The sequence below is a fragment of the Mus musculus genome, chromosome 8 (genome assembly GCF_000001635.26).
Source record: "Mus musculus strain C57BL/6J chromosome 8, GRCm38.p6 C57BL/6J".
Taxonomy (NCBI): Eukaryota; Metazoa; Chordata; class Mammalia; order Rodentia; family Muridae; genus Mus; species Mus musculus.
In genome coordinates, this window is record NC_000074.6 from 69,416,084 (window position 1) to 69,539,868 (window position 123,785).

General features: G+C 40.5%; 2 protein-coding genes across 5 annotated transcripts; both read right to left on the minus strand.

Annotated features, from left to right (window-relative positions):
- Positions 1–4,606: 4,606 nt before the first annotated feature.
- Gm9495 (predicted gene 9495) lies at positions 4,607–37,965 on the minus strand. Of its 2 annotated transcripts, XM_017313037.1 has the most exons (12): positions 37,057–37,965; positions 34,233–34,347; positions 33,237–33,410; positions 32,278–32,360; positions 31,195–31,353; positions 30,414–30,466; positions 17,631–17,667; positions 15,952–16,013; positions 13,758–13,791; positions 13,223–13,265; positions 5,471–6,026; positions 4,607–5,278 (listed from the first exon to the last, which is right to left on the minus strand). In XM_017313037.1, exons 1-12 carry the CDS (start codon positions 37,311–37,313, stop codon positions 4,977–4,979), a joined length of 1,875 nt encoding a protein of 624 aa, XP_017168526.1. In that variant the 5' UTR covers positions 37,314–37,965; the 3' UTR covers positions 4,607–4,976. The 2 variants fall into 2 exon arrangements, with proteins under 2 accessions (XP_017168526.1, XP_001476038.2); XM_001475988.5 differs by lacking the exons at positions 4,607–5,278; positions 5,471–6,026 and having other exon boundaries at positions 13,172–13,265; positions 37,057–37,962.
- Positions 37,966–57,509: 19,544 nt separating this feature from the next.
- On the minus strand, positions 57,510–106,841 carry Gm7697 (predicted gene 7697). 3 transcript variants are annotated; one of them, XR_003947395.1, is made up of 12 exons: positions 106,473–106,837; positions 103,641–103,755; positions 102,646–102,819; positions 101,687–101,769; positions 100,604–100,762; positions 99,822–99,874; positions 69,678–71,393; positions 67,123–67,156; positions 66,589–66,631; positions 58,617–59,211; positions 58,084–58,358; positions 57,510–57,550 (listed from the first exon to the last, which is right to left on the minus strand). XR_003947395.1 is itself a non-coding variant. In XM_977914.7 (10 exons), the coding sequence occupies exons 1-10, from the start codon at positions 106,727–106,729 to the stop codon at positions 66,553–66,555; spliced, it is 1,053 nt and encodes a 350-aa protein (XP_983008.3). In that variant the 5' UTR covers positions 106,730–106,841; the 3' UTR covers positions 59,468–66,552. The 3 variants fall into 3 exon arrangements, 1 of the variants encoding a protein (XP_983008.3); XM_977914.7 differs by lacking the exons at positions 57,510–57,550; positions 58,084–58,358; positions 58,617–59,211; positions 69,678–71,393 and adding exons at positions 78,219–78,280; positions 79,898–79,934 and having other exon boundaries at positions 59,468–66,631; positions 106,473–106,841; XR_870489.3 differs by lacking the exons at positions 57,510–57,550; positions 58,084–58,358; positions 58,617–59,211 and having other exon boundaries at positions 66,587–66,631; positions 69,678–69,739; positions 71,357–71,393; positions 106,473–106,838.
- Between the last annotated feature and the right edge of the window lie 16,944 nt (positions 106,842–123,785).

Genomic DNA, 123,785 nt, shown 5'->3' on the forward strand with positions numbered 1-123,785 from the left:
TTGCAGTGAATCTGTAGAATGCTTTTGGCAAGACAGCCATTTTTACTATATTAATCCTGCCAATCCATGAACATGCAAAATCTTTCCATCTTCTGAGATCTTCAATTTCATTCTTCAGAGACTTGAAGTTCATATCATACAGAGCTTTCACATCCTTAGTTAGAGTCACACCAAGGTATTTTATATGATTTGTGACTATTGTGAAGGGTGTTGTTTCCCTAATCTCTCTTTTTTTTAATTAGGTGCTTTCTTCATTCACATCTCCAGTGCTATCCCAAAACTCCCCCACACCCTCCCTCCCCACTCCCCCCCTACACCCACTCCCACTTCCCAACTCTGGTGTTCCCCTGCAATGAGGCTTATAAAGTCTGCACGACCAGTGGGCCTCTCTTTCCACTGATGGCCAACCAGGCTATCCTCTGATACATATGCAGCTAGAGACATGAGCTCCCAGCTGCACTGGTTAGTCCATATTGTTTTTCCACCCATAGGGTTGCAGATCCTCTCAGCTCCTTGGGTACTTTCTCTAGCTCCTCCATTAGGGGCCCTGTGATCCATCCAATAGCCCACTGTGAGCATCCACTTCTGTGTTTGCCAGGCCACAGCATAGTCTCACAAGAGACAGCTATATCAGGGTCCTTTCAGTAAAATCTTGCTAGAGTACGCAATGGTGTCAGCGTTTGGATCCTGATTATGGGATGGATCCCCGGATATGGCAGTCTCTAGACAGTCTACCCCTTCGTCTCAGCTCCAAACTTCATCTCTGCAACTCCCTCCATGGGCGTTCCACTCCCAATTCTAAGAAGGGGCAAAGCGTCTACACCTTGGTCTTCATTCCTCCTGAGTCTCATGTGCTTCGCAAATTGTTTCCTATATCTTGGGTATTCTAAGTTTCTGGGCTAATATCAACTTATCAGTGAGTACATATCAAGTAAGTTCTTTTGTGATTGGGTTACCTCACTCAGGATAATTCCCTCCAGGTCCATCCATTTGCCTAGGAATTTCAGAAATTCATTCTTATTAATAGCTGAGTAGTACTCCATTGTGTAAATGTACCACATTTTCTGTATCCATTCCTCTGTTGAGGGGCATCTGGGTTCTTTCCAGCTTCTGGCTATTATAAATAAGGCTGCTATGAACATAGTGGAGCATGTGTCCTTCGTACCGGTTGGAACATTTTCTGGATATATGCCCAGGAGAGATATTGCGGGATCTTCCGGTAGTACTATGTCCAATTTTCTGAGGAACCACCAGAATGATTTCCAGAGTGGTTGTACAAGCTTGCAATCCCACCAACAATGGAGAAGTATTCCTCTTTCTCCACATCCTCGCCAGCATCTGCTGTCACCTGAATTTTTGATCTTAGCAATTCTGACTGGTGTGAGGTGGAATCTCAGGGTTGTTTTGATTTGCATTTCCCTGATGATTAAGGATGCTGAGCATTTTTTCAGGTGCTTCTCAGCCATTCGGTATTCCTCAGGTGAGAATTCTTTGTTCAGCTCTGAGCCCCATTTTTTAATGGGGTTATTTGATTTTCTGGAGTCCACCTTCTTGAGTTCTTTATATATATTAGATATTAGTCCCCTATCTGATTTAGGAGAGGTAAAGATCCTTTCCCAATCTGTTGGTGGCCTTTTTGTCTTATTGACAGTGTCTTTTGCCTTACAGAAGCTTAGCAATTTTATGAGGTCCCATTTGTCGATTCTTGATCTTACAGCACAAGCCATTGCTGTTCTATTTAGGAATTGTTCCCCTGTGCCCATATCTTCAAGGCTTTTCCCCACTTTCTCCTCTATAAGTTTCAGTGTCTTTGGTTTTATGTGGAGTTCCTTGATTCACTTAGATTTGACCTTAGTACAAGGAGATAGGAATGGATCAATTCGAATTCTTCTACATGTTAACCTCCAGTTGTGCCAGCACCATTTGTTGAAAATGCTGTCGTTTTTTCCACTGGATGGTTTTAGCTCCCTTGTCAAAGATCAAGTGACATAGGTGTGTGGGTTTATTTCTGGGTCTTCAGTTCTATCCCATTGGTCTACTTGTATGTCATTGTACTAGTACCATGCAGTTTTTATCACAATTGCTCTGTAGTGCAGCTTTAGGTTAGGAATGGTGATTCCACCAGAGGTTCTTTTATCCTTGAGAAGAATTATTGCTATCCTAGGTTTTTTATTATTCCAGATGAATTTGCAGATTGCCCTTTCTAATTTGTTGAAGAATTGAGTTGGAATTTTGATGGGGATTGCAGTGAATCTGTAGATTGCTCTGGCAAGACAGCCATTTTTACTATATTGATCCTGCCAATCCATGAGCATGGGAGATCTTTCCATCTTCTGAGATATTCTTTAATTTCTTTTCTCAGAGACTTGAAATTCTTATCATACAGATCTTTCACTTCCTTAGTTAGAGTCACGCCAAGGTATTTTATATTATTTGTGACTATTGAGAAGGGTGTTGTTCCCCTAATTTCTTTCTCAGCCTGTTTATCCTTTGTGTAGAGAAAGGACATTGACTTGTTTGAGTTAATTTTATATCCAGCTACTTCACTGAAGCTGTTTATCAGGTTAAGGAGTTCTCTGGTGAAATTTTTGGGGTCACTTATATATACTAACATATCATCTGCAAATGGTGATATTTTGGCCTCTTCCTTTTCAATTTGTACAAGTGGATATTATCCCAGAAAGTCAGAATACCCAAAATACAATTTGCAAAACACATGAACCTCAAGAAGAAGGAAGACAAAAGTGTAGATACTTCGATCTTTCTTACCTGGGGGAACAAAATACCCATGGAAGGAGTTACAGAGACAAAGTTCAGAGCAGAGACTGAAGGAAGCACCATCCAGAGACTTCCCCACGTAGGGATCCATCTCATGAACAACCACCAAACCCAGACACTATTGCAGATGCCAAGATTTTGCTGACAGGAGCCTAATATAGGTGTCTCCTGGGAGGCTCTGCCAGTGCCTGACAAATACAGAAGTGGATGCTCACAGTCATTCATTGGATGGAACACAGGGCCCCCAATGAAGGAGCTAGAGAAAGTATCTAAGGAGCTAAAGTGGTCTGTAGCTCTATAGGAGAAACAACATAAACTAACCAGCACCCCCAGAGCTCTCTGGGACTAAACCACCAACCAAAGAAAACACATGGTGGGACTTGTGTCTCTAGCTGCATATGTAGCAGAGGATGGCTTAGTCATTCATCAATGGGAGGAGAGTCCCTTGGTTTTGGGAAGATTCTATGACCTGGTATAGGGGAATGCCAGGGCCAGGAAGTGGCAGTGAATGGGTTGGGGAGCAGGGGGGAGGGGATGATAGGGAATTTTCAGGGAGGAAACTAGGAAAGGGGAAAGCATTTGAAATGTAAATAAATAAAATATCTAATAAAAAAAATGGACTGCTTCTTCTCATCAGAATTCTCCATGGTGTACAACTCAGCAAGTCTTCCTCTAAAGAGCCAAGTCTACTCTCCTGCAGAAGGCCTCTCTGTGCTCCCAGCCACAGTTTCCACCAACCCATGCTGCCTGCCAGGCAAGCCAAAGAATCTTCTCCCAGAGGGAGACCCAGCTGGGGCTCTCTTCCTCCCTCTTTTCCCTTTGGCTCTGGGTAAGATCCAGCCCTCAGGCCCCAACTCCAGTCTCAGCTCTTCTGAGGCATCCAGTGGCATCTGGAATGTCCAAGAGCCTGAGAACCTGTTGTCCTAGAGGAAGCTCAGGCTGTGCTCCCGTAATCTTGGAGAAGGGTCCTAGGGCTTCTTGCAACCTGACGCCCTCCTGGCACCAGCATGCATTGCACACAGTCAAAACTGCTCACATCCCACCTCACCCAGGGGCCCAAGCCCTGAGCCAGATGTAGGCCACCCTTTAACCCACAAACTAATGGACCCTTTGGGCTCTCAGAGACTTAACCATCAACTAAAGAACATACACAGTTGGGCTCTAAGTCTATATGCACATAGGTAGCAGATGTGCAGCTTGGTCTTTGTGTGGCCCTTGCTAAAAAAATCTGTAGTAGGGGCTATCTCAAAGGGGGTCGCCTAAATGCAGGATATGCTGTTCTAGCTGGACTGCCCTGACTGGACTCAGTGGGAGTGGAAGCACCTAGCCTCCAGAGATTTCATGTTCCAGGGTTGGAAGATGACCAGGCGGCCCCCACCCACTCAAGAGGACAAGGGGAGGGTAAGAAGGGGCAAGGATTGTGGGAGAGACAGACTGGGAGGGAACAGTGAGCAGGATGTGAAGTAAACAAGTAAAAAATAAAAACAAATAATAAAAAAAAATTTTCCAGAAAACATCACATGGCACAACCGAGACTCCAATAAAACAATAATTTTTGACTTCAGTCTTCTATCAGATAAAACATTTTATTTATATATAAAATTTTTATATTTACATATATATAATATACTTCCTCCTCACACACTTTGTGTGCATATATCAGTGTGTGTTGGAGTGTTCAGCTCCAGCGGCATCTAGAAGAAAAGCAAGAATTATCAATAGTATCATCAGCCACATCATTGGTGGCACTGTCAGGAGCAGCAGCATCAGCAGCATCAGTGTCATTATCATCAGGATCAATGTAATGAGAAACTGAGAAGGTAGAGGCTTGTTTTGTTAATTTTATTCTCAGATGTCGCTTCCTTTGGAATGTTTGTTTCCAGGCTGATACTATCCTCACAAGTCAGAGTTCAGAAGAGCAGAGATAAATAGACACCAATGTTTAACAGAAACTAATGTTTTCAATGGGAGTGAAAAAAAATTACCTCATTCCAGGATGGGAGACAACCAAGTACCATGGTCAGTTGTGTTGGTCTAAACTGGTTTTGTTACACTATGTGAAGTATTTTCAATAAGTTGGGAAAAGGAAACAATGTTTTCTGATTCTAGGTAATGCTTAAATAGCATGAAATGTATTAATCATGACTATTAGTATCAAAGATATCTACTTTTCTATCTAAAATAAAAGTTCATCTATTTTAAGCAACTACTGTGGTCCACCTTACCGGGTTTATCTTTTCTCTTGGAGGGAGGTCCTTGGCCATTTTCTTCATAGCACACTTGGGAATTCCATTTCTAATCCACATCATCATTGATAACAGGAATGTAAAAAACCACATCAAGGGCATTACTGGCAGCAGTAGCATATCTGGTTCCCAAAGAAAACCAGGTACCTGGACAGTGGACCCGCTATGGCCAGTGAGATCAGCTGACTCTAAAGCGTCATAAAAATCCTCAGCTATATCTTCATCTAGGTCAGCAACAGGACTGGGTTCCTCACCTGAAGAAAGAATAGCATACTTGTCTTATGCTCCAAGCAGTGTCAGAACATTCAGGTCAGTTCTTTCAATGGAATCTAGGGAACAGCAAGTGCAGGTACCAGGAGTAGGCTCTGGGTCACAATGGGGTGTGGCCCTTGCATGCTCCATGTAAAAATCTGAATCAGTTATGAAGTCCAACCCAATGTCACTACCTGTTTCTAAGTCATATTTTTCATCAGATTCAGAACTGTCAGAAGGACATGGGGAAGTAATTTGCTCAATATCAGAAGGAGCAGGACTGTCAGGAGCACATTGTGAAGGACTTGGTTCTATGTCAGCAGGAATCCTGGTGTCAGCAGCACAGGTGGAATGAGTTGGCTCAACATCAGCAGGAGCACCCCTGTCAGGAGCAAGTTGTGAAGGAGTTGGTTCTATGTCAGCAGGAGCCCTGCTGTCAGCAGCACAGGTGGAATGAGTTGGCTCAATGACTGCAGGATCCTCACAGTCAGGAGCACACTGGGAAGTAGTTGGCTCAACATCAGCAGGAGCACCACTGTGAGGAGCAAGTTGTGAAGGAGTTGGCTCAACATTAACAGGAGCCCCATTGACAGCAGCACAGGTGGAAGAATTTGGCTCAGCATCAGCAGGAGCCCTGCAGTCAGCAGCACAGGTGGATTGAGTTGGCTCAATGTCACCAGGAGCCTCAAGCACATGAATTCTATGCTTCCGAGGAAAGGGACGGAAAATAGGTGGTTTATTTCCTCGCACCTATAAGGAAAATTGGCAATGTTACTTTTGATTTAAAGTTTCACTGATTTTATTCATTTTATCACCTGTCTGCTAATGTCAGAATCTTGATTTACAGTCCCCAAAATGTTTCTGTATTCAGACCACCTTCATCACTAAGGACACTATCTGATATTCAGCAACCTCTGCTTCCTTTCTGCATGATGAGTAAAAGGCCCAGAGTATCTAGAAATCTTTGATGGGGACCTGCTTAGTGTTATGCTTTTATCTTCTGCTCTTTGCTACCTCACATCATCATTCTCTACAAAATGGAAAGACATAAAAAGAAAAGACAAAATGTGTCCTCTCCTGTCTTTATGACCTGAATTTTGAATTCCAGCCAGATGAGGTGAATAGGGCAGTGAGGTGCTTTGAGAACAAAAAGAACCTCTCTCTTCTGCACTACACTAACCCTTCCCCAATGAATGATCTTCTACAGTTGTCCATTAGATACCTGGGATATCAGAACAGTGGAGCTGAATTGTGAAGTGCATGAATAAAGTATGTCACTACCTACAGCAGAGGGGAATTGCTGAGTTCCATGTATGGATTCTATATATGCCTTCCAAAATCTCACCTATTAGCTCTATGTCAAAGTAACTTTTATGCACTTCGTGTAATTGTAATCTTTGATGCTTACTACCTCCATCTGAATGATAACCTAGGCCTAGTCCTGGAAGCTTCTCACCTATGTGAAACTTAGCATAGGCCTAGAATATTTTCTAGAGGCTACTTACTGCTGAATAAGCACACCGTTATTTCTGGTTCTTTTTCATCTCTGGCTGACTGGTTCAACTCAGGTGTTCTAGCTCAAAGCTGCTCCCCATGCTAACTGATTCAGTCTGGATTCTCTCTTGGCCTCTGATGTTTTTTTGTTCTGCTTGACCTCAAACTAACTAGCAATTTTTTCCTAATCTTCCGACTGCTTCATATTCTCTGGTTCATTCTGCCTTCACCCGTGTCTTGCTGGTTCTCTCTTCAATGAATCTCTCTAAAACTCTCTGGGTAAAAATGCCTCCTCTCTCTGTTTCTCTCTGCACTACCTCTCAAGTAGCTTCCCTTTCCTTTCTTCTTGAGAGAGTTGGACACATCCTATTTAATCAAAACTTTCTCTGATTCATCAACTTCTCTGCCATGCAATTAGACATCATTTTCAGACAAGGTGCTTCATTCTACAAACTAACTTTACCTTGATTGTTTAGGATTAAGGGTGTTTACTAAGGAGGTGTCTGTATTCTGGCTAGAGGGATTAAAGTTTGGTGCAAAGGCTGAGTCACACAATAACTAGACAAGAGTTTATTGAGTAAACAACACAATCAAACACAAGCACAGCATGATCAACTATCCTGCATCACCATGACTGTTGTTACACAGAGAGGATGAATATAATGACCTGATCCAGCACCTCTGTGGTGGCTTGAATGTCAGAGGCCCATAGGCTCATATGATGCTTGCTCTCCAGATGGCTGACCTATTCTGGAAAGGATTAGAAGTTGTGGCCTTTTTGTTGGATGTGTGTAACTGGGATGGGCTTTAAGATTACACTAGACAGGTGCCATTCCCGTAAAGTTCTCTCTTCCCTGTGTAGGTCAAGATGTGATCATTCTGCTGCTGCTTCAGTACCATGCCTGCTGCCTGAGCCACGATGGTGATGTGTGCATCCAACTGGAACCATGAGCCCAACTTCAAACACACCCTTTCTTCTGGAAGTTGTCTTTCTCATGGTCTTTTCTTACAGCCATAGAAAGTAACTAACATAACCATCATCTAGGTACAGTAGGAGTGACTTCAAACGTCTGAAGGATTCATTTCAAGCTATGAAGGGGTTTTGCCCAGTGGATTTGGTCACAAAACAAGTGATCACATTCCATAATGCTAGCTTAGATAGGCTACCCAGAGCACTCACTGATTCAACCAGATACACTTAGGAAATGTGAGTGTTGAAAGTGGATTTGATGCAGCATGGCAAATAAGGTCTCCATATATTTGCTGCTCCTTACATCTCTGAGAAATTCATAACTTAGCAGCCAACTTTTGCCCTTCAGTACCAGGTTTCATGATACTTACATGAAAAAGTCACACTCCAAAACATACTCTGCATCATCAAACAATATAACACAGAGAAGGTTCAACAAAATGAGTTAAGCAGCACTGTTGATCAAAGGGAAAGGATGAGGAAACATGCAATCTCTGTGTCTTCAAACTGTTCAAATGTTAGAATTTAGTTCACTGGATCCACTGAGAAACGGACTTGAATACAGCAAAGCATGTGGAATTTTCAGACATAGGCACGTTTTCATACACCACGTGTTACCGGACTCATTCTCCCCTTCCTCATTGTGTAAACATGCTTGAGACAGGTATTAAAGAAGAATAAAGGACCATATGATGCAAAATTAAATTTCCAGGACATCTGCCACTTCCATGAAGATAACACTGAAGATAAAGGAGAGGACCCTGAAGTGATTTCCCTGAATTGTTAGTCACACAACAGGTGTATATTAACAGCATTTATTTGCCAGTATACTTAAATTCATGATTCAAAATAATCTTTATCTTAGGGGTTTGTGCACATGTGGTTACATTACTCTGCTTATGTTATGCTTGTGTGTGTATTTCTCCCCTCCCTCTCTCTGTCTCTGTCTCTCTCTCTCTATTGTGTTTCTGTATGTGTGTTTGTGTTTGTGTGTGTGTGTGTGTGTAGACTGGAGAGATATTTCAGGAGCTGGATCTCTTCTTCCACAGAGTTAGAAAGAGGCTCTGACCATTTCTGCTGCTCTCTATGGTCTAATCTGTCTAGCTTGTCTTTCAGGGCTGTTCTACTCTCTTAGCCTCCAATCTGGATTTAGGGGTGCAGAGATTACAGGCTTTTTCCTTTTTTCAGGATGAAATTCAGCTTATTAGGGTTCCAAGGCAAGTGCACTATTCCACTGAGCCACCTGATAGGTATATTTTATGTATATATACATGCATGAGTCCATGTATGTGTGTATTTATTTATACATATATATGTGTATATGAATATGTGTATATATATGCATATATATTATGCATTTATATTCTAGTTTTAAAATAAAGGGGAGAGAGAGAGGGAGAGAGAGAAAGAGTGCTTGGTTGTTACCCATATTGGGTATTCTCTTAGCATGCAATAGAGAACTGTTATTATCTAGCTCAGGTCCATTTTTTTCAAATTTTATAGGTATTACACTGCAATTGCCACATAGGCTTCTGGGAAGTTTGTGTTAGTTTGATTTTATGCAAGTTTAATATCAGAAAATAGCATCTATTTTATTTCAATCACATAATTCATTTCTTTGAAGAATGGAAACTACCTTTGGCTAAGTTGTGCCTGGCATATATCACTGCTTTAATGATATTGTGGATTGTATTCTAATAATTGGTATATAAAAGAAGTTGCTTCATTTCATGCCAACTGTAACTATTCTGTGGTTACCATATCCTTCACCATTATTATGTACATTCTGTATCATCATAAATATTCTATTTAGGGGAAATGTGTTTGTATTAGGAATGTTAGTTTTGAAAACTCTAACGGCTTTTCACTGAACTAGAAGATGATTGCCAAGAAAATTTCTGTGTTCGAAAATTACCTGAGTTCTACCTTCTTGCATAGTTCTCTCTAGAACAAAATTTACTCGGTTCATCACATATTGTAGCTAATATTAACTTGGAAACTAAATTGAGCTAGGCTAAAAAGAAGGAACAGTTGAGTTTGGTTTCTGACACTATGAAGTTTACAGTTTCTAAAGGTTTCACTGGGTGTAATAATTACATCTAATCTGCCCCTTTCTTAATGGTGAATTTAGAGGGCTTACATTAAGATAATTAGCTAGCTGTTAACAGTAGGCAGTGGAGGAAGTGGTGTGAGTAAGATCTGCAAATAGACCCTTGTGTTTGATTTGTAACTTCTCAGTGGGGATTAAAACAGAAAAGAGGGCTATTATTCTTTTACTTGCTTCTGCAGTTGCTCTGACAAAATGTCTGATGGGAAAGTCAGTCAGTTACTTCCAGCAAGGCAACAGGGTGTCCCAGTTTGTGGCACTATTCTATTGCTTCTCACATGCTGGTAGACCAGGAAACCAATAACACAGAACTGGTACCACATGTAGTCATAACCATGAAAACCTACCACTGACAACCGTGTGCTACCTAGGTCATATCCCGAATGTTAAACCCTCTCCCTAAGTGTGGCCCAGTATTAAAACCCAGGAGAAGACATCTCTCTCTGTCTGACCCTCCCATGCACTGGGTAAGAGGTGTGTAATGTTATAAAGACACACACACACACACACACACACACACACACACACACACACACACACTTTTTATATACTCTCTCTCTCTCTCTCTCTCTCTCTGTGTGTGTGTGTGTGTGTGTGTGTGTTCATGCTAAAGCATTTTCAGACAATGTGTAAATCAGGGTCAGCGAGATGGCTAAGTAGTTAAAGATACTTGTCACCATGACAAACAGCTTGAATTTGATACCTGAGACTGAAATAGTGGAAGGAGAAGACTGACTCCTATTTGTTATCATTTGATACCCACAATTCACCTTGCCTTCCTCTACTTCCCATATCAATTATGAACAGGGTGTCCTTGAACTGACAAAGACAATCCTGCCTGATTTGTGGGTTCATGAATTAAAGGTGTGCCCAGCATACCGAGCCTCCTATTGTGCACACCCTGCCTATTAGTCCTTTGGACTTCAATAGGTAAAATGTGAAGGCTGAGGCCTGGGTCCAGGAAGTTAACAATTATCCTAAGACTGACTACTTACTTCCCCTTATGATACTTTTAATCGTTTTCATATCAAACATATTCACTGTAGGAGCTATAAAAGGGGGTTGAGGAGTTTTTAACATGTTTTGTTCTTGCATAGCACCTGGGTTTGATTTGTAATACATAAACCTTTGCTCACAAAATTCTGGAACACCAAGTCCATGAGAAGAAATAACCTCTTCTGATGTCTGTGCGACGCACACACACATGGGACACAGAAAGAACACACATGCAAAGCATTCACACACTTAAAGTCAGTCGATCTAAGAGGAGAAACACAAGTATTGGTTGCTTCCATGTTGACTGTACCTACTTCCAGGAGCCTGTATTATTTACTTTTTGTCATTTTATGAATTCTTCTCACTGTGTTACAAACATGCCCATTTTTTTTTTTTTTTGGTTTCTTTCTTGTTGTTTCCATAGTCTAATTTCCTAACACTTACATTTTAACACAGTGGTTCTCAACCTATCTGTCATGACCAATTGGAGGAGGTGCACAGAACAGGCTCACACAAGTTGCCCAAGAAACTCTGAAAACACTGATAGGACATTACAACTGATAACATTATCAAGCCTACACTTATGGAGCAGCAACATAAACAATTTCATGGTTGGGAGTCACCACAACATGAGGAACTCTATTAAAGAAAGGGTCACTGCATTAGGGAGGTAGGGAAGCACTACCTCATACAGGGCCTGGCAAGGAGTGAGGATATGAAGGAGATGAGGGGACTGTTCATGCCTAGGTTTCTCTTCCCTGACACTACTTGCAGTACTCAACCACAGGCACACACATCCAACATTTTCCTTCATAACAAGTGAATATGTTACTTATCAAATAGGGGAGAATTAACATTAGGGATGCTTTTTCTTCATAAGTGTTAGTTATTGGCTCTCCCCAAGAACACACATAAACTCCAGAACTCCAAAAACCTACAAAATCCTTTTGCATCCTCCTCTGTGGTCTATGTAAACTTTTGCTAGATTCTTCCAGCAATGCAAAGGTATAGAGTTAACTTTTTGTTTTGTTGTGCAATTAACTCTTTTCTTTTGGGGTGCATGCTTTCAAATCAACTTTACTTCTTAGTAATCATGGGGTATTGACACATGAAAAATAAAAACTGTAATTAAACATGAAATATTTTCTAATACGCTTATCTATTTTCAAATTGCTAGGATATCATCAAGATGTAAAAATATTTAGGCTAGACTAGATGAAGAGAAAATCATGAAATGAGAAACAGGATATTGTTCTTCCGGGTTGAGACTAAGCTTAATTCATTATGTGCCAAATTTTCTCCATCTTATATAAGATGATCATTAATATTGCTAAAACCTCTTTTGGCATTCTTTCTCCTCCATTGCTGGGGGGAACAAAATGCACAGTTTACCATTTTAAATAAATGCCAGTTAAATTGCCACTGCTATCCTTATCATAGTACCTGTGGAACTACTTTATAGAAACACATTGGATCACTTAGTCACATTCAAAAATCATTAAAATGTCACTTATCAGTCACACATCCCCTCACTCTATGGCTAGAGGTTATACAGAAACAAGTTTCCTAAACTCCAGTATCTCATAGTGATTAAGTAGCCTCATACTGAATATGGATGTATCTAAATAAAACACTACAATATTTTAAGTGTTTGAATATGGCACAAAGAATATACATGTATATTTCAAAAATAAGAAAAAGAAGAACTTATATGGACTTATATAGCAATTGACTCTCTGCTTCTAGAAATGCTGGCTAACTGGGGAAGGACAGTTATTTTTTAACTAGATGAAGAACTTTCAACATACCCTTATAAGAATCAAATAGAAAATACTCTAATCTCTTCATAAGGCAAATTTGATGAACATAATTGCTAAATATCCACAATTTCTTCTCAGTCTAAAAACAGATGAAAGAGAGAAACCAAAGAGAGCCTCTCATATATGATCCTGAAATAGGAGTGCCCAAGGGTAGATAAAACTTATGGGCATTCTGCTGGGGGTAAAGGCACTTTGGAGATTGCTGGATCATTGAAATATCTGGACTTACTAAATGGTATTCTGGTCTATTATCACGGTCACATTTTTAAATCAGTCTAATGTGTATTCATTTCTGCAAACATTACTTTGTCAAACATCAAACACCTTCTATTATGTGAGACCTGCACTCAGTCTTCACTCCCTATGTCTCTTGAGTCCATTCTCATATTGGGCCACTACTACCCATAAGGACTTACTGCTCACTTGCAATTGATAGAAAGTTCCACATCTACAATATGGTTTTCTCTGAATCACCTTTTCCATATAAAACTGGGATATTAGACTACTGCTGAATTAAGACAATTCATAAGAAACTTGATTTCACAGAGAAGCATTTTACCTTGATACAGGAAGTATACCTGACATCTTCTCCTTTTGAACACCTAGAAACAACAATGGGAGGTTTGTCAGGGAGCCATTAGAATGCAAATATGCAACCTTCTTTCAACATTAGATGTGTGGCTGGATCTCTTGTTCATGGAGAAAAACCCCAGGCTAACTATCCAGTAAACTTTAGGGATTCTCTGTCACCACCTCCAGTCTCACCATAAGGGCCCCAGCATACAGCAGCACATGAGACTGTCAGACCTCATGTGGATTCTTGGCATCCAAACTCTCATTCTCACACATGCATAGCAAGCACTTTATCCATTGGATCTTCCACCTAGCTATGGATCCTTTACAGCATTTCATGCTGCATGATAGATATCATCAGTTATTTCAACATGGTTTGCTCTATAAATAATTATTCACCTTGTGATTATAGAAAAGTAAAGAGCTGAAATTGTCTTACACAGAGGCAAAGACAGTGTCAGGCTCTGAATTTCATATTTTCTACAGATTAATGTATTATAAAATGCACACTACATTCTTACCACAGTGATGTTCTTCTTGTAATTTTCTCATTAACTACAAAAGAGGGAGGCAAAATTTGTCATTAAACAATGGTAGCCAGTGCCGAAGCAAATATTTTTGTGACCTGATATGCTTTGGCACCATTTATAAAAGCTTTTAAGATGAATATTGATTTGTAAGCAATAAATATACTAGAACTCTTCCTGTCCTCATTCTTGTATTTTTAAAATAAAAAAAGAAAATTTTATCTAAAGTTACTATTTATAATTAATTGTGCAAAATACCTACAATCCTGAGCCCTATCAGACACAAAAAGTGTCATCTTAGCCTGAAGTGTTATTCCACAGTGAATATTGTTGCCATTGCTGCTTTCTGTCTCTGCCCTAGGGATGCTGGCACAACTCTAAGTGAGCGAACTCATCTTGGACAGAAGTGAAGGGACTTCTCCAAGTATTGACTTGAACTTCCTTCACTGAGGGGAAATATCCATTCCTACAACAGGGAAGCTCAGTCTATGGCTATGCAACATAGCCAAATACAGGAGACCCAAAGCCCTTTGCAAAGGATTTCCAGCTGCAAGTGTGACAAAGCTCTAGAGAGATCAGTGTGTTACTCTACTCTAGATCTTCTGAGGAAGATGCTAAAGGCCCTCAGTTCTAGCACTGGTGCCTAGCTCATGTGCAATGCAAAGAAGCTCAGCATCAACTTCCATTGCTTCCCATGGCATGAGCTGCTGGAAAGACCCCCTTAGTAGCTATGCAAACTGAAGTATTACTCCAGAGAGAAGCATGGAAGACACAATGAAGCAGTAATTCCAAGGGACTAATGCCTCACACGAAGCGTTTTTTTTATTTATTTCTGCATATAAACCATTGAGTGACTCAGGTTTCACTGTATGGAAAAAGCCTGCTCAGCAAACAAGCTAACAAATAAACAATTCTTGTTTACTTCCTTTGCAATATGTAAAACTCCACTGTACCCTGCTGGACATTGCCCATGGCCAGAGCACAGCCTTTGTCCCAAACAAGAAATGGGCTGAGAAAGTGGACCTCTGGAGGACCTTATGCTACTCATGTATGGGGCCTCTGTCAATCCTTATCACCAGAAGAAAGCTCTAATGCTGAAATAACTTAAAAGAAACTCACCCACATTACACTAATAGTATTTCATCCCATGCTTATGTGAAGACAGCCATTTAGATTCCTCTACACTATTCTCTGGCTGGTGTTTTCCAAAGTCAAAGTAGGTGCGAGAGATGCTGTGGTGACAGTTGCTGAAAGCATAAACTGTGTGGTATTTCTCCCACTGTGAGAATCATATTCAGACTGAACCAATGGGCCCTTCCATGCCATGACTACAGGATGATAGGATTTTCTCAACCTTCCTTCTACTGTGGCAGTTTTTTCTGCAAATTATGTCTTGTAGCATGTAAACCAAGTATCACTATAAATTTGGTAACTAATAGAACTACAGGGAAAAGGTGCTGTCAGAGTAGCCCATATGGAGGCTGTTGCAAAGAATACTGAGAATGGCAGTTTTCATTCCACAGCACTACCTACAAAACTCACACACCAGTCAGTTTTTTAAAAGTTCCTAATTGAGCCAGTTATTTATTGTATCAGGATATTCACATTAAATGGAAGACAAATAAAAATAACCAGAAGACAATGTATGAATTATCAAATGAGTGGAAATTCAGAAATTCTATGATGGAAAAAAAAAATCCAGAGTGCCCTAATGACATTAAGTCCTCAAAATACAGTGAAAGTAATTGAATACTCTATTTTTGTTTGCTTAACATGACCACATTTTATGGACACCGATACACATACAACAACATGCAGTCAGTAATATATATCAATTATAAAACTTAAGTAAAAATCCATTTCATACCAAAGTCAACTTGCTGTTATGTAACTAGAGAGGATCTACATTGTAGAATAGGTGAAAAATCTTTTTACTTCTAAAAAGTCACTACATGCATCAGTAGTTCATTTTAAATAAACAAACATATTTCAGGTGATAAAATTTGAATTTGAAATTTCTTTGAAACAATTACTAAATAAATCTGAATCCTAAAAATGTTTGGCAGCAAATTAAGAAAGGCTATAACTACTATTGGCATATTTGATTTCCTTAGTTTCTATTCTAGCAGGAACAAAATTCTTTTTGTGATTGGGATAGAATCAATAGAGTACTTACTCTTAAACTTACCTGTATTATACTGGACAGTGTTTTTCAAGATAGATTTAAGCTGTCCTGGTGGTCTTGCTTCACTGTGGCATATTTTAAGAGTGTTATTTTAATATTCATATAAAAATTAATCAAAGACTTTGAATTCTTTGTTGTTTGATTTCCCAATTTATGCTACATTACAAACCAATAAAATCTATTAACTTGTTCTTCAACCAGTTGATTACATTTGGGGACACTTTCCTTACAACTTCTCCTCATATGGGAGAAGTTAGCCCACAAAATATAGCCCTACAAAACCACTCACAGATACAGACAAGCACGCGTGCACACATGCATACACACTAGTACCTCTTCAGCCTTTGTTTTAACAGCTTACAGATTTTTTGTTTTTAATGTATTGACTCAATTTCAGTCTTTGCTCCTGGAAGGGCAAAGTACTTCTCTCATGATACTTTGTGCATATTTCATTGATTATGATGTTACCACACAAGAGGATGCTTTGTGCACCATCAAGTAGATTTCTAGAACTCTAAACAACCCACCACAGCTTTCATAATGTTCAAGCTGCTCCTTCTGTTCTCATGTATGACTGAGTCCTGATATCGTAGTCTGCTTGTTTCTATTCCAAACAAGCATTTCTAGGAACATAATAAGATAGTAACAAGAGCAAAGAACAATAAACTTTAGTTGACACTTGCAGTTTTACTGTGGAACCGTTTAGGATTCCAAATAGAAGTCAACATGTGTATTTTTCAAGGAGTTTCTGAAGAGTTTTAAGTACTGAAGATTTTTGAATCTTCACTTTCAACATTACCTTTGATGATTTTGGGAATTTTCAAACATGGATTCAGTAAGCTATTTAATAATGTTTTGAAAATGTTTGTTGATACATAGCACAAATAAAGAGGACAATATAATTGTTCTCTCTTGTGGAAGTAATGAATCCTAATGAGCACAGAATTACCTTAAAATACATCTTTTAATTTTCTATCAAACCAGTGTCTAACCTAGCATCCTGGACAGGAGTGGATGGGCCTTCAACTCTATGGTCATGTCTAACTGATGTGGAAGACAAAAGCCCTCTTTGTAGAGAGATAATTATTATTACACTGTCATTCAGATAATCAATTGAGAGTCAAAGGAATCATTCCGGTGGAAAACAGATCATGTGAACAGATCATTGATGGATGGAACTTTCTGGAAGACATGGGTGTCTTCTAACAGCTATGAAAGATGCTACACCTGAACAAAAAGGTCCTTTGCATGTAAAGTAAAGCTCTGTCAGAAGAGGAAAGAAATTTGTTGGCATCCTGTAGTGATGACTGACAACTGAGAATCATCCTAAATTATGTAAACTCTCAGACAAGAGAAATGCCTGAAATGATAGCTACTAGTGTGGGTCTTAGTTCACAAACTGAATCCAGTAAGGCTTTGAAAAGCCAATGAATCTTAGATGGACATCCATATGCATAGCTAATCCCAGCAGGCTCTTTTTCCAAACTTCAGAGTTGGTTCTTGGAAATGGTGGGTGACTATCGTGTTCATGTTCTTATGAACTACACTGAGCGAGTTTCCAAGCTAAAACATATATTCATAATATTGTGGGACTTGTAAGACACAGGTCTCAAAGTACTCACAACAAGAATTTGCTTCTTATTTTTGAATTTACCTACTACTAATGAATTGTTAAACCTTACCAGGACAAAGGCCTTTCCTCTTTAAAGTATAAGACTTCTGAAAAGAAAAACAAAATATATTTTATTACAACTATAGAAAAACATTACATATAAAAACGATCAGACCCATTGTTAGTATCAATTTCTATGAGATCAATCTAGAGACTATTCAAGAGTAAATATCCACTTTTAGCAAATTACTTTGCATAGAAATATTCATTCCCTGTATATTTCAAATTGAAGACGACAATAATTTATCAAACATTAATGCCTAACAATATACACACATACACATTTGTAATGATCCTAAATGAACTCTCACAGTCTGATAGTGAGGACAATCCTGACCAGAATAAACAACTGTTTCAAAAATAACTTCTTGTGATTCTTTTTAACTCTAGGCTAATGGTTCTGAAAAGAATTATAGATTGAGTATGGTGGCACACAATTTGAATCTCAACACTTAGGAGGCAAAAGCAGATGGAGAAGCTGTGACTCCCTGGACAAACAGAGCTATATTTAGTGAGACCGTGTCTCAACCCCTCCCCTAAAAAGAGTAAAGTCCAGAGCTGTGCTGTGCTTCAAGATGTTCTCCCCTGAGTGCCAGTCTTTGGCTACAATTAAACCCACATTAAGCAGGCCTGCTGCACCAGGAACATCCAATGCTCTGCGCAGTTTCCTGGAGATATACACTGTCACCTGATTTCCAATGTCCAGGCAAAGGCAGCCCACCTCAGGACGCCTGTGACAGAAACTCCCCGGGATAACCAGTTGGCTAAAGGCCAATATAAGAACACAATCAAAGAGAACTAAATCAATATGACATATCCACAGCACAGGTATTCTACTATAGCAAGCTCTGGATATCCTAACACAATCAAAGCAAAGTAAAATGTCTTTAAATCCAATCTTATGAAGACGATAGAGGCCTTTAAATGGGGAAATTAATAAATCCCTTAAATATACAGGAAAACAGAATCAAACAGGTAAAGAAAATGAATAAAACTATTCAATATCTGCAAATGGTAAAAGAAGCAGTAAAGAAAATACAAACTCAGGGAACCTTGGAGATGGAAAACCTAAGAAGGACAACAGAGACAGAAGCACAGCCAACAGAGCAAAAATAATGGAAGAGATGATCTCAGGCATAGATGATATAACAAAAGAAAATGTTAAACCTAAAACAATTTCTGACTCAAAGTATTCAGGTAATCTGTGACACTCTAAAAAAAAATCTTTTTATGAATAATGGGAATAAACAACAAGCCAAGAGAGTACCAGCTCAAAGGACAAGGAAATATTTTCAACAAAATCATAGAAGAAAATTCACCCAAACTAAAGAAATAATGCCTACCAACGTAGAAAAAGCTTACAAAACACCAACTTCATTGGTGTTCTCAACACATAATCATCTTCCCTCCACATACATCAAAATAACAGGAATTAACAATCATTGGTTATTGATAGCTCTCAACACCAGTAAACTCATTTTCCACAATAAAAAGATATAAGCTGACAGACTGGATATGAAGTCAGCATCTATCATTCTGCTTCATGCAAGAAACATACCTTGGCCAACATACAGAGACATCACCTAAGAATGAAGGACTGTAAAAAGTTTTCCCAAGAAAAGGTACTCAGGATGAAAGCTAAGGAGCAATTGTAATATCTAAATAAAAGAGACTTTCAACCAAAATGAATCAAAAGAGATAGGGAAGGATATTTCACATTCATCAAAGAAAAACACACCAAGAAGACTTCTCAATTCTGAATCCCCACATTTGCAACTTAAATCCTACTTTTAAAGGTGCTAATGGGGGTTGGGGGGCACAAAGCTAGCAGTGCACAAGCAGTAGAACAGATGAGACAGTGTACTTTCTGCCTCCATCTGCACCCAGGAGCTGGGGCTGTTCCACAGCCCTCTGTGCATGGGCCCTGCCAGGGTGAGCTGGTCTCCCAGAAGTGCTGACACAGACTTACAGGCCCCCAGGAGGGACAAGGTCAACCCAGAGACAGCAAGACCAACTAACACCTCAGATAACCAGAAGTAAAAAGGCAAGCCCAAGAACCTAACCAACAGAAACAAGGCTACATGGCATCATCAGGATCCAGTTCTCACACAAGAGCAAGTCCTGGATACCCCAACATACCGGAAAAGCAAGATTTGGATTGAAAATCACATCTCATGATGCTGTTAGAGGACTTTCAGGAGGAAATAAATAAGTCCCTTAAAGAAATACAAGAGAACATCGGAAAACAGGTAAAAGAACTTAAAGAGAAAACACAAAATTCCCTTAAATCATTACATGGAAACAAACAAACAAACAGGCAAAGGAATTGAACAAAACCACCCAGGATCCAAAAATAGAAGTAGAAACAAAAGAAGATACCACAAAGGGAGACAGCTCTGGAGATAGAAAACCTAGGAAAGAGGTCAGGAGTTATAGATGCAAGCATCACCAACAAAGAGATAGAAGAGAGAATCTCAGGTGCAGAAGATAGAAGAGAGAATACAAGAGATAGAAGAGAGAATCTCAGGTGCAGAAGATACCATAGAAAACATTAACACAACAGTCAAAGACAATGCAAAATGCAAAAAACAACAACAACAACAACAAAACTCCTAAGCCAAAACATCCAGGAAATCCAGGAAAAAATGAGGAGACCACACCTAAGGATAATAGGTATAGAAGACAGTGAAGACCCCCAATTTAAAGGGCCAGTAAATAACTTCAACAAAACTACAGAAGAAAACTTACGTAATCAAAAGAAAGAGGTGACCATGGACATACAAGAAGCCTACAGAACTCCAACTAGATTGGACCAGAAAAAAAATTCCTCCTGTCATATAATAATCAAAACACCAAATGCATAAAACAAAGAAAGAATATTAAAAGCAGTAAGGGAAAATGGTCAAGTAATATATAAATGCATAACTATCAGAATTACACCAGACTTCTCGCCAAAGAATATGAAAGCCACAAGATCCTGGGCTTATGTCATATAGACCCTAGAGAACATAAATGCCAGCCCAGGGTACAATACCCAATAAAAATCTCAATTCCCATAGATTGAGAAACCAAGGTATTCCATGACAAAACCACATTTACAGAATATGATTCCATAAATCCAGTCCTCCAAAGGATGATAAATCCCAGAAGATGGAGAGATCTACCATGCTCATTGGCAGGATTAATATAGTCAAAATGGCTATCCTGCCTAAAGCAATCCACAGATTCAATGCAATCCCCATCAAAATTCCAACTGAAATCTTCACTGAGTTAGAAAAAGCAATTTGCAAATTCACCTAGAATAACAAAAAACCTAGGATAGCAAAAAGTCTTCTCAGTGATAAAAGAATCTCTGGTGGAATCACCATGCCTGACCTAAAGCTGTACTACAGAACAATTGTGATAAAAACTGCCTGGTACTGGGATAGCGACAGACAGGTAGACCAATGGAATAGAACTGAAGACCCAGAAATGAACACAAACACCTATGGCCACTTGATCTTTGACATTGGAGCCAAAACCATCCAGTGGAAAAAAATACAGCATTTTCAACAAATGGTGCTGGCACAACTGGCTGTTATCATGTAGAAAAATGCGAATTGATCCATTCTAATCTCCTTATCTCCTCAAGTCTAAGTGGATCAAGGAACTCCACATAAAACCAGAGACACTGAAACTCATAGAGGAGAAAGTGGGGAAAAGTATTGAAGATATGGGCACAGGGGGAAAAAATTCCTCAATAGGACAGCAATGGCTTGTGCTGTAAGTTTGAGAATTGACAAATGGGACCTCATAAAATTGCCAAGCTTCTGTAAGGCAAAAGACACTGTCAATAGGACAAAACAGCAATCAACAGATTGGGAAAAGATCTTTACTAATTCTACAGCTGATAGAGGGCTAGTATCCAATGTATACTAAGAACTCAAGATGTTAGACTCCTGATAACCGTTCAGAATGGCTAAGATCAGAAGCTCAGGGGAGAGCAGTTGTTGGTGAGGATGTGAAGAAAGAGGAACATTCTACCATTGCTGGTGGGATTGTAAGGTGGTACACCCACTCTGGAAATCAGTTTGGTGATTCCTCAGAAAATTGGACATAGTACTAATCAGAGGACTCAGCAATATCACTCCTGTGTATATACCCAGAAGATGCTCCAACACATAATAGGGACACATTCTCCATTATGCTCATAGCAGCCTTATTTACAGTAGTCAGAAGATGGAAAGAACCCAGATGTCCTTCAAAAGAGAAATTGATACACAAAGTGTGGTACATTTACACAATGGACTACTACTCAGCCATTAAAAAGGATGAATTCATGAAGTTCTTAGGCAAATGAATGGAACTAGTAAATATTATCCTGAGTGAGGTAACCCAATCACAAAAGAACACACATGGTATGTACTCACTGATAAATGGATATTAGCCCAGAAGTTCAGAATACCCAAGATACAATTCACAGAATACATGAAGCTCAAGTAGAATGAAGACCACAGTGTGACTACTTCAGTTCTTCTTAGAAGGGGGATCAAAATACCCATGGGAGGAGATACAGAGACAATGTTTGGAGCAGAAACTGAAGGAAACGCCATCCAGTTACTGTCCCACCAGAGAATCCAGTCCATATACAATTACCAAACCCAGACACTATTGTGGATGCCAACAAGTGCTTGCTGACAGGAGCCTGATAGAGCTGCCTCCTTGGAGGCTCTGCAGTGTTTGACAAATACAGAGGTAAATGCACACAGCCAACCATTGGACTGAGCACAGGGTCTCCAATGGAGGAGCTAAGAAAGGACACAAGGAGCTGAAGGAGTTGGCAGCTCCATAGGAGGAACAACAATATGAACCAACCAGTAACTCCAGAGCTCTCAGGGACTAAACCACCAACCAAAGAGTACACATGGTGGGACTCATGGCTCCAGCCACATATGTAACAGAGAATGGACTTGTGGGACATCAAGGAGAGGAGAGGCCCTTGTGCTTGTGATGGGCCCCAGTGTAGGGGAATGCCAGGACAGGGAAGCAGTAGTCGGTGGGTTAGTTGGAAGGGGGAGGAGGGATGGCATTGGGGTGGTGGTGGTGGAGGGGAAATGAGGAAAGGGGACAAAGTTTGAAATGCAGATAAAGAAAATAAATAAGTAAATTCAAAAAATAATTTGAATGACTGAAAACAATTAGATTAATTAAAAAAAAAAAAGAATTGTAGTCCGGAGACACAGCTCAACAGTTAAGCACACCCAGTGCTCTTTGAGAGGACTGCTGTTCAGTTCTCAGTACTGTCTCTAAAACTCCAACTCTAGGAGAATGCCTTCCTCTGGCTTCAAGGGTCACATGTGCACATAGAATTTTAAAAATAAAAATTATTCTTTAAAAATGGCAAAAGAGAATGTGGTATGTGTATACAATGAAATTCTATTCAACTATTAATAGTAAAGACATAATGAATTTTGCAGGCAAAAGGATAGTACTTGAGACTATCATCCTGAATGAAGTAACCCAGAACCAAAACATCGATGGTTTGTATTCACTTATAAATGGATATTAGTAATAAATTACAGGATAACCTTACCATACTGCACAGACCAACAGGAGATAAACAAGGGGTAAGGACCAAACAAAGTTGTTTGAACCTGACTTAGAACAGAGAATAAAATAGTCATAGGAGCAAAATGGAAGGAGAGAACTAGGTGGGAGTGGGGATGGTCAGGGAAATGGGGTGTTTCAGTATCAGATGTAGGGAGACACAGGGGAGATGACCTGATGTCCATGAGAATGAATGGATATACACAGGTGGCAGGCGTTGGGGTTTGGGACAATATTCACATGTTTGTCACATTGCATGGTTTAAAGAAACCTTTGATAAAATCAAACACCCCTTCATGTTGAAAGGGAGATTTCAGTGATAAAATTTGCACATCTAACCAAAATAAAGGTAATATATGACAAGTCAATAGCCAACAACTTAAATGGAGAGAAACTTAAGAGACTAAACAAGGCTGCCCACATACATAAGAGACCTCAAACAATCTACCAAAGAATGCCTATACCAAAGGTGATAAACACCTACAGCAAAATGGCTGAATAAAAAAAAATGGACCCAAAGAAATCAGTAACCCTCCTTTATACAAAAGATAAAAGGGACAAGAAATAAAAACCTTCACAATAGCCACCGATGATCTAAAATATCTCGGTATAACTCTAACCAACCTACTGAAAGACATGTCTACCAAAAACTTCAATTCCCTGAAAAAGAAGTTGAAGAAAACATCTGAAGATGGAAAGATCTCCTGTGCTCTTGGATGGACAGGATTAACATGGTGAAAATGGCCACTTTACCAAAACCATCTTCAGATTCAATACATTTCCCACCAAAATTCCAACACAATTACTTACAGAATGAGAAACAGCAATTCTTAGTTTCCTATCAAAAACAAAAAATGCAAGATGAATATATATAATAAAATAATTCCTGGATGTATCATCATCCCTGGTCTCAAGACGTACCACAGAGCAATCAGAATAAAAACTGCATTGTATACCTATGGAAATGAACAAGTTGGTCAGTGGAATCAAATCGAAGACCCAAAAATGAGTCACACACCCACCAACACTTGATTTTGACATAAAAGTCATACAATGGAAAAAAAGAAAGAAAATATCTTCAACAAATGTTGCAGGTCTAACTGGACGTCTATGAGAGGATGAATGCATATAGACCCATATTTATCCCCCAGCACAAAACTTGAGTTCACAGGCACCAAAGACCTCTAGACCACTAAACCAGATACACTAAATTTACTAGGAGACAAGGTGGGAAATATCCTTGATACATTGGTTCAGTAGACAATTTTCTGAACAGAACACCAATGTCTCAGGCTCTAAGATCAATACTTGAAACATAGGGACTCATGAAACTGAAAAACTTCTGCAAGACAAAGGACATTGTCAATAGGAAAAAATGGAAACCTACATATTGGGAAAAGATACCCACCAACCCTACACTTGAGAGAGAACTAAAGTCCAAAATATATAAAGAACACAAGAAGTTAGGGAACTCATAAATCAATTTTAAAATGGGGTAAATAGCTAAACAGAGAATTCTCAACAGAGGAATCTCAGAAGTTTGAGAAACACCTGAATGTTCAAAGTCTTCAGTCCTCAGTGAAATGAAAATCAAAAGGACTCGAAGAATCCATCTTACACCAGTCAGAATGGCTAAAATCAAAACCTGGAGTGACAGCACAAGCTGGCAAGAATATTGGGCAAGGGGAACACTCTTCTATTGCTGGTGGGAGGGCACATGTTTACAACCCCTTTTGAAAAGTAATTTGGGGGACACCCCCAAGGAACCACACAGGATTCCCCACGGGATCCTAAGACCTCTAGTGAGTGGAACACAGTGTCTGCTCCAATCCAATCAAGCAGGACCTGAGACTGCATTAATTAAGGTAGGAGATAACCCGGCCTGATCAGGGGCACAAGTCCCTTCTGGTTCACTCCAGCAGCGAAGTTCCTTGTGCACGGAGTTTCTGGACACCCCCAAGGTCCTCACAGGACCCTCCGTGGGATCTTAAGACCTCTGATGAGTGGAACACAACTCCTGCCAGGAGGCAGGTTCGAACACCAGATATCTGGGCACCTGCCCCAAAAGAGGAGAGCTTGCCTGCAGAGAGTACTCTGACCACTGAAACTAAGGATAGATCTAGTCTCCCAGGTCTGCTGATAGAGGCTAAAATAATCACCTGAGGAACAAGCTCTAACCAGAGACAACTATAACAACTAGCTCCAGAGAATACTAGATAGCGAAAGGCAAATGTAAGAATCCTACTAACAGAAATCAAGACCACTCACCATCATCAGAACGCAAGGGCGAAATCAACCAAGTGTAAACAAGAAGAACTATTCAAAGAATTAATCAAATGAGGAGTTGGATCTTTGAGGAAATCAACAAGATAGATAAACCCTTAGCTAGACTCACTAGAGGGCACAGGGACAGCATCCTAATTAACGAAATCAGAAATGAAAATGAAAAGGGAGACATAACACCAGATCCTGAAGAAATCCAAAACACCATCAGCTCCTTCTACAAAAGGCTATACTCAACAAAACTGGAAAACCTGGATGAAATGGACAAATTTCTAGACAGATACCAGGTACCAAAGTTAAATCAGGATCAAGTTAACGATCTAAACAGACTCATATCCCCTAAAGAAATAGAAGCAGTCATTAATAGTCTCCCAGGCAAAAAAATCCCAGGACCAGATGGGTTTAGTGCAGAGTTCTATCAGACCTTTAAAGAAGATCTAATTCCAGTTCTGCACAAACTATTCCACAAAATAGAAGTAGAAGGTACTCTACCCAACTCATTCTATGAAGCCACAATTACTCTGATACCTAAACCACAGAAAGATCCAACAAAGATAGAGAACTTCAGACCAATTTCCCTTATGAATATCAATGTAAAAATACTCAATAAAATTCTCGCTGACTGAATCCAAGAACACATTAAAGCAATCATCCATCCTGACCAAGTAGGTTTTATTCCAGGGATGCAGGGATGGTTTAATATACGGAAATCCATCAACGTAATCCATAATATAAACAAACTCAAAGACAAAAACCACATGATCATCTCGATAGATGCTGAGAAAGCATTTGACAAGATCCAACACCCATTCATGATAAAAGTCTTGGAAAGATCATGAATTCAAAGTCCATACCTAAACATGATAAAAGCAATCTACAGCAAACCAGTAGCCAACATCAAAGTAAATGGTGAGAAGCTAGAAGGAATCCCACTAAAATCAGGGACTAGACAAGGCTGCCCACTTTCTCCCTACCTCTTCAACATAGTACTTGAAGTCCTAGCCAGAGCGATTCAACAACAAAAGGAGATCAAGGGGATACAAATTGGAAAAGATGAAGTCAAAATATCACTCTTTGCAGATGATATGATAGTACATATAAGTGACCCTAAAAATTCCACCAGAGAACTCCTAAACCTGATAATCAGCTTCGGTGAAGTAGCTGGATATAAAATTAACTCAAACAAGTCAATAGCCTTTCTCTACACAAAGGATAAACAGGCTGAGAAAGATATTAGGGAAACAACACCCTTCTCAATAGTCACAAATAATATAAAATACCTTGGTGTGACTCTAACTAAGGAAGTGCAAGATCTGTATGATAAGAACTTCAAGTCTCTGAAGAAAGAAATTAAAGAAGATCTCAGAAGATGGATAGATCTCCCATGCTCATGGATAGGCAGGATCAATATAGTAAAAATGGCTATCTTGCCAAAAGCAATCTACAGATTCAATGCAATCTCCATCAAATTTCCAACTCAATTTTTCAAAGAATCAGAAAGAGCAATCTGCAAATTCTTCTGGAATAACAAAGAAACCTAGGATAGCAAAAACTCTTCTCAAGGATGAAAGAACCTCTGGTGGAATCACCATGCCTGACCTAAAGCTTTACTGCAGAGCAATTGTGATAAAAAAATGCATGGTACTGGTATAGTGACAGACAAGTAGACTAATGGAATAGAATTGAAGACCCAGAAATGAACCCACACACCTATGGTCACTTGATCTTCAACAAGGGAGCTAAAACCATCAAGTGGAAGAAAGACAGCGTTTTCAACAAATGGTGCTGGCACAACTGGTTGTTAACATGTAGAAGAATGCAAATCGACCCATTCCTATCTCCTTGTACTAAGGTCAAATCTAAGTGGTTCAAGGAACTCCACATAAAACCAGAGACACTGAAACTTATAGAGGAGAAAGTGGGGAAAAGCCCTGAAGATATGGCCACAGGGGAAAAATTTCTGAATAGAAAAGGCTTGTGCTGTAAGATCGAGATTGGACAAATGGGACCTCATGAAACTGCAAAGCTTCTGTAAGGCAAAAGACACGATCAATAAGACAAAAAGGCTACCAACAGATTGGGAAAGGATCTTTACCTCTCCTAAATCAGATAGGGGACTAATATCCAATATATATAAAGAACTCAAGAAGGTGGACTCCAGAAAATTAAATAACCCCATTAAAAAATGGAGCTCAGAGATGAACAAAGAATTCTCACCTGAGGAATACCGAATGGCTGAGAAGCACCTGAAAAAATGCTTAGCAACCTTAATCATCAGAGAAATGCAAATCAAAACAACCCTGAGATTCCACCAGTCAGAATGGCTAAGATCAAAAATTCAGGTGACAGCGGATGCTGGCGAGGATGTGGAGAAAGAGGAACACTCCTCCATTGTTGGTGGGATTGCAAGCTTGTACAACCACTCTGGAAATCAGTCTGGCGGTTCCTCAGAAAATTGGACATAGTACTACCAGAGGATAGTGCAATACCTCTCCTGGGCATATATCCAGAAGATGTTCCAACCAGTAAGAAGGACACATGCTCCATTATGTTCATAGCAGCCTTCTTTATAATAGCCAGAAGCTGGAAAGAACCCAGATGCCCCTCAACAGAGAAATGGATACAAAAAATGTGGTACATTTACACAATGGAGTACTACTCAGCTATTAATAAGAATGAATTTCTGAAATTCCTAGGCAAATGGATGGACCTGGAGGGCATCATCCTGAGTGAGGTAACATAATCACAAAAGAACTCAAATGATATGTACTCACTAATAAGAGGATATTAGCCCAGAAACTTAGTATTCCCGAGATATAAGATACAATTTGCAAAACACATGAAACTGAAGAAGAATGAAGACCAAAGTGTGGACACTTTGCTCCTTCTTAGAATTGGAAACAATCACCCATGGAAGGAGTCACAGAGACAATGTTTGGAGCTGAGACAAAAGGATGTACCATCTAGAGACTGCCATATCCAGGGATCCATCCCATAATTAGCCTCCAAACGATGACACCATTGCATACACGAGCAAGCGTTGGCTGAAAGGACCTTGATATAGCTGTCTCTTGTGAGACTAGGCCGGGGCCTAGCAAACACATAAGTGGATGCTCACAGTCAGCTATTGGATGGAGCACAGGGCCCCCAATGGACGAGTTAGAGAAAGTATCCGAGGAGCTAAAGAGATCTGCAACCCTGTAGGTGCAACAACATTATGAACTAACAAGTACCCCGGAGCTCTGGACTCTAGCTGCATATGGATCAAAAGATGGCCTGGTCGGCCATCACTGGAAAGAGAGGCCCATTGGACACACAAACGTTATATGCCCCAGTACAGGGGAATGCCAGGGCCAAAAAATGGGAATGCGTGGATAGGGAAGTGGTGGGGAGGGTATGGGGGAATTTTGGGATTGCATTCTAAATGTAATTGAGGAAAATACGTAATAATAAATAAATAAAATAATAAAATAAAATTAGATTCCCAAGTATAAAAAAAAGAAAAAAAAAGCAAAGTAATTTGGCAGGTTTTGTTGTTGTTGTTGTTGTTGTTGTTTTCTGAAAATTAGGAATAGTTCTACCTCAAGACACAGCTATATCACTCATGGGCATATACCCAAAAGATGTTCCACCATACCATCTCAATAACTGTTGCTCAACTCTGTTAATGAAACCTTTATTTGTCATAGCCAGAAACAGAAAACAACCAAGATGGACTTTAACTGAAAAATAGATGAAGAAAATGTGGTATACCTACACAGTGAAATATCATTCCACTGTTTAAAACAAGGAATCCATGAAATTTGCAGGCAAATGGGTACGCTTTGAAAATATCATCTGGAGTGATGTAATCCAAACCCAGACACACAGGCATGGTATGTACTCACTTAGAATGAGTACTTTTTCAGACGTATAGTGCAGGATAATCATGCTAAGATCCACAGAATTAAAGAAGCTAAAACACGAGAACAAAAGGAAAATGCTTGATTCTCACTCAGAAGGGAAAATAAAATAGACATTAGGATTTGATTTAGGGAGGGAAATTTGTGGGAGATGGAGAGGGAACTAAGGTGGGGAGCAAGAGTAGGGTGGTATCAGGGAGAAGAGATACCTGAGGAGAGGCACCTCTGTGATGAAACAAAGACCAGGGACTGTGGGGGCTCTTAGGAATCTATAGGGGTGAGTCAACTAGCAGCAGGTGATATGGAGCCCTAAGCAATCTTCTCCTGTAGCCAGAAGGGACTTCCAGTGGAAGGAGGGGAATACCAATGCCCTCACAAAAACATCAACCCAAAATTTATCCTACCTACAAGATATTCAGGGATTACAATGGAACAGAGATTAAGGGAATCGCCACCCAATAACTGGCCCAACTTGAGACCCACACTGTGGGAGAGAGCCAGGCTTTGACACCATTAATGATGTTCTGCTATGCTTGTAGACAGGAGCCTAGGATAACACTTCCAAGAGGCTTCATCCAGCAGAGGATGGAAACAAATGTACAGAACCACAGACAAACGTCAAGGGGAGTTTGGAGAGTCTTGTGGAAGAGTTGGGGAAGGACATTGAACTCAAAGGAGAACATTGTGACTGAGGGGTCAGGGACACCACAAGAAAACCTACACAATCAAGTAGCCTGGGCCCATGAGGGCTCACAGAGATTGAACCACCAATCAAAGAGCATGCATGGGCTGCACATAGACCCCCTCCCCATATGTAGCAGATGTGCAGCTTGGTCTTCATGTGGGTTCTCTATAAACTGAAGGGAGGACCGCTTCACACTGTTGTCTGCATTTGGATTCCTCTCTGCTAGTTGAGCTGCCTTGTCTGGACTCAGTGGGAAAGGAGCTTAATCTCTACTCTTATTTAGGGTAAAAGGATTGGCTACTATATACCATATTTATATTCACTATAAAAATCTTACCTTCATTGAACCTGACATGCTTCACTTCAGTTCTCTGAGCTGACGATCCAGTACTGTGACATAGAGTTTAAAGTTAGCATTATTGTGCTATTCATAAGAAAAATATTTAGCAAGTGTTTTAAGTACTTTATATTTGTGTCCCTTCTGTATCTTACTTTAGATGTTTACAAACAATATTTTTTGAATCAGGATCTCACTATGTATCCATGCTGGTCTGAAAACTGCTCTATGGAGCATGTTGGCCTTAACTCACAGAAATCTGTTCATGTCCTCCTTCCCAAGTTCTGGGATGCAATGCATGGGCCAACAAGACTAGACAAAACGTTGAATTCACTTTTCAGCAATTGACTATGATTGCTGACTGCTCAGCTCCCACCTTTTCTCAAGAGGAAATATGAGGAATACTTAGCTCTTAATTAAAACACAAACAAAAGTGCACACACACGCAAACACACACACACAAACACAAACACACACACACACACTAAAAAGAATTAAAGACAAGATCGGGCATGCTCAGGGTGGTTTGGCTGTAGACACTTATGGAAGTCTAAAAGGAAGGATTCCAGGCCTGAAGGAGATAGGAACTCCAGAGGATGACCAACTACCAGAATCAAATAACATGAACCCTCAGGGCACTCAGAGATGGAACAATGAAACAAAGAACAAACATGGGTTGGACGGATATCTCCGAGCACCTATGTAGCAGAGGGGCAGCTAGGTCTTCACATGGGTCCCAATCAACTGGAATGGGGGTATCAAAAAAAGCTGTTCATCCTACCTCAGTTTTATTCTTCTAGCTGAGCTACTTTTTCTGTCCTCAGAGAGAGACGAAGTGCCAGGGTTTGGACATACATGGAGTCCCAAACTGCTCAGAGGTGAAGTGGAGGAGGGGCAGGGAGAGACTGTGGGACTGGGTGACCAGGAGGGGGTCACTGAGCTAGATGTAAACATGAACAAGAAAAAAATAAAATTAAGTTTTTACATATATCATTAAAGTTTTGAAATGTATCTTAAATCACAGAAAGAACTGTTATTTGGAAATAATGGCTCAACATAAACAACAGATATACATGTCCACTAAACAGAAAATTTCAGCATAAAGAGATGTATTCCATATGGAAAAAGCATGTGGCATTGTAAGAGCAAACTCTTTCAGAGCTAAATATTCACAGAATTCAGTACAAGATTTATAACGCTAATTAAAGTAGTAGACTCTGCGGAAAGAAATGAACTACTTATATATCCACTTTGAAAGCTCCATCTGAAGTGGGGAAGAAAAATGTCTTGAACTGCGGAATCACCAAAGTTGCTGGGTACCTGTGCTAGGACAGTTTAAGAACATCTCCCAGTGAAAGGTAGTTTTCTGCTGACTTGGACATTTCAGGACTCAAACATCATTTGGAAACACTGCTTGGTACCTGTGATTATGTATGGTATAATTCTAAAGAAATGGCTTATGCTGTCATCTTTGGGGTCACAGGTTATAAGTTTTCAGGCTTAGGGACTGTGGGTGTTTATCATGGTAGAACACTTGCCATAGACACCTATGGCTCTTAATTCAGTGACAAACACTTTCAAAAGTAAAAATACAGTGGCAGTGGAGCAGCAACCGATCTTGGTTATCCTTTGGCTTGGTGGATGGCTCATGAGGTGAACTCCTGAACTAGGCAGTGATCCCTGGTGCATGCTGTTCTTTGTTGTGGTGAAACTGTCTCTTTTCCAGCTCCCACTTCATGTGTGCTAAGCTTCCTAACTATGCCTCTGAGTTTCTTACAATCTCTCTATCATTTTAATACTCCTGACTTAAGCAATTGTCACCCTCAAGAGCAGCACTAAGATTGAAGAAAAGAAGAAACTGTACCTTTTTGCACACTTTGCTGCTAAAAATTCTACCATTTCAGGTTTCTGTTCAAATGTTGCAAGTTGCAATGGTGTCAAGCCATACTATAAAGGAAAAAAATATTGCATTTTACAAAACTACTTGTTTCTCAACAATCTGCTCATCACCGATTTTATGAAGATAAATAGACAAGAAAAGAGTCACAAGGGATCATTCACCCTACAACACCTGCTGCACTTTCCCACACACAGCTGTCTTTTCCCTTTGACACGCCTTTTCCCTGTCCAACACTGCCTATAACACGGCTCCCTTCCAGAACTCTCCCCAAACACTCAAGGATTGCAATCTTCTTAGCTCCGTGGAGTGGGGCCTCCATTGCCACAGCCCAGAATACAGAGTACACTGTGCTATGCCCCTGTTGAAGGAGTGTGCTCAGGAGGGGTCTGGAGCAGAGTTTCTCAACCTGTATTTCAAATATATTTCTTTTCTAAACTAAGAATTTATCTCAGAAGCTTGACAGCCTCTCCCATGTACATCAAAACTTTTTAAACCTTAAATAACTTTTTTGGCATATTTTCTCCAGTGACCAAATTTCTTCATTTGCCTGTTACCTCTCTCGTTTTCCAGTCTACCCTTATCCTAAGCCAAACACATATCAGTACCTTCTTTGCACCAACACATTTCTATTTATTCTACAATCACTTAACTTGAAATGAATTTATTTTTATTGTCTGTGCGTATGTGATGTTTGTGTGGTCCTAAATACTTTATTTTTGAATTTTAAAATCAAGGCCAATTCTGAGACAAAATACACTATTTTTTTTAATGAACTAGCAAAAAATATGAAAAAATATATTTGGTGAAAATAAAAGGGTTCCACTGAATAGATTCAGTGAGAATGCATGAGCTTCTGTGTGTAGAAAATAGATGTGCATGTCACTGCTAGAGGTGCCCTGGGAATGAAGTTGAGTGATCTTTACCTCTGTTTTGGCTTCAATGTCTACGTTGTGCTCAAGGAGCATTTTTACAATCCTTAAGTTACCCCTGGATATAGCATGGTGTAAGGCTGTGTTCCCACTGAAATCTATCAGATTTGGATCCGCATTGTGGGTGAGCAATACGGAAGCACAATCCACATTGTCTCGTTGGGTGGCCTGTAAAATTGTACAAAGAAATACATCTTAAATTCAAGGAAGTCAAGAGAGATGTTTTCTACCATTGCACTGAATACTTTCCCTTAAATAAAACATAGAGTTTCACTTCTGCATATTATCACTCTCTTTAGACACAAGGTCTTTTAAGAACCCCCAGGCTTGCTTGCCTAACTTTATAATCTCCCCACCACATCTCTTTCCCAGTGGTAGAATTTAAGGGTTCTGTTAACACACCTAGATATTCTAAGAATTCAGGCTCTGTGCTGGTTTGTTGTTGCATTTCAGAGATTAGTTCTTTGGTTAGGTTTTTTGTTTGTTGGTTGGTTTTGTTTGTTTGTTTGTTTGTTTTTCTTTTTGCCAGTGCAACACAGGCTTAACACACCTAGAAAGATTCTCACTTGAGGAAATGCCTCTATCAGACTGGCCTCTGGGCAACTATGTGGACTTTTTTTTTTTTTAATTTTAAATTGAGATAGAAGTTGGAAAGTCTCGGTTTTAGGAGTTGGGGTATGCCTGGGACAAAGTCCTCAATTTTGTTAAAAAACAAAAACAACAACAACAAGTAAACACCTGAGCAAGGCTTGGTAAAAGCCATGGAAAAGCTGCATTCTCCTGTGAACTCCAGTTCAGTTCTTCCCTCCAGTTCCTGATTTGAGCTCCTGCCCTGGTTCCCCTTGAGAATGATCTGTGATATGTAAATGTAAGCCAAATAACCATTTCCTCTCCTGAGTTGTTTCTGGTCAGTGTTTTATCACAGCAAGAGAAACCAAACAAGGACAACCTCTATCCATTTTCATGTCAAAACAGATGGCCAATAGCTACCTTAATCAAGGGTGTGCAGCCTTCATCATCCCGGATGTTAATGCTGGAATTATTTTCTAATAATAGTGTCACCACGTCTGGATGGTTGTGGGCACATGCATAATGCAGCGAAGTCCTGCAAATGGAAAGGGCATTTAGGGACATTCCCAAATGCTAAATAAGAGTCCCATCTCCTTTAAGCACCACATACTATGAAGCTAATTTTCTTCTGATGTAAGAAAATAACTGGAATTGCCTTATTTATTTATGACTACTCAAATGTTCATTTACTGTGCTAGGGATATAGTGCATGGCTGTCCCCACATAAGGCAGGTGTTCTCTCACGACCTTCATCCCTGTACAAAGAACCATAGAAAAGTTCCCAGTAAGTTCATCTCAGCATGAATTCAAATCCTACTCTAATATCTGGTACTCACTAGTGACTACTTGGGATTTCTATGAGCTCCATGACTCCATTTCCAGATCCAAAGAATGGAGATTAAGCATAGCTGTTATCTTACCCGGGGCTGCTGGGAGGCTTCAGGTTGGATGGGCAAGAACTCTGCTAGAACATTACAAGCATTTACAGCTCCTGAAAGTTCAGCATTTGCTCATCATGATAATGATTTCTCTTCCTTGTTATAACAAACACAACATTTCAGTGAAGGTAAAACAGGATTCTATCAACAGTACACATATAAAACTTTTCTAGTCAAAGAAGTTTACATGTCTTTAAAAATAACTCTTTTTCACCAACTAAGTCTTGAACATGATAATCCTCCTAACTCATCCTAAATAGTGGCCAGTGACACTGGGCTCACTGTCCCTTTTCATTCACATTTTAGCCTCTCTAACATTGGAATGTCATTTATCATTTCTATTATTTAGCAACTATAATTGCCAATATTTTTAACTTTGTTTCTCTACAAAATAAAGGGTTATCATGAAACCCATTGTGCCTTACATTGAACAAAATATGGCACAATCCACAGGTAAATGGCAATGATACAGATCACTTGTATCTATGTAAATTCTTACAAACAAACAAAACTATAAGACATCAGCCATCAATTCTTTGTCTGTTTGTTTTTCATTTCTACAGTTCATTTTTTTATGCCCATGAGTAGTGTTTCCATACCTGGTAGCAGGGGGAGCACAACCTAGTCCTTAGGAAATAGATACAGTATCCATGGTAATCCATGCACTAGATGGTAGCAAAGGAGGACCTCATGCTTTGCCATAAAATGGTCAATGTGCTCCTGGACTCACACCAAAATTGGGTCAATATCCATACAAGGTGATAACCTATGCCATCCTAGCTCCTATGCTTGATATTCAAAAGGCTACAAGCTCAATGAAGCAAGGGTTCCAATGAGCATGCTTCAGTTCATTTAACATTTAAATTTATAGAATGTAAGGAAGCTTGACTGGGCAGAGAAACATAATGGTATAAGACTGGAAAGATCTGGAGAGATAGCAGAATGTATATTCTACACAGTAGATATCTAACTTATGTGTGGGGAACGAATGGGCTGACAGAATGAAAAACTACAGTTGGACAACTCAGTGTTTTTAAAGAAAACATTCATTAAGCAAAAGAATATCCTAAACTATAATTTATAATTTATTCATCTATTATTTATATGAAGCTCCAACTTCAAGCCTCTTTGAACTACAAAATGTTCAAAAAGCTTGTGGACTACAGAAAATCTACAGTTGTGTCATTGATTCACCTTCATAACCTAGTACAACCTAAAAATAGGAAATAAGAATGAGGGGCTTGGATGATTGGTAAAACTCAATTGGTAAAACACTTGCCCTGGAAACCTGAATGCAGATGTGGGGATATGGGAATCCCCAAACCTTACTCGCCTACAAGTCTGAGAATTAGTGTGCTCCAAGAGAGTAAATCAAACATACCATGGGATTTGGGTGAGTGAACATGTCTCTAAAACTGAGGGACCATTGGGTGGAACCTACCAAGGGCCCTGATGGCCAGAGTTCAGTCCCCAGAACCCACAATGTGGCAGAAGAGAACTGTCAAGTGGCGATTTCTCTGATTACCCCACACTTAGTTCCACATGTGTGCGACACAAAAAAGTGAGAGGAAGACAATGTCAGTCCCTTAACATGTGTATCAATGCACAAATAACATGTACATATGATGAGAAATGGGATTGGTGGTGGTGGGGAAATGTATATTTGTTCCAGTTCAAAATGTCTTTGATCCATTAACAAAAATGGGTCATATTGATCTAAGATTTCATAGTGATTTTTTCCATTTCAGTTGACAATTTATCTTATGATTAATTTTTCAGTGTTGTATATTAGTGTTAATGGTCTATATATTGAGACAAATCTAGACAGGTGGCTTGGCAGTTAACAGCTCTAGGTATGTTTTCTAGAGCACTCAGCTTTGATTGCTAGCACCCACATGGCAGCTCACAACTGTGTATAGCTCCAATTCGAGGGGACCAAGAACCTGATTGTGTCACACATGGTGCATCGAAAATGCACAGAGACAAAACCTTTGTGCGTGCTTGTGTGTGTGGGTGTGTTTGTGTTGCTGTGCATGAGTGTCTTCAAAGTTTTAGTGTAACATAAAAATAAAATGATGTAGTTTAATCAAGGCCTAGGGCCTGGTGTTCCAGGGTATGCAGGTCTCATATTACTAAGAGCATTAAACACAATGCAGGAGACCCCAGTAGAAATGACCCTAAGCATGACATCTCTCCTTTACTAGTATGTGGCCCTGAAAGTTGATTTTTCTGTTTATCTCTGAGTATACCTGACAGATCCCACCCACCTCTGTGTACCCCCCCTCACCAATTTCAAGCCCCATTACCTTTTCCTTCTATCAGATTCATCCACATGATGTTGACTGGAGTGGATTAACTTCTCTGTTGTATCAAGGTCACCCACGCTGGCCGCTCGTTGTAATGGACCTATAGGATCATAGCCAATCAAGTAGAGGGGATATTTCTTCTTTTTCTGAGGATGCATGCATCTAAGATCCAGACATGAATGCCACAGGCGGGTGTACCAGCGTCTCCTTCTGGGGATGTTCATTGTCTGGGCACCATAATTGATTTCTTCCTCCATTATTGGAGCCTAGGGTCGCCCACGAATCTTCTTCCCTCTCTTCCCTTCCCTTTAACTGATATCTGACTCCCAAATTCTATAATTAAAGAAAAAAAGGCAACTCTTGTATCTAAAAAGCAGGAGAGCACAGCCAGTTCACTGTGAAGTGAGCTGTACTTCAGCACGTAGCAGCAGCACAGCTCTGCTAGCACCACCCCAGTGACATGCTCTGAGCACACAATGGTGCTATCTATGATGCGTGTATTCTATGCGTTTCTTCCTCAGAGTGCAGTGGCAGGAGCCCACCCTCCTGGGTGCCTGGGCAAAGCACTGTCAGTTTTGACTCTGCACTAGATCTTTGTGCATGGCCTTCAAAGGGAATACTGAGGGCAGATAGGTGATGGTTCAGATCCTTTGCAACCCTGCAGCCCTGCCAATATGTGGACCTAACTGGCCTGATGGGACAAAAGTGATCATCCTGTGTTGCCAAACCCAGACCCAACACCACAAATATGTTATGTGGCCTCTTTTAAGGATGTTAGTGGTTAAGGATCTGAGATGAGAACTATGATCTAAATAACCGCACAGGATTAGTATCTTGTAAGAAACCAGTGGGAGAATGCTATCTCCCAAGGAAGAACAAGTAGTGTAGAGTGTTATAAAGAGATAAAGAAAAGCTAGAACAGGAGGGTTTAATAAGAGGCGATTGGGAGAGACAGGTAGAGGCATGGGGTACACCCTTCCACTGCCCTCACCTCTTTCAGGCTCCGTTACCTGCCCCTCCTATTCATCAACATGATATTGACTGGAGTTGAGTCTCTCCATTGTATCCAGGTCACCCTTGTTGGCTGCCCAGGGATTCCTACCTGAAAATGTAGAGGGTCAGTTTCCTTTGGTTATGCAAGCACCCACAGCCCTGGCATGCAGGCCTAGCTAAAGTAAGAAATAAGGGGAGGGACCACAAACACTAAAGGCCCTTTGAAAAGCTATATGGAAATCAGCTACTCTAGCAGCTTCCTATACATTTATGCAAGGGATCCTTATGGAGCCAAAAACTGACAGAGGAGACAAGGCTCCAACTACACATCCTGTGCCACCAAGTTACACCTCCAGTAACAGGAATGGGTTGCAACCTGTTGAGTCATTAACCAAAGGGTCCTACATTAAGCCTCAACTATCAGCACAGGCTAGTGCCAAGAGTATTGGGTGGTCTACACAATGTGATGGTTAGGACTGATTTCTGAAGGTCACCTTTCTGTCATCACAGTGCAATAGGTTGAGCTGGGTCTAACTAGACTCTTCACCCTACTAACCAGAGTTCATAAGATTGGAAGGAAACCTGTTACTACTGGAGGACAAAGGAAATCCTCAATATCTGTCAGCTACAAACCCTGAAACTTACAATAACACCTACAAGGCAGCTCACAACCATCTTCAAAGCCAATTATAGGCTATCCAAATCCCTCTTGCATCTTCACAGGCCCAGACATGTGCACAGTGCACACACATACATGTAGGCAAGACATACATACACATGAAATAAACATAATTTATATTTCAATAATAATGGGTTTATAGGTATGTAATACACTTATGTACTAAGTTAATTCTTAGAAAGTATACAATCTAGTAGTGCTTTCTTAGTATGTCATTAAAATTATGCACCCATCACTCTGTTTTAAAAACATTTTTATCTTTAAGAAGAAACCCTAGCAATGTATTGAATCATTCCTGCATCCCTGGATGAAGTCTACTTGATCATGATGGGTGATGTTTTTAATGTGTTGTTGGATTTCTTTTGCAAGTCTTTTCTTGAGTATTTTTTCATCAATGCTTATAAAAGGAATTGGTCTGAAGTTCTCTGTCATTGTTCAGTGCTTCTTGGTTTAGGTATCAGGGTGACTGTTGCTTATACCATGAGTTTGGCAGTGTTCCTTCTGTTTCTATTTTGTGGACTAGTTTGAGGAGTATTAGCTCTTCTTTGAAGTTCTGGTAGAATTCTGCACTAAAACCATCTGGCATCTGGCCCTGGGCTTTTCAGTTGTGAGACTTTTTTTTTTTTAGTATAGAATGGAGCTTATGTAGGTCATGGGGAGGGGAGTTAAGAGGGTAGCAGAGTCAGAGAAAGGCAGACAGAAGGAGAAAGTAGAGACATAGGGGCTGGCCATGGTCACATGGAGAGAGAGGGGAAGGGAGTGAAAGAGAGGGGGCACAAGGGGGAAGAGAGAGGCAAGAGAGCAAGAGGGTAAGAGCTGGTTGTGAGGCTTTTACTGCTTCTACTTCTTCAGGGATTATAGGACTGTGTAAATAGTTTACCTGGTCTTGATTTAACTTTGATAAGTGGTATCTGTCTAGAAAAAGAAAGTCCATTTCATTGAGACTTTCCAACCTTGTGAATACAGGTCTTTCAATAAAACCTATTAATTCGTTATATTTTCTGATTGTCTATTGTTATGTATCCTTTATCACTTCTGATTTTTGTTTATTTGGATACTGTCTCTATGCCTTTTAGTTTGGCTAAGGGTTTGTCTATCTTGTTGATTTTCTCAAAGAACCAGCTCTTGATTTTGTTGATCCTTTTTGTTGTTTTCTTTGTGTCTAATTGATTGAGTTCAGTCCTGATTTGGATTGTTTCCTGCTGTCTACTCCTTTTGTGTGTGTTTGCCTCTTTTACTAGAGCATTCAGATGTAGTTTTAAATTTCTAGAATGAGGGCTTTCTAATTTCTTTAGGGAGGCCATTAGAGGTATGAACTTTCCTCTTAGCAGCACTTTTATTGTGCCCCTTAAATTTCAGGTATGTTGTGCTTTCATTTACATTGAATTCTAGAATGTCTTTAATTTCTTTATTTCTTCCTTGACCCAGAGATCATTGAGTAGAGAGTTGTTCAGTTCCCATGAGTGTGTAGGCTTTCTGGTTTTTCTGTTGTTATTGAAGTCTACCTTTAACCTACTGTATTCTGATAGGATGCAAGGGGTCATTTCAAATTTTTTGTATCTGAAGAGGCTTTCTTTGTGACCAACGATATGGTCAATTTTGGAGAAAGTTCCAGAAGGTGATGAGAAAAGTTACATGCTCTTGATTTGGGGTGAACTATTCTATACATAATGCTTAGGTCCATTTGATTGATAACATCTGTTAGTTTTATTATTTCTCCATTTAGTTTTTGTCTGGATGACCTGTAGATTGGTGAAAGAGAAGTGTTGAAGTCTCCCATTAATAATCTGTGGGGTTTGGTGTATGCTTTAAGCTTTAATAGTGTTGTCTTACAAATGTGGTTGTCCTTGTGTTTGAAACATAGATGTTCAGAATTGAGATATCATCTCAGTAGATTTTTCTTTTGATGAGTATGAAGCATACTCATACAGGGAAGCCTGTATGAAGTATATGAAGTATACTCATACAGTATGAAGGATACTCATAGAGGGAAGCCTGTCTCTTTTGATTATCTTTGGTTGAAAGTCTATAGTATTAGATATTAGAAGGTTTTCGTCTTAGTTTGACTCAGCTTGATACTTAGGTCTGCTTGCTTGAAAAATTTTGGTTCAGCCCTGCACTCTGAGGTAATGACTATCTTTATTGCTGATGTGTGTTTCTTGTATGCACTACAATAGTGTATCTTGTTTTCACATCCATTCTATTTGCTTGTGTGTGTGTGTGTTTTTAATTAGAAAATTGAGTCGATTTATATTGAGAGATATTAATGACCTGTGATTGATAGTGCTTATTTTTTTTTTGAAGCTTAAAAATTAAAGTTTTTTTTCTGAGTGCTCAGGAAGGTGGCCATTTCATGATCTGAACTGTATCCCTGAATAAAGGCTGTACAGCATTTTTATAGAATGGAGACAAAAAGCAAGGGTGGGCTGTTGCATTGACCAATTTTGACATAAGGGCTTAAGCAAGGAAATTAACAAGGAAGTTAACATTGGTGACATTCTTGGCCTTATCTGGGTCACATGTTTCAGGGTCCTTGATTTAGCTTTTGCTGGCAGGTCCCCTTCTGGACTCTGGCCCAGAATTTTAGAATGTTAAGGGAACAAAGGAGTGGGCAAGTCACACACATTAATTAAGTCAAGACAGGCAGCACACTTATGACTTGTGTGCCTTAGTTTACATAAAGGGATAACAGCTGTCTTCCCTTTTTACATCCTCCACTGGCCATCAGACAAACCTGGAACACTTGAAGGAGCAGAACAGGAAGGAGTTAGGTTGTGGAGCCTAGGAACATAAACTCAGTTTTGAGCCTGTCAGCAATGTATTCCAAGGAGTTTCTGAGATGACTGGACTCAGGAAACTGTCTCCTAACAGGGTGGGCACAGGTGCATGTAGGATAAAAGGAGACGTGTAAGAGCCCTAAGTAACACAACACAATGCTGCTGAAAGCTCAGAACATTCTCAAAGGTCTCACTAAGCTCAAAAGGTAAGAAATCTTCCAGAAGTTTCTTGTCTCACATACCTGCTTCCCATCCCCATTCCTCATTGCCTCTAGGGCTTGCAGTCTATAGGCCCAGCCTGGGCTGCCTTAGGAGCATGTGGTTCAGGCCTCATCCTCTCCTCCTGGGAAGGCAGGTCACCCATGTGGCAAGCTAGTGGCTCTGACCTTGAATGCCTGTGTGGTGTTTGCCTCATGAGCTCAATCTAACAAACATGCTCCACAAATTGTTTCAGAGTAAAAATGAACCAGAGTGTTCCTGTTTAAAAACAACAGCCTTCGGTCCTTTCTCTAACTCCTCACTTAGGACCTGGGTTGAGTCCAATGGTTGGCTGAGAGCATCCGGTTTGGGGTTGGGGGGTGAGCAGGGAGGGAACCAGGAAGGTGGATAACATGTGAAATGTAAATAAAGAAAATAACCAATAAAAAATTAATTCAAGTCAATAAATCAAAGAAGGAGTTTCATGAAAAAACAATAACAGCAAGCCCACCATGTAGGCCCCTCCCTGACTGCAGGGCCTGAGAGCCAGGTCTGGCCATTGATAATTCAGTTACATAGTCCTCTCCCCTCTGACTTTATCAATATTTGATGGCAGGCTTCAGCATGCTTTTGGTGGCAAGTCCTTCTGGAGCCCCTTCTCATGTGACAGTGATGCAACATAGGTCTCAGCAGGAGCTCACATCACAAGTCACCTCCTTCCTGAGGTCAAGGTGGCCCATGATTGGCTGGGCAGCTGTGGCTGGAGCCAAGGCATTATGTTGATGAATCCTAATGATGTGGGAAGGCCCTGGCAAGCCACCATCCAATTAGAAGCCTGTTCATGTCTGGGTGGGTTCCAGACAGAGGCAGGGCTAGGATCAGGCAGGAGCAGGCACATCTAGGGGATCTGCTTTGCAGGTGGATGGGGGTTTTACATGGGTCATCATCTCCAAGAGAAACCCACGGAGGGCCATTTAATTAAGTCCAGCAGCTGCTCAGAAACCATAGTCACGCCAGAGCAGTGCATGATGTCTCTGTACAGGTTACAAGGAGGAGGGCACTCCCCACTACAATAGCACAGGTGGCTGCCCGCACCCTCAGAACACCAGCCTCTGTGAAGTTCATCACTATCTGCATCCATTAAACTGTGTCTTTGGCAGTGAGGCAGCTCTGTCTGGTGACAGGGCCTGTTGGTAAATAAGGGTGTAGTGACATGTTCTGATTGGCCAGAAATGAATATACAATGTCAGTTTCTGACCTCATCTCAGATAAATAGGAGGGGGCGACAAGGCAGGAGGGTCAATTTGCGGCTGCTAGGTGTCTCTGGTCTGGATTCCTAGTCCAGAAATAACTCAGTGCCTTCAGGAGGCCAGACATGCTGGCCGCACCAGGAGCCTACGTAAAGGCTCACAGCTGACTGTGGAGCAGGCATTGTTGAACTCCACAGTTCTTTCTCTGATATAGAAATGTCCCCTGTCTTGGAGAGTCTCCCGAACATGGATTTATTATTCTATAGGAAAGAAGCCTGACATTCTGTTGGCTCAGACCAAGGTACTTGTTTTAGGGCCAGAGACCTGAGCTTTCTTCTCTTGATGTTGGCACTCAGACCTGGCTCACTCACATAGATGGGAGTGCCCCAAGACCTTCTCAGGACACAGGGAGACCCTACAAGGGACTCCATTTCATGCTCATTAACCTGGACTGGCCAGACCATTCACAGGTGGCTTGATCCATTCTCTCTACCTCTACCTATGGTAAGTTCAGCATAGTGAAGAGAACTGGGATTTTTCTCATCCACTGGCAGCTGCGTGCTCCTCCGGATGGGCAGGTAGGGTAGAAGAGGGAGCTGGCAAAAATCTTGGAGTCAGGTGCCCTTCTCTGGTTCCCCATGATGGTCCTGCGACACTGTGGGTCACTTCATGTTCTTGTGCTATTTGCTCCTATTTATATTTGTTTTTTTTTCTTTTTTCCTTTATTTCTTCTTTTTTCCAGTGGCATTATTTTTTTTTCTGGTCCAATATCTATTGACAAATTCAGACAGTGCTTAATAAAACTTTAGTTAGGTCACTGTACACCTTCCTGATAAAATTTGCATATTCACCTTCCGTTTATTTTTTTGTAGAACATGATTTTATATTTACAACTGTCAATATTCGACATTAAAAATCATTTTAAAGACATATTTTGTTATTATGTCTCCATTGTCATTTCTGATTTTATTAATTTGGATACTGTCTCTGTGCCTTCTTGTTAGTCTGCCTAAGTGTTAATCTATCTTGTTGATTTTCTCAAAGAACCAGCTCCTGGTTTGGTTGATACTTTGTATAGCTCTTTTTCTTTTCTTTTTTTTTTTAAGATTTATTTACTTATTATATGTAAGTACACTGTAGCTGTCCTCAGACACTCCAGAAGAGGGCATCAGATTTTGTTTCGGATGGTTGTGAGCCACCATGTGGTTGCTGGGATTTGAACTCAGGACCTTTGGAAGAGCAGTCGGCGCTCTTAACCACTGAGCCATCTCGCCAGTCCCGTTCCTTTTCTTTCTATTGGTTGATTTCTGCCCTGAGTTTGATTCATTCCTGCCTTCATCTCCTGTTGGGTGTATTTTTTTCTTTTTGTTCTAGAGCCTTCAGTTGTACTGTCAAGCTGTAAGCTCTCTTCAGTTTCTTCATGGAGGCACTTAAAGCTTTGAGTTTTCCTCTTAAAATTGCATTGTGTCCAATAAGTTTTGGTGTGATATGTCTTCATTTTCACTAACTTCTAAAAAGCCTTTAATTTCTTATTTCTTCCTTGACCAAGTTATCACTGAGTAGAGTCTTGTTCAGCTTCCATGTGTATGTGTGCTTTCTGTTTCTTGTTGTTGCTATTGTTGTTGTTGTTGTTGTTATTTAAGACCAACCTTAGTACATGGTGATCTGATAGGGTGCATGAGATTATTTCATTCTTTTTGTGTCTGTTGAGGCCTGTTTTGTGACCGTTTATATGGTCAGTTTTGGAGAAGGTACCATGAGGTACTGAGAAGAAGGTATGTTTTTTTGCTTTAGGATGAAATGTTCTATACATATCTGTTAGAACCATTTCTACTGTTAGTTTCACTGTGCCTCTGTTTACTTTCTGTTTCCATCATCAGTTCATTGCTAAGAGTATCCCACTATTATTGTGTGGGGTATGATGTGTGCATTGAACTTTAGCAAAGTTTCTTTTGTGAATGTGGTTGCTTTTGCATCTTGGAGCATAGATGTTCAGAATTGAGAGTTCATCTTGGTGGATTTTTCCTTTGACTGGTATGAAGTGTCTTTCCTTGTCTTTTTTGATAACTTTTGGTTAAAAATTGATTTTATTCAGTATTAGGATGGCTAGTCCATCTTCTTTCTTGGGACCAATTGCTTGGAAAATTGTTTTCCAATATTTTACTCTGAGGTAGTGTCTCTCTTTGTCACTGAGGTGTGTTTCCTGTAGGAAGCAAAATGCTGGATCCTGTTTCTATATCTAGCCTGCTCACCTATGTCTTCTGGGGGGAATTGAGTCCATTTATAGTAAGAGTTATTGATTAAAAGTAATTGTTACATCCTGTTATTTTTGTTGTTGGAGGTGGAATTATGTTTCTGTGGATATCTTCTTTTGGGTTTGTTGAAAGATTGCTTTCTTGCTTTTTCTAGGGTGTAGTTTCCCTCCTAGTTTTGGAGATTTCCATCTATTATTCTTTGTACAGCTGGTTTTATGGAAAGATATGGTGTAAATTTGGTTTGTCATGGAATATCTTGGTTTCTCCATCAATGGTATTTGAGAGTTCTGCTGGTAAAGTAGCCTAGGCTGGCATTTGTATTCTCTTAGGGACTGTATGATATCTGCCTAAGATTTTTCTACCTTTCAGTCTCTGGTGAGAAGTCTGGTGTAATTCTGATAAGTCTGCCTTTATATGTTACTTGACCTTTTTCCCTTACTGCTTTTAATATTCTGTCTTTATTTAGTCCATTTATTGTTCTAATTATTATATGACAGGAGGAATTTCTTTTCTGGTCCAATCTATTTGGAGTTCTGTCGGCTTCTGGTATGTTCATGGGCATCTCTTTCTTTAGGTTAGGGAAGTTTTCTCCTATAATTTTGTTGAAGATATTTACTGGCCCTTTAAGTTGGGAATCTTCACATTCTTCTATATCTATTATCCTTAAGTTTGGTCTTTTCATTGTGTCCTAGATTTCCTGGATGTTTTGGATTAGGAACTTTTTGCATTTTGCATTTTCTTTGACTGTTGTGTCAATGTTTCCTATTGTCTTTTCTGCACCTGAGATTCTCTTCTCTAGTTCTTGTATTTTGTTGGTGATGCTTGCATCTATAACTCCTGACCTCTTTCCTAGGTGCTCTATCTCCAAGGTTGTCTCTCTTTGTGATTTCTTTATTGTTTCTACTTCCATTTTTAGATCCTGGATGATGGTTTTGTTCAATTTCTTCACCTGTTTGTTGTATTTTCCTGTAATTCTTTAAGGGATTTTTATGTTTCCTCTTTAAGGACTTCTGTTTAACTGTGTCTTCCTGTATTTTTAAGGGAGTTATTTACATCCTTCTTAAAGTCCTCTATCATCATCATGAGATGTGATTTTAAATCAGAGACTTGCTTTTGTGGTGTGTTGGGGTATCCAGGGCTCGCTGTAGTGGGAGAACTGGGTTCTGATGATGCCAAGTAGGCTTGGTTTCTGTTGCTTATGCTTTTGCCCTTGCCTCTTGACATCTGGTTATCTCTGGCGCTAGCTGGTCTCACTGTCTCTGACTGGGACTTGTCTCTCCTGCAAGCCTGTGTGTCAGTACTCCTGGGAGACCAGGTCTCTCTGAGAGGAATTTGGGTATGAAAAGCTGTGGCACAGTGTCAGCTCCTGGGTGCAGACAGAAACCAGAAGGACCTGTCCATGGCTGTTCTTTGGATCCTGTGTCCTGAGGGTTCTGGGCAGGTCCCTCCAGTCTTACCTGTGCTCACAGGTATGTCTGCACTCCAGTGCTACCCACTCTATCCCTGCGGTATTTGGCTATCAGCTATGTGCATTTCTCATGGATGATTCTCAAGCTGTGGGGAATTCCTATGGATGATTGATAGGATATAGGTTTTCCCTCAAGATGATTGCCAGGTTGGGGGTGTACCATGTGCATAACTAACAGGCTGTAGCTATTTCCTGTGGATGGTTGATAGGTTATGGGCTTTTCCTATGAAGACTGACAGGTTGAGGGTATTTGCTATGGATAATTGACAAGCTGTAATTGTTACATATGCCTGACAGGCTGTGGGAATGTTCTAAGGATAATTGACACGATGTGGGTATACCCTATGAATGATTGAAAGTCTGTGGGCATTTCCTGTGAATGACTAACAAGCTGTGGGCATACATTGTGGGTGAATGACAAGATTTGGGTACTTTCTATACATGACAGATAGGCCGTGGACATTTCCTATGGATGATTTGCAGGCAGCGGCCATTTACTATAGATGAGTGACAGGCTGTGGACATATCCTGTGGATGACTGAAAGGCTGTGCATGTTTCCTGTGTGTATTGAAAAGTTGTAGATGTGTACTATGTATGGTTGGCAGGCTTTGGGTATTTCCTGTGAATGATTGACAGGGTGTAGGCATTTCCTATGGAAGATTAACCGATTGTGGGCTTGTCCTTTGGACGAGTGACAGGGTTGGTATGTGTTTACTGTGGATGATTGACAGTCTGTGGCCAGGACATGTGGTTGATTGACAGGCTGTTGGCATTGCCTATGAATGATTGACAGGCTGTGGGTGTTTCCATTGGATGACTCACAGGCTATAGGAGTTTCCAATGCACAATTGACAGGCTTTGAACACTTTGTATGCAAAACTGATCAGTTGTGCGCATGTCCTGTAGATGATTAACAGACCATGGCCATTTTTTATGCATGATTGACAGGCTGTAGGAATTTTCTGTGGATGACTGGCAGGCTGTGATTATTTCTTCTGGTTGACTCTCAGGATTTGTGAGTTGCTTATAGATAACTGACAGGCTGGGGACGTTTCCAGTGAATGGTTGACAGGACTTGGGCACTTCTTATGGGTGACTGCCAGCCTGTCGGCTTTTCCTATGAATAATTAACAGGCTGTGGGGGGTTGTTGCACAGATTTTGATAAGCTGTGTGTGTCCTGTGGGTGATTGACAGGCTTTGGGTCTTGCATAGGAATGACCTATAGATGCAATTCTACAGATCTCTTGAATCTATATAAATTTTTGATAACAAATGAAAATCTAAACCCTAAGTCATCATTACTTTGATTTTTTTTTCATTTCTTTTGTTTTATGCCCATGAGTAGTGTTTCCATACCTCACTACCAGCAGGAGCACAACACACTCCTAAGGTACTAGATAAAGTGTCCATGGTAATCCAGGTGCTAAATGTTAGCAAAGCAGGACCTCATGCTTTGCCATAAAATCCTCAGTGTGCCCCTGGACTGACACCAAAATTGGGTAAATATCCCTACAATGTGATAACCTATACTATCCAACCCCCATGCTTGATATTCAAAAGACTTTAAGCAAAATGAAACTAGGGTTCCAAAGAGTATGGCTCGTTCCATTTCATAATATAAATTTATAGAGTGTGTTAAACTTGACAGGGAAGAGGAACATAAAGATATAAGAATAGGAAGATCTGGAGAGATAGTAGAATCTATATTCTACACAGTAGCTATGTAAGTTATGTGTGGGAAATAAATGGACTAACAAAATGAAAAACTACAGTTGGACAGTTCAGTGTTTTTAAAGAAAACATTCAATGAGCAAAAGAATATCTGGAAACTAAAATTTATAATTTATTCTTATATTATCTATATCAAGCTCCAAATTAAAGAATAATTAGCCCCTTAGAACTACAAAATGATCAAGAAGCAAGGGGACTACAGAAAATCTACAGTTGTGTGATTGGTTCCCCTTCATAACCTAGTGCAGAATAAGAATAGGAATAAGAATAAGGGGCTAGGGTGGTCAGTAAAACTCAACTGGTAAAACACTTGCCCTGAAATCCTGAGTGAAGATGTGGGGATAAGGGGATCCCCAAAGCTTACTTGCCTGCAAGTCTGAGAGTCAGTGTGCTCCAAGAGAGTAAATCAAACACACCAGGTATTTGGGTGAGTGAACATGTCTTTAAAACTGAGGGACCCAGAACACATAATGTGGCAGAAGAGAAATGTCAAGTGGCAAATCCTCTGACCACCACACACTTAGCTCCTCATGTGTGGGACACAGGAAAATGAGAGGAAGACAGTGTCAGTCTCTGTCCTTCACATGTGTATCAATGCACACACCACATGTGCACAAGGTGAATATGGGGGAGCAGGGTCATGGTTACAGTTCAAAATGTCTTTATTTGGCCCATTAGCCAACACAAGACATATTGACCGAATGTTTCTTGGTGATATTTTTGCATTAAAGTTGACAATAGACCTTATGATAAAACTTTCTGTATTATATATAACATAGTATAAGTAATATATTATGAAGAGATGGCTTGGAGGTTAAGCAATCTAGTTTTGTTTGTAGTGCATTGAGTTTTGAGTGCTATTACCCACATGGCAGCTCACAACTGTCCATAACTACAATTCCAGGGCATTCCCCACTCAATTCTACCACATAGTGCATAGAAAACACATAGCAGCAAAATACTCCTCTATATAAATCTACAAAAGTTAAACATGTACAATGAAGTAAAATGTATGTAGTTTCTTTAACTAAGTCACGTTAAAGTATCCAATACAGTACTTCAAAAGAGACAATGGGAAAGTATTTATAAACTAACTAAAGTTTTTGGTTTGCTTTCTTTATAGAAGGCCTAGGAGCTGATGTCTTAAAGTATGCATGTCTAGGTGCCCAGGACCCTAAAGCAGGTAAATGATCTAGTGAGGCTCAGTATAAAAAAGCCTAAGGGAAGCAGAAAACTGGCCTGACCAGGGGAAAAGTTCCTTCTAGTTGGCACCAGCACCAGTTCACCTAGGGAGCAGAGTTGGTGGACACTCCCACGGTCTCTAGAGGACTCTCCACGCGATCTTAGGATCACTGGTGAGTGGAACACAACATCTGTTCCAGTCCAATCGCACGGGACCTGAGACAGCAGAAGACAAGCAGAAAACCGGCCTAATCACGGGCACGATTCCCTTCTGGTCAGCACCAGCATGCGGTCACCTAGGGCATGGAGTCTGTGGACAGCCCCACAGTCCCCAGAGGACTCTCCACGTGATCTTAGGATCACTGACTGCATGGCAACACCACTTCCAGGCACTGTAACAGGTCCGGGATCTTAGGACAACAGGATCTCAGGATAACCTAAGGTGGGTCACACCAGTATTTCAGGGTCTCAGAGGAAACTTGACTGCCAAAAACTCTGACACACCCAGAATCTCAGGTTAACAGGAGCCCACAATCAAAGGATCACAGAAAAAGCTGGACTCTGAGGAGTCCTGAATCAACTGGGATTATAGGAAGGATAGACTCCAATCAGGTATAGTGAGGGCAGGGAGCACATGAGATAATCTGATGGCAAGAGGCAAGCTTAAGAACAGAAGCAACAGAAACCAAAGTTACTTGGCATCATCAAAACCAAACTCTCCCACCGTAGCAAGTCCTGGATACACCATCACACCAGAAAAACAAGACATGGATCTAAAGTTACTTCTCATGATGATGACGAAGGACTTTAAGAAAGAAATACAGGAAAACACAGGTAAACAGCTAGAAGCCTTTAAAGAGGAAACACGAAAATCCCTTAGAGAGTTACAGGAAAACACTACCAAACAGTTGATGGAATTGAACAAAACCATCCAGGATCTAAAAATGGAAGTAGAAATAATAAAGAAAACCCAAAGGGAGACAACTCTGGAGATAGAAACACTAGGAAAGAAATCAGGAACCATAGATGAGAGCATCAGCAACAGAATATAAGAGATGGAAGAGAGAATCTCAGGTGCAGAAGATTCCATAGAAAATATTGACACAATAATCAAAGAAAATGCAAAATGCAAAATGCAAAAAGATTCTAATTCAAAAAATCAAGGAAATCAAGGACACAATGAAAATACCAAATCTACAGATAATAGGAGTAGATGAGAATGAAGATTTTCAACTTAAAAGACCAGCAAATACCTTCAAGCAATATTATAAAAGAAAACTTCCCCAACCTAAAGAAAGAGATGCCCATGAACATACAAGAAGCCTACAGAACTCCAAATAGTTTGGACCAGAAAAGAAATTCCTCCCGTCACATAATAATTGGAACAACAAATGGACTAAATAAAGACAGAATATTAAAAGCAGTAAGGGAAAGAGGTCAAGTAACATATAAAGGCAGGCCTATTAGAATTACTCCAGACTTCTCACCAGAGACTATGAAAACCAGAAGATCTTAAACAGATGTTATACAGACACTAAGAGAACAAAAGTGCCAGCCCAGGTTACTATACCCAACAAAACTCTCAATTACCATAGATGGAGAAACCAAAGTATTCCATGACAAAACCAAATTCACACAATATCTTTCCACGAATCTAGTCCTTCAAAGGATAATAATGGGAAAACACCAATACAAGGATGGAAACTATGCCCTAGAAAAAGCTAGAAAGTAATCCTTCAACGAACCTAAAAGAAGAGAGCCACAAGAACAGAATCCCAACTCTAACAATAAAAATTAAAGGAAGCAACAATTACTTTTCCTAAATATCTCTTAATATTAATGGACTCAATTCCCAAATAAAAAGACATAGACTAACAGACTGGATAAATAAACAGGACCCAACTTTTTGCTGCTTACAGGAAACCCATCTCAGGGAAAAAGACAGACACTACCTCAGAGTGAAAGGCTGGAAAACAATTTTCCAAGCAAACGGTCCAAAGAATAAAGCTGGAGTAGCCATTCTAATATCGAATAAAATCGACTTCCAACCCAAAGTTATCAAAAAAGACAAGGAGGGACACTTCATATTCATCAAAGGTAAAATCTTCCAAGATGAACTCTCAATTCAGAATATCTATGGTCCAAATGAAAGGCCATCAACATTCATTAAAGAAACTACAGTAAAGCTCAAAGCACATATTGCATCTCACACAATAATACTGGGAGATTTCAACATCCCATTCTCATCAATGGAAAGATCCTGGGAACAGACACTAAACAGAGACACATGGAAACTAACAGAAGTTATGAAAAAATGGATTTAACAGACAGATATCTACAGAACATTTTATACTAAAACAAAATGATATACCTTCTTCTCAGCACCTCATGGTACGTCCTACAAAATTGACCATATAATTGGTCACAAAACAAGCCTCAACAGATACAAAAATATTGAAATTGTCCCATGCATCCTATCAGATCACCACAGACTAAGGCTGATCTTCAATAACAACATAAATAATACAAAGCCAACATTGACATGGAAACTGAATAACACTCTCCTCAATGATACCTTGGGCAAGGAAGAAATAAAGAAGTCATTAAAGACCTTTTAGAGTTTAATGAAAATGAAGGCACAACATAGCCAAACTTATGAGACCCAATGAAACCATTCGTGAGAGGAAAACTGATAGCTCTGAGTGCCTCCAAAAAGAAACTAGAGAGAGCATACACTATCAGCTTGACAGCACACCTAAAAGCTCTAGAACAAAAGGAAGCAAATTCACCCAAGAGGGGTAGAGGGCAGGAAATAATCAAACTCAGGGGAGAAATCAACCAAGAGGAAACAAAAAGAACTATTCAAGGAATCAAGCAAACCAGGAGGTGGTTCTTTGAGAAAATCAGCAAGATAGATAATCCCTTAGCCAGACTCACTAGAGGGCACAGGGACAGTATACTAATTAACAAAATCAGAAATGAAAAGGGAGACATACAACAAATTCTGAGGAAATCCAAAATACCATCAGATCCTTCTATAAAAGGCTATACTCAACAAAACTGGAAAACCTGGATGAAATGGACAAATTTCTAGACAGATACCAGGTAGCAAAGTTAAATCAGGATCAGATTAATGACTTAAATAGTCCTATATCCTCTAAAGAAATAGAAGCAGTCATTAATAGACTCCCAACCAAAATAAGCCCAGAACCAGATGGGTTTAGTGCAGATTTCTATCAGACGTTCAAAGAAGACCTATTCCAGTTCTTCTCAAACGATTCCACAAAATAACAACAGAAGTTACTCTACCCAACTCATTCTATGAATCCACAATTACTCTGATACCTAAACCACATAAAGACCCAACAAGGATAGAGAACTTCAGACCTATTTCCCTTATGAATATCGATGCAAATATACTCAATCAAATCCTCATAAAGCAAATCCAAGAACACATCAAAAGGATCATCCATCATGACCAAGTAGGCTTCACCCCAGGGATGCAGGGATGGTTTAATATACGGAAATCCACCAACGTATATTAAACACTATATGAACAAACTCGAAGACAAAAACCACGTGATCATCTTGTTAGATGCACAGAATCATTTGACAAAATCCAACACCCATTCATGATAAAAGTCTTCTAAAGATCAGGAATTCAAGGCCCATACCTAAACATGATAAAAGCAATCTACAGCAAACCAGTAGCCAACATCAAAGTAAATGGTGAGAAGGTGGAAGCAATCCCACTAAAATCAGGGACTAGACAAGGCTGCCCACTTTCTCCCCATCTATTCAATATAATACTTGAAGTCCTTGCCAGAGCAATTGGACAACAAAAGGAGATCAAGGTGATACAAATTGGAAAGGAAGAAGTCAAAATATCACTATTTGCAGATGATATGATAATATATATAAGTGAGCCTAAAAACTCCACCAGGGAACTTCTAAACCTGATAAACAGCTTCAGCCCAGTAGCTGGATATAAAATTAACTCAAACAAATCAGTGGCCTTTCTCTACAGAAAGGATAAACAGGCTGAGAAAGAAATCAGGGAAACAACACCTTTCACAATAGTCACAAATAATATAAAATACCTTGGTGTGATTCTAACTAAGGAAGTGAAAGAGTTAGAAAGGGCAATTTGCAAATTCATCTGGAATAAAAACCTAGGATAGCAAAAACTCTTCTCAATGATAAAAGATCTGGTGGCATCACCATGCCTGACCTAAAGCTGTACTACAGAGCAATTGTGATAAAAACTGCATGGTAGGCCTTTTCTGTCTGGACTGGAGGCAGGAAGCTGTGAGTGGCCGGTGTGCTCTGATCTGTTGGAGCTTACTGCTGCCAGGCAGGCTGCCGAGGCCAGGCGTGGCACCAGTTGAGTGAAGATGGTGGGCCAGAACAGCGCCATCGCCGAGGATGTGTGAGGTGCCCTCTTCATTGGGTACTGCATCCACTTCTACTGCAAAAGGTGGAGTGACCCCAACTTCAAGAACGGGCTTCGAGAACGAAGAAAGAAACGGAAGCTTGCTAAGGAGAGAGCTGGGCTTTCCAAGTTACCTGATTTAAAAGATGCTGAAGCAGTTCAGAAATTCTTTCTTGGAGAGACACAGCTTGGTGAAGAGTTATTAGCACAAGGTGACTACGAGAAGGGTGTGGACCACCTGACAAATGCCATTGCTGTGTGTGGACAGCCTCAGCAGCTGCTCCAATTTTCTGAAAAACCGCCAGACTGATTTCCAGAGTGGTTGTACAAGCTTGCAATCCCACCAACAATGAAGGAGAGTTCCTCTTTCTCCACATCCTCGCCAGCATCTGCTGTCACCTGAATTTTTGATCTTAGCAATTCTGACTGGTTTGAGGTGGAATCTCAGGGTTGTTTTGATTTGCATTTCCCTGATGATTAAGGATGCTGTACATTTTTTCAGGTGCTTCTCAGCCATTCGGTATTCCTCAGGTGAGAATTCTTTGTTTTACTCTGAGCCCCATTTTTTAATGGGGTTATTTGATTTTCTGGAGTCCACCTTCTTGAGTTCTTTATATATATTGGATATTAGTCCCCTATCTGATTTAGCATTGGTAAAGATCCTTTCCCAATCTGTTGGTGGCCTTTTTGTCTTATTGACAGTGTCTTTTGCCTTACAGAAGCTTAGCAATTTTATGAGGTCCCATTTGTCGATTCTTGATCTTACAGCACAAGCCATTGCTGTTCTATTCAGGAATTGTTCCCCTGTGCCCATATCTTCAAGGCTTTTCCCCACTTTCTCCTCTATAAGTTTCAGTGTCTCTGGTTTTATGTGGAGTTCCTTGATTCACTTAGATTTGACCTTAGTACAAGGAGATAGGAATGGATCAATTCGAATTCTTCTACATGTTAACCTCCAGTTGTGCCAGCACCATTTGTTGAAAATGCTGTCGTTTTTTCCACTGGATGGTTTTAGCTCCCTTGTCAAAGATCAAGTGACATAGGTGTGTGGGTTTATTTCTGGGTCTTCAGTTCTATTCCATTGGTCTACATGATTGTCATTGTACTAGTACCATGCAGTTTTTATCACAATTGCTCTGTAGTACAGCTTTAGGTTAGGAATGGTGATTCCACCAGAGGTTCTTTTATCCTTGAGAAGAGTTTTTGCTATCCTAGGTTTTTTATTATTCCAGATGAATTTGCAGATTGCTCTTTCTAATTCGTTGAAGAATTGAGTTGGAATTTTGATGGGGATTGCAGTGAATCTGTAGATTGCTTTTGGCAAGACAGCCATTTTTACTATATTGATCCTGCCCATCCATGAGCATGGGAGATCTTTCCATCTTCTGAGATCATCTTTAATTTCTTTCTTCAGAGACTTGAAGTTCTTATCATACAGATCTTTCACTTCCTTAGTTAGAGTCACGCCAAGGTATTTTATATTATTTGTGACTATTGAGAAGGGTGTTGTTCCCCTAATTTCTTTCTCAGCCTGTTTATCTTTTGTGTAAAGAAAGGCCATTGACGTGTTTGAGTAAATTTTATATCCAGCTACTTCACTGAAGCTGTTTATCAGGTTTAGGAGTTCTCTGGTGGAATTTTTGGGGTCACTTATATATATATACTATCATATCATCTGCAAATGGTGATATTTTGGCCTCTTCCTTTTCAATTTGTACAAGTGGATATTATCCCAGAAAGTCAGAATACCCAAAATACAATTTGCAAAACACGTGAACCTCAAGAAGAAGGAAGACAAAAGTGTAGATACTTCGATATTTCTTACCTGGGGGATCAAAATACCCATGGAAGGAGTTACAGAGACAAAGTTCAGAGCAGAGACTGAAGGAAGCACCATCCAGAGACTGCCCCACGTAGGGATCCATCTCATGAACAACCACCAAACCCAGACACTATTGTAGATGCCAAGATTTTGCTGACAGGAGCCTAATATAGGTGTCTCCTGGGAGGCTCTGCCAGTGCCTGACAAATACAGAAGTGGATGCTCACAGTCATTCATTGGATGGAACACAGGGCCCCCAATGAAGGAGCTAGAGAAAGTATCCACGGAGCTAAAGGGGTATGTAGCTCTATAGGAGAAACAACATAAACTAACCAGCACCCCCAGAGCTCTCTAGGACTAAACCAACAACCAAAGAAAACACATGGTGGGACTTGTGTCTCTAGCTGCATATGTAGCAGAGGATGGCTTAGTCATTCATCAATGGGAGGAGAGTCCCTTGGTTTTGGGAAGATTCTATGACCTGGTATAGGGGAATGCCAGGGCCAGGAAGTGGCAGTGAATGGGTTGGGGAGCAGGGGGGAGGGGATGATAGGGAATTTTCAGGGAGGAAACTAGGAAAGGGGAAAGCATTTGAAATGTAAATAAATAAAATATCTAGTTAAAAAAATGGACTGCTTCTTCTCATCAGAATTCTCCATGGTGAACAACTCAGAAAGTCTTCCTCTAAAGAGCCAAGTCTACTCTCCTGCAGAAGGCCTCTCTGTGCTCCCAGCCACAGTTTCCACCAAGCCATGCTGCCTGCCAGGCAAGCCAAAGACTCTTCTCCCAGAGGGAGACCCAGCTGGGGCTCTCTTCCTCCCTCTTTTCCCTTTGGCTCTGGGTAAGATCCAGCCCTCAGGCCCCAACTCCAGTCTCAGCTCTTCTGAGGCATCCAGTGGCATCTGGAATGTCCAAGAGCCTGAGAACCTGTTGTCCTACAGGAAGCTCAGGCTGTGCTCCCGTAATCTTGGAGAAGGGTCCTAGGGCTTCTTGCAACCTGACGCCCTCCTGGCACCAGCATGCATTGCACACAGTCAAAACTGCTCACATCACACCTCACCCAGGGGCCCAAGCCCTGAGCCAGATGTAGGCCACCCTTTAACCCACAAACTAATGGACCCTTTGGGCTCTCAGAGACTTAACCATCAACTAAAGAACATACACAGTTGGGCTCTAAGTCTATATGCACATAGGTAGCAGATGTGCAGCTTGGTCTTTGTGTGGCCCTTGCTAAAAAAATCTGTAGTAGGGGCTATCTCAAAGGGGGTCGCCTAAATGCAGGATATGCTGTTCTAGCTGGACTGCCCTGACTGGACTCAGTGGGAGTGGAAGCACCTAGCCTCCAGAGATTTCATATTCCAGGGCTGGAAGATGACCAGGCGGCCCCCACCCACTCAAGAGGACAAGGGGAGGGTAAGAAGGGGCAAGGATTGTGGGAGAGACTGACTGGGAGGGAACAGTGAGCAGGATGTGAAGTAAACAAGTAAAAAATAAAAACAAATAAAAAAAAACATTTTCCAGAAAACATCACATGGCACAACCGAGACTCCAATAAAACAATAATTTTTGACTTCAGTCTTCTATCAGATAAAACATTTTATTTATATATAAAATTTTTATATTTACATATATATAATATACTTCCTCCTCACACACTCTGTGTGCATATATCAGTGTGTGTTGGAGTGTTCAGCTCCAGCGGCATCTAGAAGAAAAGCAAGAATTATCAATAGTATCATCAGCCACATCATTGGTGGCACTGTCAGGAGCAGCAGCATCAGCAGCATCAGTGTCATTATCATCAGGATCAATGTAATGAGAAACAGTGAGAAGGTGAAGGCTTGTTTTGTTAATTTTATTCTCAGATGTTGCTTCCTTTGGAATGTTTGTTTCCAGGCTGATACTATCCTCACAAGTCAGAGTTCAGAAGAGCAGAGATAAATAGACACCAACGTTTAACAGACACTAATGTTTTCAATGGGAGTGAAAAAAAATTACCTCATTCCAGGATGGGAGACAACCAAGTACCATGGTCAGTTGTGTTGGTCTAAACTGGTTTTGTTACACTATGTGAAGTATTTTCAATAAGTTGGGAAAAGGAAACAATGTTTTCTGATTCTAGGTAATGCTCAAATAGCATGAAATGTATTAATCATGACTATTAGTATCAAAGATATCTACTTTTCTATCTAAAATAAAAGTTCATCTATTTTAAGCAACTACTGTGGTCCACCTTACCGGGTTTATCTTTTCTCTTGGAGGGAGGTCCTTGGCCATTTTCTTCATAGCACACTTGCGAATTCCATTTCTAATCCACATCATCATTGATAACAGGAATGTAAGAAACCACATCAAGGGCATTACTGGCAGCAGTAGCATATCTGGTTCCCAAAGAAAACCAGGTACCTGGACAGTGGACCCGCTATGGCCAGTGAGATCAGCTGACTCTAAAGCGTCATAAAAATCCTCAGCTATATCTTCATCTAGGTCAGCAACAGGACTGGGTTCCTCACCTGAAGAAAGAATAGCATACTTGTCTTATGCTCCAAGCAGTGTCAGAACATTCAGGTCAGTTCTTTCAATGGAATCTAGGGAACAGTAAGTGCAGGTACCAGGAGTAGGCTCTGGGTCACAATGGGGTGTGGCCCTTGCATGCTCCATGTAAAAATCTGAATCAGTTATGAAGTCCAACCCAATGTCACTACCTGTTTCTGAGTCATATTTTTCATCAGATTCAGAACTGTCAGAAGGACATGGGGAAGGAATTTTACCAATATCAGAAGGAGCAGGACTGTCAGGAGCACATTGTGAAGGACTTGGTTCTATGTCAGCAGGAATCCTGGTGTCAGCAGCACAGGTGGAATGAGTTGGCTCAACATCAGCAGGAGCACCCCTGTCAGGAGCAAGTTGTGAAGGAGTTGGTTCTATGTCAGCAGGAGCCCTGCTGTCAGCAGCACAGGTGGAATGAGTTGGCTCAATGACTGCAGGATCCTCACAGTCAGGAGCACACTGGGAAGTAGTTGGCTCAACATCAGCAGGAGCCCCATTGACAGCAGCACAGGTGGAAGAATTTGGCTCAGCATCAGCAGGAGCCCTGCTGTCAGCAGCACAGGTGGAATGAGTTGGCTCAATGACTGCAGGATCCTCACAGTCAGGAGCACACTGGGAAGAAGTAGTTGGCTCATCAGCAGCAGGAGCCCCATTGACAGCAGCACAGGTGGAAGAATTTGGCTCAAATTCAGCAGGAGCCCTGCTGTCAGCAGCACAGATGGAATGAGTTGGCTCAATGTCACCAGGAGCCTCAAGCACATGAATTCTATGCTTCCGAGGAAAGGGACGGAAAATAGGTGGTTTATTTCCTCGCACCTATAAGGAAAATTGGCAATGTTACTTTTGATTTAAAGTTTCACTGATTTTATTCATTTTATCACCTGTCTGCTAATGTCAGAATCTTGATTTACAGTCCCCAAAATGTTTCTGTATTCAGACCACCTTCATCACTAAGGACACTATCTGATATTCAGCAACCTCTGCTTCCTTTCTGCATGATGAGTAAAAGGCCCAGCGTATCTAGAAATCTTTGGTGGGGACCTGCTTAGTGTTATGCTTTTATCTTCTGCTCTTTGCTACCTCACATCATCATTCTCTACAAAATGGAAAGACATAAAAAGAAAGGACAAAATGTGTCCTCTCCTGTCTTTATGACCTGAATTTTGAATTCCAGCCAGATGAAGTTAATAGGGCAGTGAGGTGCTTTGAGAACAAAAGGAACCTCTCTCTTCTGCACTACACTAACCCTTCCCCAATGAATGATCTTCTACAGTTGTCCATTAGATACCTGGGATATCAGAACAGTGGGGCTGAATTGTGAAATGCATGAATAAAGTATGTCACTACCTATAGCAGAGGGGAATTGCTGAGTTCCATTTATGGATTCTATATATGCCTTCCAAAATCTCACCTGTTAACTCTATGTCAAAGTAACTTTTATGCACTAGGTGTAATTGTAATCTTTGATGCTAGCTACCTCCATCTGAGTGATAACCTAGGCCTAGTCCTGGAAGCTTCTCGCCTCTGTGAAACTTAGCATAGGCCTAGAATATTGTCAGCCTCTCATACTTACTGCTGAATAAGCACACCGTTATTTCTGGTTCTTTTTCATCTCTGGCTGACTGGTTCAACTCAGGTGTTCTAGCTCAAAGCTGCTCCCCATGCTAACTGATTCAGCCTGGATTCTCTCTTGGCCTCTGATGTTTTTTTGTTCTGCTTGACCTCAAACTAACTAGCAATTTTTTCCTAATCTTCTGACTCCTTCATATTCTCTGGTTCATTCTGCCTTCACCCGTGTCTTGCTGGTTCTCTCTTCAATGAATCTCTCTAAAACTTTCTGGGTAAAAATGCCTCCTCTCTCTGTTTCTCTCTGCACTACCTCTCAAGTAGCTTCCCTTTCCTTTCTTCTTGAGAGAGTTAGACACATCCTATTTAATCAAAACTTTCTCTGATTCATCAACTTCTCTGCCATGCAATTAGACCTCACTTTCAGACAAGGTGCTTCATTCTACAAACTAACTTTACCTTGATTATTTAGGATTAAGGGTGTTTACTAAGGAGGTGTCTGTATTCTGGCTAGAGGGATTAAAGTTTGGTGCAAAGGCTGAGTCACACAATAACTAGACAAGAGTTTATTGAGTAAACAACACAATCAAACACAAGCACAGCATGATCAACTATCCTGCATCACCATGACTGTTGTTACACAGAGAGGATGAATATAATGACTTGATCCAGCACCTCTGTGGTGGCTTGAATGTCAGAGGCCCATAGGGTCATATAATGCTTGCTCTCCAGATGGCTGACCTATTCTGGAAAGGATTAGAAGTTGTGGCCTTTTTGTTGGATATGTGTAACTGGGATGGGCTTTAAGATTACACTAGACAGGTGCCATTCTCGTAAAGTTCTCTCTTTCCTGTGTAGGTCAATATGTGATCATTCTGCTGCTGCTTCAGTACCATGCCTGCTGCCTGAGCCATGATGGTGATGTGTGCATCCCACTGGAACCATGAACCCAACTTCAAACACACCCTTTCTTCTGGAAGTTGTCTTTCTCATGGTCTTTTCTTACAGCCATAGAAAGTAACTAACATAACCATTATCTAGGTACAGTAGGAGTGACTTCAAATGTCTGAAGGATTCATTCCAAGCTGTGAAGGGGCTTTGCCCAGTGGATTTGGTCATAAAACAAGTGATCAAATTCCATAATGCTAGCTTAGATAGGCTACCCAGAGCACTCACTGCTTCAACCAGATACACTTAGGAAATGTGAGTGTTGGAAGTGGATTTGATGCGGCATGGCAAATAAGGTCTCCATATATTTGTTGCTCCTTACACCTCCATGAAATTCATAACTTAGCAGTCAACTTTTGCCCTTCAGTACCAGGTTTGAGGATGGGATATGCTACTTACATGAAAAAGTCACACTCCAAAACATTCTCTGCATCATCAAACAATATAACACAGAGAAGGTTCAACAAAATGAGTTAAGCAGCACTGTTGATCAAAGGGAAAGGATGAGGAAGCATGCAATCTCTGTGTCTTCAAACTGTTCAAATGTTAGAATTTAGTTCACTGGATCCACTGAGAAACAGACTTGAATACAGCAAAGTATGTGGAATTTTCAGACATAGGCACGTTTTCATACACCACGTGTTACCGGACTCATTATCCCCTTCCTCATTGTGTAAACATGCTTGAGACAATTATTAAAGAAGAATAAAGGACCATATGATGCAAAATTAAATTTCCAGGACAATTGCCACTTCCATGAAGATAACACTGAAGATAAAGGAGAGGACCCTGAAGAGATTTCCCTGAATTGTTAGTCACACAACAGGTGTATATTAACAGCATTTATTTACCAGTATACTTAAATTCATGATTCAAAATAATCTTTATCTCAGGGGTTTGTGCACATGTGGTTACATTACTCTGCTTATGTTATGCTTGTGTGTGTATTTCTCCCCTCCTTCTCTCTGTCTCTGTGTCTCTCTCTCTCTCTTGTGTGTTTCTGTATGTGTGTTTGTGTGTGTGTGTGTGTGTGTGTGTGTGTGTGTGTGTGTGTGTGTGTGTTTGTGTGTGTGTATAGACTGGAGAGAAATTTCAGGAGCTGGATATCTTCTTCCACAGAGTTAGAAAGAGGCTCTGACCATTTCTGCTTCTCTCTATGGTCTAATCTGTCTAGCTTGTCTTTCAGGGCTGTTCTACTCTCTTAGTCTCCAATCTGGATTTAGGGGTGCAGAGATTACAGGCTTTTTCCTTTTTTCAGGATGAAATTCAGCTTATTAGGGTTCCAAGGCAAGTCACTAACCCACTGAGCCACCTGGTTGCTATATTTTATGTATATATACATGCATGAGTCCATGTATGTGTGTATGTTTTTATACATATATATGTGTATATGAATATGTGTATATATATGTATATATATTATGCATTTATATTCTAGTTTTAAAATAAAGGGAAGAGAGAGAGAGAGAGGGAGAGAGGGAGAGGGAGAGAGAGAGAACGCTAGGTTGTTACCCGTTTACAATGCAAATGAAATGGAGAAAAGTATGAATTTCTCATTGACATGAGAACATTTCCTTTGCCCCAAGCTAGTTAGCCTCTTTGAAACATGCCTGTGTCATTGTCACCCCTGTCTGGCTGTACCTCTTCATAAAGACTTATATTGGGTATTCTCTTAGCATGCAATAGAGAATTGTTATTATCTACCTCAGGTCCATTTTTTTTTAATTTTATACGTATTACACTGCAATTGCCACATAGGCTTCTGGGACGTTTGTGTTAGTTTGATTTTATGCAAGCTTAATATCAGAAAATAGCATCTATTTTATTTCAATCACATAATTCATTTCTTTGAAGAATGGAAACTACCTTTGGCTAAGTTGTGCCTGGCATATATCACTGCTTTAATGATATTGTGGATTGTATTCTAATAATTGGTATATAAAAGAAGTTGCTTCATTTCATGTCAACTGTAACTAATCTGTGGTTACCATATGCTTCACCATTATTATGTACATTCTGTATCATCATAAAAATTCTATTTAGGGGAAATGTGTTTGTATTAGGAATGTTAGTTTTGAAAACTCTAACGGCTTTTCACTGAACTAGAAGATGATTGCCAAGAAAATTTCTGTGTTCGAAAATTACCTGAGTTCTACCTTCTTGCTTAGTTCTCTCTAGAACAAAATTTACTCGGTTCATCACATATTGTAGCTAATATTAACTTGAAAACTAAATTGAGCTAGGCTAAAAAGAAGGAACAGTTAGTTGAGTTTGGTTTCTGACAATATGAAGTTTACAGTTTCTAAAGGTTTCACTGGGTCTAATACTTACATCTAATCTGCCCCTTTCTTAATGGTGAATTTAGAGGCATTACATTAAGATAATTAGTTAGCTGTTAACAGTAGGCAGTGGAGGAAGTGCTGTGAGTAAGATCTGCAAACAGACCCTCCTGTTTGCTTTGTAACTTCTCAGTGGGGATTAAAACAGAAAAGAGGGCTATTATTCTTTTACTTGTTTCTGTAGTTGCTCTGACAAAATGTCTGATGGGAAAGTCAGTCAGTTACTTCCAGCAAGGCAACAGGGTGTCCCAGTTTGTGGCACTATTCTACTGCTTCTCACATGCTGGTAGACCAGGAAACAAATAACACAGAACTGGTACCACATGTAGTCATAACCATGAAAACCTACCACTGACAACCTTGTGCTACCTAGGCCATATCCCGAATGTTAAACCCTCTCCCTAAGTGTGGCCCAGTATTAAAACCCAGGAGAAGTCATCTCTCTCTGTCTGACCCTCCCATGCACTGGGTAAGAGGTGTGTAATGTTATAAAGACACACACACACTTTTTATATACTCTGTGTGTGTCTCTGTGTGTGTGTGTGTGTGTGTGTGTGTGTGCGCGTGTATGTGTATTCATGCTAAAGCATTTTCAGACAGTGTGTAAATCAGGGTCATCGAGATGGCTAAGTAGATAAAGGTACTTGTCACCATGACAAACATCTTGAACTTGATACCTGAGTCTGAAATTGTGGAAGGAGAAGACTGACTCCTATTAGTTATCATTTGATACCCACAATTCCCTTTGCCTTCCTCTACTTCCCATATCAATTATGAACAGGGTGTCCTTGAACTGACAAAGACAATCCTGCCTGATTTGTGGGTTCATGAATTAAAGGTGTGCCCAGCATACCGAGCCTCCTATTGTGCACACCCTGCCTATTAGTCCTTTGGACTTCAATAGGTAAAATGTGAAGGCTGAGGCCTGGGTCCAGGAAGTTAACAATTATCCTAAGACTGACTACTTATTTCCCCTTATGATACTTTTAATCGTTTTCATATCAAACATATTCACTGTAGGAGCTAGAAAACAGGGTTGAGGAGTTTTTAACATGTATTGTTCTTGCATAGCACCTGGGTTTGATTTGTAATACATAAACGTTTGCTCACAAAATTCTGGAACACCAAGTCCATGAGAAGAAATAACCTCTTCTGATGTCTGTGCGACGCACACACACATGGGACACAGAAAGAATACACATGCAAAGCATTCACACACTTAAAGTCAGTCGATCTAAGAAGAGAAACACAAGTATTGGTTGCTTCCATGTTGACTGTACCTACTTCCAGGAGCCTGTATTATTTACTTTTTGTCATTTTATGAATTCTTCTCACTGTGTTACAAACATGCCCATTTTTTTGGTTTCTTTCTTGTTGTTTCCATAGTCTAATTTCCTAACACTTACATTTTAACACAGTGGTTCTCAACCTATCTGTCATGACCAATTGGAGGAGGTGCACAGAACAGGCTCATACAAGTTGCCTAAGAAAGTCTGAAAACACTGATAGGACATTACAACTGATAACATTATCAAACCTACAGTTATGGAGCAGCAACAAAAACAATTTTATGGTTGGGAGTCACCACAACATGAGGAACTCTATTAAAGAAAGGGTCACAGCATTAGGGAGGTAGGGAAGCACTACCTAATACAGGGCCTGACAAGGAGTGAGGATATGAAGGAGAGGAGGGGACTGTTCAAGCTCAGTTTCTCTTCCCTGACACTACTTGCAGTACTCAACCACAGGCACACACATCCAACATTTTCCTCCATAACAAGCAAATATGTTACTTATCAAATTGGGGAGAATTAACATTAGGGATGCTTTTTCTTCATAAGTGTTAGTTATTGGCTCTCCCCAAGAACACACATAAACTCCAGAACTCCAAAAACCCACAAAATCCTTTTGCATCCTCCTCTGTGGTCTATGTAAAGTTTTGCTAGATTCTTCCAGCAATGCAAAGGTATAGAGTTAACTTTTTGTTTGGTTGTGAAATTAACTCTTTTCTTTTGGGGTGCATGCTTTCAAATCAACTTTACTTCTTAGTAATCATGGGGTATTGACACATGATAATTAAAAACTGTAATTACACATGAAATATTTTCTAATACGCTTATCTATTTTCAAATTGCTAGGATATCATCAAATGTAAAAATATTTAGGCTAGACTAGATTAAGAGAAAATCATGAAATGAGAAACAAGATATTGTTCTTCCGGGTTGAGACTAAGCTTAATTCATTATGTGCCAAATTTTCTCCATCTTATATAAGATGATCATTAATATTGCTAAAACCTCTTTTGGCATTCTTTCTCCTCCATTGCTGGGAGGAACAAAATTCACAGTTTACCATTTTAAATAAATGCCAGTTAAATTGCCACTGCAATCCTTATCATAGTACCTGTGGAACTACTTTATAGAAACACATTGGATCACTTAATCACATTCAAAAATCATTAAAATGTCACTTATCAGTCACACATCCCCTCACTCTAGGGTTACAGGTTATACAGAAACAAGTTTCCTAAACTCCAGTATCTCATAGTGATTAAGTAGCCTCATACTGAATATGGATGTATCTAAATAAAACACTACAATATTTTAAGTGTTTGAATATGGCACAAAGAATATACATGTATATTTCAAAAATAAGAAAAAGAAGAACTTATATGGACTTATATAGCAATTGACTCTCTGCTTCTAGAAATGCTGGCTAACTGGGGAAGGAAAGTTATTTTTTAACTAGATGAAGAACTTTCAACATACCCTTATAAGAATCAAATAGAAAATACTCTAATCTCTTCATAAGGCAAATTTGATGAACATAATTGCTAAATATCCACAATTTCTTCTCAGTCTAAAAACAGATGAAAGAGAGAAACCAAAGAGAGCCTCTCATATATGATCCTGAAATAGGAGTGCCCAAGGGTAGATAAAACTTATGGGCATTCTGCTGGGGGTAAAGGCACTTTGGAGATTGCTGGATCATTGAAATATCTGGACTTACTAAATGGTATTCTGGTCTATTATCACGGTCACATTTTTAAATCAGTCTAATGTGTATTCATTTCTGCAAACATTACTTTGTCAAACATCAAACACCTTCTATTATGTGAGACCTGCACTCAGTCTTCACTCCCTATGTCTCTTGAGTCCATTCTCATATTGGGCCACTACTACCTATAAGGACTTACTGCTCACTTGCAATTGATAGAAAGTTCCACATCTACAATATGGTTTTCTCTGAATCACCTTTTCCATATAAACCTGGGATAGTTAGACTACTGCTGAATTAAGACAATTCATAAGAAACTTGATTTCACAGAGAAGCATTTTACCTTGATACAGGAAGTATACCTGACATCTTCTCCTTTTGAACACCTAGAAACAACAATGGGAGGTTTGTCAGGGAGCCATTAGAATGCAAATATGCAACCTTCTTTCAACATTAGATGTGTGGCTGGATCTCTTGTTCATGGAGAAAAACCCCAGGCTAACTATCCAGTAAACTTTAGGGATTCTCTGACACCACCTCCAGTCTCACCATAAGGGCCCCAGCATACAGCAGCACATGAGACTGTCAGATCTCATGTGGATTCTGGGCATCCAAACTCTCATTCTCACACATGCATAGCAAGCACTTTATCCATTGGATCTTCCACCTAACTATGGATCCTTTTCAGCTTTCATGCTGCATGAGAGATATCATCAGTAATTTCAACATGGTTTGCTCTATAAATAATTATTCAGCTTGTGATTATAGAAAAATAAAGAGCTGAAATTGTCTTACACAGAGGCAAAGACAGTGTCAGGCTCTGAATGTTATATTTTCTACAGATTAATGTATTATAAAATGCACACTACATTCTTACCACAGTGATGTTCTTCTTGTAATTTTCTCATTAACTACAAAAGAGGGAGGCAAAATTTGTCATTAAACAATGGTAGCCAGTGCCGAAGCAAATATTTTTGTGACCTGATATGCTTTGACACCATTTATGAAAAGCTTTTAAGATGAATATTGATTTGTAAGCAATAAATATACTAGAACTCTTCCTGTCCTCATTCTTGTATTTTTAAAATAAAAAAAGAAAATTTTATCTAAAGTTACTATTTATAATTAATTGTGCAAAATACCTACAATCCTGAGCCCTATCAGACACAAAAAGTGTCATCTTAGCCTGAAGTGTTATTCCACAGTGAATATTGTTGCCATTGCTGCTTTCTGTCTCTGCCCTAGGGATGCTGGCACAACTCTAAGTGAGCGAACTCATCTTGGACAGAAGTGAAGGGACTTCTCCAAGTATTGACTTGAACTTCCTTCACTGAGGGGAAATATCCATTCCTACAACAGGGAAGCTCAGTCTATGGCTATGCAACATAGCCAAATACAGGAGACCCAAAGCCCTTTGCAAAGGATTTCCAGCTGCAAGTATGACAAAGCTCTAGAGAGATCAGTGTGTTACTCTACTCTAGATCTTCTGAGGAAGATGCTAAAGGCCCTCAGTTCTAGCACTGGTCCCTAGCTCATGTGCAATGCAAAGAAGCTCAGCATCAACTTCCATTGCTTCCCATGGCATGAGCTGCTGGAAAGACCCCCTTAGTAGCTATGCAAACTGAAGTATTACTCCAGAGAGAAGCATGGAAGACACAATGAAGCAGTAATTCCAAGGGACTAATGCCTCACACGAAACTTTTTTTTTTAAATTTATTTCTGCATATAAACCATTGAGTGACTCAGGTTTCACTGTATGGAAAAAGCCTGCTCAGCAAACCAGCTAACAAATAAACAATTCTTGTTTACTTCCTTTGCAATATGTAAAACTCCACTGTACCCTGCTGGACATTGCCCATGGCCAGAGCACAGCCTTTGTCCCAAACAAGAAATGGGCTGAGAAAGTGGACCTCTGGAGGACCTTATGCTACTCATGTATGGGGCCTCTGTCAATCCTTATCACCAGAAGAAAGCTCTAATGCTGAAATAACTTAAAAGAAGCTCACCCACATTACACTAATAGTATTTCATCCCATGCTTATGTGAAGACAGCCATTTAGATTCCTCTACACTATTCTCTGGCTGGTGTTTTCCAAAGTCAAAGTAGGTGCGAGAGATACTGTGGTGACAGTTGCTGAAAGCATAAACTGTGTGGTATTTCTCCCACTGTGAGAATCATATTCAGACTGAACCAATGGGCCCTTCCATGCCATGCACTACAGGATGATAGGATTTTCTCAACCTTCCTTCTACTGTGGCAGTTTTTTCTGCACATTATGTCTTGTAGCATGTAAACCAAGTATCAGTATAAATTTGGTAACTAATAGAACTACAGGGAAAAGGTGCTGTCAGAGTAGCCCATATGGAGGCTGTTGCATAGAATACTGAGAATGGCAGTTTTCATTCCACAGCACTACCTACAAAACTCACACACCAGTCAGTTTTTTTAAAGTTCCTAATTGAGCCAGTTATTTATTGTATCAGGATATTCACATTAAATGGAAGACAAATAAAAATAACCAGAAGACAATGTATGAATTATCAAATGAGTGGAAATTCAGAAATTCTATGATGGAAAAAAAATCCAGAGTGCCCTAAAGACATTAAGTCCTCAAAATACAGTGAAAGTAATTAAATACTCTATTTTTGTTTGCTTAACATGACCACATTTTATGGACACCGATACACATACAACAACATGCAGTCAGTAATATATATCAATTATAAAACTGAAGTAAAAATTCATTTCATACCAAAGTCAACTTGCTGTTATGTAACTAGAGAGGATCTACATTGTAGAATAGGTGAAAAATCTTTTTACTTCTAAAAAGACACTACATGCATCAGTAGTTCATTTTAAATAAACAAACATATTTCAGGTGATACAACTTGAATTTGAAGTTTCTTTCAAACAATTCCTAAATAAATCTGAATCCTAAAAATGTTTGGCAGCAAATTAAGAAAGGCTATTGTGGGGAGCGGGTGTGGGGGCAGTCCCAAAGGCGCCAGGGACTGCAGCTAAGTCATATGACTTGCACCTGACTTCCTCATATAAGACACAAACATCTTGAGTGCTGCGCAGGTGTACCAGGATACAGGTGAATCCAATTTGGTGGAGATTTGCCCCTGCTGCCCTGATTAGCTGAAGCCTCGTGACTGGCAAGGGGGCGTGGCCTGCGGTGCGTGGATGAGAGAGAGTAAAAAAGGAGTGAGAGACCCAGGGTTCAGGGGAGATATAAACAAGAAGAATCAGGACTGAATAAACTGCTGTTAGAAGGACTGGTGGTCGCGTCATTCTTGCTGGTCGAGAGCGGGCGCGACAGGCTATAACTACTATTGGCATATTTGATTTCCTTAGTTTCTATTCTAGCAGGAACAAAATTCTTTTTGTGATTGGGATAGAATCAATAGAGTACTTACTCTTAAACTTACCTGGATTATACTGGACAGTGTTTTTCAAGATAGATTTAAGCTATCCTGGTGGTCTTGTTTCACTGTGGCATATTTTAAGAGTGTTATTTTAATATTCATATAAAAATTAATCAAAGACTTTGAATTCTTTGTTGTTTGATTTCCCAATTTATGCTACATTACAAACCAATAAAATCTATTAACTTGTTCTTCAACCAGTTGATTACATTTGGGGACACTTTCCTTACAACTTCTCCTCATATGGGAGAAGTTAGCCCACAAAATATAGCCCTACAAAACCACTCACAGATACAGACAAGCACGCGTGCACACATGCATACACACTAGTACCTCTTCAGCCTTTGTTTTAACAGCTTACAGAATTTTTATTTTTAATGTATTGACTCAATTTCAGTCTTTGCTCCTGGAAGGGCAAAGTACTTCTCTCATGATACTTTGTGCATATTTCATTGATTATGATGTTACCACACAAGAGGATGCTTTGTGCACCATCAAGTAGATTTCTAGAACTCTAAACAACCCACCACAGCTTTCATAATGTTCAAGCTGCTCCTTCTGTTCTCATGTATGACTGAGTCCTGATATCGTAGTCTGCTTGTTTCTATTCCAAACAAGCATTTCTAGGAACATAATAAGATAGTAACAAGAGCAAAGAACAATAAACTTTAGTTGACACTTGCAGTTTTACTGTGGAACCGTTTAGGATTCCAAATAGAAGTCAACATGTGTATTTTTCAAGGAGTTTCTGAAGAGTTTTAAGTACTGAAGATTTTTGAATCTTCACTTTCAACATTACCTTTGATGATTTTGGGAATTTTCAAACATGGATTCAGTAAGCTATTTAATAATGTTTTGAAAATGTTTGTTGATACATAGCACAAATAAAGAGGACAATATAATTGTCCTCTCTTGTGGAAGTAATGAATCCTAATGAGCACAGAATTACCTTGAAATACAACTTTTCATTTTCTATCAAACCAGTGTCTAACCTATCATCCTGGACAGGAGTGGATGGGCCTTCAACTCTATGGTCATGTCTAACTGATGTGGAAGACAAAACCCCCTTTGTAGAGAGATAATTATTAGTTACACTGTCATTCAGATAATCAATTGAGAGTCAAAGGAATCATTCCGGTGGAAAACAGATCATGGGAACAGATCATTGATGGATGGAACTTTCTGGAAGACATGGGTGTCTTCTAACAGCTATGAAAGATGCTACACCTGAACAAAAAGGTCCTTTGCATGTAAAGTAAAGCTCTGTCAGAAGAGGAAAGAAATTTGTTGGCATCCTGTAGTGATGACTGACAACTGAGAATCATCCTAAATTATGTAAACTCTCAGACAAGAGAAATGCCTGAAATGATAGCTACTAGTGTGGGTCTTAGTTCACAAACTGAATCCAGTAAGGCTTTGAAAAGCCAATGAATCTTAGATGGACATCCATATGCATAGCTAATCCCAGCAGGCTCTTTTTCCAAACTTCAGAGTTGGTTCTTGGAAATGGTGGGTGACTATCGTGTTCATGTTCTTATGAACTACACTGAGCGAGTTTCCAAGCTAAAACATATATTCATAATATTGTGGGACTTGTAAGACACAGGTCTCAAAGTACTCACAACAAGAATTTGCTTCTTATTTTTGAATTTACCTACTACTAATGAATTGTTAAACCTTACCAGGACAAAGGCCTTTTTTCTTTAAAATATAAGACTTCTGAAAGGAAAAACAAAATATATTTTATTACAACTATAGAAAAACATTACATATAAAAACGATCAGACTCATTGTTAGTATCAATTTCTATGAGACCAATCTAGAGACTATTCAAGAGTAAATATCCACTTTTAGCAAATTACTTTGCATAGAAATATTCATTCCCTGTATATTTCAAATTAAAGATGACAATAATTTATCAAACATTAATGCCTAACAATATACACACATACACATTTGTAATGATCCTAAATGAACTCTCACAGTCTGATAGCGAGGACAATCCTGACCAGAATAAACAACTGTTTCAAAAATAACTTCTTGAGATTCTTTTTAACTCTAGGCTAATGGTTCTGAAAAGAATTATAGATTGAGTCTGGTGGCACACAATTTGAATCTCAACACTTAGGAGGCAAAAGCAGATGGAGAAACTGTGACTCCCTGGACAAACAGAGCTATATTTAGTGAGACCATGTCTCAACCCCTCCCCTAAAAAGAGTAAAGTCCAGAGCTGAGCTTCAAGATGTTCTCCCCTGAGTGCCAGTCTTTGGCTACAATTAAACCCACATTAAGCAGGCCTGCTGTACCAGGAACATCCAATGCTCTGCCCAGTTTCCTGGAGACATACACTGTCACCTGATTTCCAATGTCCAGGCAAAGGCAGCCCACCTCAAACGCCTGTGACAGAAACTCCCCGGGATAACCAGTTGGCTAAAGGCCAACATAAGAACACAATCACAGAGAACTAAATCAATATGACATATCCACAGCCCAGGTATTCTACTATAGCAAGCTCTGGATATCCTAACACAATCAAAGCACAGTAAAATGTCTTTAAATCCAATCTTATGAAGATGATAGAGGCCTTTAAATAGGGAAATTAATAAATCCCTTAAATATACAGGAAAATAGAATCAAACAGGTGAAGAAAATGAATAAAACAATTCAATATCTGCAAATGGTAAAAGAAGCAGTAAAGAAAATACAAACTCAGGGAACCTTGGAGATGGAAAACCTAAGAAGGACAACAGAGACAGAAGCACAGCCAACAGAGCAAAAATAATGGAAGAGATGATCTCAGGCATAGATGATATAACAAAAGAAAATGTTAAACCTAAAACAATTTCTGACTCAAAGTATTCAGGTAATCTGTGACACTCTAAAAAAAAATCTTTTTATGAATAATGGGAATAAACAACAAGCCAAGAGAGTACCAGCTCAAAGGACAAGGAAATATTTTCAACAAAATCATAGAAGAAAATTCACCCAAACTAAAGAAATAATGCCTACCAACGTAGAAAAAGCTTACAAAACACCAACTTCATTGGTGTTCTCAACACATAATCATCTTCCCTCCACATACATCAAAATAACAGGAATTAACAATCATTGGTTATTGATAGCTCTCAACACCAGTAAACTCATTTTCCACAATAAAAAGATATAAGCTGACAGACTGGATATGAAGTCAGCATCTATCATTCTGCTTCATGCAAGAAACATACCTTGGCCAACATACAGAGACATCACCTAAGAATGAAGGACTGTAAAAAGTTTTCCCAAGAAAAGGTACTCAGGATGAAAGCTAAGGAGCAATTGTAATATCTAAATAAAAGAGACTTTCAACCAAAATGAATCAAAAGAGATAGGGAAGGATATTTCACATTCATCAAAGAAAAACACACCAAGAAGACTTCTCAATTCTGAATCCCCACATTTGCAACTTAAATCCTACTTTTAAAGGTGCTAATGGGGGTTGGGGGGCACAAAGCTAGCAGTGCACAAGCAGTAGAACAGATGAGACAGTGTACTTTCTGCCTCCATCTGCACCCAGGAGCTGGGGCTGTTCCACAGCCCTCTGTGCATGGGCCCTGCCAGGGTGAGCTGGTCTCCCAGAAGTGCTGACACAGACTTACAGGCCCCCAGGAGGGACAAGGTCAACCCAGAGACAGCAAGACCAACTAACACCTCAGATAACCAGAAGTAAAAAGGCAAGCCCAAGAACCTAACCAACAGAAACAAGGCTACATGGCATCATCAGGATCCAGTTCTCACACAAGAGCAAGTCCTGGATACCCCAACATACCGGAAAAGCAAGATTTGGATTGAAAATCACATCTCATGATGCTGTTAGAGGACTTTCAGGAGGAAATAAATAAGTCCCTTAAAGAAATACAAGAGAACATCGGAAAACAGGTAAAAGAACTTAAAGAGAAAACACAAAATTCCCTTAAATCATTACATGGAAACAAACAAACAAACAGGCAAAGGAATTGAACAAAACCACCCAGGATCCAAAAATAGAAGTAGAAACAAAAGAAGATACCACAAAGGGAGACAGCTCTGGAGATAGAAAACCTAGGAAAGAGGTCAGGAGTTATAGATGCAAGCATCACCAACAAAGAGATAGAAGAGAGAATCTCAGGTGCAGAAGATAGAAGAGAGAATACAAGAGATAGAAGAGAGAATCTCAGGTGCAGAAGATACCATAGAAAACATTAACACAACAGTCAAAGACAATGCAAAATGCAAAAAACAACAACAACAACAACAAAACTCCTAAGCCAAAACATCCAGGAAATCCAGGAAAAAATGAGGAGACCACACCTAAGGATAATAGGTATAGAAGACAGTGAAGACCCCCAATTTAAAGGGCCAGTAAATAACTTCAACAAAACTACAGAAGAAAACTTACGTAATCAAAAGAAAGAGGTGACCATGGACATACAAGAAGCCTACAGAACTCCAACTAGATTGGACCAGAAAAAAAATTCCTCCTGTCATATAATAATCAAAACACCAAATGCATAAAACAAAGAAAGAATATTAAAAGCAGTAAGGGAAAATGGTCAAGTAATATATAAATGCATAACTATCAGAATTACACCAGACTTCTCGCCAAAGAATATGAAAGCCACAAGATCCTGGGCTTATGTCATATAGACCCTAGAGAACATAAATGCCAGCCCAGGGTACAATACCCAATAAAAATCTCAATTCCCATAGATTGAGAAACCAAGGTATTCCATGACAAAACCACATTTACAGAATATGATTCCATAAATCCAGTCCTCCAAAGGATGATAAATCCCAGAAGATGGAGAGATCTACCATGCTCATTGGCAGGATTAATATAGTCAAAATGGCTATCCTGCCTAAAGCAATCCACAGATTCAATGCAATCCCCATCAAAATTCCAACTGAAATCTTCACTGAGTTAGAAAAAGCAATTTGCAAATTCACCTAGAATAACAAAAAACCTAGGATAGCAAAAAGTCTTCTCAGTGATAAAAGAATCTCTGGTGGAATCACCATGCCTGACCTAAAGCTGTACTACAGAACAATTGTGATAAAAACTGCCTGGTACTGGGATAGCGACAGACAGGTAGACCAATGGAATAGAACTGAAGACCCAGAAATGAACACAAACACCTATGGCCACTTGATCTTTGACATTGGAGCCAAAACCATCCAGTGGAAAAAAATACAGCATTTTCAACAAATGGTGCTGGCACAACTGGCTGTTATCATGTAGAAAAATGCGAATTGATCCATTCTAATCTCCTTATCTCCTCAAGTCTAAGTGGATCAAGGAACTCCACATAAAACCAGAGACACTGAAACTCATAGAGGAGAAAGTGGGGAAAAGTATTGAAGATATGGGCACAGGGGGAAAAAATTCCTCAATAGGACAGCAATGGCTTGTGCTGTAAGTTTGAGAATTGACAAATGGGACCTCATAAAATTGCCAAGCTTCTGTAAGGCAAAAGACACTGTCAATAGGACAAAACAGCAATCAACAGATTGGGAAAAGATCTTTACTAATTCTACAGCTGATAGAGGGCTAGTATCCAATGTATACTAAGAACTCAAGATGTTAGACTCCTGATAACCGTTCAGAATGGCTAAGATCAGAAGCTCAGGGGAGAGCAGTTGTTGGTGAGGATGTGAAGAAAGAGGAACATTCTACCATTGCTGGTGGGATTGTAAGGTGGTACACCCACTCTGGAAATCAGTTTGGTGATTCCTCAGAAAATTGGACATAGTACTAATCAGAGGACTCAGCAATATCACTCCTGTGTATATACCCAGAAGATGCTCCAACACATAATAGGGACACATTCTCCATTATGCTCATAGCAGCCTTATTTACAGTAGTCAGAAGATGGAAAGAACCCAGATGTCCTTCAAAAGAGAAATTGATACACAAAGTGTGGTACATTTACACAATGGACTACTACTCAGCCATTAAAAAGGATGAATTCATGAAGTTCTTAGGCAAATGAATGGAACTAGTAAATATTATCCTGAGTGAGGTAACCCAATCACAAAAGAACACACATGGTATGTACTCACTGATAAATGGATATTAGCCCAGAAGTTCAGAATACCCAAGATACAATTCACAGAATACATGAAGCTCAAGTAGAATGAAGACCACAGTGTGACTACTTCAGTTCTTCTTAGAAGGGGGATCAAAATACCCATGGGAGGAGATACAGAGACAATGTTTGGAGCAGAAACTGAAGGAAACGCCATCCAGTTACTGTCCCACCAGAGAATCCAGTCCATATACAATTACCAAACCCAGACACTATTGTGGATGCCAACAAGTGCTTGCTGACAGGAGCCTGATAGAGCTGCCTCCTTGGAGGCTCTGCAGTGTTTGACAAATACAGAGGTAAATGCACACAGCCAACCATTGGACTGAGCACAGGGTCTCCAATGGAGGAGCTAAGAAAGGACACAAGGAGCTGAAGGAGTTGGCAGCTCCATAGGAGGAACAACAATATGAACCAACCAGTAACTCCAGAGCTCTCAGGGACTAAACCACCAACCAAAGAGTACACATGGTGGGACTCATGGCTCCAGCCACATATGTAACAGAGAATGGACTTGTGGGACATCAAGGAGAGGAGAGGCCCTTGTGCTTGTGATGGGCCCCAGTGTAGGGGAATGCCAGGACAGGGAAGCAGTAGTCGGTGGGTTAGTTGGAAGGGGGAGGAGGGATGGCATTGGGGTGGTGGTGGTGGAGGGGAAATGAGGAAAGGGGACAAAGTTTGAAATGCAGATAAAGAAAATAAATAAGTAAATTCAAAAAATAATTTGAATGACTGAAAACAATTAGATTAATTAAAAAAAAAAAAGAATTGTAGTCCGGAGACACAGCTCAACAGTTAAGCACACCCAGTGCTCTTTGAGAGGACTGCTGTTCAGTTCTCAGTACTGTCTCTAAAACTCCAACTCTAGGAGAATGCCTTCCTCTGGCTTCAAGGGTCACATGTGCACATAGAATTTTAAAAATAAAAATTATTCTTTAAAAATGGCAAAAGAGAATGTGGTATGTGTATACAATGAAATTCTATTCAACTATTAATAGTAAAGACATAATGAATTTTGCAGGCAAAAGGATAGTACTTGAGACTATCATCCTGAATGAAGTAACCCAGAACCAAAACATCGATGGTTTGTATTCACTTATAAATGGATATTAGTAATAAATTACAGGATAACCTTACCATACTGCACAGACCAACAGGAGATAAACAAGGGGTAAGGACCAAACAAAGTTGTTTGAACCTGACTTAGAACAGAGAATAAAATAGTCATAGGAGCAAAATGGAAGGAGAGAACTAGGTGGGAGTGGGGATGGTCAGGGAAATGGGGTGTTTCAGTATCAGATGTAGGGAGACACAGGGGAGATGACCTGATGTCCATGAGAATGAATGGATATACACAGGTGGCAGGCGTTGGGGTTTGGGACAATATTCACATGTTTGTCACATGCTTATGTGAAGACAGCCATTTAGATTCCTCTACACTATTCTCTGGCTGGTGTTTTCCAAAGTCAAAGTAGGTGCGAGAGATGCTGTGGTGACAGTTGCTGAAAGCATAAACTGTGTGGTATTTCTCCCACTGTGAGAATCATATTCAGACTGAACCAATGGGCCCTTCCATGCCATGACTACAGGATGATAGGATTTTCTCAACCTTCCTTCTACTGTGGCAGTTTTTTCTGCAAATTATGTCTTGTAGCATGTAAACCAAGTATCACTATAAATTTGGTAACTAATAGAACTACAGGGAAAAGGTGCTGTCAGAGTAGCCCATATGGAGGCTGTTGCAAAGAATACTGAGAATGGCAGTTTTCATTCCACAGCACTACCTACAAAACTCACACACCAGTCAGTTTTTTAAAAGTTCCTAATTGAGCCAGTTATTTATTGTATCAGGATATTCACATTAAATGGAAGACAAATAAAAATAACCAGAAGACAATGTATGAATTATCAAATGAGTGGAAATTCAGAAATTCTATGATGGAAAAAAAAAATCCAGAGTGCCCTAATGACATTAAGTCCTCAAAATACAGTGAAAGTAATTGAATACTCTATTTTTGTTTGCTTAACATGACCACATTTTATGGACACCGATACACATACAACAACATGCAGTCAGTAATATATATCAATTATAAAACTTAAGTAAAAATCCATTTCATACCAAAGTCAACTTGCTGTTATGTAACTAGAGAGGATCTACATTGTAGAATAGGTGAAAAATCTTTTTACTTCTAAAAAGTCACTACATGCATCAGTAGTTCATTTTAAATAAACAAACATATTTCAGGTGATAAAATTTGAATTTGAAATTTCTTTGAAACAATTACTAAATAAATCTGAATCCTAAAAATGTTTGGCAGCAAATTAAGAAAGGCTATAACTACTATTGGCATATTTGATTTCCTTAGTTTCTATTCTAGCAGGAACAAAATTCTTTTTGTGATTGGGATAGAATCAATAGAGTACTTACTCTTAAACTTACCTGTATTATACTGGACAGTGTTTTTCAAGATAGATTTAAGCTGTCCTGGTGGTCTTGCTTCACTGTGGCATATTTTAAGAGTGTTATTTTAATATTCATATAAAAATTAATCAAAGACTTTGAATTCTTTGTTGTTTGATTTCCCAATTTATGCTACATTACAAACCAATAAAATCTATTAACTTGTTCTTCAACCAGTTGATTACATTTGGGGACACTTTCCTTACAACTTCTCCTCATATGGGAGAAGTTAGCCCACAAAATATAGCCCTACAAAACCACTCACAGATACAGACAAGCACGCGTGCACACATGCATACACACTAGTACCTCTTCAGCCTTTGTTTTAACAGCTTACAGATTTTTTGTTTTTAATGTATTGACTCAATTTCAGTCTTTGCTCCTGGAAGGGCAAAGTACTTCTCTCATGATACTTTGTGCATATTTCATTGATTATGATGTTACCACACAAGAGGATGCTTTGTGCACCATCAAGTAGATTTCTAGAACTCTAAACAACCCACCACAGCTTTCATAATGTTCAAGCTGCTCCTTCTGTTCTCATGTATGACTGAGTCCTGATATCGTAGTCTGCTTGTTTCTATTCCAAACAAGCATTTCTAGGAACATAATAAGATAGTAACAAGAGCAAAGAACAATAAACTTTAGTTGACACTTGCAGTTTTACTGTGGAACCGTTTAGGATTCCAAATAGAAGTCAACATGTGTATTTTTCAAGGAGTTTCTGAAGAGTTTTAAGTACTGAAGATTTTTGAATCTTCACTTTCAACATTACCTTTGATGATTTTGGGAATTTTCAAACATGGATTCAGTAAGCTATTTAATAATGTTTTGAAAATGTTTGTTGATACATAGCACAAATAAAGAGGACAATATAATTGTTCTCTCTTGTGGAAGTAATGAATCCTAATGAGCACAGAATTACCTTAAAATACATCTTTTAATTTTCTATCAAACCAGTGTCTAACCTAGCATCCTGGACAGGAGTGGATGGGCCTTCAACTCTATGGTCATGTCTAACTGATGTGGAAGACAAAAGCCCTCTTTGTAGAGAGATAATTATTATTACACTGTCATTCAGATAATCAATTGAGAGTCAAAGGAATCATTCCGGTGGAAAACAGATCATGTGAACAGATCATTGATGGATGGAACTTTCTGGAAGACATGGGTGTCTTCTAACAGCTATGAAAGATGCTACACCTGAACAAAAAGGTCCTTTGCATGTAAAGTAAAGCTCTGTCAGAAGAGGAAAGAAATTTGTTGGCATCCTGTAGTGATGACTGACAACTGAGAATCATCCTAAATTATGTAAACTCTCAGACAAGAGAAATGCCTGAAATGATAGCTACTAGTGTGGGTCTTAGTTCACAAACTGAATCCAGTAAGGCTTTGAAAAGCCAATGAATCTTAGATGGACATCCATATGCATAGCTAATCCCAGCAGGCTCTTTTTCCAAACTTCAGAGTTGGTTCTTGGAAATGGTGGGTGACTATCGTGTTCATGTTCTTATGAACTACACTGAGCGAGTTTCCAAGCTAAAACATATATTCATAATATTGTGGGACTTGTAAGACACAGGTCTCAAAGTACTCACAACAAGAATTTGCTTCTTATTTTTGAATTTACCTACTACTAATGAATTGTTAAACCTTACCAGGACAAAGGCCTTTCCTCTTTAAAGTATAAGACTTCTGAAAAGAAAAACAAAATATATTTTATTACAACTATAGAAAAACATTACATATAAAAACGATCAGACCCATTGTTAGTATCAATTTCTATGAGATCAATCTAGAGACTATTCAAGAGTAAATATCCACTTTTAGCAAATTACTTTGCATAGAAATATTCATTCCCTGTATATTTCAAATTGAAGACGACAATAATTTATCAAACATTAATGCCTAACAATATACACACATACACATTTGTAATGATCCTAAATGAACTCTCACAGTCTGATAGTGAGGACAATCCTGACCAGAATAAACAACTGTTTCAAAAATAACTTCTTGTGATTCTTTTTAACTCTAGGCTAATGGTTCTGAAAAGAATTATAGATTGAGTATGGTGGCACACAATTTGAATCTCAACACTTAGGAGGCAAAAGCAGATGGAGAAGCTGTGACTCCCTGGACAAACAGAGCTATATTTAGTGAGACCGTGTCTCAACCCCTCCCCTAAAAAGAGTAAAGTCCAGAGCTGTGCTGTGCTTCAAGATGTTCTCCCCTGAGTGCCAGTCTTTGGCTACAATTAAACCCACATTAAGCAGGCCTGCTGCACCAGGAACATCCAATGCTCTGCGCAGTTTCCTGGAGATATACACTGTCACCTGATTTCCAATGTCCAGGCAAAGGCAGCCCACCTCAGGACGCCTGTGACAGAAACTCCCCGGGATAACCAGTTGGCTAAAGGCCAATATAAGAACACAATCAAAGAGAACTAAATCAATATGACATATCCACAGCACAGGTATTCTACTATAGCAAGCTCTGGATATCCTAACACAATCAAAGCAAAGTAAAATGTCTTTAAATCCAATCTTATGAAGACGATAGAGGCCTTTAAATGGGGAAATTAATAAATCCCTTAAATATACAGGAAAACAGAATCAAACAGGTAAAGAAAATGAATAAAACTATTCAATATCTGCAAATGGTAAAAGAAGCAGTAAAGAAAATACAAACTCAGGGAACCTTGGAGATGGAAAACCTAAGAAGGACAACAGAGACAGAAGCACAGCCAACAGAGCAAAAATAATGGAAGAGATGATCTCAGGCATAGATGATATAACAAAAGAAAATGTTAAACCTAAAACAATTTCTGACTCAAAGTATTCAGGTAATCTGTGACACCTTAAAAAAAATCTTTTTATGAATAATGGGAATAAACAAGTCAAGAGAGTACCAGCTCGAAGGACAAGGAAATATTTTCAACAAAATCATAGAAGAAAATTCACCCAAACTAAAGAAAGAATGCCTACCAACGTAGAAAAAGCTTACAAAACACCAACTTCATTGGTGTTCTCAACACATAATCATCTTCCCTCCACATACATCAAAATAACAGGAATTAACAATCATTGGTTATTGATAGCTCTCAACACCAGTAAACTCATTTTCCACAATAAAAAGATATAAGCTGACAGACTGGATATGAAGTCAGCATCTATCATTCTGCTTCATGCAAGAAACATACCTTGGCCAACATACAGAGACATCACCTAAGAATGAAGGACTGTAAAAAGTTTTCCCAAGAAAAGGTACTCAGGATGAAAGCTAAGGAGCAATTGTAACATCTAAATAAAAGAGACTTTCAACCAAAATGAATCAAAAGAGATAGGGAAGGATATTTCACACTCATCAAAGAAAAACACACCAAGATGACTTCTCAATTCTGAATGCCCCACATTTACAACTTAAATCCTACTTTTAAAGGTGCTAATGGGGGTTGGGGGGCACAAAGCTAGCAGTGCACAAGCAGTAGAACAGATGAGACTGTTCTTTCTGCCTCCATCTGCACCCAGAAGCTGGGGCTGTTCCACAGCCGTCTGTGCATGGGCCCTGCCAGGGTGAGCTGGTCTCCCAGAAGTGCTGACACAGACTTACAGGCCCACAGGAGGGACAAGCTCAACCCAGAGACAGCAAGACCAACTAACACCCCAGATAACCAGATGGCAAAAGACAAGCCCAAGAACCTAACCAACAGAAACAAGGCTACATGGCATCATCAGGATCCAGTTCTCACACAAGAGCAAGTCCTGGATACCCCAACATACCGGAAAAGCAAGATTTGGATTGAAAATCACATCTCATGATGCTGTTAGAGGACTTTCAGGAAGAAATAAATAAGTCCCTTAAAGAAATACAAGAGAACATCGGAAAACAGGTAAAAGAACTTAAAGAGAAAACACAAAATTCCCTTAAATCACTACATGGAAACAAACAAACAGGCAAAGGAATTGAACAAAACCACCCAGGATCCAAAAATAGAAGTAGAAACAAAAAAAGATACCACAAAGGGAGACAGCTCTGGAGATAGAAAACCAAGGAAAGAGGTCAGGAGTTATAGATGCAAGCATCACCAACAAAATACAAGAGATAGAAGAGAGAATCTCAGGTGCAGAAGATACCATAGAAAACATTAACAAAACAGTCAAAGACAATGCAAAATGCAAAACAAAACAAAACAACAACAACAACAACAAAAAAACTCCTAAGCCAAAACATCCAGGAAATCCAGGAAAATATGAGAAGACCACACCTAAGGATAATAGGTATAGAAGAGAGTGAAGACCCCCAATTTAAAGGGCCAGTAAATATCTTCAACAAAATTATAGAAGAAAACTTACGTAATCAAAAGAAGGAGATGACCATGGACATACAAGAAGCCTACAGAATTCCAACTAGATTGGACCAGAAAAAAAATTCCTCCTGTCATATAATAATCAAAACACCAAATGCATAAAACAAAGAAAGAATATTAAAAGCAGTAAGGGAAAATGTTCAAGTAATATATAAATGCATAACTATCAGAATTACACCAGACTTCTCGCCAAAGAATATGAAAGCCACAAGATCCTGGGCTTATGTCATATAGACCCTCAGAGAACACAAATGCCAGCCCAGGGTACAATACACAATAAAAATCTCAATTCCCATAGATTGAGAAACCAAGGTATTCCATGACAAAACCACATTTACAGAAGAATATGATTCCATAAATCCAATCCTCCAAAGGATGATAAATCCCAGAAGATGGAGAGATCTACCATGCTCATTGGCAGGATTAATATAGTCAAAATGGCTATCCTGCCTAAAGCAATCTACAGATTCAATGCAATCCCCATCAAAATTCCAACTGAAATCTTCACTGAGTTAGAAAGGGCAATTTGCAAATTCACCTAGAATAACAAAAAACCTAGGATAGCAAAAAGTCTTCTCAGTGATAAAAGAATCTCTGGTGGAATCACCATGCCTGACCTAAAGCTGTACTACAGAACAATTGTGATAAAAACTGCCTGGTACTGGGATAGCGACAGACAGGTAGACCAATGGAATAGACCTGAAGACCCAGAAATGAACCCAAACACCTATGGCCACTTGATCTTTGACATTGGAACTAAAACCATCCAGTGGAAAAAAGTCAGCATTTTCAACAAATGGTGCTGGCACAACTGGCTGTTATCATGTAGAAAAATGCGAATTGATCCATTCTAATCTCCTTATCTCCTCAAGTCTAAGTGGATCAAGGAACTCCACATAAAACCAGAGACACTGAAACTTATAGAGGAGAAAGTGGGGAAAAGCATCGAAGATATGGGCACAGGGGGAAAAAATTCCTCAATAGGACAGCAATGGCTTGTGCTGTAAGTTTGAGAATTGACAAATGGGACCTCATAAAATTGCCAAGCTTCTGTAAGGCAAAAGACACTGTCAATAGGACAAAACAGCAATCAACAGATTGGGAAAAGATCTTTACTAATTCTATAGCTGATAGAGGGCTAGTATCCAATGTATACTAAGAACACAAGATGTTAGACTCCTGAGAACCTTTCAGAATGGCTAAGATCAGAAACTCAGGGGAGAGCAGTTGTTGGTGAGGATGTGAAGAAAGAGGAACATTCCACCATTGGTGGTGGGATTGTAAGCTGGTACACCCACTCTGGAAATCAGTTTGGTGATTCCTCAGAAAATTGGACATAGTACTAATCAGAGGACTCAGCAATATCACTCCTGTGTATATACCCAGAAGATGCTCCAACACATAATAGGTACATATTCTCCATTATGCTCATAGCAGCCTTATTTACAGTAGTCAGAAGCTGGAATGAACCCAGATGTCCTTCAAAAGAGAAATGGATACACAAAGTGTGGTACATTTACACAATGGACTACTACTCAGCCATTAAAAATAATGAATTCATGAAGTTCTTAGGCAAATGAATGGAACTAGTTCTTACACGCGTTCGCGACCGGCCAGGAAGAACGCAACAAACCGGAATCTTCTGCGGCAAAGCTTTATTGCTTACATCTTCAGGAGCCAGAGAGCAAGAGAGAGAATGGCAAAACCCCGTCCCTTTTAAAGGAGAATTATCCTCCGCCTAGGACGTGTCACTCCCTGATTGGCTGCAGCCCATCGGCCGAGTTGTCGTCACGGGGAAGGCAGAGCACATGGAGTGAAGAACTACCCTTGGCACATGCAGAGATTATTTGTTTACCACTTAGAACACAGGATGTCAGCGCCATCTTGCAACGGCGAATGTGAGGGCGGCTTCCCACAGATCCCCCTTTTCTTTTAATAAGAGCAATAGGCCACCCATATTAATGAGAGTGGAGATAGAGGTCAAATCCCCAGTGTGCAGGTAAAGGAGCCGTACACATAACCTCCTCTTAGGCTCATCACCCACAGGGGTCCTGGTCTGGTCCCGTGTCGTTTTTCCTGGGGAGAAGGACACTTGAACACTCAACCTTCTTGAAAGATGACATGTCTCCCTAGAATAGGCTCATATATGCCGCAGAGCCCTTCTACTGCAGTGCTTAGCCGTGCAACTCTCTCGGGCTGCTGAAGCACACTCACTCTATCCCGTGCAATGAGACTAGCCTCATGGGGTGCAAGAGCTGAATGGCCAGCGACCTATTGCTTAAGCATAGATAACCATATATCAGGGGAAGCACCATGTTCTAGAGCTGCAAGTGCCTGGGCAATAACCACCTTGTCTCTCCTAGTTTGGGCCTTAAGCTTACAGACCAACCAGAGAAGCAACACTAATCCACAGCAAAGTGTATCTCCAAATAATATCAATCCCACCCATTCTTTAAAGAAGGAAAATGCTGAGGAGATCCAATTGGGTAATCCTTTGGTCAGGGACAGGTCCAAGCGCGTGGAGTTGACCTGAATAATGGCAATTCTCAATTCCCGAAGGGTCTGTTCAAATTCAGCCATCCTATTCTGTAACATATACTGAGAAAGACTTTTTGACAAATTAGCTGCCCTAGTAAATTTTTCATACTGAATGGAAGTAATGCACAATCCCGGAAACTTTTGTTCACATCCCAGCTGAGCTATTTGCCATAATACATCTAGTTGTTCCTGGACAAGATCTATGCGTTGATTAACCAGCATGAGACCTCCCTGTATCTTGACATTAGCTGAGGCCTGTTTATCTATGACTGTGGTCACCGAGGCTGACAATGTGTTAATGGTGTCAGTCGTCTGGACCTGTCCAGACAGAGCCAAGACTGTCTGAATCAAGGCCAAACCCAGTTCCTTGTTACTGGTAAAAAAGCAGGGGAATACTTGAGCATTATACATCACCGGCATTGGGAGTGGAAATGTCGACATTATCTCCCAACGCTGCTCTCTCTTTGTTATTGTCACCCTGGACATCACCAAGACGAGGGACATCAGTATTCCCTTGGTCAGTCTGGATTTTTCGGGTGAGTCTTTCTGGTATCCAAAATGGGTTGTCTTCATTCTGTGGAAAAACACAAACAGCTCCCCTGGATCTTATCAAAATAGGATCCGGGCCATACCATTTATTATCAAGGACATTTTTCCATTTAACCATCTCATTGGGCCTATCTGGCTCTGAACAATGACGTTCAGCCGCAGTATGGCCATGAGCATCAAGATTTAAAAAATTGAGTGTAAAGAGTGCCATAGACACAGACACTCTTGGTACTCGGGGTAGAGCCTCGACTCCCCTTTTCTGTTTTAATAGATGGGATTTGAGGGTGCGATGCGCACGCTCAACAATACCCTGTCCTTGAGGGTTGTATGGAAGTCCAGTCAGGTGGGTCACGTCCATCTGACGGCAGAACTGCTGGAATTTTTGAGATGTATAAGCTGGTCCATTATCAGTCTTAAGGAGTTTGGGTTTCCCCCAAGCACTCCATGCCTCAAGGCAATGTTGAATCACATGTGAGGCCTTTTCTCCGGTTAACGGAGAAGCAAACATGATGCCAGAACATGTGTCAATGGACACATGGAGATATTGAAGTTTTCCAAAGGAAGAAACATGTGTAACATCCATTTGCCAGACCTGTAGAGGTCGAATACCGCGTGGGTTAATTCCCACATGAGGAACTGGCAAGAACTCACAGCAGCTTTGACATTGAGTAACAATGTCACGGGCTTCTTTTCTTGTCAAGGAGAAATGACTGCGTAATGTTTCAGCCGTCACATGAAAATTGTTATGAAAATTTCTTGCAGCCTCTACCGGGGATGATAGGGCAGCAGCCACCACTTTAGTGGCCTTATCTGCCAAATCATTTCCCAGAGCCATGGGGCCAGGTAGGCCTGAATGGGCTCTAACATGAGTAATATTAACAGGAAATCTTCTAGATAACAAAACTAATTGTATCTGCTGAAAAATATTGGCAACTTTACTGGAAGGCTTAATCACTCCAGCCACTTCTAAAAGATTTACTGCATTAACCACATAACAGGAATCTGACACAATATTAAGGGGGTTCCAAAAAGGTTTTTAAAACTTCTAAAACCACTAAACATTCTACCACTTGAGGTGAATTTTCATTATATTGTTTGGATACCACTTTACCATTAGCCACATAGGCACCTATGCCAGTTTTTGATCTATCAGTATATACCACAATCCCGTTTTTAAGTGGGTTTCTTACCGTTATTTGTGGAAACACAACAGATTGATTTTGGGCAAACTGTAAAATTGGATGTTTTGGATAATGGTTATCTATTTGTCCTGAAAAGGAGGTAACTAAAACTGCCCAATCATTAGATGTGGCTGCCAAGGTTTGAACCTGTGCAGCGGTATAAGGTACAATTAAGATATGGACTTTGTCCAAAGTGGGTGATTGCTGCTTTTAGGCCTTTAAGGGCAAGCTGTGCAATTGCATCAGGATACCAATCTATTATTTTAGCTGGGGATATGTTTGGATGGATCCACAACAATGGCCCATTCTGCCACAAAACTGCGGTTGGCAATTGTGCTGTCTTAAAGACACACAAACTGAAAGGCTGCGAATCCTCAATACGTTGTAATTGTGCATTCTGTAAGGCATTTTCCACTTTTTGTAAGGCCTGGTTAGCAGCTAGAGTAAGAGCCCTAGGGGAGGAGATATGAGGATCTCCTTCTAAAATACCAAACAAAGGCCTTAACTCAGCGGAAGGAATCTTCAAAAAAGGTCTGAGCCAATTAATATCTCCCAACAGCTTTTGAAAATCATTTAAGGTATGGAGGTGATCTCTTCTTATCTCTACCTTTTGGGGCACAATCTTATCTGGGGACACCACAGAGCCCAAGAATTGTCTTGTATCAGAAATTTGGACTTTTTCTGTGGCTATCTGTAAACCCCACTGACTTAAAGTTTTAAGTAGAAAAGGATATGCCTTTTGTAGCTAGGTAAGCTTTTTATGGCACAGGAGGATGTCATCCATGTAAAGGAGCAAAATTAAAGAGGGGAATTGTTCCCTCACTGGCAAAAGAGCTTCTTGCACATAAAGTTGGCACATTGTAGGACTATTGGACATTCCCTGTGGTAAGACCTTCCATTGATACCTCTTATCAGGTTCCATGTGATTAATAGAGGGGATGGTAAAGGCAAATCTGGGCCTATCCCTTGGACACAAAGGTATAGAAAAGAAACAATCTTTAATATCTATAATAATTAAATTCCAGCCACGTGGTAAGGCGGAAAGTACAGGGAGACCCCTCTGTACCGGGCCAAATAAGTTCATTTGCTCATTAATGGCTCTGAGGTCATGGAGCAGTCTCCACTTTCCTGACTTTTTCTTAATTACAAAATTGGAGTATTCCAAGGTGAGGTAGATGGTTCAATATGGCCTAGTTTTAATTGTTCCTCTACCAGTTGAATCACAGCTTCCAGTTTTTCAGAGGATAGGGGCCATTGAGGAACCCACACTGGATCCCCTGTTTTCCATGGTATGGGTCATGCTGCCCCAATGGCCCCTAGGGAAAACCCAGACCCTGTCTGTCTTGGTTTCCATTAGGTGAGATGGGCTCTATCCTTCCCTGTTCTTGATGTCCTAACCCTTTTCCTTCTTTATAACCCATCTTTGCCATGATATTTTTTGCTTTAGCTGAATACCCTCTCGATGGGGCATTTTCATTGGACAAAATAAGGCCCAAATGCTGCATAATATCCCTTCCCCAGAGGTTAACCGGGAGTGGGAGCACATAAGGTATGAATTTCCCTTGCTGCCCTTCAGAGGATTCCCACGTCAAGGCAACGGAGCTTATAGTGGGACATGATTGATATCCTAGGCCCTGTAATGAATGAGATGACTCTGTGGTAGGCCATGCTTTGGGCCACCAATGTGTAGAGATTATACTTTTATCTGCTCCGGTATCAAGGATGCCTTCAAACTCTTTTCCGTTGATCTTAAGGAGGAGCTTAGGTCTATCATTCAAAGATACAACCAAATAGGCAGAATCATTTCCCGAGGAGCCCATTTTCTTTATCTCAGGTCCTGCAGATTTCTCCCTGGCATTATCAGGGAGGAGCAGCAGCTGAGCTATCCTATCTCCTTTACTAATAGAAAAAACACCCTTAGGGCTTGAGCACAGGACCTGTATTTCAGGGGAATGTTGACAATCCATAACTCCAGGGTGGACTACTAAGCCCTGCAAGGTGAGTGAACCCCAGCCGAGAATAAGGCCCATGGTTCCTGGGGGCAAGGATGGTATAGGCTCCACCGGCACCGGCTGAATACTCATTTGAGGCATTAGTAGGAAGTCGGAGGCGGCACGCAGGTCCACCCTTGTGGGTCTTCCTGGGTCGCCTCTCTGACTGCTTCCTGGGTCCTGACAAACCGGTTCCCATATCTTTGAGGGCCCTGGGACCGAGGGCCCCATGGCCCGTTTTTTGACACATCAGCTGATTGGTTATCAGGTGGGGGAAGGAGTCTGCCCTTTATATTCCTCACAGAGCGACACTGGTCGGCTCTATGATAACCCTTGCCACACTTAGAGCAAAGAGTGAGAGTCCCCCCCTGTTTATCTGGAGCTCTGCAATCTTTCTTAAGATGCCCAGGCTTCCCGCAGTTAAAACATGTCCTCTGATCATTTCTGCCCATGGAGCGTTTTTGGGATTGGAGGATGGCGGCCGCTAAGCCTGCATTGGTGAGAGGTCCCCCAAGCTCCCGACAAACCCTGAGCCAGTCTTGTAAACCTTTGTTCTTTCTTGGGGCTATGGCCGCTCGGCACTCCTGTGTGGCTTGCTCATAAATGAGCTGTTCTACCAGAGGTGCGGCTTGCTCTGAATCTCCAAAAATACGCTCTGCTGCCTCTGTCATTCTGGCCACAAAATCTGAGAATGACTCCTGAGGTCTCTGGACGATCTTTGTTAGTTGTCCAGTGGCCTCACCTGCTCGGGAGAGCGCCTTCCAGGCCCTAATAGCCGTGGAGGAAATTTGGGCATAAGCTCCCCAGTGGTAGTTTGTTTGATCAGCAGTATAAGCTCCCTGACCCGTTAACAAGTCAAAAGTCCAATCTCTCTGCTCTGGAGTCAAAGCAGCAGCGTTTGCTCGGGCCTGCGCTTGTGCAGCCTCTTGCCATAGAGCTCTCCATTCCATATATTTGCCCATACTAGGGAGAGCGGCTTTTGCAATCATTTGCCAGTCGGCAGGAGTTAGTGCCATGCCAGCAAGCCTGTCTAACTGCACCAAGGTAAAATTAGCATTGGTTCCATATTTACGGACCGACTCGGCAAGCTCTTTAATCTGCACATATTCTACCGGAGCGTGGACACGCCCACTCTCGGCTCCTTCAAAGACCGGAAATGCCTGTTGTATTTTCCTTTGTTCCTCCTTTGGAATGAACGAGTCTGCGCATTGCCTCTCTGCGCAGGGCTGACGCACTACGCAGGGCGGGGGCTCCGCATAGGGCGGAAGTGCACTATACCTTGAAGCCGACTGCTCGGAGGCTGAGCAGCATGCTGGCCTTCGCCAGCCGCTTTTGGCTTTTTCCTTAACTGATTAGCTAGCATTTTATCTGGCTGGTACCCTTTTCTCTCATAATGAGCTGCTTCCTCCTCCAAGTCTGTTTCTTCAGAGGAGAATTCTTCATCTGATTCAGAGCTACTAAGAGCTGGCTCCTTGAGCTCATCTAGTGATGAGTATAGGCTCCTTCTCCTAGAGACCTCTGCTAATTGATCTTTTTTCTTTTCTTTTTTCTTTTCCTTCCTTCTAATCTCTCCCCAGGTATTCTTACCTGACCTAAACTTTTCCTCGGGTTCAAGACCCGTGGAAAGGCCTGTATACTTATTTTGTGTACCATATTTCCTCTTTGCTCCTACTCTCTCTCCCCGCTTTACTTCTGATAGATTGCCCTGAATTTCATCCAGAATTTTCAGCCCTGCCTTAACCGCTTGATAACATGTGAAAAGGAACAAAAAGGTTCCTAACACTAGAAAAAGTTCAAGGCCAAACATACCTTGTAAAGCTATTTCCCACTTTACTTCTGATAGACTGTCTTGAATTTCGTTAGAAAGTTCAAGACCAGACTTACCTTGTAAAGCTATACTTACGGGTACCCTGTTCCCCAGCTGAAGAGTTCTGAATTCACGCAGTTGAATCCTTCTCAACAGTCTGTTTTACGGGAACACTTCATTACCACCGTTCCCCAGCTGAGGAGTTCTGAATCCAGGCCGGATCCTTCTCAACAGTCTGTTTTATGGGAACCTTTATGACCGTGACCCGCAGTTCTGGTTCCGGAATGAGGGATCTTCCTTGCGCCGGTGATGGTAACCGTCCAGGGTTTTCTCATCCCAGGATTTCTCGTCCCGGGTTTTCTCGTCTCGGGTTTCAGCACCAACTCTTACACGCGTTCGCGACTGGCCAGGAAGAACGCAACAAACCGGAATCTTCTGCGGCAAAGCTTTATTGCTTACATCTTCAGGAGCCAGAGAGCAAGAGAGAGAATGGCGAAACCCCGTCCCTTTTAAAGGAGAATTATCCTCCGCCTAGGACGTGTCACTCCCTGATTGGCTGCAGCCCATCGGCCGAGTTGTCGTCACGGGAAAGGCAGAGCACATGGAGTGAAGAACTACCCTTGGCACATGCAGAGATTATTTGTTTACCACTTAGAACACAGGATGTCAGCGCCATCTTGCAACGGCGAATGTGAGGGCGGCTTCCCACGACTAGTAAATATTATCCTGAGTGAGGTGACCCAATCACAAAAGAACACACATGGTATGTACTCACTGATAAGTGGATATTAGCCCAGAAGTTCAGAATACCCAAGATACAATTCACAGAATACATGAAGCTCAAGAAGAATGAAGACCACAGTGTGACTACTTCAGTTCTTCTTAGAAGGGGGATCAAAATACCCATGGGAGGAGATACAGAGACAATGTTTGGGGCAGAAACTGAAGGAAACGCCATCCAGTTACTGTCCCACCAGAGAATCCAGCCCATATACAATTACCAAACCCAGACACTATTGTGGATGCCAACAAGTGCTTGCTGACAGGAGCCTGATAGAGCTGCCTCCTAGGAGGCTCTGCAGTGTTTGACAAATACAGAGGTAAATGCACACAGCCAACCATTGGACTGAGCACAGGGTCTCCAATGGAGGAGCTAAGAAAGGACACAAGGAGCTGAAGGAGTTGGCAGCTCCATAGGAGGAACAACAATATGAACCAACCAGTAACTCCAGAGCTCCCAGGGACTAAACCACCAACCAAAGAGTACACATGGTGGGACTCATGGCTCCAGCCACATATGTAACAGAGAATGGACTTGTGGGACATCAAGGAGAGGAGAGGCCCTTGGGCTTGTGATGGGCCCCAGTGTAGGGGAATGCCAGGACAGGGAAGCAGTAGTCGGTGGGTTAGTGGGCAGGGGAGGAGGGATGGGATTGGGGTGGTGGTGGTGGAGGGGAAATGAGGAAAGGGGATAAAGTTTGAAATGCAGATAAAGAAAATAAATAAGTAAATTCAAAAAATAATGTGAATGACTGAAAACAATTAGATTAAATTAAAAAATAAATAAGAATTGTAGTCCGGAGACACAGCTCAACAGTTAAGCACACCCAGTGCTCTTCCAGAGGACTGCAGTTCAGTTCTCAGTACTGTCTCTAAAACTCCAACTCTAAGAGAATGCCTTCCTCTGGCTTCAAGGGTCACATGTGCACATAGAATTTTAAAAATAAAAATTATTCTTTAAAAATGGCAAAAGAATGTGGTATGTGTATACAATGAAATTCTATTCAACTATTAATAGTAAAGACATAATGAATTTTGCAGGCAGAAGGATAGAACTTGAGATTATCATCCTGAATGAAGTAACCCAGACCCAAAACATGGATGGTTTGTATTCACTTATAAATGGATATTAGTAATAAATTACAGGATAACCATACCATACTCCACAGACCAAAAGGGGATAAACAAGGGGTAAGGACCAAACAAAGTTGTTTGAACCTGACTTAGAACAGAGAATAAAATAGTCATAGGAGCAAAATGGAAGGAGAGAACTAGGTGGGAGTGGGGATGGTCAGGGAAATGGGGTGTTTCAGTATCAGATATAGGGAGACACAGGGGAGATGACCTGATGTCCATGAGAATGAAGGGATATCCGCAGGTGGCAGGGGTTGGGGTTTGGGACAATATTCACATGTTTGTCACATTGCATGGTGAAAAAAGCCTTTGATAAAATCAAACACCCCTTCATGTTGAAAGTCTTGGAGATTTCAGTGATAAAATTTGCACATCTAACCAAAATAAAGGTAATATATGACAAGTCAATAGCCAACAACTTAAATGGAGAGAAACTTAAGATACTAAACAAGGCTGCCCACATACATAAGAGACCTCAAACAATCTACCAAAGAATGCCTACACCAAAGGTGATAAACACCTACAGCAAAATGGCTGAATAAAAAAAATTGACCCAAAGAAATCAGTAGCCCTCCTTTATACAAAAGATAAAAGGGACAAGAAATAAAACCCTTCACAATGGCCACAGATGATCTAAAATATCTCAGTATAACTCTAACCAACCTACTGAAAGACATGTCTACCAAAAACTTCAATTCCCTGAAAAAGAAGTTGAAGAAAACATCTGAAGATGGAAAGATCTCCTGTGCTCATGGATGGACAGGATTAACATGGTGAAAATGGCCACTTTACCAAAACCATCTTCAGATTCAATACATTTCCCACCAAAATTCCAACACAATTACTTACAGAATGAGAAACAGCAATTCTTAGTTTCCTATCAAAAACAAAAAATGCAAGATGAATATATATAATAAAATAATTCCTGGATGTATCATCCCTGGTCTCAAGACGTACCACAGAGCAATCAGAATAAAAACTGCATTGTATACCTATGGAAATGAACAAGTTGGTCAGTGGAATCAAATCGAAGACCCAAAAATGAGTCACATACCCACCAACACTTGATTTTGACATAAAAGTCATACAATGGAAAAAAAGAAAGAAAATATCTTCAACAAATGTTGCAGGTCTAACTAGACGTCTATGAGAGGATGAATGCATATAGACCCATATTTATCCCCCAGCACAAAACTTGAGTTCACAGGCACCAAAGACCTCTAGACCACTAAACCAGATACACTAAATTTACTAGGAGACAAGGTGGGAAATATCCTTGATACATTGGTTCAGTAGACAATTTTCTGAACAGAACACCAATGTCTCAGGCTCTAAGATCAATACTTGAAACATAGGGACTCATGAAACTGAAAAACTTCTGCAAGACAAAGGACATTGTCAATAGGAAAAAATGGAAACCTACATATTGGGAAAAGATACCCACCAACCCTACACTTGAGAGAGAACTAAAGTCCAAAATATATAAAGAACACAAGAAGTTAGGGAACTCATAAATCAATTTAAAAATAGGGTAAATAGCTAAACAGAGAATTCTCAACAGAGGAATCTCAGAAGTTTGAGAAACACCTGAATGTTCAAAGTCTTCAGTCCTCAGTGAAATGAAAATCAAAAGGACTCGAAGAATCCATCTTACACCAGTCAGAATGGCTAAAAATCAAAACCTGGAGTGACAGCACAAGCTGGCAAGAATATTGGGCAAGGGGAACACTCTTCTATTGCTGGTGGGAGGGCACATGTTTACAACCCCTTTTGAAAAGTAATTTGGGGGACACCCCCAAGGAACCACACAGGATTCCCCACGGGATCCTAAGACCTCTGGTGAGTGGAACACAGTGTCTGCTCCAATCCAATCGTGCGGGACCTGAGACTCCATTAATTAAGGAAGCAGATAACCCTGCCTGATCAGAGGCACAAGTCCCTTCTGGTTCACTCCAGCATCGGAGTTCCTTGTGCGCGGAGTTTCTGGACACCCCCAAGGTCCTCACAGGACCCTCCATGGAATCTTAAGACCTCTGATGAGTGGAACACAACTCCTGCCAGGAGGCAGGTTCGAACACCAGATATCTGGGCACCTGCCCTGCAAGAGGAGAGCTTGCCTGCAGAGAGTACTCTGACCACTGAAACTAAGGATAGATCTAGTCTCCCAGATCTGCTGATAGAGGGTAAAATAATCACCTGAGGAACAAGCTCTAACCAGAGACAACTATAACAACTAGCTCCAGAGAATACCAGATGGTGAAAGGCAAACGTAAGAATCCTACTAACAGAAATCAAGACCACTCACCATCATCAGAACGCAAGGGTGAAATCAACCAAGTGTAAACAAGAAGAACTATTCAAATGAGGAGTTGGTTCTTTGAGAAAATCAACAAGATAGATAAACCCTTAGCTAGACTCACTAGAGGGCACAGGGACAGCATCCTAATTAACAAAATCAGAAATGAAAATGAGAAGGGAGACATAACAACAGATCCTGAAGAAATCCAAAACACCATCAGCTCCTTCTACAAAAGGCTATACTCAACAAAACTGGAAAACCTGGACGAAATGGACAAATTTCTAGACAGATACCAGGTACCAAAGTTAAATCAGGATCAAGTTAACGATCTAAACAGACCCATATCCCCTAAAGAAATAGAAGCAGTCATTAATAGTCTCCCAGGCAAAAAAAAAAAGCCCAGGACCAGATGGGTTTAGTGCAGAGTTCTATCAGACCTTTAAAGAAGATCTAATTCCAGTTCTGCACAAACTATTCCACAAAATAGAAGTAGAAGGTACTCTACCCAACTCATTCTATAAAGCCACAATTACTCTGATACCTAAACCACAGAAAGATCCAACAAAGATGGAGAACTTCAGACCAATTTCCCTTATGAATATCGATGTAAAAAAAACTCAATAAAATTCTCGCTGACTGAATCCAAGAACACATTAAAGCAATCATCCATCCTGACCAAGTAGGTTTTATTCCAGGGATGCAGGGATGGTTTAATATACGGAAATCCATCAAAGTAATCCATTATATAAACAAACTCAAAGACAAAAAACACATGATCATCCCGTTAGATGCAGAGAAAGCATTTGACAAGATCCAACACCCATTCATGATAAAAGTCTTGGAAAGATCATGAATTCAAGGTCCATACCTAAACATGATAAAAGCAATCTACAGCAAATCAGTAGCCAACATCAAAGTAAATGGTGAGAAGCTAGAAGCAATCCCACTAAAATCAGGGACTAGACAAGGCTGCCCACTACTCCCTACCTCTTCAATATAGTACTTGAAGTCCTAGCCAGAGCGATTCGACAACAAAAGGAGATCAAGTGGATACAAATTGGAAAAGATGAAGTCAAAATATCACTCTTTGCAGATGATATGATAGTATATATAATTGACCCTAAAAATTCCACCAGAGAACACCCAAACCTGATAAACAGCTTCAGTGAAGTAGCTGGATATAAAATTTACTCAAACAAGTCAATGGCCTTTCTCTTCACAAAGGATAAACAGACTGAGAAAGAAATTAGGGAAACAACACCCTTCACAATAGTCACAATTAATATAAAATACCTTGGCGTGACTCTAACTAAGGAAGTGAAAGATCTGTATGATAAGAACTTCAAGTCTCTGAAGAAAGAAATTAAAGATCTCAGAAGATGGAAAGATATCCCATACTCATGGATTGGCAGGATCAACATTGTAAAAATGGCTATCTTGCCAAAAGCAATCTACAGATTCAATGCAATCCCCATCAAAATTGCAACTCAATTCTTCAACGAATCAGAAAGAGCAATCTGCAAATTCATCTGGAATAACAAAAAACCTAGGATAGCAAAAACTCTTCTCAAGGATGAAAGAACCACTGGTGGAATCACCATGCCTGACCTAAAGCTTTACTACAGAGCAATTGTGATAAAAACCGCTGGTACTGGTATAGTGACAGACAAGTTGACCAATGGAATAGAATTGAAGACCCAGAAATGAACCCACACACGTATGGTCACTTGATCTTCGACAAGGGAAGAGCTAAATCAAGTGGAAGTAAGACAGCATTTTCAACAAATGGTGCTGGGACAACTGGTTGTTAACATGTAGAAGAATGCAAATCGATCCATTCCTATCTCCTTGTACTAAGGTCAAATCTAAGTGGATCAAGGAACTCCACATAAAACCAGAGACACTGAAACTTATAGAGGAGAAAGTGGGGAAAAGCCTTGAAGATATGGCCACAGGGGGAAAAATTCTGAATAGAACAGGCTTGTGCTGTAAGATCGAGAATTGACAAATGGGACCTCATGAAACTGCAAAGCTTCTGTAAGGCAAAAGACACCATCAATAAGACAAAAAGGCCACCAACAGATTGGGAAAGGATCTTTACCTCTCCTAAATCAGATAGGGGACTAATATCCAATATATATAAAGGACTCAAGAAGGTGGACTCCGGAAAATCAAATAACCCCATTAAAAAATGGAGCTCAGAGCTGAACAAAGAATTCTCACCTGAGGAATACCGAATGGCTGAGAAGCACCTGAAAAAATGTTCAACATCCTTAATCATCAGGGAAATGCAAATCAAAACAACCCTGAGATTCCACCTCACACCAGTCAGAATGGCTAAGATCAAAAATTCAGGTGACAGCAGATGCTGGCGAGGATGTGGAGAAAGAGGAACACTCCTCCATTGTTGGTGGGATTGCAAGCTTGTACAACCACTCTGGAAATCAGTCTGGCAGTTCCTCAGAAAATTGGACATAGTACTACCGGAGCATAGTGCAATACCTCTCCTGGGCATATATCCAGAAGATGTTCCAACCCGTAAGAAGGACACATGCTCCACTATGTTCATAGCAGCCTTATTTATAATAGCCAGAAGCTGGATAGAACCCAGATGCCCCTCAACAGAGGAATGGATACAAATAATGTGGTACATTTACACAATGGAGTACTACTCAGCTATTAATAAGAATGAATTTCTGAAATTCCTAGGCAAATGGATGGACCTGGAGGGCATCATCCTGAGTGAGGTAACATAATCACAAAAGAACTCAAATGATATGTACTCACTGATAAGTGGATATTAGCCCAGAAACTTAGTATTCCCGAGATATAAGATACAATTTGCAAAACACATGAAACTGAAGAAGAACGAAGACCAAAGTGTGGACACTTTGCCCCTTCTTAGAATTGGAAACAATCACCCATGGAAGGAGTCACAGAGACAATGTTTGGAGCTGAGACAAAAGGATGGACCATCTAGAGACTGCCATATCCAGGGATCCATCCCCTATTTAGCCTCCAAACGATGACACCATTGCATACACTAGCAAGCGTTGGCTGAAAGGACCTTGATATAGCTGTCTCTTGTGAGACTAGGCCGGGGCCTAGCAAACACATAAGTGGATGCTCACAGTCAGCTATTGGATGGAGCACAGGGCCCCCAATGGACGAGTTAGAGAAAGTATCCGAGGAGCTAAAGAGGTCTGCAACCCTGTAGGTGCAACAACATTATGAACTAACAAGTACCCCGGAGCTCTTGACTCTAGCTGCATATGTATCAAAAGATGGCCTGGTCGGCCATCACTGGAAAGAGAGGCCCATTGGACACACAAACGTTATATGCCCCAGTACAGGGGAATGCCAGGGCCAAAAAATGGGAATGGGTGGATAGGGAAGTGGTGGGGAGGGTATGGGGGAATTTTGGGATAGCATTCTAAATGTAATTGAGGAAAATACGTAATAATAAATAAATAAAATGATAAAATAAAATTAGATTCCCAAGTATTAAAAAAAAAAAAAGAAAAAAAAAGAAAAGTAATTTGGCAGGTTTTGTTGTTGTTGTTGTTGTTTTCTGAAAATTAGGAATAGTTCTACCTCAAGACACAGCTATATCACTCATGGGCATATACCCAAAAGATGTTCCACCATACCATCTCAATAACTGTTGCTCAACTCTGTTAATAAAACCTTTATTTGTCATAGCCAGAAACAGAAAACCGAGATGGACTTTAACTGAAAAATAGATGAATAAAATGTGGTATACCTACACAGTGAAATATCATTCCACTGTTTAAAACAAGGAATCCATGAAATTTGCAGGCAAATGGGTACGCTTTGAAAATATCATCTGGAGTGATGTAATCCAAACCCAGACACACAGGCATGGTATGTACTCACTTAGAATGAGTACTTTTCCAGACATATAGTGCAGGATAATCATGCTAAGATCCACAGACTTAAAGAAGCTAAAACACGAGAACAAAAGGAAAATGCTTGATTCTCACTCAGAAGGGAAAATAAAATAGACATTAGGATTTGATTTAGGGAGGGAAATTTGTGGGAGATGGAGAGGGAACTAAGGTGGGGAGCAAGAGTAGGGTGGTATCAGGGAGAAGAGATACCTGAGGAGAGGCACCTCTGTGATGAAACAAAGACCAGGGACTGTGGGGGCTCTTAGGAATCTATAGGGGTGAGTCAACTAGCAGCAGGTGATATGGAGCCCTAAGCAATCTTCTCCTGTAACCAGAAGGGACTTCCAGTGGAAGGAGGGGAATACCAATGCCCTCACAACAACATCAACCCAAAATTTATCCTACCTACAAGATATTCAGGGATTACAATGGAACAGAGATTAAGGGAATCGCCACCCAATAACTGGCCCAACTTGAGACCCACACTGTGGGAGAGAGCCAGGCTTTGACACCATTAATGATGTTCTGCTATGCTTGTAGACAGGAGCCTAGGATAACACTTCCAAGAGGCTTCATCCAGCAGAGGATGGAAACAAATGTACAGAACCACAGATAAACATCAAGGGGAGTTTGGAGAGTCTTGTGGAAGAGTTGGGGAAGGACATTGAACTCAAAGGAGAACATTGTGACTGAGGGGTCAGGGACACCACAAGAAAACCTACACAATCAAGTAGCCTGGGCCCATGAGGGCTCACAGAGATTGAACCACCAATCAAAGAGCATTCATGGGCTGCACATAGACCCCCTCCCCATATGTAGCAGATGTGCAGCTTGGTCTTCATGTGAGTTCTCTATAAACTGAAGGGCGGACCGCTTCACACTGTTGTCTGCATTTGGATTCCTCTCTGCTAGTTGAGCTGCCTTGTCTGGACTCAGTGGGAAAGGAGCTTAATCTCTACTCTTATTTAGGGTAATAGGATTGGCTACTATATACCATATTTATATTCACTATAAAAATCTTACCTTCATTGAACCTGACATGCTTCACTTCAGTTCTCTGAGCTGATGATCCAGTACTGTGACATAGATTTTAAAGTTAGCATTATTGTGCTATTCATAAGAAAAATATTTAGCAAGTGTTTTAAGTACTTTATATTTGTGTCCCTTCTGTATCTTACTTTAGATGTTTACAAACAATATTTTTTTTGAATCAGGATCTCACTATGTATCCATGCTGGTCTGAAAATTGCTCTATGGAGCATGTTGGCCTTAACTCACAGAAATCTGTTCATGTCCTCCTTCCCAAGTTCTGGGATGCAATGCATGGGCCAACAAGACTAGACAAAATGTTGAATTCACTTTTCAGCAATTGACTATGATTGCTGACTGCTCAGCTCCCACCTTTTCTCAAGAGGAAATATGAGGAATACTTAGCTCTTAATTAAAACACAAACAAAGTGCACACACACGCAAACACACACACACAAACACAAACACACACACACACACTAAAAAGAATTAAAGACAAGATCGGGCATGCTCAGGGTGGTTTGGCTGTAGACACTTATGGAAGTCTAAAAGGAAGGATTCCAGGCCTGAAGGAGATAGGAACTCCAGAGGATGACCAACTACCAGAATCAAATAACATGAACCCTCAGGGCACTCAGAGATGGAACAATGAAACAAAGAACAAACATGGGTTGGACGGATATCTCCGAGCACCTATGTAGCAGAGGGGCAGCTAGGTCTTCACATGGGTCCCAATCAACTGGAATGGGGGTATCAAAAAAAGCTGTTCATCCTACCTCAGTTTTATTCTTCTAGCTGAGCTACTTTTTCTGTCCTCAGAGAGAGACGAAGTGCCAGGGTTTGGACATACATGGAGTCCCAAACTGCTCAGAGGTGAAGTGGAGGAGGGGCAGGGAGAGACTGTGGGACTGGGTGACCAGGAGGGGGTCACTGAGCTAGATGTAAACATGAACAAGAAAAAAATAAAATTAAGTTTTTACATATATCATTAAAGTTTTGAAATGTATCTTAAATCACAGAAAGAACTGTTATTTGGAAATAATGGCTCAACATAAACAACAGATATACATGTCCACTAAACAGAAAATTTCAGCATAAAGAGATGTATTCCATATGGAAAAAGCATGTGGCATTGTAAGAGCAAACTCTTTCAGAGCTAAATATTCACAGAATTCAGTACAAGATTTATAACGCTAATTAAAGTAGTAGACTCTGCGGAAAGAAATGAACTACTTATATATCCACTTTGAAAGCTCCATCTGAAGTGGGGAAGAAAAATGTCTTGAACTGCGGAATCACCAAAGTTGCTGGGTACCTGTGCTAGGACAGTTTAAGAACATCTCCCAGTGAAAGGTAGTTTTCTGCTGACTTGGACATTTCAGGACTCAAACATCATTTGGAAACACTGCTTGGTACCTGTGATTATGTATGGTATAATTCTAAAGAAATGGCTTATGCTGTCATCTTTGGGGTCACAGGTTATAAGTTTTCAGGCTTAGGGACTGTGGGTGTTTATCATGGTAGAACACTTGCCATAGACACCTATGGCTCTTAATTCAGTGACAAACACTTTCAAAAGTAAAAATACAGTGGCAGTGGAGCAGCAACCGATCTTGGTTATCCTTTGGCTTGGTGGATGGCTCATGAGGTGAACTCCTGAACTAGGCAGTGATCCCTGGTGCATGCTGTTCTTTGTTGTGGTGAAACTGTCTCTTTTCCAGCTCCCACTTCATGTGTGCTAAGCTTCCTAACTATGCCTCTGAGTTTCTTACAATCTCTCTATCATTTTAATACTCCTGACTTAAGCAATTGTCACCCTCAAGAGCAGCACTAAGATTGAAGAAAAGAAGAAACTGTACCTTTTTGCACACTTTGCTGCTAAAAATTCTACCATTTCAGGTTTCTGTTCAAATGTTGCAAGTTGCAATGGTGTCAAGCCATACTATAAAGGAAAAAAATATTGCATTTTACAAAACTACTTGTTTCTCAACAATCTGCTCATCACCGATTTTATGAAGATAAATAGACAAGAAAAGAGTCACAAGGGATCATTCACCCTACAACACCTGCTGCACTTTCCCACACACAGCTGTCTTTTCCCTTTGACACGCCTTTTCCCTGTCCAACACTGCCTATAACACGGCTCCCTTCCAGAACTCTCTCCAAACACTCAAGGATTGCAATCTTCTTAGCTCCGTGGAGTGGGGCCTCCATTGCCACAGCCCAGAATACAGAGTACACTGTGCTATGCCCCTGTTGAAGGAGTGTGCTCAGGAGGGGTCTGGAGCAGAGTTTCTCAACCTGTATTTCAAATATATTTCTTTTCTAAACTAAGAATTTATCTCAGAAGCTTGACAGCCTCTCCCATGTACATCAAAACTTTTTAAACCTTAAATAACTTTTTTGGCATATTTTCTCCAGTGACCAAATTTCTTCATTTGCCTGTTACCTCTCTCGTTTTCCAGTCTACCCTTATCCTAAGCCAAACACATATCAGTACCTTCTTTGCACCAACACATTTCTATTTATTCTACAATCACTTAACTTGAAATGAATTTATTTTTATTGTCTGTGCGTATGTGATGTTTGTGTGGTCCTAAATACTTTATTTTTGAATTTTAAAATCAAGGCCAATTCTGAGACAAAATACACTATTTTTTTTAATGAACTAGCAAAAAATATGAAAAAATATATTTGGTGAAAATAAAAGGGTTCCACTGAATAGATTCAGTGAGAATGCATGAGCTTCTGTGTGTAGAAAATAGATGTGCATGTCACTGCTAGAGGTGCCCTGGGAATGAAGTTGAGTGATCTTTACCTCTGTTTTGGCTTCAATGTCTACGTTGTGCTCAAGGAGCATTTTTACAATCCTTAAGTTACCCCTGGATATAGCATGGTGTAAGGCTGTGTTCCCACTGAAATCTATCAGATTTGGATCCGCATTGTGGGTGAGCAATACGGAAGCACAATCCACATTGTCTCGTTGGGTGGCCTGTAAAATTGTACAAAGAAATACATCTTAAATTCAAGGAAGTCAAGAGAGATGTTTTCTACCATTGCACTGAATACTTTCCCTTAAATAAAACATAGAGTTTCACTTCTGCATATTATCACTCTCTTTAGACACAAGGTCTTTTAAGAACCCCCAGGCTTGCTTGCCTAACTTTATAATCTCCCCACCACATCTCTTTCCCAGTGGTAGAATTTAAGGGTTCTGTTAACACACCTAGATATTCTAAGAATTCAGGCTCTGTGCTGGTTTGTTGTTGCATTTCAGAGATTAGTTCTTTGGTTAGGTTTTTTGTTTGTTGGTTGGTTTTGTTTGTTTGTTTGTTTGTTTTTCTTTTTGCCAGTGCAACACAGGCTTAACACACCTAGAAAGATTCTCACTTGAGGAAATGCCTCTATCAGACTGGCCTCTGGGCAACTATGTGGACTTTTTTTTTTTTAATTTTAAATTGAGATAGAAGTTGGAAAGTCTCGGTTTTAGGAGTTGGGGTATGCCTGGGACAAAGTCCTCAATTTTGTTAAAAAACAAAAACAACAACAACAAGTAAACACCTGAGCAAGGCTTGGTAAAAGCCATGGAAAAGCTGCATTCTCCTGTGAACTCCAGTTCAGTTCTTCCCTCCAGTTCCTGATTTGAGCTCCTGCCCTGGTTCCCCTTGAGAATGATCTGTGATATGTAAATGTAAGCCAAATAACCATTTCCTCTCCTGAGTTGTTTCTGGTCAGTGTTTTATCACAGCAAGAGAAACCAAACAAGGACAACCTCTATCCATTTTCATGTCAAAACAGATGGCCAATAGCTACCTTAATCAAGGGTGTGCAGCCTTCATCATCCCGGATGTTAATGCTGGAATTATTTTCTAATAATAGTGTCACCACGTCTGGATGGTTGTGGGCACATGCATAATGCAGCGAAGTCCTGCAAATGGAAAGGGCATTTAGGGACATTCCCAAATGCTAAATAAGAGCCCCATCTCCTTTAAGCACCACATACTATGAAGCTAATTTTCTTCTGATGTAAGAAAATAACTGGAATTGCCTTATTTATTTATGACTACTCAAATGTTCATTTACTGTGCTAGGGATAATGTGCATGGCTGTGTCCACATAAGGCAGGTGTTCTCTCACGACCTTCATCCCTGTACAAAGAATCATAGAAAAGTTCCCAGTAAGTTCATCTCAGCATGAATTCAAATCCTACTCTAATATCTGGTACTCACTAGTGACTACTTGGGATTTCTATGAGCTCCATGACTCCATTTCCAGATCCAAAGAATGGAGATTAAGCATAGCTGTTATCTTACCCGGGGCTGCTGGGAGGCTTCAGGTTGGATGGGCAAGAACTCTGCTAGAACATTACAAGCATTTACAGCTCCTGAGAGTTCAGCATTTGCTCATCATGATAATGATTTCTCTTCCTTGTTATAACAAGCACAACATTTCAGTGAAGGTAAAACAGGATTCTATCAACAGTACACATATAAAACTTTTCTAGTCAAAGAAGCTTACATGTCTTTAAAAATAACTCTTTTTCACCAACTAAGTCTTGAACATGATAATCCTCCTAACTCATCCTAAATAGTGGCCAGTGACACTGGGCTCACTGTCCCTTTTCATTCACATTTTAGCCTCTCTAACATTGGAATGTCATTTATCATTTCTATTATTTAGCAACTATAATTGCCAATATTTTTAACTTTGTTTCTCTACAAAATAAAGGGTTATCATGAAACCCATTGTGCCTTACATTGAACAAAATATGGCACAATCCGCAGGTAAATGGCAATGATACAGATCACTTGTATCTATGTAAATTCTTAAAAACAAACAAAACTCTAAGACATCAGCCATCAATTCTTTGTCTGTTTGTTTTTCATTTCTACAGTTCATTTTTTTATGCCCATGAGTAGTGTTTCCATACCTGGTAGCAGGGGGAGCACAACCTAGTTGTTAGGTAATAGATACAGTATCCATGGTAATCCAGGCACTAGATGGTAGCAAAGGAGGACCTCATGCTTTGCCATAAAATGGTCAATGTGCTCCTGGACTCACACCAAAATTGGGTCAATATCCATACAAGGTGATAACCTATGCCATCCTAGCTCCTATGCTTGATATTCAAAAGGCTACAAGCTCAATGAAGCAAGGGTTCCAATGAGCATGCTTCAGTTCATTTAACATTTAAATTTATAGAATGTAAGGAAGCTTGACTGGGCAGAGAAACATAATGGTATAAGACTGGAAAGATCTGGAGAGATAGCAGAATGTGTATTCTACACAGTAGATATCTAACTTATGTGTGGGGAACGAATGGGCTGACAGAATGAAAAACTACAGTTGGACAACTCAGTGTTTTTAAAGAAAACATTCATTAAGCAAACGAGTATCCTAAATTATAATTTATAATTTATTCATCTATTATTTATATGAAGCTCCAACTTCAAGCCTCTTTGAACTACAAAATGTTCAAAAAGCTTGTGGACTACAGAAAATCTACAGTTGTGTCATTGATTCCCGTTCATAACCTAGTATGACCTAAAAATAGGAAATAAGAATGAGGGGCTGGGATGGTGGTAAAACTCAATTGGTAAAACACTTGCCCTGGAAACCTGAATGCAGATGTGGGGATATGGGAATCCCCAAACCTTACTCGCCTACAAGTCTGAGAATCAGTGTGCTCCAAGAGAGTAAATCAAACATACCATGGGATTTGGGTGAGTGAACATGTCTCTAAAACTGAGGGACCATTGGGTGGAACCCACCAGGGGCCCTGATGGCCAGAGTTCAGTTCCCAGAACCCACAATGTGGCAGAAGAGAACTGTCAAGTGTCGATTTCTCTGATTACCCCACACTTAGTTCCACATGTGTGCGACACAGAAAAGTGAGAGGAAGACAATGTCAGTCCCTTAACATGTGTATCAATGCACAAATAACATGTACATATGATGAGAAATGGGATTGGTGGTGGTGGGGGAAATGTATATTTGTTCCAGTTCAAAATGTCTTTGATCCATTAACAAAAATGGGTCATATTGATCTAAGATTTCATAGTGATTTTTTCCATTTCAGTTGACAATTTATCTTATGATAAATTTTCCAGTGTTGTATATTAGTGTTAATGGTCTATATATTGAGACAAATCTAGACAGGTGGCTTGGCAGTTAACAGCTCTAGGTATTTTTTCTAGAACACTCAGCTTTGATTGCTAGCACCCACATGGCAGCTCACAACTGTGTATAGCTCCAATTCGAGGGGACCAAGAACCTGATTGTGTCACACATGGTGCATCGAAAATGCACATAGACAAAACCTTTGTGCGTGCTTGTGTGTGTGTGTGTGTGGGTGTGTTTGTGTTGCTGTGCATGAGTGTCTTCAAAGTTTTAGTGTAACATAAAAATAAAATGATGTAGTTTAATCAAGGCCTAGGGCCTGGTGTTCCAGGGTATGCAGGTCTCATATTACTAAGAGCATTAAACACAATGCAGGAGACCCCAGTGGAAATGACCCTAAGCATGACATCTCTCCTTTATTAGTATGTGGCCCTGAAAGTTGATTTTTCTGTTTATCTCTGAGTATACCTGACAGATCCCACCCACCTCTGTGTACCCCCCCTCACCAATTTCAAGCCCCATTACCTTTTCCTTCTATCAGATTCATCCACATGATGTTGACTGGAGTGGATTAACTTCTCTGTTGTATCAAGGTCACCCACGCTGGCCGCTCGTTGTAATGGACCTATAGGATCATAGCCAATCAAGTAGAGGGGATATTTCTTCTTTTTCTGAGGATGCATGCATCTAAGACCCAGACATGAATGCCACAGGCGGGTGTACCAGCGTCTCCTTCTGGGGATGTTCATTGTCTGGGCACCATAATTGATTTCTTCCTCCATTATTGGAGCCTAGGGTCGCCCACGAATCTTCTTCCCTCTCTTCCCTTCCCTTTAACTGATATCTGACTCCCAAATTCTATAATTAAAGAAAAAAAGGCAACTCTTGTATCTAAAAAGCAGGAGAGCACAACCAGTGTGAAGTGAGCTGTACTTCAGCACGTAGCAGCAGCACAGCTCTGCTAGCACCACCCCAGTGACATGCTCTGAGCACACAATGGTGCTATCTATGATGCGTGTATTCTATGCGTTTCTTCCTCAGAGTGCAGTGGCAGGAGCCCACCCTCCTGGGTGCCTGGGCAAAGCACTGTCAGTTTTGACTCTGCACTAGATCTTTGTGCATGGCCTTCAAAGGGAATACTGAGGGCAGATAGGTGATGGTTCAGATCCTTTGCAACCCTGCAGCCCTGCCAATATGTGGACCTAACTGGCCTGATGGGACAAAAGTGATCATCCTGTGTTGCCAAACCCAGACCCAACACCACAAATATGTTATGTGGCCTCTTTTAAGGATGTTAGTGGTTAAGGATCTGAGATGAGAACTATGATCTAAATAACCGCACAGGATTAGTATCTTGTAAGAAACCAGTGGGAGAATGCTATCTCCCAAGGAAGAGCAAGTAGTGTAGAGTGTTATAAAGAGATAAAGAAAAGCTAGAACAGGAGGGTTTAATAAGAGGCAATTGGGAGAGACAGGTAGAGGCATGGGGTACACCCTTCCACAGCCCTCACCTCTTTCAGGCTCTGTTATCTGCCCCTCCTATTCATCAACATGATATTGACTGGAGTTGAGTCTCTCCATTGTATCCAGGTCACCCTTGTTGGCTGCCCAGGGATTCCTACCTGAAAATGTAGAGGGTCAGTTTCCTTCGGTTATGTAAGCACCCACAGCCCTGGCATGCAGGCCTAGGTAAAGTAGGAAATAAGGGGAGGGACCACAAACACTAAAGGCCCTTTGAAAAGCTATATGGAAATCAGCTACTCTAGCAGCTTCCTATACATTTATGCAAGGGATCCTTATGGAGCCAAAAACTGACAGAGGAGACAAGGCTCCAACTACACATCCTGTGCCACCAAGTTACACCTCCAGTAACAGGAATGGGTTGCAACCTGTTGAGTCATTAACCAAAGGGTCCTACATTAAGCCTCAACTATCAGCACAGGCTAGTGCCAAGAGTATTGGGTGGTCTACACAATGTGATGGTTAGGACTGATTTCTGAAGGTCACCTTTCTGTCATCACAGTGCATTAGGTTGAGCTGGGTCTAACTAGACTCTTCACCCTACTAACCAGAGTTCATAAGATTGGAAGGAAACCTGTTACTACTGGAGGACAAAGGAAATCCGCAATATCTGTCAGCTACAAACCCTGAAACTTACAATAACACCTACAAGGCAGCTCACAACCATCTTCAAAGCCAATTATAGGCTATCCAAATCCCTCTTGCATCTTCACAGGCCCAGACATGTGCACAGTGCACACACATACATGTAGGCAAGACATACATACACATGAAATAAACATAATTTATATTTCAATAATAATGGGTTTATAGGTATGTAATACACTTATGTACTAAGTTAATTCTTAGAAAGTATACAATCTAGTAGTGCTTTCTTAGTATGTCATTAAAATTATGCACCCATCACTCTGTTTTAAAAACATTTTTATCTTTAAGAAGAAACCCCAGCAATGTATTGAATCATTCCTGCATCCCTGGATGAAGTCTACTTGATCATGATGGGTGATGTTTTTAATGTGTTGTTGGATTTCTTTTGCAAGTCTTTTCTTGAGTATTTTTTCATCAATGCTTATAAAAGGAATTGGTCTGAAGTTCTCTGTCATTGTTCAGTGCTTCTTGGTTTAGGTATCAGGGTGACTGTTGCTTATACCATGAGTTTGGCAGTGTTCCTTCTGTTTCTATTTTGTGGACTAGTTTGAGGAGTATTAGCTCTTCTTTGAAGTTCTGGTAGAATTCTGCACTAAAACCATCTGGCATCTGGCCCTGGGCTTTTCAGTTGTGAGACTTTTTTTTTTTTAGTATAGAATGGAGCTTATGTAGGTCATGGGGAGGGGAGTTAAGAGGGTAGCAGAGTCAGAGAAAGGCAGACAGAAGGAGAAAGTAGAGACATAGGGGCTGGCCATGGTCACATGGAGAGAGAGGGGAAGGGAGTGAAAGAGAGGGGGCACAAGGGGGAAGAGAGAGGCAAGAGAGCAAGAGGGTAAGAGCTGGTTGTGAGGCTTTTACTGCTTCTACTTCTTCAGGGATTATAGGACTGTGTAAATAGTTTACCTGGTCTTGATTTAACTTTGATAAGTGGTATCTGTCTAGAAAAAGAAAGTCCATTTCATTGAGACTTTCCAACCTTGTGAATACAGGTCTTTCAATAAAACCTATTAATTCGTTATATTTTCTGATTGTCTATTGTTATGTATCCTTTATCACTTCTGATTTTTGTTTATTTGGATACTGTCTCTATGCCTTTTAGTTTGGCTAAGGGTTTGTCTATCTTGTTGATTTTCTCAAAGAACCAGCTCTTGATTTTGTTGATCCTTTTTGTTGTTTTCTTTGTGTCTAATTGATTGAGTTCAGTCCTGATTTGGATTGTTTCCTGCTGTCTACTCCTTTTGTGTGTGTTTGCCTCTTTTACTAGAGCATTCAGATGTAGTTTTAAATTTCTAGAATGAGGGCTTTCTAATTTCTTTAGGGAGGCCATTAGAGGTATGAACTTTCCTCTTAGCAGCACTTTTATTGTGCCCCTTAAATTTCAGGTATGTTGTGCTTTCATTTACATTGAATTCTAGAATGTCTTTAATTTCTTTATTTCTTCCTTGACCCAGAGATCATTGAGTAGAGAGTTGTTCAGTTCCCATGAGTGTGTAGGCTTTCTGGTTTTTCTGTTGTTATTGAAGTCTACCTTTAACCTACTGTATTCTGATAGGATGCAAGGGGTCATTTCAAATTTTTTGTATCTGAAGAGGCTTTCTTTGTGACCAACGATATGGTCAATTTTGGAGAAAGTTCCAGAAGGTGATGAGAAAAGTTACATGCTCTTGATTTGGGGTGAACTATTCTATACATAATGCTTAGGTCCATTTGATTGATAACATCTGTTAGTTTTATTATTTCTCCATTTAGTTTTTGTCTGGATGACCTGTAGATTGGTGAAAGAGAAGTGTTGAAGTCTCCCATTAATAATCTGTGGGGTTTGGTGTATGCTTTAAGCTTTAATAGTGTTGTCTTACAAATGTGGTTGTCCTTGTGTTTGAAACATAGATGTTCAGAATTGAGATATCATCTCAGTAGATTTTTCTTTTGATGAGTATGAAGCATACTCATACAGGGAAGCCTGTATGAAGTATATGAAGTATACTCATACAGTATGAAGGATACTCATAGAGGGAAGCCTGTCTCTTTTGATTATCTTTGGTTGAAAGTCTATAGTATTAGATATTAGAAGGTTTTCGTCTTAGTTTGACTCAGCTTGATACTTAGGTCTGCTTGCTTGAAAAATTTTGGTTCAGCCCTGCACTCTGAGGTAATGACTATCTTTATTGCTGATGTGTGTTTCTTGTATGCACTACAATAGTGTATCTTGTTTTCACATCCATTCTATTTGCTTGTGTGTGTGTGTGTTTTTAATTAGAAAATTGAGTCGATTTATATTGAGAGATATTAATGACCTGTGATTGATAGTGCTTATTTTTTTTTTGTTTTTTGTTTTTTTTTTTTTTTTTTTTTTTTTTTGAGACAGGGTTTCTCTGTATAGCCCTGGCTGTCCTGGAGCTCACTTTGTAGACCAGGCTGGCCTCGAACTCAGAAATCCGCCTGCCTCTGCCTCCCGAGTGCTGGGATTAAAGGCGTGCGCCACCACGCCCGGCTTGCTTATTTTTTTTTTTGAAGCTTAAAAATTAAAGTTTTTTTTCTGAGTGCTCAGGAAGGTGGCCATTTCATGATCTGAACTGTATCCCTGAATAAAGGCTGTACAGCATTTTTATAGAATGGAGACAAAAAGCAAGGGTGGGCTGTTGCATTGACCAATTTTGACATAAGGGCTTAAGCAAGGAAATTAACAAGGAAGTTAACATTGGTGACATTCTTGGCCTTATCTGGGTCACATGTTTCAGGGTCCTTGATTTAGCTTTTGCTGGCAGGTCCCCTTCTGGACTCTGGCCCAGAATTTTAGAATGTTAAGGGAACAAAGGAGTGGGCAAGTCACACACATTAATTAAGTCAAGACAGGCAGCACACTTATGACTTGTGTGCCTTAGTTTACATAAAGGGATAACAGCTGTCTTCCCTTTTTACATCCTCCACTGGCCATCAGACAAACCTGGAACACTTGAAGGAGCAGAACAGGAAGGAGTTAGGTTGTGGAGCCTAGGAACATAAACTCAGTTTTGAGCCTGTCAGCAATGTATTCCAAGGAGTTTCTGAGATGACTGGACTCAGGAAACTGTCTCCTAACAGGGTGGGCACAGGTGCATGTAGGATAAAAGGAGACGTGTAAGAGCCCTAAGTAACACAACACAATGCTGCTGAAAGCTCAGAACATTCTCAAAGGTCTCACTAAGCTCAAAAGGTAAGAAATCTTCCAGAAGTTTCTTGTCTCACATACCTGCTTCCCATCCCCATTCCTCATTGCCTCTAGGGCTTGCAGTCTATAGGCCCAGCCTGGGCTGCCTTAGGAGCATGTGGTTCAGGCCTCATCCTCTCCTCCTGGGAAGGCAGGTCACCCATGTGGCAAGCTAGTGGCTCTGACCTTGAATGCCTGTGTGGTGTTTGCCTCATGAGCTCAATCTAACAAACATGCTCCACAAATTGTTTCAGAGTAAAAATGAACCAGAGTGTTCCTGTTTAAAAACAACAGCCTTCGGTCCTTTCTCTAACTCCTCACTTAGGACCTGGGTTGAGTCCAATGGTTGGCTGAGAGCATCCGGTTTGGGGTTGGGGGGTGAGCAGGGAGGGAACCAGGAAGGTGGATAACATGTGAAATGTAAATAAAGAAAATAACCAATAAAAAATTAATTCAAGTCAATAAATCAAAGAAGGAGTTTCATGAAAAAACAATAACAGCAAGCCCACCATGTAGGCCCCTCCCTGACTGCAGGGCCTGAGAGCCAGGTCTGGCCATTGATAATTCAGTTACATAGTCCTCTCCCCTCTGACTTTATCAATATTTGATGGCAGGCTTCAGCATGCTTTTGGTGGCAAGTCCTTCTGGAGCCCCTTCTCATGTGACAGTGATGCAACATAGGTCTCAGCAGGAGCTCACATCACAAGTCACCTCCTTCCTGAGGTCAAGGTGGCCCATGATTGGCTGGGCAGCTGTGGCTGGAGCCAAGGCATTATGTTGATGAATCCTAATGATGTGGGAAGGCCCTGGCAAGCCACCATCCAATTAGAAGCCTGTTCATGTCTGGGTGGGTTCCAGACAGAGGCAGGGCTAGGATCAGGCAGGAGCAGGCACATCTAGGGGATCTGCTTTGCAGGTGGATGGGGGTTTTACATGGGTCATCATCTCCAAGAGAAACCCACGGAGGGCCATTTAATTAAGTCCAGCAGCTGCTCAGAAACCATAGTCACGCCAGAGCAGTGCATGATGTCTCTGTACAGGTTACAAGGAGGAGGGCACTCCCCACTACAATAGCACAGGTGGCTGCCCGCACCCTCAGAACACCAGCCTCTGTGAAGTTCATCACTATCTGCATCCATTAAACTGTGTCTTTGGCAGTGAGGCAGCTCTGTCTGGTGACAGGGCCTGTTGGTAAATAAGGGTGTAGTGACATGTTCTGATTGGCCAGAAATGAATATACAATGTCAGTTTCTGACCTCATCTCAGATAAATAGGAGGGGGCGACAAGGCAGGAGGGTCAATTTGCGGCTGCTAGGTGTCTCTGGTCTGGATTCCTAGTCCAGAAATAACTCAGTGCCTTCAGGAGGCCAGACATGCTGGCCGCACCAGGAGCCTACGTAAAGGCTCACAGCTGACTGTGGAGCAGGCATTGTTGAACTCCACAGTTCTTTCTCTGATATAGAAATGTCCCCTGTCTTGGAGAGTCTCCCAAACATGGATTTATTATTCTATAGGAAAGAAGCCTGACATTCTGTTGGCTCAGACCAAGGTACTTGTTTTAGGGCCAGAGACCTGAGCTTTCTTCTCTTGATGTTGGCACTCAGACCTGGCTCACTCACATAGATGGGAGTGCCCCAAGACCTTCTCAGGACACAGGGAGACCCTACAAGGGACTCCATTTCATGCTCATTAACCTGGACTGGCCAGACCATTCACAGGTGGCTTGATCCATTCTCTCTACCTCTACCTATGGTAAGTTCAGCATAGTGAAGAGAACTGGGATTTTTCTCATCCACTGGCAGCTGCGTGCTCCTCCGGATGGGCAGGTAGGGTAGAAGAGGGAGCTGGCAAAAATCTTGGAGTCAGGTGCCCTTCTCTGGTTCCCCATGATGGTCCTGCGACACTGTGGGTCACTTCATGTTCTTGTGCTATTTGCTCCTATTTATATTTGTTTTTTTTTCTTTTTTCCTTTATTTCTTCTTTTTTCCAGTGGCATTATTTTTTTTTCTGGTCCAATATCTATTGACAAATTCAGACAGTGCTTAATAAAACTTTAGTTAGGTCACTGTACACCTTCCTGATAAAATTTGCATATTCACCTTCCGTTTATTTTTTTGTAGAACATGATTTTATATTTACAACTGTCAATATTCGACATTAAAAATCATTTTAAAGACATATTTTGTTATTATGTCTCCATTGTCATTTCTGATTTTATTAATTTGGATACTGTCTCTGTGCCTTCTTGTTAGTCTGCCTAAGTGTTAATCTATCTTGTTGATTTTCTCAAAGAACCAGCTCCTGGTTTGGTTGATACTTTGTATAGCTCTTTTTCTTTTCTTTTTTTTTTTAAGATTTATTTACTTATTATATGTAAGTACACTGTAGCTGTCCTCAGACACTCCAGAAGAGGGCATCAGATTTTGTTTCGGATGGTTGTGAGCCACCATGTGGTTGCTGGGATTTGAACTCAGGACCTTTGGAAGAGCAGTCGGCGCTCTTAACCACTGAGCCATCTCGCCAGTCCCGTTCCTTTTCTTTCTATTGGTTGATTTCTGCCCTGAGTTTGATTCATTCCTGCCTTCATCTCCTGTTGGGTGTATTTTTTTCTTTTTGTTCTAGAGCCTTCAGTTGTACTGTCAAGCTGTAAGCTCTCTTCAGTTTCTTCATGGAGGCACTTAAAGCTTTGAGTTTTCCTCTTAAAATTGCATTGTGTCCAATAAGTTTTGGTGTGATATGTCTTCATTTTCACTAACTTCTAAAAAGCCTTTAATTTCTTATTTCTTCCTTGACCAAGTTATCACTGAGTAGAGTCTTGTTCAGCTTCCATGTGTATGTGTGCTTTCTGTTTCTTGTTGTTGCTATTGTTGTTGTTGTTGTTGTTATTTAAGACCAACCTTAGTACATGGTGATCTGATAGGGTGCATGAGATTATTTCATTCTTTTTGTGTCTGTTGAGGCCTGTTTTGTGACCGTTTATATGGTCAGTTTTGGAGAAGGTACCATGAGGTACTGAGAAGAAGGTATGTTTTTTTGCTTTAGGATGAAATGTTCTATACATATCTGTTAGAACCATTTCTACTGTTAGTTTCACTGTGCCTCTGTTTACTTTCTGTTTCCATCATCAGTTCATTGCTAAGAGTATCCCACTATTATTGTGTGGGGTATGATGTGTGCATTGAACTTTAGCAAAGTTTCTTTTGTGAATGTGGTTGCTTTTGCATCTTGGAGCATAGATGTTCAGAATTGAGAGTTCATCTTGGTGGATTTTTCCTTTGACTGGTATGAAGTGTCTTTCCTTGTCTTTTTTGATAACTTTTGGTTAAAAATTGATTTTATTCAGTATTAGGATGGCTAGTCCATCTTCTTTCTTGGGACCAATTGCTTGGAAAATTGTTTTCCAATATTTTACTCTGAGGTAGTGTCTCTCTTTGTCACTGAGGTGTGTTTCCTGTAGGAAGCAAAATGCTGGATCCTGTTTCTATATCTAGCCTGCTCACCTATGTCTTCTGGGGGGAATTGAGTCCATTTATAGTAAGAGTTATTGATTAAAAGTAATTGTTACATCCTGTTATTTTTGTTGTTGGAGGTGGAATTATGTTTCTGTGGATATCTTCTTTTGGGTTTGTTGAAAGATTGCTTTCTTGCTTTTTCTAGGGTGTAGTTTCCCTCCTAGTTTTGGAGATTTCCATCTATTATTCTTTGTACAGCTGGTTTTATGGAAAGATATGGTGTAAATTTGGTTTGTCATGGAATATCTTGGTTTCTCCATCAATGGTATTTGAGAGTTCTGCTGGTAAAGTAGCCTAGGCTGGCATTTGTATTCTCTTAGGGACTGTATGATATCTGCCTAAGATTTTTCTACCTTTCAGTCTCTGGTGAGAAGTCTGGTGTAATTCTGATAAGTCTGCCTTTATATGTTACTTGACCTTTTTCCCTTACTGCTTTTAATATTCTGTCTTTATTTAGTCCATTTATTGTTCTAATTATTATATGACAGGAGGAATTTCTTTTCTGGTCCAATCTATTTGGAGTTCTGTCGGCTTCTGGTATGTTCATGGGCATCTCTTTCTTTAGGTTAGGGAAGTTTTCTCCTATAATTTTGTTGAAGATATTTACTGGCCCTTTAAGTTGGGAATCTTCACATTCTTCTATATCTATTATCCTTAAGTTTGGTCTTTTCATTGTGTCCTAGATTTCCTGGATGTTTTGGATTAGGAACTTTTTGCATTTTGCATTTTCTTTGACTGTTGTGTCAATGTTTCCTATTGTCTTTTCTGCACCTGAGATTCTCTTCTCTAGTTCTTGTATTTTGTTGGTGATGCTTGCATCTATAACTCCTGACCTCTTTCCTAGGTGCTCTATCTCCAAGGTTGTCTCTCTTTGTGATTTCTTTATTGTTTCTACTTCCATTTTTAGATCCTGGATGATGGTTTTGTTCAATTTCTTCACCTGTTTGTTGTATTTTCCTGTAATTCTTTAAGGGATTTTTATGTTTCCTCTTTAAGGACTTCTGTTTAACTGTGTCTTCCTGTATTTTTAAGGGAGTTATTTACATCCTTCTTAAAGTCCTCTATCATCATCATGAGATGTGATTTTAAATCAGAGACTTGCTTTTGTGGTGTGTTGGGGTATCCAGGGCTCGCTGTAGTGGGAGAACTGGGTTCTGATGATGCCAAGTAGGCTTGGTTTCTGTTGCTTATGCTTTTGCCCTTGCCTCTTGACATCTGGTTATCTCTGGCGCTAGCTGGTCTCACTGTCTCTGACTGGGACTTGTCTCTCCTGCAAGCCTGTGTGTCAGTACTCCTGGGAGACCAGGTCTCTCTGAGAGGAATTTGGGTATGAAAAGCTGTGGCACAGTGTCAGCTCCTGGGTGCAGACAGAAACCAGAAGGACCTGTCCATGGCTGTTCTTTGGATCCTGTGTCCTGAGGGTTCTGGGCAGGTCCCTCCAGTCTTACCTGTGCTCACAGGTATGTCTGCACTCCAGTGCTACCCACTCTATCCCTGCGGTATTTGGCTATCAGCTATGTGCATTTCTCATGGATGATTCTCAAGCTGTGGGGAATTCCTATGGATGATTGATAGGATATAGGTTTTCCCTCAAGATGATTGCCAGGTTGGGGGTGTACCATGTGCATAACTAACAGGCTGTAGCTATTTCCTGTGGATGGTTGATAGGTTATGGGCTTTTCCTATGAAGACTGACAGGTTGAGGGTATTTGCTATGGATAATTGACAAGCTGTAATTGTTACATATGCCTGACAGGCTGTGGGAATGTTCTAAGGATAATTGACACGATGTGGGTATACCCTATGAATGATTGAAAGTCTGTGGGCATTTCCTGTGAATGACTAACAAGCTGTGGGTATACACTGTGGGTGAATGACAAGATTTGGGTACTTTCTATACATGACAGATAGGCCGTGGACATTTCCTATGGATGATTTGCAGGTAGCAGTCATTTACTATAGATGAGTGACAGGCTGTGGACATATCCTGTGGATGACTGAAAGGCTGTGCATGTTTCCTGTGTGTATTGAAAAGTTGTAGATGTGTACTATGTATGGTTGGCAGGCTTTGGGTATTTCCTGTGAATGATTGACAGGGTGTAGGCATTTCCTATGGAAGATTAACCGATTGTGGGCTTGTCCTTTGGACGAGTGACAGGGTTGGTATGTGTTTACTGTGGATGATTGACAGTCTGTGGCCAGGACATGTGGTTGATTGACAGGCTGTTGGCATTGCCTATGAATGATTGACAGGCTGTGGGTGTTTCCATTGGATGACTCACAGGCTATAGGAGTTTCCAATGCACAATTGACAGGCTTTGAACACTTTGTATGCAAAACTGATCAGTTGTGCGCATGTCCTGTAGATGATTAACAGACCATGGCCATTTTTTATGCATGAATGACAGGCTGTAGGAATTTTCTGTGGATGACTGGCAGGCTGTGATTATTTCTTCTGGTTGACTCTCAGGATTTGTGAGTTGCTTATAGATAACTGACAGGCTGGGGACGTTTCCAGTGAATGGTTGACAGGACTTGGGCACTTCTTATGGGTGACTGCCAGCCTGTCGGCTTTTCCTATGAATAATTAACAGGCTGTGGGGGGTTGTTGCACAGATTTTGATAAGCTGTGTGTGTCCTGTGGGTGATTGACAGGCTTTGGGTCTTGCATAGGAATGACCTATAGATGCAATTCTACAGATCTCTTGAATCTATATAAATTTTTGATAACAAATGAAAATCTAAACCCTAAGTCATCATTACTTTGATTTTTTTTTCATTTCTTTTGTTTTATGCCCATGAGTAGTGTTTCCATACCTCACTACCAGCAGGAGCACAACACACTCCTAAGGTACTAGATAAAGTGTCCATGGTAATCCAGGTGCTAAATGTTAGCAAAGCAGGACCTCATGCTTTGCCATAAAATCCTCAGTGTGCCCCTGGACTGACACCAAAATTGGGTAAATATCCCTACAATGTGATAACCTATACTATCCAACCCCCATGCTTGATATTCAAAAGACTTTAAGCAAAATGAAACTAGGGTTCCAAAGAGTATGGCTCGTTCCATTTCATAATATAAATTTATAGAGTGTGTTAAACTTGACAGGGAAGAGGAACATAAAGATATAAGAATAGGAAGATCTGGAGAGATAGTAGAATCTATATTCTACACAGTAGCTATGTAAGTTATGTGTGGGAAATAAATGGACTAACAAAATGAAAAACTACAGTTGGACAGTTCAGTGTTTTTAAAGAAAACATTCAATGAGCAAAAGAATATCTGGAAACTAAAATTTATAATTTATTCTTATATTATCTATATCAAGCTCCAAATTAAAGAATAATTAGCCCCTTAGAACTACAAAATGATCAAGAAGCAAGGGGACTACAGAAAATCTACAGTTGTGTGATTGGTTCCCCTTCATAACCTAGTGCAGAATAAGAATAGGAATAAGAATAAGGGGCTAGGGTGGTCAGTAAAACTCAACTGGTAAAACACTTGCCCTGAAATCCTGAGTGAAGATGTGGGGATAAGGGGATCCCCAAAGCTTACTTGCCTGCAAGTCTGAGAGTCAGTGTGCTCCAAGAGAGTAAATCAAACACACCAGGTATTTGGGTGAGTGAACATGTCTTTAAAACTGAGGGACCCAGAACACATAATGTGGCAGAAGAGAAATGTCAAGTGGCAAATCCTCTGACCACCACACACTTAGCTCCTCATGTGTGGGACACAGGAAAATGAGAGGAAGACAGTGTCAGTCTCTGTCCTTCACATGTGTATCAATGCACACACCACATGTGCACAAGGTGAATATGGGGGAGCAGGGTCATGGTTACAGTTCAAAATGTCTTTATTTGGCCCATTAGCCAACACAAGACATATTGACCGAATGTTTCTTGGTGATATTTTTGCATTAAAGTTGACAATAGACCTTATGATAAAACTTTCTGTATTATATATAACATAGTATAAGTAATATATTATGAAGAGATGGCTTGGAGGTTAAGCAATCTAGTTTTGTTTGTAGTGCATTGAGTTTTGAGTGCTATTACCCACATGGCAGCTCACAACTGTCCATAACTACAATTCCAGGGCATTCCCCACTCAATTCTACCACATAGTGCATAGAAAACACATAGCAGCAAAATACTCCTCTATATAAATCTACAAAAGTTAAACATGTACAATGAAGTAAAATGTATGTAGTTTCTTTAACTAAGTCACGTTAAAGTATCCAATACAGTACTTCAAAAGAGACAATGGGAAAGTATTTATAAACTAACTGAATTTTTTGGTTTCCTTTCCTTATAGAAGGCCTAGGAGCTGATGTCTTAAAGTATGCATGTCTAGGTGCCCAGGACCCTAAAGCAGGTAAATAATCTAGTGAGGCTCAGTATAAAAGAGCCTAAGGGAAGCAGAAAACTGCCCTGACCAGGGGCACAAGTTCCTTCCAGTCAAAACCAGCACCCAGTCACCTAGGGAGCAGAGTTGGCGGACACCACCATGGTTGCTAGAGGACTCTCCACGCGATCTTAGGATCACTGGTGAGTGGAACACAACATCTGTTCCAATCCAATCATGCGGGACCTTACACAGCAGAAGGGAAGTAGAAAACTGGCCTGACCAGGGGCACAAATCCCTTCTGTGCCAGCACCCAGTCACCTAGGGCACGGAGTCGGTGGACACCCCCACAGTCCCCTGAGAACTCTACACATGATCGTAAGATCACTGACCGCAGGGTGACACCACTTCCAGGCACTGTAACATGCCCAGGATCTTAGGACAACAGGATCTCAGGATAACCTGAGGTGGATCACACCAGTATTTCAGGGTCTCAGAGGAAGCTTGACTGCCAAAAACTCTGACACACCCAGAATCTCAAGTTAACAGGAGCCCACAATCAAAAGATCACAGAGAAAGCTGGACTCTGAGGAGTCCTGAATCAACTGGGATTATAGGAAAGACATATTCCAATCAGATATACTGAGGGCAGCAAGCACTTGAGATAATCAGATGGCAGGAGGCAAGCTTAAGAACAGAAGCAACAGAAACCAAGGTTACTTGGCATCATCAGAACCAAACTCTCCCACCGTAGAAAGTCCTGAATATACCATCACACCAGAAAAACAAGATATGGATCTAAAGTCACTTCTCATGATGATGATGGAGGACTTTAAGAAGGAAATACAGGAAAACACAGGTAAACACCTAGAAGACTTTAAAGAGGAAACACAAATACCCTTAGAGAGTTACAGGAAAACACTACCAAACAGGTGATGGAATTGAACAAAACCATCCAGGATCTAAAAATGGAAGTAGAAACAATTAAAAACAAAAGCACACAAAGGGAGACAGCTCTGGAGATAGAAACACTAGGAAAGAAATCAGGAACCATAGATGTGAGCATCAACAACAAGGTACAAGACAGACAGAATCTCAGGTGCAGAAGATTCCATAGAAAACATGACACAACAATCAAAGAAAATACAAAATGCAAAAAGATGGTAATTCTAAAGATCAAGGAAATCCAGGACACAGTGAGAAAACCAAACCTACAGATAATAGTAGTAGATGAGAATGAAGATTTTCAACTTAAAGGACCAGCAAATATCTTCAACAGAATTATAAAAGAAAACTTCCCTGACCTAAAGAAAGAGATGCCCATGAACATACAAGAAGCCTACAGAACTCCAAATAGATTGGACCAGAAAAGGAATTTCTCCTGACACATAATAATCAGAACAACAAATGGACTAAACTAAGACAGAATATTAAAAGGAGTAAGAGAAAAAGGTCAAGTAACATATAAAGGCAGGCCTATTAGAATTACTCCAGACTTCTCACCAGAGACCATGAAAGCCAGAAGATCCTGAACAGTTGTTATACAGACACTAATAGAACACCAATGCCAGCCCAGGTTACCATACCCAACAAAACTCTCATTAACCATAGATGGAGAAACCAAAGTATTCCATGACAAAACCAAATTCACACAATATCTTTCCACAAATCCAGCCCTTCAAAGGATAATAATGGGGAAACACCAATACAAGGATGGAAACTACGCCCTAGAAAAAGCTAGAAAGTAATCCTTCAACAAACCTAAAAGAAGACAGCCCCAAGAACAGAATCTCAACTCTAACAATAAAAATAACAGGAAGCAACAATTACTTTTCCTTAATATCTCTTAATATCAATGCACTCAATTCCCAAATAAAAAGACATAGACTAACAGACTGCCTACACAAACAGGACCCAACATTTTGCTGCTTACATGAAATCCATCACAGGGAAAAAAAACAGACACTACCTCAGGGTGCAAGGCTGGAAAACAATTTTCCAAGCAAACGGTCTGAAAAAACAAGCTGGAGTAGCCATTCTAATATCGAATAAAATCGACTTCCAACCCAAAGTTATCAAAAAAGACAAGGAGGGGCACTTCATACTCATCAAAGGTAAAATTTTCCAAGATGAACTCTCAATTCTGAATACCTATGCTCCAAATGCAAGGGCAGCCACATTCATTACAGAAACTTTAGTAAAGCTCACAGCACACATTGCCCCTCACACAATCATAGTGGTAGAGTTCAACACCCCACTCTCATCAATGGACAGATCCTGGAAACAGAAACTAAACAGAGACACATTGAAACTAACAGAAGTTATGAAAGAAATGGATTTAACAGATATCTACAGAACATTTTATCCTAAAACAAAAGGATATACCTTCCTCTCAGCACCTCATGGTACCTCCTCCAAAATTGCCCATATAATTGGTCACAAAACAAGCCTCAACAGATACCAAAATATTGAAATTGTCCCATGCATCCTATCAGATCATCATGGACTAAAGCTGATCTTCAATAACAACATAAATAATACAAAGCCAGCATTCACGTGGAAACTGAATAACACTCTCTTCAATGATACTTTGGGCAATGAAGAAATAAAGAAAGAAATTAAAGACTTTTTAGAGTTTAATGAAAATGAAGCCACAACATACCCAAACTTATGGGACCCAATGAAAGCACTCCTGAGAGAAAAATTCATAGCTTTGAGTGCCTCCAAAAAGAAACTAGAGAGAGCACACACTAGCAGCTTGACAGCACACCTAAAAGCTCTAGAACAAAAGGAAGCAAATTCACCCAAGATAAGTAGAGGGAAGGAAATAATCAAACTCAGGGGCAAAAATCAACCAAGTGAAAACAAGAAGAACTATAGGAGTTTATAAGTTTGTTTTTTCTAGTGCTGGGACTCAAATCTGAAGCTTTGCAGACTAGACAATTACCCATAAGCTGTGTCCCCAGCCCTTGGCATCCGTGCGTTTTAATTCTACAAAGCTACTGGGAAAAACTGAGAGTCTTTATAAGAAAGAATCTTGGGGAAACTCCAGAAAGATGAACTATCACTCATTGGCGCCATGACTTTGAGTGAGTAAAGAGACTCTTCTGGGCCTCCCTGTGTTTCTCTGTAAAGCAGACGTAGGCAGCAACACACTAGAATCAGCTTCCTTGGAGTTCTGAGAGAGTTAAGTGAGATAATATGTGGGTGGTGGATGCTGTGGTGTGGTGTGCCCCAACTTCGGCACATTCCTCCTCCTCCCCCCCCCACCCCCCCCCCGTGACCAGCCTGCTGCCAGGAGACAGTGTTAAGCTATCAGCTACAGAAAACTTCCGGAAGTTTGAGTTGCACCTCCTTCTGAAGGAGCCTGTGGCAGTGATGGAGCAGTGAAAGAGTGTGAAAGCCTGCCCTAAACTCAGGCTACCCAGAGATCTTTGAGGCTGTCTGGGCTCTTGCTTGATGCTATGCTGAGTCACAGCTAAGCCTCTGCTTCTTCCCACCCCTGGTAGCTGCTGATTGCTTCCCCGGGGTGTGGCTCCCAAACATCCTCCCCTTGCTCACTTGCAAACTCCCACCATGCCCATCTAGCTGCTGCAAGGACAACACAGGCTGACATTGAGAGCTGAGACAAGGCTGGGGCGCATAAGGATCACTGTTTTTAACTGTGTCTTGTCGGACCCAAAGTGAGATAAAACAGAGCTCAGGGGGCCTCCGAGTCTTGGAATCAAGTAATGTCTGGATCCAAGTTTGCCTTAGAAGTGAAGACTTCTGGGAAGGTCTTAGAACAGTAGTTCTAAGGTCCCAACCTGTGGGTTGCACCCCTTATGCCCCTCTCCCCCAACCCCACCGCCATCATATATCAGGCAACAGGAGTTGCCTAAGACCATCCTGCATATCAGATATAACAGTGGGACAATTACAATTATGAAGTAGCAACAAAAATAATTTTATTGTTGGCAGGGAAGGGTCGTCACAAGGTGAAGAACTGTATTAAAGGGTCATAGCATTAGGAAGGTTGAGGAGCACGGGCCTAGGCTAAGTGGATGAAGCAGAGCCTGGGGGTGTGCTGCTTCCTCAGGAGAGCCCTGCCCAACTCCCTGATATGGACAGAAGGGAGATAGACCTGAGGGCAGCTCTGCTCCTCTCGGCCAGGAAACCATCCCACAGAGACTGGTGAAAAGGAAGGCTGTGTGACTTCCTGTCTCACTTCTTTCTACATGTGTATTTTTCCCATTTATTCTCCCACTCTCACTCATGCATACAAACTCATGCACATGGAGGTCAGTTCTCTCTCTCTCTCTCTCTCTCTCTCTCTCTCTCTCTCTCTCTCTCTGCCATGTGAGTTCCAGGAATCAAACTCAGGTCATCAGACTCAGCAGCAGAGCGCCTTGACCAACTGAGCCATCCTGCTGGTCCCCTGAAGTTTCCAGTTTAATACGAACTCTCCAGATGACCTATGCTCCTACAGTTCAGTGCAGTCCTAGAGCAAGAACAGCTTGGGGAGGCGGAGAGGCAAGACTTAGAGCAGATGTCAAGAACAGCTCCTAGCCACAGGGGCAGGATGTGAAGCTTCCAATGAAACTTTCCAGTGCTCAGCTTCTACAAAAGTATCTGTAGCATTGTGT

Bases quoted from the DNA above. Each gene is read 5' to 3' on its own strand.
- Gm9495 (XM_017313037.1), bottom strand. From the start codon at position 37,313: ATGGAGGAAGAAATCAATTATGGTGCCCAGACAATGAACATCCCCAGA. The intron at 13,266-13,757 runs GTAAGAATGTAG...TGTTGTTTCTAG, and splicing joins ACAAGAAGAACATCACTGTG to GTGTTCAAAAGGAGAAGATG. The intron at 6,027-13,222 runs GTAAAATGCTTC...TTTTCCTTATAG, and splicing joins GGTATACTTCCTGTATCAAG to GTGCGAGGAAATAAACCACC.
- Gm7697 (XM_977914.7), bottom strand. From the start codon at position 106,729: ATGGAGGAAGAAATCAATTATGGTGCCCAGACAATGAACATCCCCAGA. The intron at 78,281-79,897 runs GTAAGGTTTAAC...AATATGCCACAG, and splicing joins GAGGAAAGGCCTTTGTCCTG to TGAAGCAAGACCACCAGGAC. The intron at 66,632-67,122 runs GTAAGAATGTAG...TGTTGTTTCTAG, and splicing joins ACAAGAAGAACATCACTGTG to GTGTTCAAAAGGAGAAGATG.